This window comes from Cnephaeus nilssonii, assembly GCF_951640355.1.
Source record: "Cnephaeus nilssonii genome assembly, chromosome: 7".
Classification (NCBI taxonomy): Eukaryota; Metazoa; Chordata; class Mammalia; order Chiroptera; family Vespertilionidae; genus Cnephaeus; species Cnephaeus nilssonii.
Window position 1 is genome coordinate 64,937,414 of NC_137078.1, and position 144,179 is coordinate 65,081,592.

General features: G+C 44.6%; 1 protein-coding gene across 1 annotated transcript; it reads left to right on the top strand.

Moving 5' to 3' along the window:
* Positions 1–20,676: 20,676 nt before the first annotated feature.
* On the top strand, positions 20,677–98,462 carry PLPP3 (phospholipid phosphatase 3). The gene is made up of 6 exons (XM_079776038.1): positions 20,677–21,409; positions 62,323–62,480; positions 76,505–76,785; positions 77,200–77,257; positions 84,552–84,728; positions 96,536–98,462. Exons 1-6 carry the CDS (start codon positions 21,271–21,273, stop codon positions 96,656–96,658), a joined length of 936 nt encoding a protein of 311 aa, XP_079632164.1. The 5' UTR covers positions 20,677–21,270; the 3' UTR covers positions 96,659–98,462.
* Positions 98,463–144,179: the final 45,717 nt, after the last annotated feature.

The following is a 144,179-nucleotide window of genomic DNA, read 5'->3' on the forward strand; positions in this document are numbered from 1 at the left end:
ATATACACACACACATACACACACACACACACACACATATACATATATATACATATATATATACATATATACACACATATATATATGTATATACACATCCTATCTAATAAAAGAGAAACATGCAAATTGACCATACCTCTGCTTCGCCCACAAGCCATGCCCACAAGCCAATCAGAGGTGAGTATGCAAATTAACCCAACAAATATGGCGGTGACCACAGAGCTGAAGAGAGCAGGAGGCTTGGGTTGCCCCCGGCGATGGAGGAAGCCAAGCTTTCCACCCGCCCTGGTGTACCCTGGCCTCTGCTCAAGGCTACAAAGTTTCAATTATAGAAGATAAATAAATCCCAACAAAAATGGCAGCAGCCACGGAGCTGGAGCCAGCCAGAGACTTGGGTTACCCCTGGCGATGGAGGAAGCCAAGCTTTCCGCCCACCCTGGCCTGCCCTGGCCTCCACTCAAGGCTACAAAGTTTCAATTATAGAAGATAAATAAATCCCAGATACCAGGGCCTCTGCTTGGGTTGCCAGGGGGCGTGGCTGGCCTGCAAACCACCACAGGCCCCTCGCCCAGGCCACCCCATGCCCCAAGGGAACCCCCACCCTGATCCGGGACACCCTTCAGGGCAAACCAGCCAGCCCCCACCCGTGCACCAGGCCTCTATCCTATCTAATAAAATAGTAATATGCAAATTGGCCATCACTCCAACACACAAGATGGCTGCCCCCATGTGGTCAAAGATGACTGCCCCCATGTGAACACAAGATGGCCACCACAAGATGGCCAGCAGGGGAAGGCAGTTGGGAGGGACCAGGCCTGCAAGGGAGGGCAGTTGGGGGCAATAAAGCCTGCAGGGGAAGGGTAGATAGGGATGACCAGCCAGCAGAGGAGGGAAGTTGGGGGTGACCGGGCCTGCAGGGAAGGGCAGTTGGGGGGGGGGTACCCAGGCCTGCAGGAGAGAGCAGTTGAGGGGGACCAGGCCTGCAGGGGAGGGCAGTTGGGGGGGACCATGCCTGCAGGGGAGGGCAGTTAGGGGTGACCAGGCCTTCAAGGGGAAGGCAGTTAGGGGTGACCAGGCCAGCAGGGGAGGGCAGTTAGGGGCAATCAGGCTGGCAGGGAGCAGTTAGGCATCAATCAGGCTGGCAAGGGAGTGGTTAGGGGGTGATCAAGCTGGCAGGCAGAAGCGGTTAGGGGCAATCAGGAAGGCAGGCAGATGAGTAGTTGGGAGCCAGCAGTCCTGGATTGTGAGAGAGATGTCCAACTGCCCGTTTAGGCCCAATCCCAGTAGGATCGGGCCTAAACGGGCAGTTGGACATCCCTTGAGGGGTCCCAGATTGGAGAGGGTGCAGGCTGGTCTGAGGGACACACACCCCCGTGCATAAATTTTGTGCACCGGGCCTCTAGTATATGTATATACACACATTACATACAAACAGACAGGTCTTATCCCTCAGTGCCTTGGTTTTCTACATCTTAAAATGAAAATTTTGGTAGTACTTATCTTACTGATTTATTGTTTAAATTAAATGGGATATAATATATTTAAGCATTTAGCAGCACAATGCCTGGAACATGGTCAATGCATCATCTCTCCCCCTGCAACAAGAGCACTATTGCATTTGTGCATGCCAATTTATTATGTTGAATTCTATAGCACTTCTGAGTCCCACACACTATACATATATGTGGGTTGCAACCAAGTCATTAATGACTACTAAAAAAAATCATCCCATGTTTCCAAATATTTCTGGTTTAATATCATGTGTATGAGTTATGGATAAGGAGGCACAAGAATAGACGTTAATGGTGAAAAGGCACCAAATTGTTACTGAACCTTGGCTCAGCAACCTCAGTACTTGAGTTTGGCAAAGAGAATTCAGAGCCAAGGAACTCAAATTATAAGATGAAGTTTATTTAAAAGTCACAGAGGTAGAAAAGATGAGCCAGCTGATCTGCATGGGCTCAAAAAAATAAGATACAGAGGCAAAAGAAGGTCTCTTGGAGCTTAGGAAAAAGAAAGGCAGAAAGAATGTGCTTGGGGAATGGAGAGGGGTAAAAGGGCAGGCATGCTCCAGAGCCAGAAAGAAAGTGCTCTGGGTCCTTTGTTTTAAGGGGTTTTATCTGGAGGTCTCAGGGGAGGATCTGAATAGAATATTCATCAGCTTTCCAGGTGTGTGCTTTCAGGGTCTTGATCTCTACTGATTGGTTTGCACCAGGGCAGGGGTTCATTGGTCATGGAAGCTGGTCCTCAGCCATGGCATCACGTCACCAGGCCTTGCTTGCTGCTTTTCTGGGCTGGAGCTGAAACACAGCTGAGGCCTAGATGTTATCTCTAGAGCTTAATGCTTAAGGGAGTGGTTGTGCAAGGGTCATATGAGGCTATTCTTTGCCCTTCCCCCCCTCCCCCACCTTGTTCCTCCTCTAAGGGGGTCTACCACATGACTAGCATTATGAAAGGTCAGGGGTCTAAACCACTTGACCAGCAATATGATAGGGGAGGAGAGGTCACCCTGGGGGTGAGGTCCCACCCTATGATTGTTACTTGCTTTTAGTACTGGTGACCTTCTACACCTGGCCTATTGTTCTTGCTCTGCTCATGCCTGTCTAACTGCCAAATATTATATGAGCGTAATGGCTCTTTCTTTCCCCTAATTCTTTGCTGAAATGTAATCCTTCACATGAAAATAAAAAGCACAAAACAAAAACAGAAGCAATGTTATGTAGTAGTGCACAGGATGAGGGCTGAGAAGATCTGGGATCTTGTTTTGTTTTGTTTTTCTGTTTTAAGCAAGCCCTCTAGTCTCTCTAAGATAATTTTTAGTATAAAATGAGGTCCAAGCTGCTAGGGGCAAAAACAGAATATTGGGAACTAGCTATAGTTATAAGAAATATTAATCATGCTTTGTTAACCGTGATTGCCTTGTTCTGATTAAAGAAAGGATATTCTAACCTGGCTGGGAGTTGTATGCCCCTGGGACCTGTAAGTCAACCTTGGATCTGGCAGTCAACCTTGGACCTGGGAGTTAACCTTGGAATTCGGTCTATTCTCATTCAAGAACTGCCTATTATATGGAAAGATGAGCAACCTTGTTGCCTGAACAGTGGAATCCTGCCCCAGCCCACATAGCCTACTTCCCCATGCCTGTAATTCCTACTTCTCCATGTAATCTTTGTTCTACCCAATGTAAGCAGCTGGCTTATGGAGGAGTTGCAGAGCAGATTTTTGTGAATGACCTGCTGCTCTCCCATACTGCCGGCATTATTGGAATGAACGCTCATATACGTTTTAACTCTGTCTCTCTTTAATTGGCTCAAGTAGTGACAGGCAGCTGGGAACCCTTGGTTGTCTGATTACAAAGCTACAATTCAGAGTCCTTTTGGCTCTAAGGTTTAAAGATTTTAACATGTTCAAGAAATAATTCTGCTGAGGTGCTTTCTCTCTGTAGCAAAGATTGGACACCCAGACCAGTTTTGCAACTTTGTAAATTACAGAGGGCAGGGGTTTAGATTCAATTTAGATGCAATCAAGTAATCTAGAGGTCAGGTAACACAGCCTAGGAAGAATGTACACAACCTCCCAACCTTTTTCAGATCAAGCTTTTTATTGGCCTACCTGAGTGTGAGCTCTCAGTCTTGTGTTTTGTCTTTAGCTATTTCTGTTTGGATGCAATTCTTTGCCTCCAAGTTTAATAGACTATTAAACTTGTTTCCTCATTTGTCTGTACACTTCAGAAACTTGTGCATTTCAATTAGTTACCAGACCTGAAGTGTTAATCCTCCAGTTGTAAAAGGTTGTCATTTCTAAAGAGTAGTCTCATTATGTTGCTTAATTATGCAAAATTACCATGAGTTGAGCATTTATTTAACACTTTATGTACATTCTTTACTTAACCTGCATGGGAACACTATAATGCAGATATAGCTCATTTTACAGATCAGAAAACTTCAGGAAGTAGCTTGTTCATGGCCACACATGCTGGTAAGTAGTACAGCCTATCTGACACCACACTATATCACAATATCGAGATTAATCAACTGAATCATTTAGGTAATTTTAAAAAGACATCATTTTTCAATGAAATTGAACATTGAGAAACTTCCTCAAACATTAGCCCTAATATTTTCTCCTGTGTTTCCTGTTCTGAAAGAGAGTATCTATATCAAATCCTGGAACCTGAGTAACTCCTGATTATCCCAGGAGAATGACCTAGAAAGAATGCTCAAGGAAATACACAAGATCACCTTGGGATAGTTTCTTTGATTTCCACTCTAACCCACAGTTTGGGGCATTAGACAAAATACTTTGCGCAGATTCATCTGTAAAATAATGTCTTCTTTATCACTATAACACAAAATAGGTTAAAAAATGAGGAAAATGAGTTTCAATAATATTGTGGAAAAAGAGGACCTGTCTTTTATATTTTTAAGGCTAAATAGGCTTATCATTCTTATAAGAGACTGAGGGACAAAAATGTCCCTTTGTGAGACCCTTTCTTCTTGTTACCATGGGACTACCTTTAATATTATGAAACTTTCCCAGTAAAGTCACTAGGATCCTAAGCCCCCAAGTGTCTCCCTTTTCTCTGGGGTCTACTGCTGTTTTGGCACTTGCTGGGTTCATTCCAACACTGCTCTTCTGCCCTCACTGAGATCACTCGTCATGCCTGGGAATGGAAGAAGGTCTTCCCCTTTCAGCATTTGCACTTGGCTCACAAGAGCTTTATAAATTCTTCCCTGTTGGCTGCAATGACACATTTGATAGAGAGTCAATGTTCTGCTTGACGCAGTTCTTTGTCAAAAGATCAACTTGGGCTGCAAGCTGACTCACATGTCTCAATTGTTTTCTATCAAGATGATTTTACCTCATGGCAATTAGGGATGATCTTTATCCTCCCCAACCCCCAATGCCTTCTTTTTTTTTGAAGCTTAACCCCATGCTGGATTCCACATTTATTTCATGGTCTGTCAGGAGCCTTAGGAACCACAATGAATACCTGTGAGCATCTTGAGGACAATTTTTTGTTCCTAGGACTTTACAAGAGTCAATGTCCAATTATATTTATTGAATAAATAGATAAATTGATGAAACATAGCTAAGTATGCATAACAGTTATATTATTATACTAGTAGCCCTGCGCATGAATCCATGCACCAGTAGCTCTCTGTGGAGCTTGGCTGCTCCGCGGCCGCTGCCCAGAGGCTCTCCGCGACCCAAGGCCCATCCGTGCCCCGGCCTGGCCAGAGGCCCATCCGCGGCCGGGTCAGAATGCTTGCCTCATCGCCAGGGTGACAACACAAGTGTTCCCCCTCCCCCCGGCCGCTCCGTGCCTGCTGCCCAGAGGCCCTTCGTGGCCAGGGTGGAACACTTGCCTTGTCACCGCGGCGACAAAGCAAGCTTTCCGCCAGGCCGCTCACTCTGCCCACTCTCAGCGGCCGCCCCCCTGGGACTGGGGGACTCCGGCTTGGCTGAGAGGACTGGGTGCCGCCATCTTGTGACTACGGGTGCCGCCATCTTTGTGATGGAGTGATGGTTAATTTGCATATTATCCTTTTAATAGATAGGATAAGAAACATATAGCATAATATGTATATATTTAAATGTACTATGCAATTGTATATATTTTTTCGTCCTTATGATTTATTTATTAAGATATGTAAGTTTTAACAAAGTACAACTGTACCTTTGTATGGAAACACTTCCTATTGGAGAACGATATCCAGGCTTACATTAATAAAATGATGGGATGCATTTAGGTCAAAGATGAATTTATATCTACACCTATATCTCTATCTAGTTGGTGATATTCTTTCACCTTAATCTCTTTTAATATTTGTCTCGATACTTTTTCTTCATGCTTTTAGTATGAATAATAAAGATTGACATATGCAGTTTAAGAATTCATTATAAATATGTCTCCTAAAATACTCACAGAATGTATTAGGTGCTTGTACTGAATCTCTCCATTCTTTTTATAACTGCATGGCTGACTACCAGGACCACTCCACTGCACAAGGCTGGAGGCTTCATGGGGGTTACATCTGTGAATGGAAATCCCGGAATTGTATAGCCACATGTGGTGGCCCTAGATTACATAAATTTCAAAAATTTTTATGAATAGAATTCTGTCCATAAATAATAAATAATTATATATAATGTATATAAACATATTACTAATATGTTTATATTAATAACAATTGAAAATTACAGACCATGCCGCTCAAGTCAGATTCCTGTCAAATCTTAGCATTAAGCTAGGAGTCTACTAAAATATTCTATTGAAGAATTTTGAACATTTAAACAGTAAAAATAATGTAATATTATATCTGTTCAGAAAAATTTTTTAAAGGATAACTTTTAACGGTGTCATTTCAATCTACCAAGAATTTCCACATTCATGATCTCATTGTATTCCTATATCAACCCATTGTATAAGGTCTGTTTCTCACTATCAAACTGGGAACTTGGGTTTAGGGAGAGACAGCAACTTACTCAAAGTCACACAGCTACTTAGTGACAGACTTGGGATTCAAATTGCTGATTTTATTTGCAATAATATTTTCACTGTGCTACTTTTATACAAAATCAGAAATACCTTGCATGTGCCAGAGAGAATTCCATGACCTCATAGGTGGATATAAAATCAAAGGAGGGATAATGATATTACAGAAAAGCTCAAAAGAGCCAAGAAACCACCCACAGACATTAGAAGGGTTCTTCTGAAAAATTTTATTTTATTGTATATTAGATTTTTTAAAGTATACTTTATTATAGATAGTTTATTGACTCACTTATTAATTCAGTACATTTTTGGGGTGTCTGTGATTGACAAGGCACTAAGCTGAACACTATGGGAACTATAAAAATGAGTATGACATAGTCCCTGATGTCATGAAAGATATAATCTCTGAGCACACAAATAACTACAATAGCAGGCAGAATGTTATAAATGTCATACCAGATATGTGAGTACAGTGTTGTGAAAATTAGCATATAAAATGAGGAGACAACATAACTTTTTATGTTTATCTACATAGAAATGGTAATTACTCTTGTAATAATAATAAAACACATTTGTTGGTTTATTTTTTAAAGAATAGAGATTGCTAAGTTCATGGAAGAGAAACAAAGGCAGAGAAGTGGCTATGGAGAGTCAGGAATATATAGACCAACTTCTTTTTCTTTGACCAGTCAATTGGCAGGAGAAGGAGAAGTAGCTGCCTTCTCCAGCAAAGTTCCAAGAAAATGATGTTACCTGGAGAAAACTAGTTTTCAATAAAGATAAACAAGTAGAAGAATTTTTAAGGCTCTGTGTGTGTGTGTGTGGGGGGGGGAGGGATCATTGCTATCATCATGCACAGCAATCCCATTTTAAAGTAGAAGAAACTGAGGCACATATAAGTGAAAATACTTGCCCAAGATCACAAAAGCAGTTAAAACAGAGACATAACTAATATTTATGTCTCCTGACCACACACTGTATTCACTGATTACTGGCAAGATGTAGAATACTGTCTGAGGGATAATCAGAATTAGATTATCTTTATCAGCTACAGTTATGCCTTATACATAATGAGCATACACTAATTCTTTACTGAGTGAATAAAGAATTAAATTGGTATACAAGTTATTTGAAGTTATAATAAAAATAAAATTATATCTATCTATCTATATAAAGAGCCAGGGGCCATCACATCCAAAACAACCGAACGGACGACCGAATAGGCTGTGTGGGGTGACCAGGCCGGCAGGGGGGTTAGTGAGGGACAACCAAACAACTGAAAATCAGGCTGTGTGGGGCAACCAGGCCAGTGGGGAAGGGGAGGAGATGGGGGCGACCAGGTTGGCGGGGGGGGGGGGGCAGTTAGGGGTGACCAGGCTGGCAGAGGGGGGCAGTGAGGGGTGACCAGGCTGGCGAGAGCAGCAGTTGGGGGCGACCAGGCTACCAGGGGGGTAGTTGGGGGTGACCAGGCTGGCAGGGGGGTTAGTGAGGAACAACCAAATGACTGAACAAGCAGGGGGAGGCAGTTGGGGGTGACCAGGTCGTGGGGTGGGGGGGAAATTAGGGGCAACCAGGCCAGCAGAGGGGGGCAGTGAGGGGTGACTAGGCTGGCAGGGGGGTGGGGGCGCAGATGAGAGCAACCAGGATTGCAGAGGGGGAAGTGAGGGGCAACCAGGCTGGCAGAGAGGGGCTACTGAGGGCTACCAGGTGGGCAGGGGGGTTAGTGAGGGATGACTTAATGATTGAACATCAGGCTGTGTGGGGTGACCAGGCCAGCAGGGGGGCCAGTGAAGGGCAACCAGGCCAGTAGGGGGGCAGTTCGGGGTGACTAGGCCAGCAGGGGGGCCAGTGATGGGTAACCAGGCCAGCGGGGGGGGGGGGCAGTTGGGGGCAACCAGGTTGGGAGGGGGAGCAGTTAGGGGTGACCAGGCCGGCAGAAGGGGGCTGTTGGGGGCGACCAGGCGGGCAGAGGGGTTAGTGAAGGATGACCAAATGACTGAACATCAGGCTGTGTGAGGTGACCAGGCCAGCAGGGGGGTTAGTGAGGGACAACCAAACAACTGAGCAGCGGGCTGTGTGGGATGATCAGGCCAGCAGGGGGGTTAGTGAGGGATGACCAAATGACTGAACAAGTGGGGGCAGGGGGGCAGTTAGGGGCAACCAGGCCAGCAGAGGGGGGCAGTGAGGGGCGACCAGGTCAGCAGAGGGGAGCAGTGAGGTGTGACCAGGCTGGCAGGGGGAGCAGTTGTGGGCGACCACGTTAATGGGGACGGCAGTTGGGTGCAACAAGGCTGGCAGGGGGGGCAGTTAGGGGCGACCAGGCCAGCAGAGGGGTGCTATTGGGGGCAATCAGGCAGGCAGGGGGGGGGGAAGTAAGAGGCGACCATGCTGGTGGGGTGGACAGCTAGGGGTCACCAGGCTGACAGGGGGGGTCCAACAACGAACTGATCATAGGTTTAGGATTAGGGTTAGGGTTAGGGTTGAGGGTTAGGGATAGGGTTTAGAATTAGGGTTAGGATTAGGGTTTAGTGTTTGGGTTATGATTAGGGTTTAGGGTTAGGGTCAACTGAGGCTCGTGAGTCATATGCGGCTCTTGAGCTGCAGTTTGCTGCTCTGTTGACTAATGAGTTTGCCGACCACTGGGATAGAGGCTTAATCACAAAGAACAACAACAACCTGTAATTATTGGAATCGAGAGTCTAGGTCAGTTGTCGGCAAACTCATTAGTCAACAGAGCAGCAAACTGCGGCTCGCAAGCCACAGTTTGCCGACCACTGGTATAGACTAGAGGTCTGATGCAGAAAAATTTGTGCAGGAGTAGGCCTTCCTTTCCCTGGTTGCCGGCACCGGCTTCCCTCTGTCACCCAGGAACCCAGCTGGCTTCCCTCCAGCCCGGCTTCATCAGGATAGAAGTCCAGAATGACATCCAGTATAATTAGCATATTACCCTTTTATTATTATAGACTAGTGGCCCAGTGCACGAAATTCGTGCATGGGGGTTGGGGGGGTGTTCCTCACCCTCTCCAATCTGGGACCCCTCGAAGGATGTCCTACTGCCGGTTTACAGGGATCGGGCCTAAACCGGCAGTTGAACATCACTCTCACAATCCGGGACTGCTGGCTCCAGCCGCTCACCTGCCTGCCTGCCTGCCTGATTGCCCCCAACTGCCCCCCCTCCAGCCAGATCACCCCCAACTACCCCTCATGCCAGCCTGCTCACCCCCAACTGCACCCCCTGCTGGCCTGCTTGCCCCCACCTTCTCTCCCCACTGGCCTGCTCACCCAAAACTGCCCTCCTGCTGGCCAGCTCTCTCCAAACTGCCCCCCCTGCTGTCTTGATCACCTCCAACTGACCCCCACTGATGGCCTGCTCACCCCCAACTGGCCCCCCTGCTGGTCTGCTTACCCCAATGGCCCCTGCTGTCCCATCTGGCCTGATCACCCCCCCCCACCCCCCCAGCGACCCAAGGTCCCAGCCTCTCCTTTTTTTCTTTTTTTTTCAGCGCCTCCTTGAGTGGAGGCCAGGGCTGGCTGGAAGCAAGTATCTAGGATTTATTTATCTTCTATAATTGAAACTTTGTAGCCTAGCGGAGGCCAGGGCTGGCCAGGGAGGGAAGCTTGGCTTCCTCCATTGCTGCGGCAACCCTAGCCTCCTGCTTGCTCCAGCTCCGTGGCCGGCCACCATCTTGGTTGGGTTAATTTGCATACTTGCTCCTGATTGGCTGGTGGGCGTGGCTTGTGGGTGTAGCGGAGTGATGGTTAATTTGCATGTTTCTCTTTTATTAGTGTAGATAATCAAGAGGTAGAAACAAACCAAATATCACCAAATGGATGTATAAAGAAAAAGGTAGTGTAGCCTTGCAATGGAGTAATACTTGGTAAGAGAAAAAAAAAGTTAAGTACTAATATATGCTACAACTTGGATTAACCTTGAAAACATTATCCTAAGTCAGTGGTCGGCAAACCGTGGCTCGAGAGCCAGATGTGGCTTGTGAGCCAAGGTTTGCCACTCTGTTGACTAATGAGTTTGCCGACCACTGGGATAGGGGCTTAATCACAAGGAAAAACAACAGCCTGTAATTATTGGAATCGAGAGTTTAGGTCAGTTGTCGGCAAACTCATTAGTCAACGGAGCAGCAAACCACGGCTCGCGAGCCGCGGTTTGCCGACCACTGTCCTAAGTGAAAGAAACCAGACACAAAAGACAACATATTGCATGACTGCATTTATATGAAAGGTCAAGAATAAGAAAATCCAGAGACAGAAAATAGATTAGTGATTACCTAGGGCTAGAGAGATTGGAGGAAATGGGTAGTGATTGCTAATGGGTACCGGTTCATTTTGGGAATGATAAAAGTGTTCTAAAATTGATTTTGCTTATGGTTGTACATCTTGGTGAATATAATAAAACCACTTTAAATGGATGTATTTTATTATGTTACTAGAGGTCCAATGCACGCAATTCGTGCACTGGAGGGGTGTCCCTCAGCCCAGCCTGCACCCTCTCCAATCTGGGACCCCTCGGGGGATGTCCGACTGCCAGTTTAGGCCTGATCCAGGACTGCTGTCTCCTAACCACTCACTTGCCTGCCTGCTTGATTGCCACTAACCACTTCTGCCTGCCAGCCTGATTGCCCTTACCTGCTCCCCTGCTGGCCCGATTGCCCCCAATTGCCCTCCCCTGCTGGCCCGATTGCCTCCAACTGCTCTCCCCACCAGCCTAGTTGCCCCTCACTGCCCCCCCCCCCCGCCCCCGCCAGCCTAGTTGCCCCCAACTAACTCCCTCTGGTGGCCTGGTTGTTCCTTACAGCCCCCTGCCCCTCCTGCCAGCCTGGTTGCCCCACACAGCCTGCTGTTCAGTCGTTTGGTCATCCCTCACTAACCCCGCTGCCGGCCTGGTCATAGGCAGCCATCTTGTGAGGGTGTGAGGGTTAATTTGAATATTACCTCTTTATTATATAGGATATTTGCTAAGTGCCAGACACATAGTAGACTAAAGGGCAAAAAGACAAAAGTTCTTATCCTAATGGAGTCTGAAGTCTGGTGAGGAAGACAGGAAAGAAACACATTTATATACATTCTATGAAGAAAAATAAAGCCAGGGCGATAGGAGAGATGCGGGCATGGTGAATAAAGCAAAGGCCTAAAGAACATTCCAGATGGAGGGAACATTAGTGCAAAGGCCTGCATCTTCCTGTCCCTGCCCTTCTGTATCCCATTTCCCCATCCCCTAACATTTAAAGAAAGAAAAAATGTCTGAATTGAAGAAGATAATGCACTCAGTAACTCCATGTTTCTAAGGGCTGCTTTAACAAATCAGTACAAACTGGGTGGCTCAAAACAACAAGAATAGGTTCTCTCACAGTTCTGGAGGCCAGGGGTCCAAAATCCAGAGAGCACACTCCCTCTGTCCCTTTAGGAGAGAGTCCTTTCCTTGCCTCTGCCCCCTCCTGGTGGCGGCCCCAGCACTGCTGGCTTCCTCCCTGAAACCTCTGCCTCCATCCCCACATGGTCTTCCCTCATGTGTGTGCATGACTGCTCTTCTGGGATTAAGTTCAGTGTATGGTGTGAAGCAGAGGTCTTACACTTTTGTTTGTATGTAGATAGACCAGTTATTATATACCTGTTGCAAATGTATGATGCAGCTATGATTTATCTGCTCTGTAAAACTTTCCCTGACAGCATTAACTGTCTGCTAGTCATTAATTCAACAATGACTTTGGGAAGGCTTATTATGTACCATGCTAGGCACCAAGGTTTGCCTTTTGTCTGAAGGGGGTTAGAATCTTTTGAAAAAAACAATTAAGTCTTTATAGTAAAACAAGAGGCCGGCTGCACGAAATTTGTGCAAGTGTAGGCCTTCCTTCCCCCAGCTGCCCGCTTCAGCTTCACAGCCCCGGTCCCCTCCCCCCCCCGCCCCCCGCACCCACATTGGCCTGGTGCTGCCCATGTCCACCGCCACACCGCCCCCCCCCCCCCCCCCGGTTCCTTGGCTCCGTGGAGCCCCCCTCCCCAACCCAATTGATCACCCGCAGAAGGTGGCCTAGGCCTCCCTCTGTGGGGCGATCGTGGGGCGATGGCACCCCTCCCCCCTCCCTCCCCCCAACCAATCACATCACACCCGCCTTGGCTGGCCTGGCACCAGTGCGTGTCATAGTGTGGTGATCCAGACGGTCATTTTGCTATTCGGTCGTTCGGTCCATTTGCATATTATGCTTTTATTATTATAGATGTGATATGTGCCATGGTAATGTGGCAAGTAATTTGTTAAGTTTTTCTCCTACTAAAAATGAGTCATTTGGAGAAAGGGATCATAAGCTCTAATTAGATTATCTCTAGCACCTAGCATGAATTCTAGTATGGAATAGGAGCTCATGAAAATGTGATGATAAATAGCCATACACATTCGGTGAATAAATACATTTATATACAGTGAATGTGTATACAGAATATGTATACATATGAATTCAGTAAATAATACACATGCACATTCTACCCTTCCTCCCAGACACACACAGCTAGTTGCACTTGGGGAAACCACTAATCTTTCTCTGTGTACCTTAGACAGAGGACAAAGTTTATTCAGTCTAGATCAGTGATTTTCAACCTTTTTCATCTCATAGCAAACACAAGCTAATTACTAAAATTCTGTGGTACATAAAAAAATATTGTATTTTTTGCCTATCTGACATAAAAATAGGTATAATTTTGATTCATGGACATCAGACAGCTATTGTTGTGTTGGCTGTTGTCATTTTTTTATTTGACAACCTAAGGGAAAAGAGGTCAGTATCTCTGACTAAATAGTCAGCTATTGCATGTTTAAAAATTCTTGTGGCACACCGGTTGAAATCGCTTGTCTAGATAGATGATTAAAGTCTTGGCTGCTCTTATATCATATTCAAATACAGACTCTATCACTCAGTAACCACATAATCTTAGATCAGTTATGTAACCTCCCCGTGTCCCAGTAACCTCATTTACTAGTATAAAATGCAAAGCCTTCCTTATAGAGTTGTTTAGACTATTACATGAACTCATACAAATAAAATAATTAGAGTTCTAAAGGCTCAGTGAGGACAGGGGTTTTTGTCTGCTTTGTTCATTGCCATATTCCTAGTGTTACCAGACAGGGATCTGGCCTGGAGCAGATCTGCTTCTGACCAGTCTGTATGATGTGAGTTCTGGACTTTGTAGAGGAAAGATTTCACAACAGGAGTTCAGGTGACTTTGAGAGCATGTTTATTAAAGCTGGGGACAGTGAAACAGGAAAGGCCTAGGAGAAAAGAAGCAACAGGAGAGAGACTAGGTGGGGCTGCTTTGGCTCTCTAGAAATGTTACGGGAAAGAAGTGAGCCGAGGTAGGGCTACTGTCAGCTCACTGGAGAATCAGAGAAAAGGGGGACTTGGAGACAAGCTCAGGGGGTTAGCCTGGGACAAGCTGTCGCTGCTCATTGCTCTGCTGGTTGCTAGTCTAGTGGGGACCCTTAGAATTTAGGAGACGCATGCCTGTGGGTGAAGAAGAGGGGAAGGGAGGGGTGTGGCCTGCTCCTGGGAGAGGGAGCACAGGCTGGGACCTTTGTTTTGAGGGTTTTTAAAGCTGGGAGTTTAGGGGAGGTCTCAGGGGAGATTTCAGTAAAATATTCATCAGCTTTTCCAGGTGTGCCATTTCAGTGTCCTGGTCTCTGCTGATTGGTCAACACCAGGGTAGGGGATCATTAACATTGCAGCTGGTCCTGGCATCACCCACAGGGTTTTGCTGCTTTTCTGGGCCTGGAACTGAAATAGTACAACTGAGGCCTAGATGTTATCTCTAAGGAGGAAAGGTAATGGGGTCTAAACTGCATGGCCAGTGATATGCCAGGGGAGGAAAGTCCAACCTGGGGGCAAGGTCCTATGTCAGTTTTGCTGGCTGTAAATTGCTGGGCCACTTTCCCCGTTCCACTTGCCAAGGAATTTTCCTAACTTCTTACTATCCTGTCTCACTAGCCCCTAGAAGAGTGCTTGGTACATAGTAGGTGCTCAGTAAATATCTGTTGCATAAAGGACAAATACCTGGATCAGGAAAATAGCAATAACAGTTGGCTATTATTTTTTATGTATGATATAAAAGTTCTGAATTCTGCCCTAGCTGGTTTGGGTCAGTGGATAGAGCGTCAGCCTGCGGACTGAAGGGTCCCAGGTTTGATTCCGGTCAAGGGCATGTACCTTGGTTGCGGGCACATCCCCAGTGGGGAGTGTGCAGAAGGCAGCTGATCGATGTTTCTAACTCTCTATCCGTCTCCCTTCCTCTCTGTAAAAAAATCAATAAAATATATATATTTTTAAAAAGTTCTGAATTCTTTTTTTAAAATTTTTTATTGTTGAAAGTTTTACATATGTCTCCTTCCCTCCCCCTTTCCCCGCCCCCCTCGCCCCCCCCCCCCTCCCCCCCCATTGACCTCTAGATTCTGAATTCTTATTCCAATCATTCCCCATGCCCCAATTACAAGTTTTCACTTTGGGAATCCTGGCATCCTTCTACTATGACACAAGGTGGCAGCATCAGTCTCCTTTTGAGTTACCAGCATCGCTCTAGTTCGACCAGTTCTAGAGACAAACTTTGCAACGTCTCTATATGCAAATTAATCCATTCTAGATCCTGTTTTTTATTTAAATGAACAATGTTAACTGTTTGAATTATCATAAGATTATCTCTTAACTGCCCCAATTTTTAGCTAAAGAAAAGATTACCACTTGTAGAAAAGTAAAAATATTCACATGAATCAAGGCTGCTTTACAATAACACTACTGTTTTGTGTTCTCAAAGCTCCCTTTTGGTAACAAATAACTGCTTGGCAAATAATGAACCCAAATCTTCCCTTTCAGTGACACAAGATGCAACAAAGTTGTTCTTTTCCAAGTCTGTAAGAAAAGACAAAACAAAATAAAACTTCTTCTCCTTTGTCGTTTAAATAGACGTGAAGTTGATTCTGCCATCCCTCTGAATTACCCTGGGAAACCGCTGCCCAGAAGCAGAAATTACTGAGTACCTTCGAGGGTGAGACCTTGTGGTATGAAGAATCTTGGTTTAGAAATTGAGAGACCGGGAATCCTGGTGTTGCTTCGGGAATCTCCTGACCCCCACTTTAAACACATCTCTTATCTTTTCAATATTCAGTACCTTTATTTCTAAATCATAATCTCTGCCTTACCTACTTGAAATCAGTTTAGTGAATGCAAATACCTTATAAAATGTAATGGTGTTTATTTTATATTGAGTGAACTAAGGTTAGAATCATTTCCACTTTGCCTATGGGAAAACCCAGTTCTAGCCAGTTACATGGGCTTGCCTCAGTTTTCTCATCTATAAAATAGGCTAATGATAGCAACCCCACCTACTTCAGTGAGTTGTAAGGATAAAATGAGATAATAGGAATGAAAGTGTCTTTAAAATGAAAGTGCTCTCACTGGCCCAAGATTATAAGCTTAAGCAAATGGCTTTTCTTGAGTTTCACAAACAATCCTGAAGAAAACAGTATGTAACTAAGTTGCAAAACAAAGCGTATTTAATTTACTACCTTCAAAAATCTCAAGAAATTGTGCATTTAAAAGAAGATAGGGAGAGAGCCGCTGAAGGTGTTTTAGAGAGCCACCGAAGGTGTTATGACATTTAGTGAAGGATGAATAAAATTAAATGGTTAAGTGTATTGTGTGCTTCTGCATTACATATACTAACTTAGGTGTATTGAAGAACAATGTGTTCATTTAAAATATTAACCTTCAACTAACATTTGTCAATTGCTTGTTGCATACCAGCTATTTGCAAACACATTATTTCGTTTTTAATGTTATAGTCCCCAGAACCAGAGAAAAATGTCAGCCCCATTTCAAAGGCAAGGAAGCTGAAACTCTGAGAAGTTGCTCAGCTTGCCTCGGGTCAAACAGCAGATATAAGACAAAATAGTCAGATCTCAAATCCTCTGCTTCTCCTGTCTTTATCAGGACTGTTTCTGTGGAGGCCTCTACTCAGTCCTGTGGGGACTCCCCTCATCCAACCAGCACCAAGCAGCAACTTTCGTTTAGTAAAAAGTGAGGTGGAATGTAAATGGAAAACCCGAAGAAGCTGGATAAATGGATACTAGTAGCCCAAACTCATCTGTCATCTTCTCCTTCTCCTTCTCCTTCGCCTCTTCCTCTCCTTCCTCTTCCTCTTTTTCTCCCTCTCCTCCTCCTCCCCCTCCCTCTCCCCCTCCCCCTCCTCCTCCTCCTCCTCCTCCTCCTCCTCCTCCTCCTCCTCCTTCTCCTCCTCCTCCTCCTCCCCCTCCTCCTCCTCCTCCTCCTCCTCCTCCTCCTCCTCCTCCTCCTCCTCCTCCTCCTTCTTCTCCTCCTCCTTCTCCTCCTCCTTCTCCTTCTCCTTCTCCTTCTCCTTCTCCTTCTCCTTCTCCTTCTCCTTCTCCTTTTCCTTCTCCTTCTCCTTCTCCTTCTTCTCTTTTTGTTAATTAATCCTCACTGAGAAAACTTTTCTCCATTGATTTTTAGAGAGAGTGAAAGGGAGGGGAAAAATGAGAGAGAGAGAGAGAGAGAGAGAGAGAGAGAGAGAGAGAGAGAGAGAGAGAGACATTGATTGGTTTCTTCCCACAAGCACTGCGATCACGGGGGGTGATGGAGCCTGCAACCGAGGTACGTGCTGGTGACAGGAATCAAACTCTGGGATCCTTCAGTCTGCCGGTCAATGCTTTATCCACTGAGGCAAACTGGCTTGGACTCATCTGTCTTCTTAAGTGAATTTCAATGGCTTGGGAAATTTGGGCTCTGACCCTTGGACTATATATACCTTTATGTGAAGGGAACTGTTATCTCTCCCTTAAACATTTCCAGAGCCAATTCATGCCTCTTTAAAAAAAAATTAAATTAAATGATTAATTATTGAATGATTGAATGTTAGGGGTTAAAAAGAGAGAAATAAAATTATGAGGTAACAGGAGATCTTAGGAATGAAGGCCATTTCTGTCTCTTGGGAGGTGTCAGTTATGAAGAATGATGTGCTGTCATTGCCACACATAATAAGTTAATCTTAAAAAGGCAACTATCCCGGCTGATGCTATAGTTTTTATACAGACTAGTTTAGTGATCTGGCTGTCATTTTAGGTGTGAATTTTGGTAAGCTACATTTACCAGGAATTTTAATTACTTTTAAATGACACCGTTCTAAACTATCAAGTCTGTTCTGTGGCATTACTTGCTAGGTAGATTGTTTAATTTTGGGTTTAAAGCAAAAAGGCCATCACATTTATGTATTTGGAAGGCTGTTTTATTTCCTATTATCTAAAGAGTGATACTGACACTATATTTATGACTTGCTCAAGTCAATTTTAATGAGCCTCTGTAGTTTCTGTTCCCTTGAAGAGTTATCCAAGTATACTTGTTTGCATACAACTACATGCATCAATTAACACTAGGGTCGTTTTGTTATGAAAAAAAAAAAATAGCCCACAGACCCTTGTAAATGGAAATGTAAAACTATCATTTAAGCATCCATTGATTTTTGCCTTTCATTCACTCCTGGAATAACTGATTTTTATTCTTCTTAAAAATTAGCTGAGTTTACTTCAGAGAACCTTAAAGCAAAATGGGTTCCTAGTATTCAATCTAGTGCCTACTAAAGTTAACAATCTTACCCTATAACTTTAAAGAGACCAACAATGATTGGTGAGTTATGATATCATTCAACTACAGTAAAAACCTGGCTTTTAAAAATGTTTGTTATTAAATTAATAAAAGTCATTTCACAGATCAGGTGAGGGGAGGTAACTATACAATTCCAATAATAGAACAGAGTGGAATATAAGTGGCCTTCATTTTTTTTCTTTTTTTTTTTTAATGTGCTTTTATTGATTTCAGAGAGGAAGGGAGAGGGAGAGAGAGATAGAAACATCAATGATGAGAGAGAATCACTGACTGGCTGCCTCCTGCACGCCCCCTACTGGGGCTGGAGCCCACAACCTGGGCATGTGCCCTTGACCAAATTCGAACCTGGGACCCTTTAGTCCACAGGCTGACTCTCTGTCCATTGAGCCAAACTGCCCAGGGCATAAGTGGCCTTCTTAATGGCACACTGTCCAAGGACTTTTCAAATTCCAAGAAAAGAAAAGATCACAGTGGGGTGTAGTTTCAGGAAGGTAAGCACTTTTAAGTTGAAATTCCATAGATACAGTTTGGCGACTTAGAACTTGAGAGATGATTATAATTGCAAAGAGGGTTGGATGGGCAAGAGAGAGACACTGGGATCCTTGAATTCCTTTTACAATGTCAATAATGGTGAAATCAACCTTGTATTGTTTCTGCTACTTTAACAGTTCAAAAGAAGACATTTCTCACTGAAAAGCTACCTAAGGAATCTATTCTGTTAGTTACCTTGGCTTTTACTCGCTGCTATTTTTTTTTTTTTTTCTCTTGGGTACTGTGTCCAGGCTTCAGCATTGTCTTGGAGATTCATTTACTCTCAGCTTCCAGAAAAACAGCGAGTTTGCCTTTCTTTGTCAGCCCCACATATTATTATCCAGTCTGGACTTGAGCTTAATTCAGCAGCCACTAAGCGGTGTGCCAGGTACTGAGGAGATGCTGTGAAGCGGGTAATTTATAGAGTGGACTAGTCTTATGACACCGAATCAGACAAGTGCTACCAGAGTGTTAGGACAAAGTGTGGAAGGTGAAGTTAATCCTGTCCAGGGGTCAAGAAAGGGGTCCCAGAGAAGGTAACATTTCAGAGGACCTTAAAGCAAGAGAGCATTGTGGGAGCTAGAGAAGGGACAGATGTGCATTATAGGTGAGGGAGTACAGGGGCAAGGGTTTCACTGTGAAAAGACTGTTTGAGAAAGGGCAAGTGGCCCTGGCAGGTGTGGCTCAGTTGGCTGGGTGTCCTCCCATCCACTGAAAGGTTGCTGGTTCAATTCCTGGTCAGGGCACATGCCCTGGTTGTAGGCTCAATCCCCAGTAGGGGGCATGCAGGAAGCACCTGATCAATGTTTCACTCTCACATTAATGTTTCTGTTTTTCTCCCTCCCTTCCTAAAAAAGCAATTTGAGAGAGAGAGAGAGAGAGAGAGAGAGAGAAAGAAAGAGAAAGAAAGAAAGAAAGAAAGAAAGAAAGAAAGAAAGAAAGGGCAAGTGACTGATAGGGTTATGGAACCCCATATCAAGTATTAAAAAGCTACAGGATGTATAAAAAGCTACAGGACATCTGGAAGAAATATTCATTTATTGTCTACTGTGTACTTAACTCTCTGCTAGGCACTATAGATAATATAAGGGAAGGCCCTTGCCTTGTGAATGTTTATCTGGAAGTGATTAAATCACATAAATAATTTAAAAATAATATGACAATCTAAGGCAAAGCTTAGATTGCCCCCAAATGCAAGCTAAAGATAGTATCCGCAGGGAGTATCTTGCTGGCCTGGCTTCTCCCCACCCCACTGTGCTACAGGCACCGCTGGCACAGGGGCTGGAGGCTTGAGACTCCTTCACCCCAGCAACAGGAGTCAAACTCATGGAATCCATATATAGAGCACTTCCTGTACCCCTGGCACTTTTCTAAGTAGATTAGCTAATTAAATCTCCACAATTACACTATATGGGAGAGTTATCAGCTCCAGTTTACGTGTGGGGAAACTGAGGCACAGAGCCACAGCCAGGATTCAAACCCACTGAGTCTAGCTCCAGAGTCCTGTAGTCTTTTTCATGTTACTATCCTCAGAATCTAGCACAGGAATCTGTGCTGGGTGTTAAGAGCTTCCGGGGGAAAAAAAAAACCCACACAGTTTTCCTTAAATATTTTCAGGAAAATGCGATTTAAATAAAAATAAAGACTTGGGGATAAAAAAAAAGACTTGAAAGCCCCAAACTTGTGATAAGTGCATTTTAGCTGTACAGCCTTAACTTTTGCCTGATCCAAGGCCAGCAAGAAAATGTTCCTTTTTAAATATATATATATATATATATATATATATATATATATATATATATGTATATATAATTTTTTTTTTCCCCCTTTTGTGACAACCTGATGTTTTTGAACGCTAGGGGCTCCCTGATTCTCTAGTTTGAGAGTAACTTTTCCTTTTAGGATTTTTTTTTTTTTGAAGGGGGTGGGGGAAAATGTGGCCTTAATTACCCTACGTCTTAGGCAGCTTAAGGAAGGGGCTGTGCTTTCTGAATCCCTTCAGAGCCAAGTGAGGAGGTCCCTCTCGTTCCCTCTCTCTCTTTTTAAAGGACCTCGTGAAATAAAAGTGCAGAAAACAAACCCAAGGCGATCACAACAGCAGCCGCGGCGGCGGCAGCAGCAGGAGGAGGAAAAGTTGGAGCTGGGCTGGCGCTCCGGAGTGGCCGGGCTCCGCGCAGCTCCCATTCATTAAGTCGCCAGCTGCGGAGGAAGGTGGCCGAGCGCCCGCGCTGCCCACTCCCTCGCTCACTCCCCCGGGCACACGCCAGCCCAGCGCGCCCCGAGCAGCGCAGCTCTGCAAAACTTTCTGCTCGGGATCTGGCTCCCTTCCTCTTGGACTTTCGAACGATTTGGGGTTGAGAGAGGAAGAAAGCAGAGGCACCCAAGGGGAGCAGAAAACACCACCGTCTGCGTTGGAAGCAGGCAGCGAAGCCGCCCTCCGCTCCCCAAACCCGGGCCGACCCGCCACTCTCCGGAGCAGCCTCGGCCAGGAAGCGAACCCCTTCTCTGGGTGTGTGGCCGCTGTTGCGGAGCGTCTTCGCGGGGCGGGAGGATCGCGCCGCAGCCAGCGCCATGCAAAACTACAAGTACGACAAGGCGATCGTCCCGGAGAGCAAGAACGGCGGCAGCCCGGCGCTCAACAACAACCCGAGGAAGGGCGGCAGCAAGCGGGCGCTGCTCATCTGCCTCGACCTCTTTTGCCTCTTTATGGGTGAGCGCAGCCCCGCTGTCCCTTGGCCCCTTTGCCCCGCGGCCCCTCGGCGCGGGTCCCAGCCCGGCGGGGTGCCTGCGCGCGGGGCTCGGCACTTCCTCGCTGGCGCGGGGCCGCCGGCCGGCCGCGTCTCCGGGCACCGCCGGGCTGTCAGCCCCGGGAGGCCCTCGCTGCGTCTCGGGGATCCTTCGCTCCCCTTCTGGCCCCCTGGCCCGCTCCCTCCCCGATCCCACCGACTTCCCGGCCTGCACGTGAATGCTTGGGCGTGCTTAGGGATTTCGCGGGCAACTGTAAACCCGTTCCTTAAAAGCCGTCCCACTTGGAAGCCCAGGTGGAATTCCCACGGAAGATGTGGATTCCGCCTTTTAGAATAGGGGCAGTTGGTTGAACCATGACCTAGAATCAGCGCCTAGATGGTTGCCCTCCGCCCAAGTAAAATGGATCTGCTGGAGCGCCGGGCTCCCGCCAGGAGCCGAGCTGCCTTCCCTTGACTGTATGTAAACATCCAACCCCTTCCGCCGTCGCTGCCCTGGCCCCGCCAGACCTGCAAGCTGGCCTTTCCATTTGCTCCTCTCCTCAACGCCCCCCAGGGGTTTGGAAGGCGGTCTCTAGGGTCTTGGTGGGGGGTCCCCATTCTGCAATCACTTCTTAAGCGCCTACTGTGCGCAAGGTGGCAATTTTAACCAGCTCTCTCCCTGACTCTGCAGTTCGGGTGAGAAGCCCCATTTCATCGACGAGGAAACTGAGGCACTGGGAAAGCAAGTCACGTTCAAGTTTTGGGACCATAATGAATGCACCCCAAAACATTCAGGCGATAGTCCACGTCTGTTTATCAAACTAGTTGGAAGGGCTGTGGGAGTGAAAGGAATTGGAGTGGGAGGGGAAGGATTTATGAACTCCGTGCGGGGAGGGGAAAAGCTATTGACACGAATCTACAGGAGTTCCAAGGTTGAAGTCAGCGTAGAATTTTTATTTATTTACTTTTTTTTAAAGCGAATCATGGTGTAATGGAAAGTGCGCAGGACTCGTCATCAGAGCACTGCCACTCTGCCACTTGTTGGGTGTGCCACCTAACTGCCTCATGGGCCTCAGTTTCCTCCTCATGTCAGTGAGTGGGTTCAACTAGCTGCTCTCCAAGGCCTCTTCCTGCATTAAGAACTCGGATTTGGTCCAGGAGCTGTTCTGCCAACTCTGCTAACTGAGAAACATCTGTGTTCCCGATTCAGTCCCCTCCAAATAGAACTCCTGCACTCAGACTTCAGTCCCCTTTGAAATGGATTGGTCCAGGCAGATTGTGCACATTCCCTCTGTTAGGACTTTCCGTAGCAGAGCCCTTCCTGAGGTCCATCCCTCCTTGGCTTGCCAGTCCATGGTAAATGTTGAGAGTCAAAGAAAGATAGGACTCTTAAAAAAAGAGTTTAAACTTAAGATTGGCCCCCTGTAGCTATGTAGAGAGAGGGTTTAGGGTAAAACGGTGCTCTGTGCAGAGCAAGAAAGCTGACTGCAAATCCCATTCCCACCTCTTCATGGAAATGCAACAGTAAGATGCTATGTAAAGGAATTGTCACTGGGGGGCCCACCTTCCTGAGGCGGCCGGCTTATTATCATGCACAGTGGGAAGATTAGTACTTTCTTTGCCAAGCTATTGAATTTTTAAAAGACCCTCCCTGGGCCTGGGGGAGAATCAGGAAGCACTAAACACATTGAGGCTGTTTGCTGTAAACTTGCCTGGAGCTTCCAGTGTTTACTGGCGAGTTTCTTGGTGGTGGGGTGAGCTCTTGCTTGCCAGCTGGTGCCGTGTCCTTTCCTACCTCCTGCTTGGTGATTAGGAAAGCCCGGCAAGAACACGCTGGACAGCCTTTGTGCAGCCCGGTCGCTCTCCTCCTCCAGTCCCAAGAGACGGTGTATTATTATCAAAAGAGAAAGAGTGTGAAGGAATTTGTGAAAAGACACACGCATCAGCTCTCTTGTAGGCAGGGACACAGGAACCCCAAGCTGCTCTGTTGTGCATGGAAGGTATGGGGAAGGAGTATGGTTCATCTGCCCGGACTCCCCTGTGTCACTCCCAAAAGCTAATATTCCAAGCCTCGTTGTTTATTATGTTTACTCACTGTTGCCCTGTTTGAGTAAGTGATTTTTGTTTACCTTAAAAAAAGGAATGATAACAGGACCTCGTATTTTATTATAAGACGCACGTAGCTATCCGCTTAATGTATGTGTGTTGCCATTAAAGCCATGTCAACTAAGTCATTTCAAAGTGATTGTTATCAATGCCAACCCTATACATAGGCCTAATGACAATACCACGAATTAAGTGCTTCTAACAACTTTCATGGGGAAAACTGTAAGGTAAATATTTACTTGAGAAATTTATGTGAGAGAACTCTATTTGGCTTCCAAAAGAAAATTAATAACACAACATGTGATTTTAATATTCTACACAACACAGTCCTAAAAAAAATTGTTTCTACTTGCTTCACTTTTTGCCCAAGACTGTCAGTATGATTTAATTTTTATATAGTTTTGATCATATGGTCTGGATTACAGAGCACTAATATATTAAAAAGAGACATAGTTTTCTGTTTATTTTCTCACAGGAATATATACCAAGCTTCATCTTCTTGTATCTGGAAAAAACATAAAAGCTCATGTGCTCTAAAAGTGTTATGCAAGTGGAAATACACAAGCAGTTTAACTTGTTCCACATAAAATTCTTGGTGAAGAAAAACCCACAAAAGTCCTCTCTTATTTGAAGGCCAAAATGATCTGGTGTCAGTGAACACCAATGGGAATTTACTTCCTATTGAACAGCTATTTTCACCTTCACTGACTAATTGCTCTTCTAAATACAGTTATGAATCTTTGCGTGGAAGTTGTTCTGAAATTGATTTTGTTATCCTTGCCATTAAGTAACATATATGCCTCCTGTTTTCTGTGCATTGATTCTGGTGTATGAAGTTACATGAGAACAGCAGAGAATATTCTCAGGCAAGAAGGGAGCATATAAATTACTTTATGTACTCTTCACTGAAACCCTCATGAAGAGATTATCTCCATTTCATAGATGAGAAAACCAAATGTCAGAGAAGGGAAAGACTGAGATTCATACTGAAGTTGATTTGGGTTGATCCCTAATTCTCAGGAGCATGACTGGAGGCCATCCCCCTCTCCTGTCCTATCTGAAAAATTCCCAAACTCAGATTATCATCAGAAAATCCTGCAGCTCAGTTTGCAGAAAATCCTGCCTCTCCACATTTTCTAGTTACCCATCTGTACCTAAGCAGATGGGTAAAGGCAGTTCAACTCTTCTGGTCAGTGTTGTGGCCTTGTTGCTTCATGGCATTATTGTGATTTAGAGCTAGGTCTAATACTAAGTGATTCCCAGATTTTGAGGCCACCTTTTACCCCCATGAGACAATGGTTCCAAAGAAAGAACACAAAGAAGTACATGGCTGTAGCGCAATGCAGAGATCTGGTAAATCGATGTTGAGCTTCTGTTTCTGTGTCATGCCTTCTTTCTACTCTGTCTCCCTTCCTAGTTATGTATTGAGTTCCTCCTTCCAACCCATGCACTTTGCTGGGTAGGCAGTTGTAGACAGGTTCAGCTTTTTGTCCTGCGGACCTTGTTCAAGGCCCTTCATTGTCTGAGTCCACTCAGCTCATCTGCAAAATGGGATCAGAATGCCCACTAACTATGTTACTGTGAGGATCAGAAGAAATGCTGGGTGTGAAACTTATTTTGTCATATCTAGAGACTTGGACAGTTGCAAGAGATTTATAATCTGGAGCCCTGGATGAAGGTTTTGTGATTGTCTTCATATATTGTGTCTTATTGGTAGATGAGACCATGAAGTAAATTTTCAGTAATGATATTATAGTGAAGACCGTAAACTATTCACTTGAAATAGCAGAATGGCACATTTGCCCAGTAAGCTGAGGACAGATGCTTTCCATTCATTGTTGATCTAAATGGTAGCAGAATTCTTAAGCCCTAGATTTTAAGGAAGCTTCTTGAAATATGTATGTATGTATGTATGTATGTATGTATGTATGTATTTATTGGAAATGGAGAGAGAGAGCGAGAAAGAGAGAAATTTGTTCCACTTCTTTATGCAATCATTGGTTGACTCTTTTATGTGCCCTGAAAGAGAGAGAGAGAGAGAGAGAGAAATTTGTTCCATTTCTTTATGCAATCATTGGTTGACTCTTGTATGTGCCCTTATAAGGGATCAAATCCTCAACTTTGGTGTATACTAGTAGAGAAGAAGCTCTAACCAACTGAGCTACCCAGCTAGGGCACCATCTAATCCTCTTTAGAAAAAGTTCTTTTGTTCAGAAAAACTGTTCTTCATTTGGCTTTTGATACCAGGAGGTAGGTTAGCTGAGCTTATGGTAGGGATAGGAGATGTTTAAGGAAGCAGGTGGTGGTCAGCTTGGTCTGAAGGTCTTGACTCCTGTTCCATTCCCCACCAGAAAACAAAAGTTGGTGGGTAGTGTCATGTGGCAAAGGGAAAGAGGTTCAAACAGGTAGAAATGTTGACTTTGGATAGCCAGTGACCCTGCTTTATAATTCCTTGGTTCCAGAATGTTTTAGGACATTTCTCAATTTGCAATTACATGGTTGAGATCTAATTCCTGTACTCATCCTAAATATGGGATACATAAAATCATCATGTGTTAGTAAACTATTCACTTTTAATAGTGAGAGGGAGGCAATGTTGTATAATGAAGAGAATGGGCAATTTGGAGCCAGAAACCGGATTCCAGGCCAACCAATGCCACCATCTAGTTGTGTGGTTATGGATAAGTAGGCTTTCTATGGATCTCAGTTATTTTCTATTGGTATAATGGCTGTTTGGGCGAGATTCTGTCTAATGTCGAAGGCTGCTATGCAACATTCTGTGACCGATTTCAAGAAGAGAGGAATGACATTCACAGTTGTTGACTGTCCACCTCATGCATGCCGTCTCTTTAGCTCTTCATTGAACATTACCTCAGTGCGTCCTCGCAGCAATGAGGAGCCTAGAAAAGTTGCTATCGGGTCTTGTACTGCCACTGAATGGCTGTGTGGCTTTGGGAAAATTCACTTACGGTTTCTCGGCCTTTGTTTCTTTACCATGGCAACAAAGGGAAGGGACTAGATAATCTCTCAGATCCCCTTTAGTGCTAACAAGTATGGGTCTGTGCTGGTAGGTATTGTGATGTAGAAACCCTGTAAATGCTTCTCTTATTTTTTACCAAAGAACTGGTGCTGACAATGTGCTTACATTGGTGTTCATTCTGGAGAGAGAGTAGGCACTTTTCTTGGTTAACCAATGTGCTGAGAAACAGGCCAGATTTTTCCTTGGCTGGATGTGCCCTTTCACCTGTCCCCTGAAATTTGTAGTAATCACAAGCGAACAGGTAAACCAGGTGACTTTCCTTCTTTCTGTTGCTGAGTTATGATATTCACTATGGGTGTTCAATAACTCAGTTGGTTTTTGATAACTTAATATAGAACCACAGGATATAGAAACAGATTTTCGTTTAGTCAGCTGCTGAACCATCTAGCTGAGCACCCTGCATGGGTTGAAATAACGAAGGAACCTCCATTTAGTAGGTAACCCCAGCTGACGTTCCCATTTCCTCATTGTCCAGAATGGCTAGTATTTTTCTTTGCTGCTTCTTCCCTAACTTTCTCATATACTTAAGAGATATACCATGGGGGTGTAGCTGCCTTTGAGAGAGACTGCTAAAGCCAGAGTTGGTGGCCTTTTCCACTTTTAGCCCTTTGGACTTCCTGTGCATTTCGGATTCTTTCTTTCCCCCGCCCTGTGCAGTGCTTTGGACTGTCAAGCCCGGTTGGTCACAGGATGATGCTAACGAGACCGTAGTCAAGAGTCCTTCCTTCCCTGTGTAGGCAGTTATATTTATGGAGAAACCCTACCCTGTGTGTCAACTCCACTTAGTACACATTATTTGAGGAATAATAATCTATTTTGGGGATACCTGCTTGTATAGATATTGGTTCCCTTTTATAGATGAGAGACCCATCTTTTGTGAAATATAGATTCACAGACCCCTTCCTGGGTGAGTCAGATTCAGTAGGCCTTGGGCCAGTGACTGGGATTCTGTATTTTATCAAAGCTTCTGGTGATTCTTTTAAAGCCACTTTGAGAATCACTATGCTGTTTAACAGCTGATGTCTTAAGGGCAGTTGACTTAGGTAGAGGGCGTTTTGTCCCTGCACTGAATGTTCTGGCACTTTCCCCATTGTTAGATTGTCCATACTGTACTTTCCCCCCCATTTGTGGCCACTAGTCTTTCTCAGTAAAGACAATCAAGCTTGTTACAGTTTATTTCAAAAGAAAAAACTACCTCTGTGTGCCACCCTGAGGTCCCCTGTGATCTTAGTGCAAGGACTTGGTGGTGTCTCCTAATTGCTGAGAGGCTGCGATTTGTTTTTATTTCCGGGTTCCGCACTGAGTTCTAGGTAGTCGAAGTTGCCAGCTAACTGACCACTTTGGATGAATGAGGTGTTAACTCTATAAATATTTTCTTTTGAGATACTGAAGTTTGTGTATGAATAAAATGTGAATGGAATATATTAGATCTCCCAATAGAGCCTTTAAAAGATTACAGTTAGCTTGGCAAATATTGTAGAAACAATACAAGCTTTGGATTCACACACAGATGAATCTTAGCATCTTGACTTAAAGCTAAGATAGGTGTGACATGGGCAAAAATTATTTAATCTTCCCTTGCTCCAGTGTCCTGATCTGTGAAAGAAACAAGCAAACCTAGTGACACCCTTGTGTGAGGACTCTCAGATGAGTCATGGATCTGAAAGCACTTTGAAAAGTTGATATCATTATCAGGTATTACGTTGCTGATATATTCATAGTAATAATAGTGATTTCCTTTCCTTCCTCCATGGTTCTATGGAGTCCTCTTTCATTTTTTGGCAACAAAGTTGCCTGAAATATATGAGAAGAAAAAATTGTGAGGAGAATCCTAAGCAAAAAAAGAGGCAGGGGGAACACAAATGTTTCCCATTAGCTGAAGAAGTGCAGGGACAGGCTTTCTGATCTGGGCAAGTTCCAATGTAGGAACCTCAATGGCCTTCGGTAGTTGCCTCCTCCCCCCTTGAAAGGAAGAGGGCCATATCATCTTAGGAGAAAGAAAAATACACCTTAGAAGGGTGGGAGGGGATTTGGACAAATGGTCTGTTTTAGCATCAACTCTTCCCTGTATCTTTTGGCAGCCCAGGGAAAACCCAACTAAATAAAACAGCTGTGACTGAAAATGATCAAAATGCTTGTTACCCAGGGTACTTCACATATTTGTTGAAGAAAGAAGTAACTGTTCATATTTATTGTTCATGCTAACCATGTGGTATAGATATTGGATCCTTTTTATAGATGAGGCAGCTGCAGCTCAGAGAGGTTAAGTAACTTGCACAAGGGCTCCCAGCTTCTAGGTACTCACCACAGCCCTTGTCAGCTTAGACTGTTGCCCACTTTTTGATGCAATTAATGCAAGGAAGACTCTTTTCTATTTCAATCCATTTAATTTATTTCAATGTTATTGAGTCCGAATATGTACACTGTGTTCTATAGGGCTCAATAGAGGACACAGACACGAGTCTTACCTCAAGAATCATTTTGAGCAGTGGAGGAGACAATTTTCATAAATAATTACAAACTAGCTTAGAGTGTGCTGAATGAGTCTCTCTGGACATAATAAATATCATCAGAGCAGTTCTTCATTGCCCAGATTCATGGGATTTGAAAGCACCTTGGAGCTATCAATCTCATTATCAACAATTCCAAAGTCATTTTTTTATCTCAGTCTTTGAACAGGGGAAGGTTGGGAGGTCTGAGGGGTAAAGCATAGGCTTTCTAGAGTCAGATAGAAGCGAGTTTACTTAGTATATTATTAGCTACATAAACGTAGGCAAGTTACTGAATTTCTCTGAGGCCTCAGTTTCCTCATCTGTAAGATGGGGTAATGTATGCATGTGTGGTTGTGAGGATGTGCCTGGTATAGGGCACGATGCACACATACTCACCAGGTGGCAGCTGCTGTCATCACTGTCGTGGAGTCCTACTCAGTGCGTTCATGTACAGTGAACCTGAGGCCTGGATTGGTTGGTGAGTAATTGTCCAGTGATCGTGGAAGAGCAGGGCCTAGAACCAAGGTGTTGGCTTTCTACCATGTTGCTTTTCCGGTGTTTACTCGTCAGTTTGAAATTTGATACTATTTATGAGGCAGCACTGTCCAGAGAGCTATAGTCTCTTCTTTCTCTTGCCCGGGTCAATTAAAAGAGGAACAAGACAAACAGGTTTAACTTTTGATCCAATCAGTGGGTGGTAGTTGAGTGAGGCCAGAGATGCATGGGACACATTTGAAGGACTAGGCTGTTTTTGATATGTTACTTTTTTTCAAACTGGTGCATATTCTAGAAAGTGCTTGTTACCAAAGATAGCTGCTGACTGATTTGAGCTCAAACAGGCACCATCTTTTTCAAGTGATGTATTCAAGGAGAGAAGAAAGAGAACCCATGTTTTTGAAGTTTTTGCTTTTTTAAAAGCTTCACCACCTCTTGAGGTAGAAATTATTCTTCTTTGACTGAGGAGGAAACTGAGTCTCAGATTAAATAATTTTCTCAAGGTCATGCATTAATTGGTGGTCATTCAAAAGAAGTCCATGTCAGGTTCTTGAACATCCTTGCGAAACTATCCTTCCCTTAGGTCCCGATTAAATTATAAATTATGATCTGCATTAAAATTCCCAAATTTAAAACAAACCAAACTAAATAACACACATAAGACCCAGTTGGAAGCTTTTGAAAGGAACTTGGTGATTTCTGTGCGCTTTGAAAGTATATATTGCAATCAGAGTATTGGTGGGAAGTGTGTTTTTGAGGTTTGTTACAAATTAACAAAATTATATGCCTAGAGAGTTCTGTAGAGAAATGCAAATCAGTATAGGCACCTTGTCATAATAAGCAGTATGCTTTGGTTCCTGTTTATGTATCCCTAAAACACATAATATACATGATTACATTGACACGAAGGAAGCCTTCTCATTGATGCTTTCTTTATATCTGGCCCCCAAATTAGTTTGCGGTATCAATCATATAATTTCTAGAGAGTCTATTTAATGAAGTCTATGTTTGTGTCTGTCTTTTCAAGTGTGCATCCTTTGCAGATATTTCTTGAGCACCTACTGTATGCTAGATCCAGGGGGTTCCTTGCCCTTTAAGAATCCCAGGTTGGTGAATGGGAAACTTTTGCATGATTTTTACACACACACACACACACACACACACACACACACACACACTCACACACACACACATTCACAGAGATGCTGACTTTGTCATGGTAAGGAAGGAGTATAACAGCTTGGTGAAGAGTGATGAAGTTTGCTTAAGAGCATGGACCTGGGTCCTGCAAGAGAGAAAATAGCTCATAAGCCATGAAGGGGAGAGGGTATTGTAGCCAAGGAACAGCAGGTGCTGAGATGAGGTGATGCACTTGGGAAGGGTGAGTATTTGAAGGGTAAGTGTGGTGTATTTGCATTGAGTGGGGCTGGAGGAAGAGGTTGGAGCAAGCTTAGAAAGGCAGGCTGCAAATGGCAGGCAGCGAAGGAACTTGAACTTTATTTAGGAGCACCAGCAGAGCAAATAAAGTTTTATTTTTGTTTTCGTTTTTCTTTTATTATGGAAAATTTCATATAGAAATGAAACACAATATAAAGCGGGGAGTGGAATTGCTGGGTCACAGGGTTAACTCCATGTTAAACTTTTTGAGGAACTGCCAAACTGTTTTTCCATAGTGGCTGCACCATTTTAGGAATAACAAGGTTAGTTAAAATATGTAGAGCAAAATACAAAGGTTTTACAGACACCGTTTAGATGAACATATTCGTGAAAAAAAATTTAAGAGGGGAGACCAGCTGGGAAGCAGGTGAGAGCTGACCCTAGGCATTGGAGAGAGAGGGGATGGGGATGGGCAAGAAAGAGATTACAGGTGGTTCCTGACTCCTGGCTGGGAACTCCTGAACTGTGGCCATGCTGCTTCCTCCATAGGCACCTCCAATGCAGTGTTTATAGAAGACTTTCAAAACCCATGTGCTAGGGTTAGTCAGTGCATCTTCATGATCATAGCCTAATTAGAAAGAGGAGGCTGTAGTTATCTTTTTAAATGTCTCACATGCCCCTTAAAATAAATGGACTGTTAGAAATGCTCTTCGTTTACAGAGATGGAGATGGTTTTTCTTGTGTAGTAATGGCATATTAAAAGGTTTTATTGAGATACTAGAGGCCCTTTGCACGAAATTTGTGCATGGGTAGGGCCCCTAGGCCTGGCTGGAGATCAGAGCTGATGGGGCCTTCCAGCTGCCGGCCAGGGCCTTCCTTCATTTCGCACCACCCCCTGGTGGTCCGTGCACGTCATAGTCATAGCAAGCGATTGAACTCCTGGTCTCCCGGTCGAACTCCCAAGGGGAAAATTTGCATATTAGGCTTTTATATATATATAGATAATTCATCACACTGTACAATTCATCCATTTAAAGCTTATAGATTTTAGTGTATTCAGAGTTGGGCCATCATCACCACTATCAATTTTAGAACATTTTCATCATTCCAATAAGAAACCTGTACTCATGTTAATCACTGCTGAACTACCCTCCTCACCCCCCCATCTCGTGGCAACCACTAATCAACCTTCTTTTCTATAGATTTGTCTATTCTGGACATTTCTTGTATCAGTGGAATCATATGTTTTGGCTTTTTGTGACTGGCTTCTTGCACTTAGCATCATGTGTTAAGATTTATCCATCTTGTATTGTGTGCGTTTAGCATGTATCAGTACTACATTTACTTTTATTGCCAAATAATATTCCATTGTATGGACGTACCACATTTAATTTATACATTTATCAGTCAGTGGACACCTGGGTTATTTCCATTTTTTTAATATTATGCATCGTGCTGCTAGGAATATTCATGTACAGATGTTTGTGTGGACATGTGTTTTCAATTCTCTTGGGTGTATATACTCAGGAGTAGAATTGCTGGGTCATATGGTAACTCGACGTTTAACTTTTTGCGAAACTGCCAAATTATTTTCCATGGTGGCTGTACCATCTCAGAAACATATTAGGATTAATGAAAATATGTAAGGAAAAAATGCAAAGGTTTTACCAAAGACTGGAATTAACATATTCATGAAACCACTGTAGTTGTTGCTTTGTTTTTAAGGGCGTTTTTCACAAAGAAACAAAGTTTTTAATCAACTTAATAATGTTACTAGATTTAACATGAGTGAGCAGAAGACAATCAAGATGACTGGGGAATGAGTGTTGGGTGGTCAGCCAGACCTGCTCACCCACTGAGCAAAATACTTCCACAAACCAGGCTGTGACAAGCAGGCTCCTGCCTCAGCAAATGAAAAAAGCGTTGGATCTTCAGAGTTCCTTGAAAACAGTTAAAAGTACAAATATTAGTAAACCCACATATTCCTAGGATCTGCTTTACAAGAGTTGTTTTTTTTTTAATCCTCACCCGATAATATGTTCCCATTGAATTTATTTCTTTTTCTTTTTTTTAAATTAAGGTATTATATGTGTACATATCTTACCATTGCCCCCCTGTTCCCATTGAATTTAGAAAGAAAGGAAAGGAGGGAAGGAGGGAGAGAGAGGGAAACATTGATCAGTTGCCTCCTTACACCCCTTGACTGGGGATCTAACCCACAACTGAGATATGTGCCCTGACCGGAATCAAACCCTCCACCTTTTGTTGTAGGGAGAAGACTCCAACAAACTGCGCCACCCGGCCAGGGCAACTTTACAAGGTTTTTAAGACCATGAACTAGAACTATAGTTTCTGATAAGGTTGGTAATTCATACTTTCCCCCCTGTATACATAATTATCATCTCAGAAATTAAATCACCACGCATCTTTTAGACTCATGTGTTGGAAACTTGGAGATATTAAAGAATATAAGGCACAAATACAAACTTTTAGGGATTCATTGGAGCATCAGGTTATAAATTGCACTTAAAAGTGCATGAAAATTAAACCACAGATATTACAAGAGGTGAGGAAAAGGCATTCACCTTTATTACTAGGAGCTTTAGATGACATCTTACTTAATCTTTTCAATAACAGAAGAAGGAAGATGTCAATAACCTGGTTTTGCAACTCAGAGAGGTAAATGATTTGCCCAGGTTCACGGCAATATTGTGTTGGGCCTGTGTTTGGACTCAAGCCTGACTAAATAATGACAGTTGCTAACATTTATCTAGTGCTAGCTTTGTACCTCCCACTGGCTTAAGCAATGTGTGTGCATTCTCTTATTTAATCCTCCTATGAGTCCTTATTACTGCTATCTTCATTTTACAGAACTGAGGTTCAGAGGGGTTATAAATAACCTACAAAAGGCTATGTAGCAAGTGAGTTGGAGAGTGGGGCCTGAGAAGTCTGTCTTGTGAGACCAATCTTAACCACTAGGCTTTACTGCGTATGTTTTCCAGCTGTCTCTAAAGCCCCAATTTTTCCCAGCCCCGTGCTAGCTTTCACATCAGCAACACAAGATGCATTGTCCAAAATGAGTGAGACCTGCGATCCTCACCATAGGTTCTTTGGACTAATAAAGACCAATTAGGGCAATCACGAGGCATCTTAGGCTCTTTTCAGTGCTTTAATGATATCTGATGGGTATCGTAGGGGTCCCAATGATTGGCTTGCTCTGACTAACTCAGAGGATCTGCATTCTGCTTGTCAGTTGAATTTGGAATGGCACATTCCAGTTCTCTCTAGGCTTGCTGGTCGTTTTCATGAACCCAGAGATGGGGTTGGCACTTTGTATACTTTGATTAACCTAAATGGAGAAATGATTTTAAACAGTTTACTTGGTAGATAAAGACGTCTTCCAGACACGACAGAGGCTCAAGAAGGAACTGTGAGGGGTCTTCGGTGGTGAAAAGGTGGGACATCCCAGAATGGATAAGCAGCTCTGTGAATGTAGAAGAGAGAAAGCATGGGATCCTGGGAAGGTTCCCAGAAGGGAGAAGGGGTTTGAACTAAGCCTTTGTCCCTCGTATCAGGCAGCAGCAATGGGTCGCCGTGGGACCGATCTGCTGTCCTTGTGGTTTGGTGTAACCTTTGGGTCACATTGAGAAATTTTGAGCTTCTCTGGTTAGCGGCTGCGGATGCTGCACCTTCATTAAATGCAGTAAATAGACCTTCCACCAGTAGCCTCTTCCCCACAAATGACCCACATTGTTGTCAAGTTTGCAACCACGGGCAGGAAGTGGCAGGAATGCTTCTCATCCACACAGTGGATTTCATTAGACACTTGCCCATAGAGAGAGCTCTTTCAGTCAATTCAGCTTGTGTGGGTTTTTAGGGACGAATGGCCTAATACACTATTTCTCATCATTGCATTTGTCTTGCTGTCATCTTGGCCCTAGTAGATATTTTTATTAAATGCATAGTGTCTCCTTTTGATGCAACTGCATATACCATGATCATAGGGAGGAACTTCTGGCAGGCTGAGAAGTTTTAAACGTATTTTCAAGGTGTTACCAATTTTCTTGAGTCTTTGGTTTAGTGGGCTTCTCATTTAAATCTGTTTGGAAAGCCAGGTTCCAATGCTATGGGCTGCTCTCATCCTTGTGAACCATTGCTTCGGAGGTTCTATATCTCAGGCGTCATGTAGATGCGGAATTCCCAGGGGCTGGCTGGGAATTAAAATGCACTTCTTGGGTCAAAACATTCCCCTAAAGTCATTGATGGGGTTGAAAAACCTATAATTATAATTTTGCCTTAAACAGGTTATTTAAGGTTGTGCTGGCCTCAGCTGAGAAATTAAAACATGTATTATTAATGAATAATCTCTTTCACCAAACAGTTCTACCAAATGATGATGGATGCACCTGAGATTTGAATGGAAATATCCTTTTCCTGCCTCCATTGATGTTTCTCATTCTAGATCTCCAGCTCTCCAGCCCTGAAAAGCCAACACAAACAAACCATCAAAACCACCACACCCAGGATATCATTATTTCCAAATGTCAACTGGAAAAGGAACATTTTTGAACCTTGATAGTTAGGCATATTCACGTATCTCATAAAACTGAACAATCCTGAAGGGAAGATACTGCTCTGATTGATTTTGCAGATGAGGCATTTGCCCTTTGCAGAGGTTGAGGGACTTGCTGGGAATCCTGCAACTGGAAAATGGAAGAGCATCTGTGATAAGAACCAAGCAACATCTATGGTCTTTCTTCCAACAAGGAAGACTGGCATTGGGATTTGCACTGACAACCATTTTCCATAATAAGCATATGAAGAAAGCAGGCAAACCAGGAAGTTTTAAAATGTTAATTATCCAGTCTTGTTAAGTGTTCAACTGTGATTTGGGTTTTAAAGCCATTTGCTAGTGTTGCCTATTTCATTATAAATTCCTAGAGGATAGACATTAGACTTAAAACCTCTGGGTAGGAAGGGGGAAGGGTGTGTGAACTTGACTGAATAATTCCGTGGTAGGCAGTAGTGTAGGGGGCTTTACATGCGTTGTTCACTTGCTTGGATTTCACAACAGCTCTAAGAAGAAGGAGGTTGGAGTTCATTTCAGTTTTCCACAACCTGATCAGCAATGCCCATCTCTACTCTTCTGAGTGGTTGGGTGGTGACACGCTGTATTAATAATTCAACTAGTTAATCACTGGCAGAGATGGCTTGTTAAGATTCCAGGGGAAGTGCTTTGCTAGAATCTGCTTTGTGCTGGTCACTCAGACCATGCACCCACTTTTATTGTAAGTGTGTCTGTCAGTGACAAGCTCAGCTCCAATTCTGGGGAGCCTCAGCAGCAAAGGGCAGAAGCCATGGCAGGAAAAGACTGCCAATTTCATACGGAAATGGAATGACTTTTCTGCCGAGGGATAGAACTGCAGATTGTATTGTTAATTCTTCTTCTTCTTATCAGTCTTCTCCAAAGGGGAGTGTAAAAGCCAGAGAAATGCAGCATTTGGAGCAGAGTAGCCCACACTTTGGTTAAAGGCTCTGTGTACTTCCCAGGCTATTGTAGGGCTGCTATTCAGCTGGGATTTGAATGGTGGTGGTGTGATTAGCATGAGAGCAAGTGTATAATGTAGGTCTTTTTTCCCCTTTTCTAAAAGAAGTTTTGTGGCATTTCTTTTTCTGACAGAGTTGGCATGATGCTTTGACAAACACAGACCAATGGAAAACTTAAACAGGACCCCGAGAAGGCCCGTTTGTACAGAGCCTTCCCACTTAGAATGCAGAGCAGCAGAGCAGCTGGCAAGAGACACCTCAGATCATAGGAGTCATAGCAGGGGCTGTTCCTCCACTGTGGACCGGTGATGAATGGGAAATACAAGACCAATGGGGAAGTGTACCCTGGGCTCTTGACTAGTCTCTGTTGTCAGAAACTACAGATGAGAACATTCCTGGGACTCAGTTGTCTAAATTACCTATTCCTCAGTATTTATTGAGATAAATACAAAGCACTGAGGGAGACACAAGAGGTGGCTCCTGCATTCAAGGGGTAGGTGAGAGGATGAGAAAATAGACACACCACCAGCAGTTGGAGAAAACTTGGTCTTGAGCTGGTCATTGAGTGACATTTTTTAAAAGTTTAAAAAATCTAGCCAAGTGCTGAGCTGGGCTCTGTTTCTAGCGTTGCTACGTTAGCTGGGTGACCCTTGGCAAATCACTGCCACTGTAGGCATGATAAAATGAGGGCGATGATTCACTTCCTGCCTGCCTCATAGAGCTGTGGAGACCAAAGGGTATCCCATCACGAATATACAGGAAAATGCTCTGAAGCATATGACTGTAATGTCCTATTTGTGCAATGAATATAATTTTCTTTTGTCTTCTGAATCTGCTCTCTCTCCAATCTATTTCTAACCTATTTTAGGCACATGCTATTACAGGCAGTCCTCGGTTACGTTGGACTCGACTTAACGTCGTTTCGTTGTTACATCGCCATCTCTGATTCACAGTATTTATAAAAAAAAGTTCCATCATTTCGACATATGTACATATGTGCTTTATGTTTTTTATTGTTTATTTACCACAACTAAAGGTCGGGAGTTGTTATCTTTCTTTTAATTTTTTTACTGTTTCACTTCATTACTGCTGTGTATGTGCTCCATGTGAATGATGTAGGTGCTTATGTAGGTGGATCCTGGACTTACGGCGAAAATCGCGTTTCATGGTGCCGTAGGAATGGATCTCCGACGTAACCCGAGGACTGCCTGTATACACCAAGAGCTGAAAACATTTCTTTACAGGTTTTTCCCTAGGGTGATTGTTTCTCCTGTATATATCTTTAAAAAAAATTTTTTTTTATTGATTTCAGAGATGAAGGGAGAGGGAGAGATAGAAATATCAATGATGAGAGAGAATCCTTGATCGGCTGCCTCTTGCAAACCCCACATGTGGAATCGAGACCAAAACCGGGGCATGTGCCCTGACTGGGAATTGAACCATGACCTCCTGGTTCATAGGTCGATGCTCAACCACTGAGCCACGCCGGCTGGGGATTCTCTGTATATCCTTTATGCAGTGAGTTTACAGGAGTCATTTCTCAAAACGACAGTTCTGATCATATAGGTTCTTCCCTCCAGAACAGGACTTTTATGATGCCCTTGTTAACTACAGAATAAACGTCTTAGCATATTTGAGACCCTTCAGAATCTGGCTATCACCAACCCTTTCTACTCCCTATTTATTCCCTTGTTTCCCATCCCCTCTACTCCCCCCTCCATACCTTGTGCCAGACAGCTCCAGTCTGTGGCTAGCCCAGGCACTTTCCTGCCATGTCATTCTCTTTGCTTGGTATGTGCTACTCTGTTACTCAATTCAAGTCTACCCCCGCCTTTCCTGATTTCCTGATTTTCTCTGAGCAGAATTAAGTCTTTATTTAAAATATGTCTTTATTAAGTCCTTCCTTCCTTCCTTCCTTCCTTCCTTCCTTCCTTCCTTCCGAGAGAAAGGAGGGAGAGAGAAACAGAAGAGAGAGAGAGAGAGAGAGAGAGAGAGAGAGAGAGAGAGAGAGAGGAAGAGAGAGAGAGAGAGAGAGAGAGAGATAGATAGAGAGAGAGAGAGAGAGAGAGAGAGAGAGAGACATTGATCGGCAGGGATCAAGCCCACAGCCTGGGTAAGTGCCTTGACCGAGAATCTGCTGGTGACCTTTCAGTGCATGGGATGATGCTCATCCAAGTGAGTCACACCGGCCGGGGCCAGATTTAAGCCTTCTTTGGGTTTCTATAGCACTTTGTGTTGACCTTTCTGATGTAAATTTTTGACTTGTTTTCACAATTTTGTGTGGTTCCATCTTAATAGATTATAACTTCCTTGTATATGATGAAAATGTCAATAAAAAGTTATTTTAGAAAGTGCAGACAAGAAGCAAAAAGAAAATTTTTGTTACCTATACTACTGAAACCCTAAAGTAGCCACGGGCACCGTATCTCTTTCTATAAATAGCTGAATTATTATTAAGTATAATTATAAAGCTAAACACCGGGTGCTTAATACGTACCTCCTGCAAGTCAGTGTGATGAAATGGAAAAAACCTTTGCTTGCTAGAGTTTGTAACAGCCCATAATGAAGTATTAGCTAACCTGGGAGGATTAGGAGTATGTAACCTAAGAGCACCTAGGTATTTTAAGTTCAATTTTGTATTCATATAGTGTTTTGAACTTGGTCAACTGACTGAATTTGTACTAATTATGATGGCTTCTATTAAAAAAAAAAAAGTTTAACTTACCTTAAAAGGGCTGTATTTAGAATGGGTGATTCTTCTCATCTTTGCCCTGCCTTAAGGAGGGCTTCTGAATGGGAGAGTAGAAACCTCCTCCTGTGGAGAAAAGACGCCCAAGCTGGGAGTCAAGAAATCTGGGTTTACATCCTGGCTTTGTTGCTAACTTACTGGGTCACCTTGGCCAACTAACTTTCCCTCTCTGTAGCTCTGTTGCCTCATCTGTGACATGGGACAATGAAATCTTCCAGCATGAAGAATTCCCTAATTCTTTTGCCCAACTGGGTACTTCCGCTGAAATCCCTATTTCTTAAAATATGGTGAAGTTCTCACTTCAAGGGAGGAAGGTAGCGATTTTCTCCTTTAACCTTTTTTCTGTTTGATCATATTGCCATAGTTGTTCTTAATTCTATCACTTCAAAAGTATTTGGATCATTGCTTTTATCTATGGAAAAACTTTAAAACAATCCCCTAATGTACCAGCACACTGCATGTTTATATGTTTGCCTCGTTAGATATTTATTTGGGTTTCTTTTGCTTCTCGATTCTGAGACGGCTGACATTGAAATACCAAAGTGTCTGATTCAGAAGAGAAAGGACCTAACAGTGTAGCGCACCTAATGTGTTCCTCATGCTTCATGTGTTTTATTCAGTCCCTGCAGTATCCTTGTGGAATGGGTATATTACTCCAGTTTTACAGATGATAAAAGTGGGGCACAGAGAGGTTAGGTATTGGGAATTAACCCCAGCATTTTGTATCTTATTTCAAAATTCAGGTTTCAAGACTATAATCAAACTCCTACTCTCACCCCCATCCAGGGCACACAACCCCTCTAAATCATCTTTTCTTGGTTGGTATGAAGCCTCTGCTTAATACTTCCAGTGATGGCAAGTTTATTCCTTGGAGGCAGTTCTAATTGTTCAAAAGGTTATCTTAATATACAATCTACCTTCCTATAATTTTAGCCCAGCATCAACTATGTTTGGTTTCATGTTGATAAGTAATTACTAGCCCTAATAATACTAATCAGTCTTATAATTAAAGGCCCCTAAATAAATGGTAGTGATGCGTCATTTTCACAAACATTCATTGAGCACCTTGAGTGTAGCTGGTACCCAATGATGAATGGGATGTGTTCCCTGCCCACTCCCATTTTATAGATGGGAAAACTGGACTCAGAGAAGTTAACTGGCTTCGGAAATGGGTAAAATCCAGAGGAAACAAAATTCTTACCTTGTACAGATTAAAGTTTAAATCCACTAAATACCATATTTTAAAGTATCCCTTTACACTCTGGATTTGGTTATTCTGCAAATCAGATATTGGCCCCACGTGTTAGTAATCTACAAGCATCTTAAACCTTAACATAACATCCCAAAGCACAACAATTCAGGGGTGGGCAAAAGTAGCTTTATAGTTGTGCATATGGAACATAATACAATAATAATAATACCAGCATAAACTGTGTTTCACGTACTTGCAACTGTAAACCTACTTTTCCTCACCCCTAAATATTCTTTTTGTGACAATATTCCAGAAATAGGATTACTTTAGAAGGGAACAACCCTCTCAGCATCCCTCCAAGTTCCTGCCAGCCTTAGTTTGAGCGCACAGGTGTTCTCATTGACATCACCTTCATCCTTACTGGCCTCATTGTTTCCTAGACCCACCCCACAGGTGTCTGCCTTCTGGCCTTTGATCATGTCTATTTCCTTCAAAGCACCCTCCCCTTCTTCTCTGCCTATGGGAAAGGGTATTCATGCTTAAGGCTGGTTTCTGCTCACCCCACTTCCTCACTACTCCACTTTTGGGGTACTGCCCCCTCATTTCAAAGTCATTGCCAGTTCTGGCACTAGTCAGTGACCTTAAACAAATCACTTACACTCTGTTGGCCCACCTTTTCCTTATCTAAAGAATGGGGCAGAATTAGATGGTCTTTAAGGTCTGCTGAGGTCATCAAATGAAAAAGACTGCTCCCAGGACAGTGGGAGGTTTTGACCACGTTGAATTGTTGAGTCCTGTCCCAGGCTTGTGACATGAGAGGCGACTTGTAGAGATTCACCATCACAGGGCTTCACAATTTTAAACTCGGAGTTGTCAAGTGTTAAACTTATTTAAGAGGCAGTGTGGCTCAATGGAAAGAGGATTTTTGTCTTGGGGTCAGGCAGTTCTGGGCTCAAACCTTGGCCCCACTATTGGCGAGCTTACCTCCCTGACCTTCAGTTTCCTCATCTGTGAAATGGGGACAATAATTCCTGTCTTACTGGTTGCCCCAAGATTAGAAGATGTGTGGCAGGGAGCAGGTTCTTCCACATTAATCTCTCCTGCATCCTACAAACTTTTTGTTTGGGAACTGTTATCTGTCATAGATAATTAGCACACTTCAGAACAAACAAGTGTATAAAAGAGTGCTACCTGCATTTATAGCATCTGTAATATACAGTGTGGATTAGGTGCAGTTTATCTGATCTTTGAAAAGTAGCTTTGGAATCCTTCCAGAGCACCATATGGCACCTGCACGATAGCCGCCTTCCCATCTGCACTTGCTTTAGGAAGGTGTTTTCCAATTGGGAGAGAACATGTTGAATATTTGTCTTTAATACATTCCAGTGTTCTGAGGCAAAACTTGCCAGAGATTGAGCAGAGCATATTAACCAATATCATTTAAAGTTGATTAAAACTATCATCTTAATTAAATACAAGAGAACAAGAAGTTCTCAGTCTTCTGGTAGCAATTAACGACTAAAGAGTCAATTTGAAGTTGTTTTTGCAACTCTTAAAATAATACTCCTCCCCCACCCCCCCCATGAAAACAGTTTCTTAGCTAGAGACATGCTCTCACATTGAGGTTTTTGAAAGCTGTTAGGACCACAAACCTTCTGGCAAAGCCTTCTGCTGCCAAGGCATCGGAGTTCTCAAAAGCAAGAGGGTTCAAGCTCAGGATACGCTGATTTGGAAAGAGAGCCCAAACAAAGGGCCTTTGAGGCAGGAAACTGGGCTTTGGCTTCAGCACAGAGCAATGTGGGGTTGGAAATGTGCCCTGGGACTTGCTGAGTTGAAGAGGGACTAGGAGATCGATGGATGGAGGAAGTATAAAGTTTCTCCATATAGTGAGAGTTTATTTCTAAACCCTCGAAAGTTGGTTTCAGATGCGTTATCTTTCCCCTGTCAGCTTAATCAGCGTGCCTATAAAAGGTGGACTTAACCACATTTTGTCTTTGAGCACAAAAGGAAAATTATCTGCAAAGGTACGCGTAGACGTTACCATTCCAGCAAGGTTGTCGGACTGGAAGACCAATGCTTTTCTTTCAAGACCTAAAGCAACTACCTTTATGAATTCATTCATTTGCCCACTTAATCATGCAATATTTATTAATCACCCATGTATGCTAGGTTGATGGGCTATGAAGTTAAAAAAATACAGTTCAAGGAGCTCAAAATCTAGTTGACCAAAACTTGAAGATTTGAAGTGAAGGAGACGGTCTTTCCTGATAAGATACACAACTTTTCTCTTTAGTGTGTTTGTGTGGTAGATTAAAATCCATTGAAAATACTGTATTTCCATGCATATATGGAGAGGTATAGATAATAAGTATGAGTTTATGCAAACCCTGACAGTGAAATCTGAAACAAGGACCTCATCTTTTTTCTTCTATATTCCTAGTGCCTTACGTGGGGCCCGGTGTATAAGTTGTTTAGTGAAAATTGAACAAAATAGAAAGACCCAGGTCATTTTTGACACTAGCATAAAACTTTTAGCGGTTTTTCTAAAAAGCAAATTTGCTTTCCATTATTGCTGTCTTAAACTACATCACCACAAATTTGAGAAAAGGGGAAAATCACCCATAATCCACTGCCTGATGCAAACACCATTCGGGCATATTTCCTTTTAGTAATTTTTATTTGATTTCCTGTTGGTTATTTAGGTACATCTTCATATGATTTTCCATGTTGCTAATAGTTACTTTATTTTTATTTGACCAAATGACCCCTGACTATATCATTCAGAATTAAGCATCGTTTATTCTTTTTTTGCTTTGCTTTGCCTCACTCTCCCAGACCACAACTCTCTGGGGTAGGTACAGTTGCTCCCTATTTTCTAGGGCTGCTGTAACAAATGCCACAAACTGGGTGGCTTAAACCTCAGAGATGTATTGTCCCCAATCTCTGGAGTCTAGAAGTCCGAAATGAAGGTGATTCCTTCTGAGGGATATGAGAGAAGGATCTGTTCCAGGCCTCTCCCCCTTGGCTTGTAGATGTCTGTCTTCATGTCACTCTCCCCGTATGCACATCTCTGTCCAAATACCTCCTTTTTATCAGGTCACCAGTCATGTTGGAGAAGGCCCCACCCTAAGGACATCATTGTAGCTTGATTGCCTCTGTAAAGGCCCTGTCTCCGAATAAGGTCACACTCTGCGGTCCTCGGCTTAGAACTTCAACATAAGAAATTGTTTTGGAGAGGGGGACATGGTTAGACCTATAACTGCCCCCCCTCCCCGACCTCCATGTATATGTGAGGAAATTGAGGCCCGAGCCAAGTAGTTAGAGAGTTGAATTTAGGACTATGTGACTGAAATGGAGTGCTTTCATCACATCCTGTTTTCTACTCACGAAGTAAAAAAATACCATGAACAAAGAACAAGTCTTCCTTGATCTGCATTTGATTAGGGTGAGACTATGTTTGGTGGTTATTAACTGCTAAATTTAACTGAGTTTGACCAATCAAAACCTTATAATCATGTTATTTGCAAACAAGGTTAAGTACAGCACACTGTGCTTAAGCTGAAACTTTTGCATTGTTCTAAAGCATTTGTTAAGCCTATTGCATAGATTGTTCCGTTCTTATTTGAAAGTTTGAAGGAAGACAGAGACATACCATTCAAACCAGCATGAAGTACTAAGAAAATCCCTAGTTATTTCCTTTAGCTGGGAATAATCAGACATGGAAAAGACATTGATATTTTACATACTCTACATACCCGGTTGCCCTTGCTTCCTTTAAAGGAAAGGAGAAGCTCCCACGTGGAGACAAAGGGCTCCAGAGGCATCTTTCTTCATTCCAATGTGTTAGGAGGAAGGACCATGAACAGTAACAATAGCTTCCATGAACTGGGTGCACCACATATGGTACTGTAGCTCTACACTTCACATTAGCCCTCAAGGCCGGCTGTACTAGCCCCATTCTACAGATGGCCGACAGCGCTTACAGCTTGCCCAATGTCACAGGAGTAAAATGAGCAGATCCCAAGCTCCAACTGCAAATCTATTTGACCCCAAAGCCTGTGCTTTTTCTGAATATTTGTATTGTCAATCACCCAAAGCCAAAGGTGGTGGCTTTTGGAGTACATATTTTGTCACTCTGTGTGAAGTGAATAATGGATTTTTTTTAATGGGCCAAAAGAACACTGGCCTCTCCTTACAGGAGACATCCCATCCCATATTCATATGCTAACATTTTTGAGCATTTCTGTGCCAGGCATTATATGAAGCATCTTCGCACACAATATGTTATTCCTCTCCCCTGGCCGGGTAGTTCAGTTGGTTAGAATCATCTTGATACGCCAAGGTTCCGGGTTTGATCCTGGTCAGGGCCACACAAGAAGCAACCAATGAATGCATAAATAGGTGGCACAACAAATGGATGTTTCTTTCTGTCTCTGTCTCTCTCTGTCTCTGTCTCTCTCCCTCCTTTCCTCTATCTCTCTAAAATAAATCAGTCAGTAAAAAAATTTGAAATATCTTTTTCCTATCTCATCACTGTGAGAGGCTCACTGACTTATTTAAGGTGGAGACAGGACCCAGGAGTATCTATTTCCAAAACCCATGTGCTTAGAGCCATTGTTCTTCAGTTTCCCACAGGTGGATTGCCCTTTTTACCTGTTTAGTTCTAATCTGCACCTAAGTATGCTCCTAAATAATGCTGTGTGAAGATTCCCTGAGCGAGTCTGAAGAGGGAGATTAGCCATCCGTTCAGTGAGGTGTTGGAATCAAAGAGGGAAACAGCCCAGCGCCCCTGGAGGGCAGGCGGTGTTTGAGCTGTGCTGTCTAGGACCTGGCTTGCGTCACAATGGGGAGAGGCCTTAATAGACCTTATTCAGAGTTGGTGGGGGTGTGTCTGAAGAGTGCAGAAGGCTTTTTCTTGGGAAGGTGGTTGGTCACACCTCACTGAGCAGGGAGCTTTAGTTACAAAGGTCCCCTGCCTCGTCCATCTTCCACATGCCACCAGAGTGAGCTTTCTAACACAGCCTGGCCACGTCACTGTCGACCCCAGACGAAGTGCTTGCTTTGAGCCTCCGCTGTGTATCTCTCACTGTAGAGGATAAATAAAACTGTTGTCCCTGATGGCTAGAAAATCAGTCCTGTTTGAAAGCCATGCACACGAAACATACTTTCAGAGCTGGTTAGATGTCGAAAGGCTACTGTTTAGGCCACGTTTTCTCAGGGAGTGTTCTGGATCACTGGCTCTTCTAGGTGGGATATCTCCCTGTTGAAGCTCAACAGTGAAATTGGATGAAGGCTCCAGGAAGAAAGGTTCATGTCAGATAGTGATCCAACCTCTCTTTAGTAGATAAGGAGGCTCAGTGAGGAAAAGGGACTTAAAACGCAAGACTCCAACCTGGGCTCCAAGACCCAGCTCAGGGCTTTTTCTGCTGCCCAGGGGCCTCGTCATTTTACTCCTCACTCTGTTTCTGTCTTCAGACGAAGGCACATTTTTTTCCCCTCCCGTATCTTGAAACCATATGCTTCTCAGGCCTTTTCTCCCCTTCTAAGATTGGCCTCTGCTGTTTGGTGTCTGAAATCATTCTGTTTCTATTTTGGAGTCAGCCTGGCAAAGATATTGGAAAGGCTAGATTCACAGGAGTCAGAAGAGAGGTGGGAGGAGAATTGCAGTTTTGAATTCTTACAGGATCCCTACGAAGGCAAGACAGGTTTTTTCAGTTGGGATGTTACTGGGCCCCTAGGCAGGGAGCTCTTTGAGGGCAGAAACCCTGCCTTACCGTCTCAGTGTTTTTCATCCCTAGCACACAATAGGCTGAGTAAACACTGACCTTCAGTCAATGTTTTGCATTTGGTATATGCATAGATAAATTGCATCGTATGTATATTATACATCATTCTTTTTTTAAGCCCTGGAAGTAAAAAATGAAGTTGTTTTTCCTTTTTGAGCAGTGACTACCAAATCACCTTGGGACAGAATCATCTCAAAGTCTTGTTAAAAACGAGAATTCTCAGGCCCTTGCCCCAGAAATTCCTATTGAATAATTGAGTAGGGCTGGGTAGTGCCTAGGATGTGTTTTGTAATAAGTGACCCTGACGATTTTGATGACTGGCCAAATCTGAGAATCACTGTCCAGATTATTCAATTGTTCCGATTGGTTCAATCCCCAATTTTACCCTTAAAGACAGATGTGAAAATAGGCACTAGGCTTCAGGCCTGCAACCTTCAAACAAACAACAAACAAACAAACCAACGTGTGCATAGGAATACAGACAGGATATATGCGGAACAAGCGGCCAGTGTACCAGTGTCAGGTTGAGAAGGGCGATGGAGAGAAATGATTTGCAAGCTTAATTAGACCTGCTCCTGGTTCTCAAACCTGCAGCTCTAAGCCTCCTGCTAATTGGCAGTCCCTTAATAGATTAGGACTTGGCATCGGGTTTGCATGTTATTACAAACCACACACAGAAAAACCCAGTGGCTGAGGAACTCCTGCCAAACCCAGGCCTGGGTTTTTGTGAGGCTTTTGAAGTGCACTGGTCTTTCAGTATTTTCTATAGTCAGTGTGCTGAAAGGCATCAAACCATTCCTTTGGATGGGATTTGTGAAGGGCGAGTTTGTTGAATAATTAATTCCCCCAAACCCATTCTGTCAGCTTGATGGACATGCGGAGCCCGCACGGCGGTTCTGCTCTCTGCGGTACTTGGAGCATGATAGGAGAGATTATTTCTCACGATCTTGTCGGATCCTCCCGAATCCGGCCCCCTTCCCTCCGTGCATTTGGTGGGGAGAAAGAAGCATGAGAGCCTTAGAGTGATTCTGCTCCGTGCCCGACTGTTTAACACCCCATCTCAGGAAATCCTCCCAGTAGCCCTTCCAGGCTGCGTGATCTGTTTCGCCAATGAGGACGCAAAGGTCCTGAGAACTCACTAATCCAGGGTCACGCTGCCACAACCTGGCAGAGAGGGAGGGTCTCTCCTAGGTCTGCTAATTACAAACTGTCACCACACCAAACCGAACTCGGAAAACCCTTCTTGATTTTTCTGGCTGCTCAGTTGATTCATACAGGCGGTGAAACACTTTCCTGCAATTTACATGGCACACAGGAATGCATTGTGGGTAATCTAGGTACTGTCAATGCTCCCCTCCCTCCTCAAACTATATAATAGGGTCCCCTGCGCTGGGGGAGGCCACCCATTGCAGAGAGCCGCCTCGTACAGAAGCACGGAGGCATGAGAGAGGGGCTGGAGACCGCGGCTTTGTGAGGGTGCACAGAGGATTGTTCCAGGAGGCAGCACTATTCCTCGGGTTTTTGAGCAATTCCAGGGGCCCGCTCTCCACTCTTCCCCACCCAGTTAGGTTCCAGTTGGGGATCCTTCCATTTCTTTCCAAGTCTATTTCCACAAAGAGAGAGCTAGAGGGGAGGGCAAGATTTCCATGAAAACCTTCCATTTTTTCAGGCAAACAGACTAGGTAGTTCTCGTGGCAATACCACGTTGAAGGGGAATACTGTTATTTGGCATTTTGCTCTATAAAAAAGTGTGTGTGGTGATGGTGGGGGGTAGGTGGGTGGGGGACAGGATGGGCACAGAGAACAGTGGGGGCTTTGTAATCTACTGCAATAGAGAGGTCAGGTGGGCAGGGTCATGAGGGGCGGGAGGCAGGGTGCAGAGAAGGCCTGAACCCCACTTGGGCTTCTAGACCCTCCTCTCCCTCTTGGCCTGATGCACACATTTGGGGCCTTTGTAAAGGGGTAGTTGGGCAGTTTTTGTATTTTTATTTGGAGGAAGGACACTAGACATTCTGTCCCTCTGCGAGAAGCTGGCTCCTCGCTGCTTTGCAGGGATTAAGGGCCTGGCTTCCCGATCCATTGAAGAAACATCCCAGGAGCTACTCTTTTCTCTCAACAGCTGAAAAATGCATCACAGAGCAGTGGCTTCCTGGAGAGTTTTGGCAAAAGAACTTCCCTCTGGAACAATAGGGTTCCTGTAGCCAACCACCTAGGAGTTTTTACTGCAGCTGGTTCTCCCACGAGGATCTGGATACCCCCACACTTTGTTGTCCGAATCCCGGTGGGGGAAGGGGCAGGGCTGCCTAAGCAACTGAGGGTGGCCCAAGTCATGGGTTTCTGTCTACAGAGGGCCAGCCAGTTTGAGATGCACCCCTTCTCGGGTCCAATCACAGCACCTAAGCACGGGAAAGGGGATGGCTGCGCAGAGCTGTGGAGAGCCCCCCTGACCCAGCGCCACGCCCGCTGTGCTGCTCTGAGACCCTGTTTCTGATCTTCAGTTCTGATGTGTCCCAAATCGAGCTGGGACTGCTCACCTGGAAAGGGTTCCTGGGGGTGAATAAATGAGGCCCAGCTATAAAGCACCTAGAATGGTAGTATCCTGTTTGCAGCTATAGCTAATGCTAATTCCCACCCGCTTCCAACCCACGCCACATTTTTGCTGATACCCACTCCTTTGACAGAGCCAAGAGCTGCCTGTCATTAATTTCCTTCGTATCTGAAAGTTTGCAGATTTGGGAATGTTTTCTGGAATTGTTCGTTATAAGTGAGCATCTTTGAACTCCGGGGGGCTCTGCTTGGCCAGTCGACCTTTACAAACGTAAAATAGCATGCTCCTTAGTTACCCAGCCAGGATAGTGGGCAGAGTGAGGCCCATCTGCTCTGTAGAGATGCTGTGGAAATGAAGCCTTCAGTGTGTTTATAAAATGCCCAGCACTCCTTGGATAAAGGTGAAAACTCCTGAACTTAGAAAGGTCCACAAGATACCTGGTAGCACCACCCCTTTCGCTTGTACAGGAAGACATGGGGCCTGACAGAGCCGCCGTGTGATTATAGTTAGCAGCAGGATGAGCACTGAGGAATGCAAGTTATCAATCATTGTTGCCCAGTATTTGTTTTTTAAGGTTGCCTTGGCAAAAGAAACTTAACTAATACTCCCAGAGTCACCTGGGTTATCTTATCGATATCAGGCATGTGTTCGCTGAACCAAAAACTGGGGTGAAATGATTTTCCTTTCCAGGATACTGGCTGAGCTGACCCAGCTCAGACTACATGAGACTATCACTCCAGAGGTGAAAGGCTGGCTAATTTGCTAGATAGCCACACAGAGTAGAATGACCCCAATATCTTCATTTGGCATCAGTTCACTTCAATTTATAGTAATCCTAGTAATGATTAAACCAGAAACCTTTTTCCTCAATTAAGAACTGCCTTCTGGATTGAACAACATTTTTAACTACCAGTTTTTTTCTTTTTCACATGCTTTCAGCATCTATGTTGTCAGAATCAGATGGTCTCCTTCAAACTACTTTTATCCTTTGTCCTCAGGGTTAAAAGTTGGGTAAGGGGTCAGCCAGCATGGCTCAGTGGTTGAGCGTCAGCTTATGAACCTGGAGGTCAGGGTTTGATTCCGGTCAGGGCACATGCCTGGGTTGCAGGTTTGATCCCCAGTGTGGGGCGTGCAGGAGGCAGCCGATCAATGATTCTCTCACATCATTGATGTGTCTATCTCTCTCTCTCTCTCCCTTCTTCTCTGAAATCAATAAAAAAAATTTTTTTTTAAGTTGAGTAGGGGATGAGGGTAGAACACAACAATTTTGTTAACTTTTTTTGCGGGGGGGGGGGGCGGGGGCTTTCCCATTCTGGATTTTTTTTTTTTTAGTGTAGCCTTAAATGCATATTGCCATTCAGAGATAACAAGGAATGTTTGAAATGCATTCGCCGGGCTAGTTGATAAACTGGTATTGCATCCCTGCCGCCTGCAGGTCATGTGCCGAGCACGTCCTCTGACTCTGAACGTCTCAGAAATGCCTCTATGGGAGTTCCTGTCATGTTGCATCATGGGTTGTTGTCCCCCAAGTATGCATTCCTCCAGGGCGGGGACCAGGTCTTATTAGTTTCTGTAGCCCATAATTCTCTCAGGGAGGCGTTCCCTGGTTCAAAGCAGCCTTCTTCTCCTTCACTTTCTTGCCACCCAGTGCAATGTGTAAAACTCGGCCGGGCACGGACCGAGCCTCAGATGTCTGGGAAAGAAGTTTGACTTGTACTTTAATCAGGTGTTTTGTAATACCATTCACTCCCTGGATACTTCTAAAGTGAAAATGGAGCCTATGAGGACAGCACAGAGAGAGGAAATAAACTACAAATTAAAAAGTGATTAGTGAGTGTTTAAGCAGAAGGTCAAAGGGATTATTTTGGACTTCAAACTTTTCAGCTTTCAGGGCTTGTATTCAGTTACAAAATTACATCCCTGAATTATTTGTGCAGGTGGCAGCTGTCATAGTTGAAGAAGGTTTCAGTGTTTTACAAAAGGAACATTGATAGGGCTGGGAATGGGGGGCGTGCTCCTGGGTGAGGGTTGTCTACTTCGCAGCCCACTGGACCGGCTCCAGTCTCGCTCCACTTGAGTGACAGTCTTCTCCTCTGAGCTGACACAGCTCTGTCCAGGTTAGTTTAGCCTCTTTCTTTAGCAAACCAGTCAAGCCGGTTGATTGGCATCCTGTAAACAGCTGGGTGGTAGATTTTCTGGATTGGGAGGGCAGAGATGTCATAGCCTTAATACCTACCACGTGAATGGCTATTGGCATCCTCTTTACAACTGGGCTTCAGAGAAGTTAAGCAGCCTGCTGAAGATTGCATAGCTCACAAGTGGCAAAACTGGTTTTCAAACCCAGCTCTGAGTTGCTTTGTTGAGATTGGTGCTCTTTGACTTAGCGTTTTCTTCAGGGCAGAGATTCTCTAGAGCAGTGGTTCTCAACCTTTCTAATGCCACGACCCTTTAATACAGTTCCTCATGTTGTGGTGACCCCAACCATAAAATTATTTTCGTTGCTACTTCATAACTGTAATTTTGCTATTGTTAATGAATCGTAATGTAAATATCTGTGTTTTCCAATGGTCTTAGGCTCTATAGCAGCGGTTCTCAACCTGTGGGTCGCGACCTACAGGTTGAGAACCGCTAGCAGGGTCGCCTGAGACCATCGGAAAACACAGATATTTACATTACAATTCATAACAGTAGCAAAATTATAGTTATGAAGTAGCAACGAAAATAATTTTATGGTTGGGGGTCGCCACAACATGAGGAACTGTATTAAAGGGTTGTGGCATTAGAAAGGTTGAGAACCACTGCTCTAGAGGATCCCAGCAAATGGGTTAGAGGGTGGGCTGATAAGGATCCCTTCTGGCCCTGGGGCAGCTGGGCAGGGTGGAGTGTGATTGCTGAGTCACTGACCAGTGGCCTCCTCAGCTTACCTGGGGCTGCCCTACCAACTATTGTCTGGTAGTTTCACTCTGTGAAAAAGTCCTGGAAGCTGACAATGAAGATCATCCAACTCAACCACCCATTTAGAATTTGAAGCTGATGGAGTTCCCCATAAATTATTCCTTCATAAGAATATGTGACATTGTGTTGCTTTGTGGGATTGTCTTAAAAAACAGGATTTGAGGTCTGAGAGAGATTTGATAGGGGGAGTTCAGAATTTAGAAGGGAGAAAAAGAATCCACAGGTCATAGAGTGTATTAGGGGTGAAGTCAGATATTCTAAATTTTAGTTTGTTTCCTATACCTTTATTCAAAACACATTTGCTGAGCTCCCACCAAGTGCCAGGAATTATTCTCTGTGCTGGGGATACAGACAAATAAAATATATGGACCCTTTTCTGAAAAGACTCTCAGCTTGTGAAGGAGACATTCAGGGAAGGAATAATTAAAATGCCAGAGTGTGGTGGGTCTCAGTCTTCCCATCTATTATATTGAGTAAATGGCATCTAAGATCTCTTGTAGTTCCAAAACTTGATCAACAAATTACTGCCTCCCTCGGTTTAGAGTGTAATACCAATAAATATCTGATGGGCTTTAGTCACTTGGCTTTTACTCTTTAGAATTCATGAGCTTCTATCAGAAGAAGGCTGTTTTGCTTTTATTTTAAATAGCTGTTGACTTAAATATAGAACTCTCTGATAACTCCACCCACCGCCAGCCACATGGAGTAAACTTGCTAAGGTATGGGCTTTGTAGTTAAGTTGTGGCTTCTAACCCTCATCCTTTTTACTAACTGAGACCTTTGGAAAGTCACTTCACGTCTGAATTCAGTTTGCCCATATCTAAAATGCAAATATTCTTAACTGCTTTGCAGTGGTGACTTGCCACAGTCTTTGGATTTATAATGGAAAACATAGATGGACTCAGTCTTAGGATAAGATTAAGACATATACATATTGGGTAGTAGACTTACCACTTTATAAGTTGTATCCTTATGACTAATATAATATTGTCCACGTGCAAGTCCCAGCTTGGAGGGCAGAGCCCTCCCAGCACAATTATAGCCAACAGCTATAGCTGTAAGCTTGAACGTATGGTCCGAACACGTGGTCCCACGTGCCTGAATGATGTGGGCTTGATAGAGTTCAGATGCATGTAATTGAGTAGGATCAAAACGCATGAGAATGTTGTAAACATCTTGACCACGCCCTTTGCCTCATGGAATCTGGCTATAAAATAAAGACACGGCTTGTAGTCCGTGGCGCTGTCGCTAGCTCTCCATAAGAGAGGACAGCATCTCACCAAGAACCCAGCTTTCATTCTCTTATCTGTCTTTTCTCAATCCTTCACCGCCCCCACTCAGGCTCCCCGAACCTGGATGAGCTGGCACAGCACCTAAGGCGCCCTGGGATTGAGTATGCCATGGCTGTGCCGGCTCGCCACACTTACTATCCTGAAGCCAATAGGGAATGTTGGCACCCTGGGGTGGGGAATGCGTGCAGCCAGGATTACCACTGCCTGCATTGCCGCGTGGCATGAGAACTGGTTGAAGAAGCTGGATGTTATGTGAGACCTCCCGTTATTAAACGTTAACAACTAATTTGAAGAATTTTAAACCCTGGGTGGGCCAATCAGAACATCTCTGCAGGCCAGATTTGGCCATGGGCTGCCAGTTTGTGACCTTTGATGTAGAACTTGGTGTGCCCCAATGGCCTTGGAGTGCAGACCAGCCCGATGTTCTCACTGCGCCTCCAATAATGCTTCCACTCTTCATTTTTGGCGTTGCATCTGGCTCCAGTTCTGCCTTTGACTATCTCAAACTTTGACCTTCCCCGGTGTCTGATGTCCTGCCAGTCCACATGATGTTTATTTTACCGCCATGTGAACTTGGTGTTTTGTGTACACCTGGGCAGCCTGGCTTGGATGGAGCCATGCATACTGACGAACGTATGTTTAACTGTTGGAAAAATAAAAAGAAATGTTTCTTTCCACCCTTATTAGAGCTTTACCTCCCCTTCGGCCTCGTGTGATCTTTGAGAATGATGGCAGAGTTCCTGCCGTGACATTTCTTCTCCGAGTCAGGGTGCCAGGTCTTGTTAACCACTGTCGAAGCTCCTTCTGTTTATACAATCCCCCAAAGTCCCTGGAATTATAGGACTTTATGAGCATGCTTTTCCCTTGGGATCACATTGCTTTTGGGGAGTGACTAGCAGGCCTGTGGCCACTTCAGTGAGATTTTGACAGAACTTTGATTGCATCTTTTTTCTGCTCTAAAAGTTTTCAGTATCTTTCTGTCATTGATGGGAGCAAGAACAAACATATAGGGAGCCAGGTGATTACTGGAGATGTTAACTGTCTCAGCTAGTCTTCATAATGAATTCTGTACTTTGGAAATTCTTAGTACTAAGTCTTATTGTGCAGTGATGAAAATGAAGTTCAGGAGGTAAAGGGACTTGCCTAAGGTCACACAGTAAGTATGACAGCTGATAGAAGTGGGGAGTGAAATCCTGTCTGCTTGACTCCCAAGTTCATGGGTAAATTGGAAATAAGTAACTCTGAGCAAAGATATTTAGTCTTGAAGGACGAATAGGAGTTTGTCAGTGGTACTGTAGTCCAGATGTTAAAACATTACTTCACAGAGCTGGTAGGAAGATCAAATGTGATTCTTTATGTAAGAGCTATAAAGCCCTGTGCACACATGTGATTCTTGTGGTGCCCTCACTCTGCACACCCCTATTGCAAATGAACTCATTTAGGTCATAAGGGAAACTGAGGCAGAAGGTGCTGGGTCTGCATAAATCCATCTCAACATCTTAGGAGGAACTTGTTTTTTATCCTTGTTCAAGGTCAACATATACTTTCCCGAGCTTTGTAGCTTTGCTAATATCTGCATGGACACAGTTCATGTGTACTTAGCAAGAAAGACTAGTTGGCCACATCTCTGAGTGAACTTTAGAGTCAGAGTATCTATTACATATCCTGGTTATGGCCCTTAGCAGAGTGGACACTGAGACAAGTTATAATCTCTCTGACCCTCAGGTTTTGGGCTGTGTGCTACTTAATTTCAGGGATTATTTTGAGAGTTAAGCCAGCTGATGTATCCAAAACTCCTGGCACATAATAGGTGCTCAATGAATGTAAATTTACTTTCATCCTTATTTAAAAGCGGGATCAACAGAAAGGAAGGAAGTCTGGGAGATGACCCAGGTTTACCTGGGGTACAGGAATCACAAGTCCTGTTGGCTCTGGGAGCAGTGTATTTGCTCTAGAAATAAAATATTCCATTTGGGAAATATGTAATAGCCACAAAAGCTGTCTGGATCTGTCTCAGTGGAAGTCATGAACCATGGCTATTGATCAGTTTGTTTTCAGTTCTTGGTGGATATGGCAGCCCTTTCAAAAAGGCCAAAACAGCCAGAGCCGGGGGTGTTAAGGCAACTGATATTACTTATTTTAAGGAATAAAGTGTTTTCACTTTAAGCGTTTTCAAATAAGAAAGGCCATCCACAGTTCTTTCTCATAGTCACGATTAGACTAAAGACAGGTGTCTCTTTGTCATGGAACCTGAAACGTTCCTAAGTTGAGGAACTCAAAAATAGTGCAGAGGGTGATGAAAAAAGAAAGAAAGAAAATCAAAAAGACAAAAATAGTGCAGTATCTTGCTCATCATTATGGCCCCAGCACCTAACACAGTTCCCAGTACTCAGTTTAGTCTAAACACCTTGGACCTGGGGTCAGGAAACCTCGGCACCAGGACTAGACCTGCCATTAGTTTCTTCATGTCTACCATGTAGGTCAAGCATGTCAAACTCAAAGGCTAACACGGGCCAAATAAACAAGGTTTAAGTTTATGTGGGCCGCAAAAAAAACAAAAGCTTCAATTTGCATAGAAACGTAGGTTTATTTCAATAGAGACATGCTGAATACAAAGGGCTGAAATGAATGAGTGATCGTTAACATAAAATAATAGAACATTTTAATAAAAATTAATATTTTTTCTTGAACATTAACTTACCTGAATAACTTCACAAATTAATAAGCATAACTCAAATAAACCTATTTTTCTTGTTCTCCAAAAGTGAAATATTTCCTGTTGCGCACACCAAACAAGTCATTCGCAGCTAGTGTTAGTGGAGAGAAATGGTGTGCCTGCGTGTAAGGCGCATAAGGGAAATGAATGCAAGACAATTATAGTAATCAGTCATTAGCGAACATTGTAGTTTGTTATTAATAATTATGTATGACAGGATATTGTAAAAATTAAGTTAAAAATTTTTATTAAAATGTTTCTTACAACTGTTATATTGGCAGGGCTGCAAAAATATTTGTTGTGGGCTGCATGTGGCCTGTGGGCCGTGAATTTGACATGCTTGATGTAGGTACTTTCGGTTCTGCCAATCTTCTTTGTGTGAAGAAAGGCCCTGAACTTTCCAGTACTGAAGAACTGAGCATGTATCAAAGAGAACCTCTAGACCCAGAGGATTGCATGCTCACCCCAGCCAACAGCAAGTGTTTTTCATGGCAGCCCCTTTCAAAGGTGGGAAACACCTTCATAGTACATTAATTTTGTCTCATCTGGATTGTATCCAGTCTGAAAATCTGGACAAATATTGTAAACCAGAGAAAGTTTGCACACTTCTAAGACAAGTAGCAATTAATTACTTTAAATAGAAACCCTGTCACCTACAAGCAACATAAATATTTGTATTTTGAACCTCTAAGTAGTAGTTGGGTTGACCATTCTGGCCCTAAGTGATTGAAAAAGAAAATCAGTTGGTCATATTTTAACAGGGAACACATTTATAAAGAAGAGGAGGGTCAGGTCATGGAGTAAGAAAACATGACCCAAAAGAAAGAAGGACCTGGGTTCAAATCCCATGACCAATTGACTTCCTTCGTACGCTTGGACAAGTTATAAAATTTCTGGCCTTAGTTTTCTGTTGGGTACAAATGAAAATAACGACCTATAACTTTTCAGCGACAGTAGAGATTAGAATACATACATTAATTCTTAACTAGAGTCTAAACTCCTTAAAATCAGAAGCCCAACATCTTCCATCTATATTTCTAACATCTGGTCCAAATTGATCCCATTTGCTAGCTTTGCACTTCAGATGAGCTGCTTAACCTTTCTAAACCTCAATTATTCATTTGTAAAATGAGCAGAACTCTATAGTGTAGGTAAGATGGGGAAATTCCTGTCACAGAGTCCTAATAGCTGCCTGATTAGAGCAACTTACTCTGTTTGATACTTACCAGTATGAACATATTGTGCATTTGGTATTATTTTATGGGTAGGTGTGTGGGCTTTCTGCAGATGTGAGTTTAATTATTACTATCACAGATCCTGGACTTCGCTTATTTTAAGGTAAATACAGATCGGGAGAAGTGGAAAATTGGACAGCTCTGGAAAAGGCACTCGAAGGACTGGGGATATAGGAGACATGGGAAGCCCCTCCCTAATGCTTTGATTTGGGTCATGCTAAAGTGCAAAGACTTCTCATTCCGTCTCCGACCCCCACTCTTTCCCTACCCACACCCAGGGCTTTCTAACAAGCACTGGGAGCAGGAGGCTGTGTTTAATTTTGTGCAAACGCGAAGCTGTGGCTGAGGGGAGCAGGGCTCACGGGCTGGGTCACTTTGGTAACACTTCCCACATGACTTTATCAATGGGTGAGCCACGAAAACTTATCCTCTGTTTTTTTTTACACTCCACTCCCAACCACCCAACCTTCCCGAGTGTTAGTTTTTCAAAGCCCAAGAAGTTTCAAAGGCCCGAACCCAACACAGGGGCCTTTCTTCATGCTTTGATTTTCTGCCCATTAAGTGTTTGTCAGTGAGTTCGTATTTCGCCTTCTCTGCAGCTTACACATCCCAAGAGGTCCCTGGAGGTATAGGAAGTTAATTGATCCTTGATTAAAAGAAGGAGAAATACTTGAGTCTGGGTCTGGAGTCACCAGATGGGGTGTGTGTGTGTGTACACTTTTGGTTCTGCTTTGCAAAAAGCTGGTAATCTACCTTTCATTATAGATAAATCTAAGTTCTGGGATATTGGCTCCAGAGTTTCAATTAAATTAGATCTTGAGCACCTGGGGTACATGGTGAATGTTCAGTGGACAGTATCCAGTGCTGTTGCCTTGACTGTTCCAAACCATTATTTTTCTTCAAAGGTCAGGAGGTTTGCTGAGTTTTATTTAACTTATTAATACTCATAGGTGCTTCCTTCTCTGTTTTAAGTGACTCACTTGCTTTAGAAAGCACTTAGGAGTCAGATCATTTGAGCCCCGTTCAACTCCACTATGGACTTGCACAATGGCTGGTAAGTCACTTTAATCCCTTTGAACCTTAAGGTGACTTAACGTGTTAGTTTTTTTTTTTTTTTCTTTAGAAATAACTTTTTTACTTTAAAGCAAATGTGTATTTATTGTGATACTTTTAGAAAATACATCCAACAGGAACAACAAAAAGCAAAAGTATCTGTAATTTACCATTTGGAGATGACTACTAATATATTAGTTTTTTGTTTGTTTGTTTGTTTTGAGAGAGAGAGAAAGACATTTGTTTTTTCACTTATTTATGCATTCATTGGTTGATTCTTGTATGTGCCCTGACCAGATATCAAACCCACAACCTTGGTGTATCGGGACAATGCTCTAACCAACTGAACTACCCAGTCAAGGCCCTAATGTGTTAGTTTTCATAACTGTTTTTCCCGTTAGCTCGTGGTCTACCTGATGGCTGAGATGTGAATTCCTTCATCTCAGCAGCCCCATCAGTACCTAGAACATTATAGGCAGCCAGGGTTGTCAGACTGCAGTGTTTATGTGACGGTCCTCAGCACAGTGAGGGCACATAATTGTTGTTTATTAACTGTTAGCTATTATTACTGTTCTTCATGCTATTTTTTCCTTTCCTCCTTTCAGTGTTTACTTATGTATCTCTTCCAGCTCTGTAGCTAAATTTAAAATTGTATTTTCATAATGGCCATGAGTTTTGTTGATTGCCTTATTGGAATCCCTAAACTACACTGAGTTCTCATGAGTGTACTTAGCCTCTGGACCCCAGAACTCTCTTGCTCATATAAGGTCAACTCAAGTCTCCCGTCAGCCGTGGGCCACCTTTAGTATCCATAGCAGCGTAGTCTTTTGTGTCCTCGCCATAGTCTACATGTCAGTCACACGTTAGGAATATTTTAGTGCATTTGTTTTTGTGTCTTTCTCACAATACCACGAACCTCTTGAGGACAAGTCCTGTGATGTATTCACCTTTAGATTCCCAGTGGCAATTAATGGGAATTTTCTTGAAATGAAATGATGAGGCACTGTAGTGGTTGGTAGTAAAGGGGGTGCCAAGTTGGAAATGGTGATCCTGCTTTGGGGAAAAGAACTAGCCTCTTCTCTGTGTTCTGGAGAGGGAAGGCCGGGTGATATATCTCTTGAGAACTAGTTGCCCCACTGGGGAAAGTGTTTATGCTTTTCCCATCCACTGAAGAAATCTGAGGGTACTCTTTTCCTGAAACAAAGATTTGACTGGCATCACCCCCCACTCAGACCACAGTTGGTAGGGGAGACCAAAAAAAAAAAAAAAAAAAAAAGCCATTGGGTTTCCTCAGGGCTGTTTCAATGCCTTTCAAGAATACAAACAGAACATATTCAGATCCAACTTCTTGTCTGTTTGTGGTCATCCTCTACATAATCAGAAGCGGAAACCCTCCCCAAGCCTTGGACAAGGGAGGAAGAAAGGGTTTGGATTGCTCCCCGGTTAGGAGGGCAAAGGCACTGACCGGACATTTTCTTTCCTAACCTTCTCTGTGGGACATTTCCCCTTCTTCCTTTTAACATTGACTGAGGGTCCCTAGCATGTGCCAGACTGTGCTCACATGACCAATGCTGTGGCCTGGTGCCTCCCAACTGAAGCAACATCCCGTTCCGATTTTAATGGAGCCGATGTGCCTTCCCCTTCTGGATCATAAGCTCCCTGAGGGCAGGGCTTGTGTCATCTCTGTACTCCCTGTAGTTAGTATACATACTAAAGACTCAATATATATTTGTATAAATGAATGAATGAATGACTACATTACCGTAGTCATCATCCCAGCTATACCAAAGCTAGATTTCATTCTTCCCATTGAACAGACGAGCAGGGCTTTTGGAGATGTGAAATAGCTTGTTCAAGTAGAAGGGAGCAGAGTTGAGATCATTAACCCAGTTCTGTCTCACTCCACAGCCCTTTTATATGTGTTTTATTGTCCTTAGAAACACATGTTTTACAGGCCTATCATGTGAACGCCATTAAAAATAGAAGTTGGGGGCCTGAGAGGGCAGCACACATTTAAGGAACTCGGGGTCTGTTCCCTACCTGAGTTTATTAGCATTGTTTTGGCTCCCAGGCACCACAGAGGCTGCGGCTGTGCACGGACACCAAGCTGAATGATTTTATCACGATGGGTGGAACTTAAAAGTGGACTATTAATATCATACGGCTGGCTTCTCAGCGACTTTTCGTAGCCAAGTTGGTCACATTTCAAAATGTTTAGGCAGTGGAGTGAAGATGGCTCAAGCCCAGGTGATAGCTTTCCCTCCCAGCTCCGCAACCCCGCAAGATCAGCTAATTGCTGTTGCCATTTCTAAGCCAGCACGTTTATCTGCCGCCTCCCTTGCTCCGTTTACTCCTTTGCGCGCAGACCGAGTTTCAAGGGCTGATGGTTATTGCCTTCAGGGCCCCTCTGTGTTGACTTTGAGAAGGTCAGGCACAATGCTTGTGGTGTGTTGCTGTTCTTTCTTTTCAAAGCACTAGTATGAATTTGATAAAGTAAATTGTTGTTCTAGCAGGAAGCAGTTAGGGGTCACAAAATAAATAGCCGTAGAATTCAAATAAATCCAAAGAATAAAACCAAATAAATCCATGCGTGTATGCACAGTGATACATAAATACACTTTTTAGAAAGTGAACATTTTTATCGCTGCCGGTCTGGACCGAAGTAATTGAAAAATTGTGGAGTTCATGGTACATTTTTTTCTTTCTTTTTTCTTTTTTTTTTTTTTTTGAAGAGGTGGTCTAGGCCCTTGAGCAACGTGACATGAATTTTATTCTTTTTGAAAAACATGACAATGGAATTTTATCTTTTCAACAACAGCTTATCTTGGGATTTTTTTTAGCTAATGAAATTCACATTGGGATAAATCCAATTTGCAAAGTAAAATTTGGGATTTAGGCATTTGGGGGTGGACTAAGAGACTGTGAGTGAGCTAAATAGTCTCTCTGAATCTCTTTTTTTCCACTTGAAAATGAGCGATAGTCATGCTTAAATAATGCTTTAAAATGACCTCTCAGGATTGTTGAAAGATTCGATGCAAAAATGGATGTAAAGTATCTTACACATTGTACGTGCACATCAGCGGTGTCTGTGGCCATTAACCCGCTGTTTTTCGTGGCCTTCCCTAGTCCTAACATTCAGTGACTCGCCTTTTACATTACATTGTGGGGTGGCATTGGGGCTTGGTGTTGAACTTGGGTGCTAGGGGAGAAATAGGTCTTCTGGTCTCAGAAAAGAGCCTGCAGCAGGGTAAGAGTCTCTGAGTATAGTTTCCTTGTAGGATGGGAGTGGGGCAGGAGACCCTGATCTGGAGAGGGGAGGCTCAGGTCATGGGTAACTGCAGGCCATACCTTATCTCGTCCTGTGCAACGAGGAACCTCTGAAGAGGCTTTAGCGAGGCAATGTGTAAGAGGCAGTGAAGGCCAGGGGACTGATTTAGAGGCTGTTGCTGTGTTGAGGCAAGAAATATTGTGACCTTTCACCCTTTACTTGAGGGCTATGAGGAACTTTTTCCTGGCGGGTGATGGCATCCATTTGCCATGACCTTTAAGAGAATGGCATCTGAGCTGGCCACTGATTAAACCGGCAGCAGCTGCACTAGCAGCTTGGCGCTCTCAGGTGCCCTTGGGCGCTGCTCCAGGTCCGCGGGCAGTGGGGCCAGCTCAGCTCTGCTCCATCTTCTCAATGACTCTTTGAACAGTGAAAGAAAAGGACAGAAAGTGGTATTCATTGAACAGCTACTGTGTGCCAGGCACTGTGCTAGCAATTCCCTGTGCTTTTTCCTCCCTTAGTCATCACCACGGGCCTTTGATATATGGGCAAACTGAGGCCCAGGAAGGTAGCGTGAGAACCAGAAGTCCTACTACCAGGAAGTGGTGGATCTGGGGTTCAAATTCAAGGTAGCTGACCCCAGGCCTTCATTACTCCATGCTCCACAGCCTTAGGATGCACTTCTCAAAGGGGAAATGGTTAAGATGGGAGAAGAATGTACTTGAAGGCATAATGAGACATTAGATGTGGGCTGTGTTAGTCATTAGTACACATTGGGGGTTAACTTTTAGCAGGATGCTGTAGAGCAGTGGGGACGCGCCGCTCTGGCTCTCCCACTGCCTTCCCCTGTGCCCTTAGTCACGAGGGATGAGGAAAAGAGGAGAGGGGATGTGTGGAGTGGAAGTTCTCAAGGAGTTAATATCACTGTCAGTGTTGTCATTTGGGGTGGTCTTTGCTGTAGTCATTCTTGAACCACATTGCACTGATGTTTTCCCCTCGTTTTGTTTTGTTTTTCCTGGTGTGTGCTATGGTTCCATCCTGACCAGCGGGCCTGCCCTTCCTGATCATTGAGACCAGCACCATCAAGCCTTACCACCGAGGGTTCTACTGCAACGATGACAGCATCAAGTATCCTCTGAAAACTGGTGAGACAATAAATGATGCAGTGCTCTGCGCCGTGGGGATCGTCATCGCCATCCTTGCGGTAAGTGCGCAGCCTGCTGTGCTCACCGTCTCACTTCCCCTGTAGAATACCTGCGTCAGCAGAGCCTTGGCAGATCAATCAGAATTTCACTTGATTAGCACTATTTCTTTAATGCAGTTAATACCATTATTAGAGGTATTTTAAAATACTAAATACATACACACATACATATGCAGCAGCTCTTCGAATAACAATTTCATTCAGTGTCTTTTCATTATAGCATTGGTGAGATGCCATAGGAATTAATTCTTGTTTACATTAATGAGCCTGTGGTAAAATTTGTTTATGTCATTTTGCTCAAAATCACGGAGCCTATGGTGAGGACTTACTGTATACTAAAAGTATTATAAAAGTATGCTAAACACCCTGCTAAAATACTTTGCATGCAGCATCCTCACAACTATCCAATGAAGTCTAGATATTGTTCTTATCTCTCTCCTACATATTAAGAAACTGAGGTTCACAGAGTAAAAGTAATTTGCCCAAGATCACTTGGTTAATAAGTGGTAGGGTTGGGATTTTAACGTAATTGTCCCTTAACCCAGAGTCTGAGCTCTGATTCTCAGAGGAGGGGGAAATGCCTTGTCAGATAACACAGGCATTTTCTGGGTTCCTTCCGTGTCATCGCTGTGCTGCTGTAACAGTAACAATGCTGCTGGCATTCTCTGACATATTGTTCAGTTCTCTCCCATCCAGTGGCTGTGGTATCAGAGTGAAAATAAGATGAGACTTGGAATCTAGAGACCTCAGTGTTAGACCTGGCCCTCTACCAATGAGCTACACCTTTAAAACCAAGGATGATCATCTTGCTTCCTAGCATAACATGGAGGGGTAAAAGAGATCATGAATATTGAAATACTTTGCAAACTCTTAACTGCTGAGCAGGTTACTCATATGCAGGTATAAAGTTCAGACTTACATCTGGATCGTCCCATGGAGGAAAAAGTCCTCATTGAGGATGTAGCGATGTGCTACCAGACTTGAACAAGATTTAACAATTATCTTGAGCAATGGTAGCTTCATGCAAATTGGGGTATGGCCTATCTGGGCTCTACTTGGAAGGCGACCACCGAGTTTTAGATCTATCCAGTTGGGGCATGTGAGGGAAAGAGTAATTGATTGTGATCCAGTCTTATAATTTGTGAGTCATACATTTTTCACAGCTGTCCATTCCACATCTCCAGTATTCCTCTAAGTTTGTTCTTTGCTCCTGAACCTTAGCCATGTGGATGAAACCCATAAATAAACATCATGTCCGCCAAGATCATAAATTCTTTCTCACAGATTCTTGAGTCATCTGTGTCTTAGCCATAGCCGGGAAGCTTATCTTTGGCCTGTTTGAGCAAGCCAAGAAAAAGGAAGCTAATATTAAAAATACTACGTGTGAAATAAGTGCCATTATCCCCATTATACAAATGGAAAATCAGAAGGTCTAAAGGGTTAAATGATGAGCTCAAAGTCTACAGCTCATACAAGTTGGGGTTCATACCTATCCCTGGCTTATTTCAAAGCCCTCTTTCCATCTTGCAGACTTGATTTTGGAATGGAGGTTGTCTATTCCAAATAAACTGCTCAAGGGGATAGGCAGTTGGCTAATCTTGCCTACTTTGGATCCAATGTAAGCTGCTGATGGTACATGAACCACATTTCATAAAGTTTTTCTTTTGACTTCCCCACTCTGGGGGTTGGTTGTAAACTTTGAGACCCCTCTTTGTTTTTTAATAACATCATAAACCAGGCACACAATCAACAGTTTGAAATTGGGGAGGGGGAAGGGAGGCTAGTAGAATTCTTTCCAACCTTTAAAAGAAAAACAGTCCATTTGGCAACTGCAGTAGTTTCTCAAAAGGTGGACTTAAGGATCTTTGTGTTCAGAAAATGAAGAATTTAAAATCTGATTTTACAATTTGTTCATAATTGACAGTGTGGGGTTGAGTTCTCAAGGAAGAATGGCTTTTCCTGGAAAAGATGTTTGTTATAGAAGGCAAATAATTGAATCAAAGTTTGAACAGGTGTTTTTGACTCTTGGAAGATCAGTTAATTGAATGCTTTTAGGAGGCTGACTGTAAGCAGGGAGTGATGACGATAAGAATAGCACATGGGATTATGACTGGCTCGCCTAGCGAGATGCTCCTGGACACAGCGCTGTGGAAAGAGACACTTTTCAGAGGCCCCGGCACCCACTGACTATGTGAATGAGGCGAATCTCTGGTTTCTCTAGCCTCCTTTTTCTTCATCTGTAAAATGTGAATGGTGTTTGAATTCCCTGGTGGGGATTTCCCTAAGAATCAAATGCTGTCATTCGTGGGAATGCGCTTTGTAACAGCAGGCCAGATGAACCCAGGGTGCTAAAGCAGCTTTTGCAAGATCCATGCTTCCTCCAGCAAATCTTCCCTGCTGTTTGCCAAGACCGTCCCTTCCACCTTACAGATGCTAGCATTTCTATGAACACTCTGTTTTTAAGAGCTTCATTGTGACTGGCCTGTCTCTTCATGTCATGTCAATGTTTAAATTATAAATGCTCCCTGGCCTCCTCTGTTTCCTTGAAATAGTCATGTGCTGTGGTCTTGGTTGTAGGATAAGCAATATCATTGCTGAACTGTTCATGCAACATGAGCAAAATAGGTTTGGAAGTGCTTTCCTGTAGTTCTGAGAAAGACCAGGCAAGCAAACACTAGTACTGCAATAATGATCTTTCGTCAGGTCCTGCTGTCTGCCATAAAAACCTGTGGCCCATGTTCAAGCATTTCATCCTCCTCACAGAGTCCCCGAGAGCTAGGTATTCTTATGGTTCTTAGTTTAGGATGTGGTTAAAGGCATAAGCTCTGGTGCACATCTGAGATCCCCTGCTGTGGAACAGTAGCAAGTTGAGCCTCATTGAGTCTCAGTAGGCTCATCTCTTAAATGGAGATTATATGCCTACTTACTAAGGTTTTCAGAATTAAAGGAGCTAATGTATGTAAAGTAACTCAGTGCCCAGCACCTACCATATATTTAATAAATATCAATTATTTTTATTATAAACTAGAGGCCCGGAGCACGAAATTCGTGCAAGGGAGGGTGGAGGCGGGGAGCCGGTGTGTCCCTCAGCCCAGCCTGCACCCTCTCCAATCTGGGACCCCTCGAGGAATGTCTGACTGCCCATTGGGATCGGGCCTAAACGGGCAGTCGGACATCCCTCTCACAATCCAGGACTGCTGGCTCCCAACCGATCGCCTGCCTGCCTGATTGCCCCTAACCGCTTCTGCCTGCCTGCCTGATTGCCCCTAACTGCTTCTGCCTGCCAGCCTAATCACCCCCTAACCACTCCCCTGCCAGCCTGATCAATGCCTAACTGCTCCCCTGCCGGCCTGATTGCCCCTAACTGCCCTCCCCTGCTGGTTCAGTCACCCCTAACTGCCCTCCCTTGCCAGCTTGGTCACCCCTAACTGCCCTCCCCTGCTGGCCTGATCACCCACAACTGCCCTCCCCTGCCGGCCATCTTGTGGCGGCCATCTTGTGTCCACATGGGGATGGCCATCTTTGACCACATGGGGGCAGCCATCTTGTGTGTTGGAGTGATGGTCAATTTGCATATTACCTCTTTATTGTATAGGATGAGTAAACAGATTCAAAGAATGGTGAAGTGACTTAGCCAAGACCCTGTATCTGGTAGAAACAGAATCAGGAAAGAAATACCAGCCTTTGGACTCTGATTTCCTGCTCTTCCCTTGTAGTCAATGAACTAGAACCCAGGTCTCATGACTGTTGCTCCTCTGCTCTTTGCACAAGGACCTTTCCCTCCTGACCCAGCTGCCCTTGCATGTCAGCTGGGGGTGGGGGAGAGGGGTGGTGTGAGATGTGGGCTCCTAAGTGGGGCTGTTTACCTGCCATTAAGTGCCAGAGTCCTCATGGAAAAAAGTCAAAGCAAAGACCTCAGAGGAAAAGTGAATCAACACGGACCACAGTGTGGTGTTTGGGGTGGAGGGGGGAGTGGGTGAAGGTGGAAGAGGGTATGGAGGATAAATGATGATGGGGAAAAATAAATACAAATAAAGAAAAGTGAATCATTCACTTTAATAGACTCATTTCTGGAAAAGCTATACAACTTAAATTAAACAACAACAATAACCTGTTTCCCACTTTCCCTTTATGGCCAGTCCTGGAGGCCGGCTGGCTCCATCCAGAATCTGCTTCTGGTCAGAGGGCACGGGTGACAGTCAGGGGTGGCAGCTGGGCACTCAGAGCTGGAAACCTAATCCTCCTGCTCTGCCAAATGTCAGGTTTGTGTCAAATAACAAGGGAAGCCTTGGCCGACGGGGTGCCCTTGCTTCAGTTTGAATGTGCCCATAACCAACGGAACGGCAGTGGTGGAGATCGGCAGAAGTTATGGAGAAAGCAGACACCCTTCTGTGGCAGGAGAGCGGGAAAAATCGAGTCACATTGACCTCTTTTTCAGATGTACCTCAGGTTCTGGAATTAGCATGATGGGAATTCCTTCCAAATCCACAAAGCAGTGGATTCTATCCCTGCCTTATAAAGACTTAATGGCTCTAGCAGCAGTGAGATTAGGAGCAAAGAGTAAAACATCATCTCCTATCAGCCTCCTGTCATGTTGCCTGGCCGTATGCTGTGAAGAGTATTATGGGCAAAGATTTTAACATGGAAAAAATGCCCAGTATTCTTTTAAAATAAACATGGGATCAGGGATTGCCTTGGTCAAGCTCTGCAAGGGGTTTTTGTAGATCCTTAATATCTAGGAGTTGATGCATGGGTGAATCCCCTTGTCTCCCCAGCCATAAAACGGCTACTTTCCTCTTACATCCCAGTGAATCTAATCCTCTGTGATAATCTTCCTAACTGGAGAAAAAGCTCAGACTTGGTCATCACCTCACTTAGGTCCACGTCCCCACCTCTGTGCTTCCTTATTCTGTTACTTATCCTTCAACCTCAGGCAAAGCCATTGACTCCCTTAGAAAAGAGCTATGCCTTCCTTTTCTGTAAGTTGTTGACAGAAGTTCACCAACTCCATGGCTTGTTTTGGGGGTCAAGACAAGTGGCATTATGTGTGTCCTCAGTGAGAATCATTCTTTTCATGTCTGTGTCGTAGAGTGTACCAAGTGGCCTTTGTGTGCACATTCTCTCGTGTGTACCTGGCAGTCCTCTTAGATCCTTATGGCTTAGGCAACTGAGGCCCAAGGATAGGAGGTGGCTTTCCCATAACTGGGTAGTGGGAGGGTCAGAACAGGAGTCCTCTGACGCTAAGGCCAAGGCTTTTTGTAGAAATAACGACACCATGGCTGTCTCCTAAAGCCTGCCCACCTTACTTATCAAACACCCATGGTGTAGCAGGTGCTGGGGACACAGGAGTGAACCTTATCCCAACCAGCTGGGTGGTTTCTCTCATCACTAAACTGCTACAAGCTGCCCCACCTCAAGCAGATAAATAGCCCCTCCAATACACATTGCCATGTAATGTGATTTGTGTCCGTGTCTTGTCTCCCCAGCTAGATAATAGGTTCCTGGGAGGCAGAGACCAGGCCTTTTCCTCTTGCACATGGTCGGTACTAAACAAACACCCCGCAGACATTTCCTTCTTCAGCAACCATTCCTTGGCTGTCTTTCCCCACCTTCCAAAGGTCCCCCAGGCCCCTGGGCCCACCTCTATCTTTACGGTTACGGTGTTGAAGTGTCACGTCTATTGACTTGTCTGTTTCCTGCGTACCCTGGTATCTGCGTCAGGATATGGACCAGTCTGATTTGATTGTATATTGCTACCACCAGGCACAGACTTTGATGGTCAGTGTAGGTTTGTAAAAATCACAGGAGGCCATGCATTTGGGACAGAAAATCAAAAACTATTGGGTCAAAAGATGTCAGATGTCTGGAGCCAGGAGAAGGGGCCTATTTGCTTCCCTGTATGGTCCACGATGCACACAGAACATGCTCTGTGCCACATGAGCATTTCTTGCTGGAGAGACATGAAGAAGAGCTTAATTCCTCCAAGACTTGTTTATTCAGGATCAGGCTTCAGTGTGCCTACATCTGGACTTCATTACTTCCTCCCCACCCCCATCTCCCTTTATCTGAGAAAGCACTGCCAAGAAAACAAGGTTCCCCAAGATTGCCTCCTCATTAAAGGTTAGTCGTGTTTTCAACTCTGAAAGAAAAAAAAGTGAAGCCGTGCTGGCCCGGCGCTGCCTTAGTGGGAGACCCCGTCCCCCAGTTTACAATCCACTGCATCTGTACAATTACCAAGACCACCAACAGAGAGCAGCCACATTAATCCTTCAACTGTGTCATCCCCTGATCAGATGGCTGTGGCGTTCTTCTGAGGCCTTATCCCTGGAGGGGTGGTGGGTGGGGGCATCTATTTGCGATTTAACAAAACACAGGCACGGCGATTAGGATTTACTGTAATTTGTTCCCTTTCCCCACCGCCCCACTCCTGCATTGGAAGAAGGGAGAGCCGTGCAGTTAGTTCTTCCTTGGTTATGCAGAGGTCTGAGGGGTTAATGACTGTTTGAAAAGGTATCTACTATGAAGGTGACAATTTTCTTCATTTTAAGTTGAGAATGTTTAAGCGGCTGAAAAGTCTGTTCCTGTGAGTCAGGGTATATTAGGGGGTGGGGTAGAGAGTTGGATAACATTGGCCAGCTATATAATGGGCCAGAAACTAAGATGCCTTATCTTAAATCCTCTTCAACAGCTGCCTGAGATAGGTATTATTTACCCCACTTACAATGAGGGAGGGAGTGTGCTGACGCTTACAAGGGTGACGTGACCAGTGTAAGGTTTCTCCGCTTAGTGAGTGGGGGAATTAAAACCCAGATCTGTCTGACTCCAAAGCCCAGCACTTGCACTGACGTTTATGGAAGGCCCGCTCAGTGCTCTGCAGAGTGCTCTTTATTTAGTGAGCTGCCAAAACTTTTAGACCTGGGGCTTGGAGAGCCCAGTATATGGAGGAAGACAAAACATTGAGACCACCAGGCAGGTGGCTGTCTAAGATTGACAGTGTGTGATAGTGTTCTATAGGAAGTGGTTTGTGCAGGAGGTGATAGGTACGTACTTGGCGAGACCTCCCCTGGAACAAGCAGGCATGTGATAGGCAGCTTCGCCTAGAAGCTGATGTATAAGACAATATTGTCCTCAAAGCTTATGGTCTAAAAGAGAAGCAGGGCAAGTACAAGACTGACTATACTGTTAGACTCCCAAGGAGATAAAGAATTGTTCAGAGAATAAGAAGAGACTCAGGACAGTGCAGGGTGCTGGGCTTCAGAGGAGTGAGAGCTTCAAGGACAAAATAGGCCAAATGCTATAAATGGTCTGAGGCGCTACAAGAGTTCAGAGGAAGATCGCTGAAGGTTATTTTCATTGGCGAGGACTTCATCAGCATCATGATTCATTGAGTAACTTCACGCATTTAATTATCACAACAGCCCTTGAGCTGTTGGTACCGCAACATGCTTGTTTTTACACATAAGGAAACTGAGACTTCTCAGGTCAGTTGTGCAAGACCCTTACGTAAAAGAGCCAGAACTATAACCTTGTATACCAGTTGGCACTTGAGCTCTACTTTGAAAGACGGTCAGAACTTTCATCAGAGATCCTGACATTCCAGGCAGAGGGTTGCGTCAAGGATGGTAGAGACTAAACAATAGACCTGCTTGGCTGGAGAAATAACCTATAAGGGAGTAGACAAAGATAAGATAGGAAAAGATGACAGCAAGATTGTGAAATTCCTTGAATGCTGAAGAGTTTTTCCTACAATTAATTGGCTAGAGATTGATAAAAAGTATTTTAAGCTAGTTTGGTCTATTTTCCAACCCAGATAAACATGAGACCTCAACTACAGGCAATGCAAGGAGAAGAGAGAGAAAAACACGGTGTGTGAGTCGCCTTGCAAAAGCAGGATGAGCAGAATTGGGTGACAGGAGCATAAGGAAGATGGAGGAGTCTAGGGCTTCATGTCTTTGAAGTTGTATGTTTTATGACATCTTGAGCAGAAATGGGGGAGAGTGAGGTTTGGGGCAGAAGTGGGAATGAGAGGAACAATTAGGATGATGGGCTAATGACATTGATTTGATAGCCAGTTGGGAGATTTACTGAAGATTGGAATAGGGCAGTTAGGGATAAGGTGTAATCTGAAATTAGAGAGGGAGAGAGACACCCTAATGGAGGTCTTCTTCACAAAAGTATAATTGAAACAGCTGAGATCACAGCAGACAGGCAAGAAAACAACCTTAGGGAAGATCCACATTTATCTGGGAGAACCCAGAAGTGGAGCCACTGAAAAAAGGAGAAAGGTGTTTGAGAAATAGGAAGAAAAGAACAGTGGTGCTATCTCAAGGAAGCTTAGAAAAGTCAGTGTCACAAAGGAGTAAGAGATGGGCAGTAGGCAATGCTGGGAAAGAGCAGCCAGGAGACTCTTGCATGGACAGGCAGAGCTAGGCATCTCAGAGACCCATGGCTTCGTCGAGTCTTTGACTTTTGGGAAAAGAATGAGGCTTCATGCTTCAGACTGCCTTCTTCATATGACTAGTGACCATAGGGCGGCCAGCGCTATTTCAACTATGAGTGGCTTCTGTGGCCTCTATCTGGCCTCTTTGCTGTCCGTGTTCTAGATATTGGAGTTTTAACTTACCCTTAGAGCCCACTGGTGGCCTTGGATAGATCTATGTCCTCATCGTCTTTCAGAGTCTGTGAAGTGCTGATCTCCTGCCAAAGAGGTTGATTTGCTATGCAAATAAAAAAGTGGAAATTTTCATCAAGTGTTTGTAGTCACAAAGATACTGCGATTCCTTACAGTGGATTGAGCATTCAGCTTCAGAGAAAATACAGCTACACTTGTCTCTCTATCCTTAGAAGCAGGACTTGGATACATTACCTTTCCTTTCCCCTGGGCCTGAGAAAAATGATTCTCCCTTTAGTATTCTCCATCATCAAATGCTTGTTGAGTGAATCTCTTCTGGACTGAAAGAGGTTCATTGATGCACACAACTGAGATGTGAAAGAACAGCACGTTGCTCTGTGGTGATCTGGGACTTGGATGTCCAAGTGCCTGACGATTACGTGTCCTCACCAGGTGCAATATCCATCTCACTGGAGACATAGATGCTGCTGCCTGCTAGGACTTCTAAGAGAAAGCCAGCTTGATGCCATCAGACAGAGCATAAAAACTAGAACAAGGAGGTCCAGACCTCCTTATTTCTGACCCAGAATGATTCACTGGCCTGACTTACTGGCCCCTCTGCCCTTCACCATACTCACTTATAAAGTGTCAGTAATAACTTAGTAATTCACAGGCTGTTGTGAGAAGCACATAACACAGTAGATGTGAAAATGTTTTGTAAGCTGATAAAGTGCTATGCAAATATTATTCAAGCAGATCAGAACATAGGGAAGTTGGTCCTTCAAACTCAATAAGGAAAGAAGATGAGTTCTGCATCTCTAAAAAGAGGGATCCTTGAGACACTGCAAAGATCTTTTCTTGATATAATTTAAAATAGAGTGGAATGTTTAAAAAAATAACAGACGATACAGTATGCCCTTTCTGCTTTGGGTTTAGACTTGCCTTCCAGTTTGTTCCCTTGAAAAAGTCATCTTAGATAAAATGGTCAAAACCCACGTCATCTATACACATATGTCTGGAGGGGTGGTACTTCTAAACTACTTCCTGGAATGTTCTCTTCCAAGGAGCCCTTGGAAGTATCTGGGAAAAGATATTCCCTACGAGTATTTGTTCGTTTTCTGTTTCCCCTTCTTCAGTGGAAGAAGAAAATTAACTTTCAGAGGGCTCCTCAGCTACATGCTGGCCATTTGACATATCGCCCACTTGAGCCCCCTTCGCCATCCTGCCAGGTAGATACTATCAAATCCTGAGCGATGAAGTCACTTGCCTAAGGTTAAGAGATGAGATTCAGACCAAGGTTCTGCTGGCTCCAGAGTCAGTGCTATCTCACCTCCCTAGGCTCTCTCCTATCCAGAAAGTCTATCCCAATGTTTCTCCAAATTTCCTCCCCAAAACAGTTCAATATTTGTGACTAGGTGGGCAGTTGAGCTCTTTTTCACCAGGAAAGACAGGAAGAGTGGCCCTCTTAGTGTTGGAGACAACCTCCCCCCCAAACTGCAGCCGTTCTCAGGCAAGGACTGATCCCTTTCTGTCCCCTCGTAGCTTAATTGCAGTGCTTTCCAGTTTATTAGTTTCCAGATTCTGTGCCAAGTGCTTTAAGAGGCAGGTAGGGGAGAGTTCTCTGCTCCCCTGGCAGCCTGCCATCCCCCCAGAATCTGTTGCTTGCTGCTTCAGAAAGGGATCAACATTGAAGGCATTTGTCTCAGCAGTGAAATTTACATATCACAACCTTGCTGACTGAAGCAGAATTGAGGGCTCCAGGGGCTGAGTCTGGGGGTGGGGACACAGCCTTTGTAGGGGGAGAGGGAGGGGAAGAGAAGAGCTTATTTTATTAACCAGGAATAAAAACATTGTGAGTAATGAATAAAGTCCGAAAGCAGTAAATCTGGGACTCCGGAGTTAGGTGTGTAACGTGTCAGGGAACAATTTAAGCCTTCGCCTCTTGTACAGAGGTGAGGTATGCGGGGCCGTCATTCACAGCCCGAATTTCATTAAATGGTCTTTTAAGGGTTAGGATTACAAGAAGCCAAGTCCGGCTGGTTCATAATGATGATTTATGGCTGTGTTGTCGACTCCCCGACCCTTCTGTACAAGGGGAGAGAGAAAATACATAATTTGTTGCTCATTAACTCCAAGATCTGTCAGGGCTGGCCCAGAAGCCATGTGGTCCTGGAGTCATGTGTCTGCTAAATGGCTTCAGTCTGGCCCTATCCTTGAAAATATACAATTGCTATAGTACAGTGGAAACTGTTTTTCATAACAATAGAAATAATAAAATTTTCTCAATGTAGTCAGCCGTGGGTCTTGGAACTTGGGAGTCAGAATATCCGAGCTCTCCTTTTAATCCTGCAGATAAATCAGTAGCTCTCAGAGCCTCAATATTACCATCTGTAAAATGGGTATATCTTCTCCACAGAGTTGCAGATTAAATGAAACTATAAAGTGCCAAAGAAATGAGGATGATTGCTGCTATGATTAACATTGTTATTAGGAATTTGAGGTGCCATAAAATGTTCCCTTTATCTCCCCATGATTTGAGGAAGCCTTTTAATTAACGATTTACTGTTTGCAAGACTGGGGCATGAAAAACTGAAGTTTTATAATGAAGGCATGTCAGACCTGAAAGGAATCTTTGAGTTGTAATCAAGCCCTTTCTCTCTAAGCTGACTGATGCAGAGGTGACTCACCTGAGATGCATTAGTAAATTCACGTAAAAGATACTAATTTGCAGTGGAAACCCACATGTTCTTTCTCAGCATCAAACAGGAAATCACACTCAAGCTGAGCCAATTAGAAACAGTTCCATAATCTGTGACAATGATATGGTTCAGGTACCTCAGGAGCAATCCAAGGGCAGGGACCGTGCACAGGGCCTTGCTTCCGCTCCTTGCCTGCGGTCATCTCCTAGGAAGTACTTTGTTTTCCTACTGCTTATTACCTTTGCTGGGCTGGGAGGTAGTGGTGGAGGTGGCACAGGAGAGTTGAGAATACATGTCATTGCAATTATGAGGTAATAAATCATGGAGCCCAGTGCCCTCATTTTGCAAATGGAAAGCCTAACTTATTTCAAATTCTCTCAATGAGTAGGGACTTTTGAACCTTGGCTCCTTGATTCCTACTTTGGTGTTCTTCCCCCTGCGTCTAAAGTCACGTGAGCATGACTTATAAATAAAGAAGAATAAGAGTTAGAATACATGATGGCGGTTATAAACATCTGGAACTTGTTAGCCTGTAAGGTTACATAGGGTAAAAGTGTAAACAGGTTCAAAAGGGGAATTAGACCATGAATGGTAGGAAAGAATGCTGGGTGGGGACTCGGAACACCTGGGTCTAATCTTTAAAATGTGAGTTAGCTTGGACCTCAGTTTCTTCTGTATATAATGGATGCTTTCATTTCTGACTTGCTATGCTTCTCAGATTTTAATCTTTGCAATGTGTTATCAAAGGACTCTTGGTAATGTTTAGAGGATATTTCCAATTTTGCAATAAGGCAATTGTGAAGACTACTGTCCTGCTCACTCAGGGGGTGGCTAAGCCAGGAGACTGGCTGGACTGGCCTTTGACTGTCTCCCTCTAATATAGAATGACATTCAATCTGATCTGGGAAACCAAAATGAAGTACTTAGAAATATAAGTAGTGCCCGGCCACTGTGGCTCAGTTGGTTGAGCATTGTCCCTTGCACCAGGAGGTCACTGGTTCAATTCCCAGTCAGGGCACATGCCCAGGTTGTGGGCTAAATCCCCAGTAGGGGGCTTGCAGGAGACTGCCGATCATCTATGTTTCTCTCTCATCGATGTTTCTCTCCCTTTCTCTCTCTGAAGTCAATAAGAAACATTAAAAAAAATAGCAAGCGCTTTTAAACACAGAATCACTGTCTGAACGCTAGCTGTGGAAGTAGATCTTCTCACTGTTGCATCTGTTGGCCCCTTGGCCCAGCTGGCATGCCCCTTTTTTTCATGGCCATCCTATCCCCAGCCTCCGGAGCCCTGGAGGACTTGGGTCAGACCCCATGCCTTGACGCCTGCCCCCGCTGTGGAAGAATAACAGGAGACTTTGGAAAGGAGTGCCCGGCATGTCAGCCTATTGCTTCCCTTGTGGTTGTGAACATGCTCTCTGCTCCCTGAAAGGGCAAGTGTGGCTCATCTTCCTGCCCTGTGAGGAAGAGTGAAAGGGCCTTTGTGGTGAGTGATGAGTTGAATATCGCTCCCCCTGGACTGTGGTTGCAACCAGGAAGTGGCTAGGGCTGTGCTGCGGAGTTAAGAGAAGGGCAGCAGGCTGTGTGGTTTGGTTCATCACCAGAGCAGAATCAGTCCTCTGCTGCGTAGGCAACATAGGCATTTATTGTACAGGGAATCTGCTGGCCCCACATTCTTACTCTAAAACCAGGCAGCTTCGGTTGAAGTGCATCCCCCTCTGAGCCTCAATTGTATCTATCATGGTTGTTGTGAAGATTTCACAAAATCAAGTATATAAAAGCAATGCCTGGTATGAAGTAGGGATTCAGTGATCGGTGGCTCTTTTTTTTTCTTTTCTTCCTTTTTTTTTAAAATAGTGATAAATGTCCCCTGAGTGTCAAGAAGTAGACATTGAGGGATGAAGGAAGAGTCCTTCAGGATCAAAGGGACAATGCAGACCGGACTTGAGAAAATTCACAAACACTGAAGGGCATTGTATGAAAAGTTGTTGGTTTGTAAATGAGTGTTCATTGCATCCTACCGTACTTCTAAAAAGGAAGATGGAATAATCACTTTCCATGACCCAGTTTATTTATCACATGTAAGCCCAAAACTCTGCAAAGGTGTGTAGCCTCCTTTCTTGGAGGGAGGGGACTGAAGCTTGGAGAAGTTAAGGACACCAGGTATGTGGCAGAGTTCAGACTCAAACTCAGGACTTGGCCTTGGGGCATTCACCCTTTACTACAGAAACCCCCAACGTGGCTCAGTGTTGGCACAAGGCTGAGGCCCTTTGTAGAGTTAGATTGTTGTTGGTGATCCTTTACCCCAATCCCAGAGTCCTCACATTTGCTTCGATCCTCTGACATCCTGACCACTCTTAACTGTTCTTGATTCTTCATCTGAATGTATTTTATATAGCTAAGTTCTTATTTATCTCTTTCTTATGTTAAAATATATATTTGCATGACAATATTTGAGTATACGTTTTTATTATGAAGGTACTATATGGCTATGCAGGACTTTCTTGAACAGGGGAAATAACGTCCATGCTAGCACTTTGAACTTTCCTCCCATGCATATTTGTTTCTGTAGGCCTCTAAATAGAACTTGGGTTTTCCTAGATTATAACTTGCAGTTATGTACTGAATATTCTCTTCTGTTGTTAAATATCCTTTACAGCATTAGTTTTGATGATGGGTCTTGATCCTGTCTAATTCCCCTCTTGCTTTCCTTTTAGATCATCACAGGGGAATTCTACCGGATCTATTACCTGAAGGAGAAGTCCCGGTCCACGATTCGAAATCCCTACGTAGCAGCCCTCTACAAGCAAGTGGGTTGCTTCCTCTTTGGCTGTGCCATCAGCCAGTCCTTCACAGACATTGCCAAAGTCTCCATAGGACGTCTGCGTCCTCATTTCTTGAGCGTCTGCAACCCTGATTTCAGCCTCATCAACTGCTCTGAGGGCTACATTCAAAACTACAAATGCAGAGGCGATGACAGCAAAGTCCAGGAAGCCAGGTGAGGCACCACTCCCATGGCCACTAAGTGCACCTGTTGGATGCTGGCAGTTCAGTGAGCATATACAAAGCATCTCCTAGGGGCCAGGCCCAGTGCTGGGCTCTGGGTTTGATGGGCAAGTACGACGGAGTCCTTGTTCTTGAGGAACTCACAAATGATTGAGATAGATATGCAAATAAACAAGGATGATATAGTATTGGTACATTCATTCATTCACTCATTCACTCATTTGTTTATTCATTCATTCATGGGTACCTGCAAGGTTCCAGACAACTCATCCAAAGCACCATCAGGGCTGCAAAAATAAACAAATAGTGCTGCTCTCAAGGTGACAATCTAGGGAGAGAAGACAGGAGTGAAATGTGTATGGGAATGTGAATACGGCTCTCTCATGGCCCTCTCTTGCTCTTGCAGGAAGTCCTTCTTCTCTGGCCACGCCTCTTTCTCCATGTACACTATGCTGTATTTGGTGGTAAGTACCTGCCCTCTGATTCCAATGTCCAGCATCCAGCCCCAGCTTAAATCCCTTCTGTACATAAAACCCCCAGATTGATTAGGGACAGATTTACTGTGAAATCCTTGAAAAAGAGATTAGCTAGAAAAATTAAGTTCTATTCTGAGCTCAGCCATTGCCTTAGCAGAAGTTATTTTACTTTCCAGGATTTTCTCATTTTTTAAATAAAAATAATATTTAGCATATCTGCTTGATACACATTTTATACCCATTTTGAAATTATAAAGTGATGAAAACACTTGTATAACATTTATTAATAAGCACTGTTTTCCAAAAAATCCATTAACTCAGTTGATCGTTACAGGAACCTTATCTCATAAGTAACATTATTTCTGTTGTGGGGAAGGATTACCAAGTAAGACTCCGAAAATTCAAGTAATTTCCAAAATTTACAGAAACCAGCCCAGCCAGAGTGGCTCAGTTGGTTGAGCATCTTTTTGTGCACTAAAATGTTACGGGTTCTATTCCCAATGAGGGCACATACCTGGGTTGCGGGTTTGATCCCCAGTTGGAGAGTGTAAGGAAGTTTCTCGTCCCAGTTTCTCACCATTCACTTCTTTGTGTATATCCACCAGAGAAACTGTAAGCTTCTTTCTGTTGCAATCAGAGCTTTGTCTCCTCATCGCTGACTTAGTAGATCACGAGGGGCCTGTGTGGTGTAAAGGAGACCTTTGCTGTGTCTTCACTGAACTGTTTACCAAATGAATGGCTCTTTCCTGTGGTGCTCGTGAGAACTGTTTATGTGTCAGAGGGGATGCCGGGTACCAAGGAAACAGGGAAATGGCTCTACAGTCGTGTTCTCCAGCCTGTGGTTGTTAGTCATTGAGGTTTTGTTCAACATGTTTAGAATCCTGGAGCAGTGAGGTCTGGTGTACCCACAAGGCATACCCACAGATCCTGGGGGTGTCTGCTGAAACTTTGCAGGAACAAGATTGCTGTTTGCAAGTGGAATCCACCACTATGCCAGATGTTTTTTCTCTACATCGTCCATCTACCCACCCATCCATCCATCCATCCATCCATCCATCCATCCATCCATCTATCCACCCATCCTTTCATCCCTTGCCCTCTCCCTCCCTCACCGCCTCCCTTCCTCCTTCTTTTCCTCCTTCCATCCATCCTTCCATCCTCCCAGTGTTAGTGACTGTAATTAGGCCTTGTGAGCACCTGGGGTCATCGAAAGAGCGCCATTTTGTGTGGGAAGCCTGAAAAGTACATGGCTACAAAACAACTGGATAAGTTCTCTGATCCAGGATAGACTGAAGGGTTGGAGCACAGAGGAAAGGGCCGTTAACTGCTGTGAGGTGCCTTTAGCTTACGAGTGGGTCAGAGATTCTACATAACGCTTACAAAGGCTGTGCACTTGTGTTTCAGACCTGGGTGTTATAAAAGTGGGAAATGGGAGGAGCCTGAAGTTCCAAATGTCCCATGCAGATTGTCCTTTAGTTCCAGGGCATCTATGTAGTCCCCTCTTTTCTCCAAAGGCAGAAGTCCAATACATAAGATCCCAATACTTTGTGTGCGAAGTACTAATTACCCTAAGGAAGCCAGGTGGTTCTGTGATTAGGAGTATGGACTTAGAAAGAAGCAAATCTTACTCCATTTAAGCATGGCTCTTTGTTACCTTGAACAAGTGACATGACCTTTTTTGGACTTGTTCTCTTTATCTGCAAAATGGGCACAACGGTGTCAAACCTAAGAGAATGCTGTAACAATGCTGGTTATATTATTTAAAGTACCTAGCACAGTATCTAAAACAGTGCTCAGCAAAATGGTAGTTTCTTTTTCTACACCTGATAGTGACAGAAAAAAAGATCTGACTTCCCCCCTTTTTTGAAGTTTTTAAAAATATATTTTTATTGATTTCAGAGAGGAAGAGAGAGGGAGAGAAAAATAGAAACATCAATGATGAGAGAGAATCATTGATCAGCTGCCTCCTGCACACCCCCTACTGGGGATTGAGCCTGAAACCCGGGCATATGCCCTGACCTGGAATCAAACCCTGACCTCCTAGTTCATAGGTCGACACTCAACCACTGAGTCACATTAGCCGGGCTGACTCCCTTCTGAAGAAAAAGAAAAGTCAACTAAAAATTTCTTTTTTGTCCTGAAAGTAGTTGAGTAACTTCCTAGAGAGAAATCCCGGTTCTGCACCATGTAGACGAGTCACCAGGCACATGAGCCAGAGCCAAGTGTGAACCACTTGAGGAGATGAAAGAAGGGAGAAAGTTTTCCCTGAGGGTGTCAGCGATCTGGACAAACTTCCAGGAAGAGAGCAGGCAGGGACAGAAGGAAGGACAAAAGCCTCCTTTTCACTCTCAGCAGAGCTGTCCCCGGAGTGATGGAAATGAAGCCAGAGGACAGTGCAGACCTGTTTCACCAGTATGCAAATCACATAATGAAACACAAATGACTTAGCAAAAAGGGAGTGTGACTCACCCCACATCTAACTCGGCTGGTAAAGACCAGGGGAGCCAGATCGAGTCCAGCCAGAGCTTTTTAAGGAGGTTTTGTTAGAATTCCACAGGACCCCGATTTTGAAGCTAGGGCCAGGAAGAAGAGAACTCCATTCATGGGGTGAGGTCTCTGTGCCAGGGACTTCCACACACATGATGGGGGAGAGGGGTGACCTGACACATATTGTAGATATGATGTCATTTTCATCATGTCTACAATAGCAGTGTTAGCAATTGGCAGAAAAATGTTAGTACAAGAAAAGGACTTTAAAATTATATTCTTTTCTCATGAAGAAACTTATTTTATTCATGTCTGTGTCTTTTGCAGAGTTTTGAATAGAATAGATGCTCACAACATGTGGGTGTGTTTTCTTTTTAGTGAACAAATCTCTGTATGTTACATATGAGAAAGCAGAAATTCAGAGAAGCACTGTGACTTGTCCATGGTCAGACAGCTAGTACGAAGCAAAGATTCAAACCTAGTTGCTCTGATTGCAAGTTGAACACTATTTGCTTTTTCAACATCACACTGATGTTTAGGGAGTGGATTCTTCCAGCCCAGACACCTTCCCACACATGGGATGTGAAGGTGGATCAGACAGGCCCTAGGAGCTGCTGAGCAGTATGAGAGGTCAGGGTGATTTAGGCTTTCTGGTTTTCTCCCCATTTCAGGGTGCCTAGGACTGTGATGAAGCTCCTGTAGGAATTCTTATTCTGGGAACGTCTCCTTGCTGTTCGGTCCATTTACATCCTCGTGGTCAGGAGGTTTGACTTCCTCTCCTGCCTTAGGGGTACCTGCCCTTGTGGAGTGGGAGTGAATGGAGCCTGCTGACCCACATAGTTTCCCAGGCTCAGGTTTCCAAGGAAGCAGGGCGCTCCAGAAAGTTCTTACTGATCGCCATGAGGCCCACGCCTCTGGCCTGGAATGGTTCCTGCGAACTGGGCTATGAACCAGCAAAATTCAGTTCATTTAGCAGTTTGATTGCTGTGGGATGGAGGGAGTCATCAGGTCCTTCGATCAACCTCACAGCCTGTTGCCGCCTGCTTACTTCTCAAATCAGAAGTAGCCACTGGGTAGAAGGTCATTGTGTAATCTTTGTTTAGCAATTGACTTGTTTTGCTGAAATCAAGTGCAGGCATTGAGTAAATCTCATTTACCAAGGCAAAAGGGTGGTGTGGATTTCTGGGAGAGTGCTTTGCCTACCCATCTTATGCCAGGCAGGGTCCCGTGTTGTCTCATTGAGTCCTGGCAACCCTGAGAGGGAGATGCTTGCTGTTCTGCCAAGATGAGGAGGCTTAGAGAAGTGATCATACAGTGAATGGTAGAACCAGGCCTGGAATCAGGGCTGTCACCCCAAAACTCACTTTACTACCACTGCACTTTCCCCTGAACCTCCAAGCTGCAGACACCTGGATCAGTCCTGAGATCTCAAGACATTTCTCCATAAATGTGTGGGGTGGGGACAAGCTTCCGTGCATCCACCCTTCCCCTGCCTCCCCACTGTAATTCCATGTCTTACTGCTTCCCAAGATGAGTCTTTCTCCATGACCCCTGCTCCTTGCTCATTCATAAGCATTCTTTTCCTGAAGCCATGCTGCTGATGACTGGTCTCTCTCCCTCTCAAGTTCCTCTCATTTTTTTCTTTCATTAAGCTTCAGCCTTAAGTATGTGAGTCAGTGGAAGGGGAGATGTGTGCCTTGTCCGGTTGGGAAACCCACCCTTCCTCTGCCCCACCCTGATTTCCAAGGCCTGTGACCTTAAGTCTACATGGAGCGGGCAGAGGGAAGTTTTGAAGAATTTTGAATTACGGTAGCCTTTTCCGAAGACCTGCTGATTTTTCAGTTGAGGGAAATTAGAAAAATCTTAGGTCCAAGTTAAGAACATGGTTAGAGAGTAAGATCATCTGTTGATTGAGCAGCATATGGTGCCAGGTGCTGGATCTGTGTTACCACCGATTTGGACTGCAATCTGTAAGAAAGTGGTTATTACACTTATCATACATGTGAGAAAACTGAGGCTCAGTGAGGTTTTTCTTAGATTAAAAAAAATGTGGGCTTTTTTTTTTATTTCAGAGAGGAAGAGAGGGAGAGAGAGAAACATCAATGATGAGAGAGAATTATTGATTAGTTGCCTCCTGCACGCCCCCTACTGGGGATGGAGCCCACAACCTGGCATGTGCCCTGACCTGGAGTCAGTGACCTCCTGGTTCATAGGTTGACGCTCAACCACTGAACCACACTAGCCGGGCTCAGTGAGGTTTTTCTGATGAAAACCTGTGCTCTGTTACCCACCTCACCCCATCCACTGACAAGACTTGCTGGTGGGAGATCAGATCATCATGGGCTCAATACAAATTCCTTGTTCCCTGAACTTGCCATTGTCCTTAAGACTTGGGTTGAACTGTAGTTACACCAACATCATCCCTATCCCAAGTTCCCAAAGGAAGGGAGCCTTTGATCCATAGTTGTAGAATCTGCTGTTGCGTCATTTCAGCAGACATGAGGGACTAGCCTTTGATGTGCAGATTATTTTTTAAAGTAGATTATTTTTTTATGGTTCCTCATGCCTTGCTTAGAACCATTTAATTTTTCACCATTGCTTACAGCAACATTTCTCAATAGGGACTCAATAGGTAGATGTCCTGTGAAATTAATTATTGTAAATGATGAAAACACAGATTTAGTATAGAGCATTTACCATTCTTTTTTTTAAAAGACCCTAAAAGTCCACGCAGTACGGCTTAGGAAAGACTGACTTCCTAAATAAAGACAAGTTCCTCGGTTTGACACACAATGCCCTTCATCAGCAGCCTCTGCTTGCCTCTAGCCCCTGTTTCTCACTAGCCCCCAACACCCTCTTCAGCTGCGCTGAGCCACTCAAGTGCCGTGGAGCTCTGATTGCTGGCTTCTAAGTCATTGAGCTGCCTGAAATACATGCCCCTCACTACTGTCCCCTTAACACCTAGCAAACACCTATTCATCCTGAGGATTCAAGTCAAATATCCCTTCCACTTACCGAAACTTCTTTCACAGTTCCTATAAAACCCCTAAGTATACTTATTTTTGTTTTCATGTACATTTCCCTGCCCCCAACTGTATGATCCAGAGGGCAGGAATTGTAACTTCTCATTTTGTATCTTTAGCACGTGTATCATAATGCTTGTTGTTGTTTTTTTTTAATTTAATTTTTATTTTATTTCTCCCTAGTTCCATAGATTAGGCCCTGTAGGTTAGTTTTAGAATATTTTTTCCAGGTTTTTTCCCCTCCAAATTTTTACAGGATATCCATGGGAATCTGATTGAATTTACATGCCAATTTACTCAATTTTGCAGGTTAAAGTGTTCTTAGAAATAAAATTCTAGCTCTCCATTTAAATTGTCCTTTATGTTCCTTATTTCACAAAAGCTATGTAGGTTTTTGTAAGATAATTACTATTTATTTAATCATCTTTGCTATTATTATTTTACCTCTTTTAGATCTTTAACTGGTTATTTTTACATGTGAAAAAACACACACATTGATTTTCATCCCTTATTTAGCAACCAACAATATTAATGCATTCTCTTTATTATGTTTTCATGTGTTATTCTTACATTTCCAATACTATGTTCATATAATTTCATAAGGGTATAGAGTTGCCTGCTGTTTTCCAGGCCTGGGCTGTTGAAACAGATAGTCTTCCAAGTAGTTGAGGATTCAGTGCTAGACCCTCTTCCTACACAGGCAAGAGTGACTCCAGAATCTTCCACCCTCTGTCTTCTCAGGCCCGGCTGCTGGCGTGGTCTTTCCTGACCACCAAAAGGAAAGTGGCCATTTGTCTCAGGAAGGGCAGAGGCCTATCTTTAGGCCGCCAGCCCCCTCCCCTCAGCCCTCTTCCCTTTTCTCCTGGCCTCTCCCAGGGTTTTGCTTTGATTTGTCGTCGGAAGTTCCCCTTGTCCCCTTGCTTCTTCCCCCCCACGTTTCCCAAGTTCCCACAGGAACCTGGAAAGTGGGTTGTGCCCAGAGGTTAGAACGGAAACTGCAGCAAGATAACTATGGGGGACAATGCCCAGTTGACGTCATTTCAGCTTTTTTGCTTCGGCCAGAGGTGGTTTTTTTTTCTTTAATTTTTCTTCAGGTTACTCTCCTGCCCCACCCAGCCCAGTGTCTGTCAGCCTCTGTCTGAAAGTCCTCTGGCATTGTCTGGATGATTTATGTTTCCTTATATTCTAATTCGACATCCACAGGCACAAGCCATGACTTAGGAACCTGTCCTCTGATAAGTTGCTTCTTCTGAAGCTCAGGCATCTCCGGTGACTCTCAGGATAACTTGCTTATCATCATGCATCTCTGTTTCCATGACGGTGCTGAGAGGCAGGCCCTGCAGGGATTGCATAGCCACAGACTCCAGGAAAACGCACAGATGCGCTCAAGGAGTTACCATTTGTTGAAAAGTAACCTCTAGTAACCCTGGTTACTATTTTTTAATTAGTTTTAATCAAGAAGTAAAGAAAAGGAAACGAAACGTTTCCTAGGTGTCTACTTTGTGCCAGTCATATGCTAAGGCCATTGTCATGTATTATCTTCCTCAGCTCGCTCTAGCTGATCTCCTTCGGAAAACTCCCATTTTCTTATTTTTTTAGTATGGGAGCTAAGGCTCAAGGTTTAAAAACTGGCTTGAGGTCATATCCAAGTTGAATGCTCTTTCTACAAGATGCCAACCCCAAGGTCCAGATGCAGCATATGTCAGCCAGGCACTATAATGCCCTGAACAGTGAGTGACTTACTGTCTGTTCCTTTTCTCTCCCGCCTCCAGCTGTACCTTCAGGCCCGCTTCACTTGGCGAGGTGCTCGTCTGCTCCGGCCCCTCCTGCAGTTCACCCTGATCATGATGGCCTTTTACACAGGACTGTCCCGCGTATCTGACCACAAGCACCATCCCAGCGACGTCCTGGCAGGATTTGCTCAAGGAGCTCTTGTCGCCTGCTGCATAGTAAGTAGCATCTCGTCCTCAGTATGCAAGCAAGCCCTGGGCTGCTGCTTTGTAAGTGTTTCCGGCTCAGGGACCACAGCCAGGGAGCTCTCGGTCCTCTTCTCTGCTTGGTATCTGAGGAGTCACCCACCCCGGGACCCCTCCAGCAAAATGAGAATCATGACCGCCTCTTTCATCCAACAGGGTCTGACATCCTCTGCTCCATAAACAATGGCAGGTTTGGGGCTCGCAGAATGTCGCAACTGGAAGAGATTGTAGAATATGTCCAACTCACTTTATCTCTGAGGACATGTAGGGTTGAGAGGGGAAGAAACTTGCCCCAGATCACATGTCAACTCTTAAGTCCTGACTCAGGGTACTCAAATGCTGCTTTGGTGGACACTTACTGTTTAGTAGAACTCAGCTTCTTGGAAAACTTCTGTCTGCCCCACTGTGACCTTGGGTCAGACCTTAGCCTCAGTGTTGGCTGGAGAAGAGGGAGTTTGGTGAAGGCTAAGGCCTCCCCCAGCCTGAGGGCCTTACCCATCCTGTCACAGAGCTCCCTAGAGCAGTGGTCGGCAAACTCATTAGTCAACAGAGCCATAGTTTGCCGACCACTGCCCTAGAGAATGGCCTTGGGATGGGCCACATTCTGATTTGCCCCAAATGAATGGGTTGCCCTTTCCACATACTGATCCTAGTGAGGGTGGGTTAAGGTATCCCTCCTCTCTGAGATTCGCTCTCTTTGGGGATCTGCTTTTCCTGCCTGCTAAAAGTTTTGAGGGGTGTATTCAGCAAACATGAACGAGCACCTATTCTGATATTGTGTCTTTTGCGTCCTTCTCAGGGGGCCTCCCCCTAGCCCAGCAGGAATCCAGGAATCCAGTAATGGCTGGATGTTTAAGCACCATGCGTGTATAGGTTGTACTGTTGTTGGCATAACCCTTGCTCATTCACAGAAGGAATCATGAACAATGGAGCCATATAGGCCAGCCCCTGTCCTTTCCTAATTTCTAAGCCTGGCTACAGCCCCATGTCCCCTTATAGTAACCTCTCACCCTCCTGTGAGAGCATTTATCTGTGTTGAAATTGTTAATGTACCTCCTTTTAGAATGTGTGTTTCTCGGGGGCAGGCCCATGTATAAGATCTATCTAATTCTCCCTGTCTCACCAAGGCCTCTCAGGGATCCTAGCTCAGAGTAAATAAATGCATGCCTTGCAACAAGAAGCTAGACTCAATGAGTGCATGTTCCCTTTCCTGAGAACACTCTAAGGACATGCTCTTGAAGACAGAGGACGGATAGGACACAGGCCTTGCTCCCAAGGAAATCCCAGTCTAGTCACTCCCACAGTCAGGCCAAGCACGGGAGTTAAAGTACCATGTGGGGCTGCAATGAAGACAGGACCAGGGCACTTCAATGGGCAGGCGAGGGCTGGACTCAGTGCAGTGTGCAAGAACAGGGGCAGGAGTTGGGGCAATCCAAGTGGGCACCACAGCGAAAGTAGCCTCTGAGCTGTGTGCCAACCTGGCACGGGAATCCTAACCTCAGGGACTAGCTGTTTTGGTGGTTTTATTCATTCCTTTCCTTATTTTGGGCAAGGCCAGAGGGAAGGAAATTGGGAGAGCAGCTGTTGATGGGAATGGCTGTCACTGACCAGCTTGTTCTCGATGCTCGGTGCTCAGTGCTCGGTCCTTCCATGTGAAGTGACAGTGGGGGATGGGTGTGTGCACTCGTAAGTAGAGAAGCCAGGAGGTGGGTCCACACAGAGCCAGTGCTGTCAGACCCAAGCTTCTTCTCAGGGCCCCATCTCCTACTCCTCTCCCAGCACACGGAACTTGTCAATACTCTCCAACTCCCTGAGCTCTTATACAGTCATCCTCGTTGGTGTTACACAGTTCCAGTTTTCCCTCATCTCTGATGAAACTTTCTGTGTTAGTTTCCCATGTTGCTGCTGCAACAAATTACCACCAACTGAGTGCTATAAAACAACACAAATCCATTGTCTTAGAGTTCTCGAGTTTGATATTCCAAAATGGGTCTCACTGGGCTAAAATCAAGGTGTTGGCAGGACTGCGTTCCTTTTGGAGGCACTGGGGAGAATCCGTTTTCTTGACCTTTCCAGCATCTAGAGCCTGCCTGCATGCTTTGGCTGTGGTTCCTTCCTCCATCCTCAAAACCAGCAGCGTAGCATCGTCAAGTCTCTCTTTTGCTCTCTCTGGCCCCTGCTTCCATCGTCACATCTCCTGTGATTCTGACTTTCCTGCCTCCCTCTTATGAGGACTCATGATTACATTGGACTGACCTGGATAATCCAGGGTAATCTCTCCCATCTCAAGGTCTTTACCTTAATTACATCTGCAAAGTCTATTTTGCCACGTCAGATAACACAGTCATAGGTTCTGGGGATTAGGACAGGACATCTTTGGGGGCCATTGTTTAGTCTGCCACATCTTGTGCCCCCATGGCCCTTTGCATGTTTTTCCTGCTGTGGTATTCAGCCTGGTTCTAGCATAATTGTCTGCTCAGATGTCTGTCTCTCCAATATAATTGCAGATGCCTTATAATAGCAGACTCCATGGCTTAACTTTCTGATTATTCATTTTCAGCACCTAGCGCAGTGGTTGACACACAATAGGTGCTTGGTAAGCATTGGTTAAAGAATGAGTGATGAATTAGCTTGTGACCTCAGGCAAGACACTTCCCCTCTGAGCCAAGTTCCCTCAACTGTGAATTGATCCTAGAGGCCCTGTGTAGCTCTGTGACCTTCTCCCACAGTCTGTGGCACCCCTGACTCTGTTAGTAACTAAGCTGGACTTGCTCTCTCAGATGTTACCAAATCCCTGAAATGCCCAGGAAGATGGACTCTACCGGGGATCATGACATGTCTCTGAGCCCCCGGGAGTGCAGGGCATCACCCTAGAATGTTGGCTTAGTCACTGTGGAGCCTCAGCAACAGGCCGTGACAGCCAAGCACTTTTACACGGGTCTGGGGAGTAAGTCCTGTCACAGCAAGCAGGCGTGTCTAGACAACAGTCACATGCCAGACAGGAGTAGGTTCGGCTTCCTCCCCGCTGCTCACTAGTTGAACCCTTTTCAGAGAGAGAAGACAATGGTACCCAACACAGACAGAAAACCTACCCGGCGTCATGGACTCAATACAAAGACATAGGCACGTAGGGGCAGATGGGCCCACACACTGTTGTATACATTCACACGTGTGGGCAGAGGTACACAGGATGATGTTAGCCAGTGCCCAGAGAGACCCAGAGGGCAGATCCAGTCATACCCAGACCCACAGACATCCATCCTCTCCATGTCTCACCTGCGCTCAGAACCACGGACACACACAGACAGGTCCATGTAAACACAGGCACATGCTGACATTCTCAGTCCTCCTCCTCCCCGCCCCCCCAACACACACACACATACACAGTCACCCTGTCAAGGTGTGAGCTCTTCAGCTGGACTCACCATATCCACTCCAGGGACTGGGATGAGGGGACAGACATCAGTTCATTTCCTTTCTGGTCACCTCCTCCTTTGACCCCCTAACAGATGGCAAATTATGGGGCCTTGGGAGGGGTCGGGGCAGGGCTAGGCCGTCGTGGCTGCGGGTTCAGCAGAGGAAGCAGCTGCTGGTGAATTTCATAAACACCCAGCAGAGTCTTTCCTGGTTTTCCTCTCCCCGGGGGTGGGGCTCTGCTCTGGTTGCTCTTTTGTGTGCTGCTGTCTTCCTCCAGGATGTAGGGAAGGGCGAGGGCATTCTTTGTCTTTGCCCCTGTGAAGTAAAGAGATGTGAATGCAAAGAAGAGTTCAAGCGGAAGCTGGGGTACAGGAGGAGAGTGTGTGGCATGCCCGGGGACGCACAGTGGCAGAGTGGAACCAGATCCCAGGAGTCTTGCTTCTATCTCAAAGGACTAGAATAGTAAGCTCCAAAAACATGCTTGGTCTATGCCATGAATTTGTGAGATCTCTTTCTTCTCCAACAGGAGAGATTACCACCTGTTCCCCTTGGATTTATTCTACTCTGCCTAGGCACAGGGGAATGGATGAAATGACCTCCCAAAACTTTTCTGGCCCTGCAAAAGCCCAGCTCTTTGCCACCCCAGGCCCCCACTCCCAGGTGGGCAGGGGTGCCAGGAATGTGGATTTGGGAGAGAGAAGGAAGCAAAGGCATAGATAAACTTTGACCCTCAGTAGAGAATGAAGTGTCTTTGGAGTATTCCACGATTTGCAGCATCCTTTTAAAGTCTCCTTTGCATTCCCCTGCTGAGAGACTCAGAAAGGGGAGTGCTATTTCTGCCACTTGCTGGTTGGGCAAGTCACTTCCTCTCATCCACCTTTTCCCATTTTATGAAATATGGATGGTAATAACCTTACACGATCTTTGGATTGAGAATTCAGTGAATGAAAGATGTACCATGCTTGGCACATGCAACACATTGATAGTATGTGTATTATGTGTTAAGTACTAGGTTAAAGATTTTCACTAAAAAGAGTTGGTCCTTGAAGAGCTTAGTTAGAATATAGTAGCTTTCCAAGGCTTGACCACAATCCACAACAAGTACATTTTACATCATAACCCAATGGAGATACACTCACATAGCTAAAATAGTTCACAAACTAAGACTTAGCTGTAGAGTGTGATACACTATAATATTTTTTACACTGTAATATTTTTAATTTAATTTTTTAAAATGCTGGTGTTGACCGCCTAATATATTGATATTGTAACTTACTAATGATTTATGACATGCAGTTTGAAAAACACTGATCTAGGGCAGACAGACATGTGAACAAACATGCACTTGAAGGCTCAGCTGCAAGGAGGGACCCTCTACTGGGGACAGTGGGGGCTCAAGAAAGGGGTTAGTTCATTCTCCTTGAGGCTGTTAGAAGGCTAGAAAACATTTCTTGGGGAGGTGATTCTTGAAAAATACGTGGACATTTTCTATGAGATGTAAATGATAAGGAAGGGCATTTTATACTGAAGGAATAACATAGACTTGGAGATGGATGAGAGTATGGTATGTCTTGTAACCCCAGCAATTCAAAATGATGGAACTTGTAGGATAATGGGAGACGTGGGCTCAGTAAATCATGATCCCCTTCACCCTTTCAGATACACAGTGTATGATTTCTGGGAGTGGGGGTCCCTGTCTTTGGCTAGCCCCTGTCATCCTTGGTTACCACACTCTTGAACTCCGGCTCCTGCTGAATCTAAAATCCCATCGACAAAGCTGTCAGCCCACGGGGTCCTCCTTACCAGAAACTCTTCATCATGACAGCCTAGAAGTGCCTCTCTGTAAGTCTCCTTGGCAGGACATAACTCCCTCTTGACCTTCAGAATTGCCCGCAATTCTCTCTCCTCTGCTGCTCCAAGCTGTCCTTCATATTAACTTCCTCCTTCATGTCCCTCAGTAGAAAGATGATCATAAACGATGGTACCTGAAGTAGGATTTGAATAGACCTTTATAAGGGTTTTCACATAAATTCTTCTATTTCAGCCTTACAGTAACTATGGGAAGGTAGATTTTTAAGTAACATCTGAACAAAATACAGCGCAGGTTCATCATCTGAAGTCATAAACCTCTTCATTTTGTATAAATTCAAGCCTAGACAAGAGTGTGACTTAGCCTGGGTCACACAGCCGTAGCAGTTTGGGGGCCAGATCCTCACTCCTAGTGGGACACTCTTTCCACCCCTCATGCTTCCTTATAAATTCCCAGGGCCAAAAGCCACTGAAAGCACTTTATTGAGGTTAAAAAACAAACAAAAACAACAAAAAACGATTGCTTTCAATTCCCATTTAGTAAAAAGAATAGGGCTGCCAAAGATGGCTTTTCTTTAGACATTTACTATACTTAGAGCATGAGGTGAGCCAGGTCCCAAGACTTTCTCCTGCAAAGAAAATTATTCCTTAATCTATAGATTGCTTATTACTTTAGAGTGGGATGCAAAAGGGAATCCCAGAGCAAAGATGTGGGGATGTGCACAAAAGGAGCAGTGCGTGGTGACTGTCCCCACATGAGGGGAGAAGGGGCTAGATTTACCAGAGGCTACAATTGCGGGACTCTGAGCACAGTTCGTCCCCTTGAGCAGCTCACAGTCGAAAGGGGAAACCTAGCATGGCATTTAAGGCATTCTGCATGAAAGCCTATGGCTCAAGCTAAGACAGAAGGTCATTAGAAGTTCAGTATGGGTGCCAAAGAGAGAAGATAGGGGTGGCTCCGGGAAGGTTTAATGAAGCTCAGTCTACAGATAAAGGAGCTGCTCTCAAAAAGATAACAAGATATATATCTAAGACACGCATCCATGAAATGGCAGATCTAGGATTTGAGCCAATCTATTTTATAAACTGTCCTCTAATGGTTTGCCTGACTTTCGCGTGTATAACGAACACCAGTAGTGTTTATTAAATTCAGGTTCCAGGCAACCTTCCAGTAGATCCGGGGTGGGCCCAGGAATCTGGTTTTCCAGGAAGCATCCAGCTGATTCTGAAGTAGATGGTCTGAGGACAACACTTTGAGAAACACCGGAATAGACAACTCTTCGTTTTCTCCTGGTTCTAAGATTCCAAAATTCTGCTTTTATACTTCTCTGCTCTGTGCTGGCACCTAAGCCCCACAGGAGCGTGTGAACATCCCGAGGAATAAAGACATGATTTCTTCGGGGAGTTCATGTACACACTCTCAGGAATTGAGACACTCAGGGACTCCAGAGACATTTCAAGGACAATTTTGTTGTCATAATCTGCCCTTAAAATGACCCTCAGAAATTGCTGACCTGGCCATTCGCAGCAATGGGCATGGAAACCTGGCTACTATGGACTTCCTGTTTCTGGCAGCTTGGTCCTTGGTGAGCTCCAGCCAGCAACACCCCGGCAGGGCTGGGCTGTGAGCGCCCCGGAAGGCTGGCATCGCCACAGTGGGTGAATGCGGCAACAAGACATCGGAGCTTCTTCCTTTTTGACTGTGCTGACTCATTCTCCAGAATAGCCCCAGAAGTGATAGGACTTTGAGAGCGAATCCTTTCTGTCCTATGGAAAATGCCCATCTGCAGGTGATCTTCATGGCCGGCTTGAATCTGTACAGGCTTTCATGTGTTCATTTATATTCTCAATCATTCCTGTTTTCTCCTTTTTCTCCTTTCTAGTCCTTTCTCTTCTTTCTCCTCTTTCCACACTTAGGAGAAGGGAAGAGAAGTGACTTTGTGCAGGTAGGTACTGAACACACAAGGCCTCATGAAATGGCTCCCTTTTATTAACCTTTTACTAGGCACCAGGCACTGTACCACACTTGTGCCTTTTATGTCATGTAATCCAAACCTCTGAGCTAGGAAATGTATCCCTCATTTAGGCGTTTTGCTGAACATGGCAGAACCTGGATTGGAAGGCAAGTCTGTCCCACTCCATAGGGCAAAGCTTTGAGCAGGGCTGTGCGTGTTGGGTGGGGAGTGGGAGGCAGTGACCGATGGTATCATACCGATAGTCGTCATTGGCAAGGGCACTCCATTTCCCAGCTCCTCATCACAGTGAACGGGACCCCTCCTTGTCTGTGTGGTCTTGCTCTTGGTGGAAGGGCTGCCTTGTCCTGGTGCCTGAGTAAATCTGATCTCAGAACAGCCTCTGCCGTTCCGACCCAGGAGGAGGGTGGAACCACTTCCCCAAGCCAGTATCAGAAGGAGCCCAAATATTAGAAGGCAGAGGGAAGCAGAGCTCGAATCTTTTTCACTAGCATAGTTACCCAACCTGTAAGAGTTTTGATGGGAACAAGTGCAAAGATTTCTAGAGGTGGAAACAGAAATGGAGAGAAAAGGATCAGCTCCCCCCTGCACACAAGCACACCCCTCCACCCACTGCAGCTCTGTCTCAGCATTTCAAAAACCACCTCTTGCCCAGTCGGTGAGGCTCAGTGGATAGAGCATCAACCTATGAATCCGAAGGTCATGGTTTGATTCCTGTTCAGGGCACATGCCTGGGTTGTGGGCTTGATCCCCAGTGGGGGATGTGCAGGAGGCAGCTGATCAATGATTCTCTCTTATCATTGATGTTTCTCTCTCTCTCTCTCTCTCTCTCTCTCTCTCTCTCTCCCTCCCTTCCTCTCTGAAATCACTAAAAATGTATTACACACACACACACACACACACACACACACACACACACACACTCATCTCTTCCTCTTTGTCTGCACTGCATGATTGTAGTTCAGGACTCAGCCTCTGCTAGGTTCTGCAATAATGTCTAGACTGGTGCCCTTGCCTTCACGCTCTCTTTCTAACTCCTTCTCCATCTTAGATTTCACCATCATGATTTTAGTGCAAGTCATCCCAACACGCTGCTCTCCTGATTCAGCCTTGACAATGGCTCCAAAGGCCAAGAGGATAAGGTCAGAGTTCCCCCATTGTCCTAGGAGGCTTCTGAAGACCTGGCCGTCTCCTCTCCAGCCTCATTGACTGCTTGACGCTGGCCACGCTGAGCTTCCCGCAGCTCCCGAACGTGCTGTACTCGCTGCCGAGCCTCTGCGCACACTGCTCCCTGTGCCTAGAACAACATTCCTGTCAGTCACCACCTGGCTAACTCCTACTTATCCTTCAAAGCTAAGCTCAACTATACCTCCTCCGGGGAAAGCCTCCTCAGGCCCTCGCCTCCCCTTCAGCCCGGGTTAGATGCCACATTCTCTAACACCCTGGCTTCCCCTTATCATAATCCTTACAACAGCGCAATGGTAGGGGTCTGTTTACCTAGATCTGTCCCTCATTGCCCTGTGAGCTCTCAGAGGGCAAAGGACACTGTCTTATGTATATTTAATCTTATAATCTCAGGACTTGGCACAGAGTGAATGTTCAATAAGTGTTTACCAGTACTGATTGCATTTTGCAAGAAAGCAATTTGTAAAATGCAAACAAAAGGAGGGATGGAATTGAAAGCATCTATCGGAGCAGTTTAACTTAGGACTCTTCTTGGTGCTTCGGATATAGATTTTTATGTTTGCTGAGACTGTGTACTGTCTGATGTGTTCTTTCTTCCAGGGGAGATCTGTGGAGTGGGACTGGGGCTGGGAGCCTAAGAGAGCTACCTACTTTATATAGACCCTCCCCAGCCTGGGCCTCTGAGTTTTCTTTCTGGGTGGAGATGGTCTTCTGCAGGAAATGGAACGGCTCCAAGCCGAGACACTTTCGCTCTTACAGGTCCTTTTTGTGTTCTGCTGTCCAAGCATTAGGAAGACTGAGCCCTATTTGAGTCTTGACAGGATCATGTTTCAGGATCCCAAAAAAGTGTTTGTGTAACCTCAAGCCAGGCTGAACGTGAAATACTGCTTCAGGGGGGTGGGGGGTGGGGGGTAGGGATTCTGCTGGACCAGACTCCACTCTTCATCTTGCCGCTTGGCTGTGTGCATGTGGCGTGTGAGAATGTGATTCCCCTGAAGTCCGTAGGCGTTTTGTGTGCTGATAGGATCCAAGGCCGGAGTGTTTGCTCCAGTAGAGAGGAGTTTAGAAATTTAACCACAAACATTTGTTGAGCCCCTGCTGTGTGCAAGGCTTAATGCTGAGCGCTGTAGGTGATACAGGGTGAGTAGGTCCAAGGCTCCATCCTCAAGAAGCCTCCCAGCTAGGAAGAAAGGCTGATCAGCAAAGTTTTGACTCAGTCATTACTTTGGGAATTACAGAAAGGAACGCCTTTGATTGAACTCTGTACCAGGCCTAGGTCTAGGTCTTCTCAGCACAATGTTGCCCTTAACCTTCATATTATTCCTATCTTGCAGTTAGGAAACGGAAGCCCTAGTAGGCAGTGGATATGTGCTCAGAAAATTAAATTGGGAAATAAGCCAGTGGCTTAAAGTGGTGTCAGGATCTTGAAGGGGGAAGGGGTGTTATATTTGGGGGTGGAGAGACTGTCCCCTGCTGTATTTGCCCTCAGCAGACTGGATGGAGGCTGGGGAGAGACCTCTCAGAAATGGGCGTGGACAGAGCCTTATTTGGTAGAGCTAGCTGCTAGGCTGGGAGAAGTGGAGTTGGAAGCCAGCGATGGAGAGATTGATCGAAACCTTCCTCTGGACACAGTGAAGGAGGGAGGGGAAGGTGGTTTCCAGGCAGAGGTGAGGACACGGGCTCTGTACCTGTCAGAGGAGAGTTGGAGAGTGTATCTCCACATTTAACTCAAACCGCGTTCGCTAGTATTTCCTTATGTGAGCAGGTGAAACGCCTTCTCGGTCTGAGCACTTGTGCAGGTTCCTGAACAGGAGTCTAGAGCCTCCTGGCTGGGCTGACCTTTTCATTCTTGCTTCCCAGGTGTGGCTCTGGCTGGGGGACAAACCTTTCAGGGCCACAGTTCTCCCTGGCCACACCTCCTTAGAAAGGATAGGGACACAAAGCCGAATTTTTTCTTTTGCACAGTGGTACATTCAAGAGCACTGAGGCTGTCAGTGTATTAAAATCTTATATTTTTAGGCTATTTTACCTTCTTATAGTAGCATAGAAATAGCCCGGCCTTCTTTCTTTTTACAAATATATGGGGAAAACTCATGTAATGGGTCCAAAATTCAAAGGAGGTAAAGGGTTTTGTGGTGACCGGCAAGTCTGTCTTCTAGTCACCCAGTCCTCCTGGAGTAGTCAGCGTCACCAGTTTCTTGCTGTGATTTTTGTAGCACTTTGCTAATTGTCGCATTACTACAGAAGGGACATTGTGGCAATTGGCTCCACAAATGACCCAAGTCCTTAGTGTGGCCAGTCGCTGGCTGCGAGAGCTGTGACGTTGGTGAAGTTTTATGAAGAACTTTATTTTCTTGCCCAGAATGTGTCCGGAATGAGTCACAGTGCCATCATTAATAGTGAGAACATTACCCTCTGCAGGACAAAGACTTTTCCATCCAGAAAGCCATTAGACAGAGGAACTGTGAAAGTGTTTCATTCCCCGTTTTGAAGCCCAGCCATGTGTTTCCTATTAAATGGCATGACCGATAGGTGCGGCTTATGGTGACTTAATACAAACGCCTGTTGCTAAATGGCTCAAATGGATGTCTGTGTTTACTTTGCCATCTAATACAAAGCATAAATTTTTCTTACGCCAGTAACTCACCAAATTCTTGAATCTTTCATCGGAAGCTAATTGAGACAGGAACTACACCTGCGCCATCCTGACCCCCTTGCCGGTGGGCGTTCAGGAAATGTTTCTCTGTGATTCCACAGAGACCCGGTGAGGTCGATGCTCAGAGGGAGGAAGGACCTGAGCGGAGCGATAGGCGGGTTTTCATTGACCTTTCCTCTGGGTTAGTTGCTGTCTCCCTCAGCAACAAACCCTAGCTCCTTGACCCCCATCAAACTGATATCACTGGGCTTCCAGGAAAAGTGGTCACAGCGACTTCCTTACTCCAGCTCCTGCTGATAGGAATTCATAGTGGCCGGTCTCTTTGGTTACACCCTCGAGTCCTTTGTGAGGCAAGGGAAATGATCATGGATTAATGACTGACCCATTTGGACCTGCTTCCTTTGTTTAGGAACTAATCGTTCATTGCTGTTCATTTGCCTTGAGAAATAAGGGAGTGGGGGGTGAAGACGCAGAGCAGTGGGCTGGGAGTCCACAGAACTGAGCTCTATTCCTGCCGTGGCTGTGCAACCTGGGGCACGTCATGGCCCTTCCCCGGGCCTCGGTTTCCCTGTCTGTACAGTAAGAGTTGGACTGCATGCCCTTTGGGGTCCTTCCCTATTCAAAGATCTATGGGTTGGGACCCCCTTTTTCCTGAAGTCCATGCTCTTACCACCTTCCCTTTGTTGTCCTCAGACCCCAGATGTCATTTTCTGACTTGGATCTCTGATGTGTCCTTCTAGGTTTTCTTCATGTCCGACCTCTTCAAGACCAAGACGGCACTCTCCCTGTCTCCCCCCATCAGGAAGGAGATCCTCTCACCTGTGGACATTATCGACAGGAACAATCACCACAACATGGTGTAGGCGCCGCCCGCCTCCTGAGCTGTTCTTATAAAATGACTGCTGACAGCAAGGTCTTGCTGCTCTCCAATCTCATCAGACAGTAGAATGTAGGGAAAAACTTTTTACCCGACTGATTTTAAAAAGGAAAAAAAGTCTTACTTTGTGGCCTTCCAAAATAGGTAGTGTTCACCTATATGGAGACAACAGCAAACTAACACCAAGTGCCAGAATCCTGGATGTGCAATTGGTTGAAGTGTTCATGTTCTAGTGAACACGGGCTTGTTCTGGAACAAACACTAAAAGGTTTTGAGTAGAGTCTGCCGGTCACCTTTGTGACCTGAGACGTGTCCCAGGCTTGTGAGAGAAGCTCAAATTCACATTGTAGCACGTGATGCCAGAAATAGCACTGAAGAAAGAAAATAGCCATGCGGGGGAGCGGGGGAGGCTCCCCTCTTGCATCTCTCTGTCCACACCACTCTATCTTCTACTGTGACTTTGGTTCAGGAAGTTGTTGTTTTTAAGTTTTGTTGTTGTTTAATACAGAGAAAGAGCAAATGCTTCATCAAACGATCAGATCCTGAATCCAGATTCCTAGACCTAAAGCCTTATCACTCACTTCATGGCCCTTCAGCCAACACCACAGTCCCTCACGTTAGTGATTAGGAGACTCTTTGTGGATGAGTGAATTTCACAAATAGCACAATTTCAGAAGAGATAGAGGGTCCAGGCCCTCATTTGTCTTCTTTGGACGCATCATCCTGTGATGTTGAAACATGGATTGCAGGATGTTGACGTGTATCAATCACCCGGGCACTTGCACGCTCTTAGTCATGGTTAGCTTTGGTTACTGCTTTCCCCCTTGAAATCTTTGCTCTGTGCCCATCGGGATTTCCTGCGAGGGTCCGGAGACGAGCCAAGGCGTGGTCTGCCGCCGGCTGATGGAAAGCAGCCTTCTGTACACAAGATGGGGGAGTGAAGGGGCAAGAATGAAAAATGAACCAACCTTTTGGCTACTCAAAGTCAGGATGAGCCAGAGTAGCAAACAGTCTCATGCCTGAGAGGTTGCCCTTCCAGATAACAGAGCTGATGAGGGTCTCTGAGGGAGTCGCTCTTGCTAAGTTGTGTAAAGCACTATTGTCTTGGGGTTGATCTCTAGGGCAGATCTTGGTAGGTTCTGCTGGGCAGAACACATGGGTTAAATCTCCGTAGAGAGTTTTCATCCTGTATCCGTCCTCCCAGGCGAGGTCCACTCTAGGCAGTAGGCAGGACCCCTTCTACTGAACCTTTGAGGAAAGGAGGAAGGAAGAAATGCTTTCAGATCTCGGATGCACACCGGGCTAAATGTAACCACACGGATCAACCACAAGCACATCTTTACCACAGAAGCCGTCCTGTCATTTCAACATATAGCAAGCTATGATTTTTATATATAAATATTATATAAATAATGTATAAAACATTAAAAGTTAACTATGTAAAATATTATTTCTGAAACAATTTTAGCTATATCCACTATGATTATAAACTGTGTCTCGACCTGTGTTATTTCATTAGCTGCTTAAAAAAGCATTGAGTTAATTTTTTAATATCAACTAAAATATTGTAGTTCTGTGGTAGACATTGTTTTACAATAAAAGAAATAACTGCAACTAGAGAAAACTGTATAAAAACATTAAATTGTCAGTATTTTTGTAAGGTTCCATTTTGTAAAGAGAATAATATTCAAAGACTTTTGTAGAATACAAAGTGAAAACTTGTATCTGCGAAACTATACTTGTATTAAATGTGCTTTTTAAATAAAAGCTCATAACACAACTAATTAAGGAGTTGGAAGCCTGGCATGTTTGAGGGATGTTTGCCTTGGGTATGTGGGTAAGAGGAGGGGGAATAGCAGGCCCATCTCTGTGAATGGGCTTGCCTTAACTCAAGGCACCACCTCCTGATTCTTTCAGTGGGAAATATGGTGGCCGTCATATGGGTACAGATGTTGAAGCTGTTCTTTATCTCTGAAAGCCTGTTTGCCAAGCTTTCATTTCAGACTTTTTTTTTCCAATTACAGTTGTCATGCAGTATTATTTTATACTAGAGGCCCGGTGCATGAAATTTGTGCACAGGTGGGGTCCCTAGGCCTGGCCGGCGATCAGGGCCAATCTGTGGGGCCACCAGCGGGGCAACTGGGGGAGCCCCCCTGCTGGCACCCGCCTTGGCAGGCCTGGCACCGCCCGCTTGTTGGCACCGCCCCCCCCCCCCCCCCCGCCCCCACTGGTCGAGGCCTGTGGGCTGGGGGCAGCTCCTGCATTGAGCGTCTGCCCCCTGGTGGTCAGTGTGCATCATAGGCTTTTATTATATAGGATTAGTTTCAGTTGTACAGCATAGTGAATAGACAATTACACAATTTACAAAGTGATCCCTGCGATAATTCAAGTACAACCTGGCACCATGTGTAGTTATTACAATATTATTGAATATATTCCCTATGCTGTACTTTACATCCCCATGACTGTTTTGTAACTACCACTTGTACTTAATACCTCACCTTTTCATCAGCCCCCCAACTGGCAACCCTCAAGCTGTTCTCCATATCTGTGAGTCTTTCTGTTTTGTTTGTTTTTATTTTGTTCTTTAGATTCCACATAAGTGAAATCATATAGTTTTTGACTTTCTATGTCTGACTTATCTCAGCATACTACCCTCTAAGTCCAACCATGTTGTTGCCAATGGAAAGATCTCATTCTTTTTTATGGCCAAGTAATACTCCATTGTATATATGTATTACATCTTCTTTATCCACTCATCTATTGATGGGCACTTGGATTGATTCCATATCTTGGCTATTATAAATAACCCTTGATCTTTTCTCCTTCTGGTACCCCTATGATACAATGTTATGCTTGCTATTATCCCAGAGATCCCTTAAACTACCCTCATTTTTTAAAAAATATTTTTTCTTTTTGCTTTTCTGATTGGGTGTCTTCTGCTACCCTGTTTCCCAAATCACTGATTCGATCCGTTATTTCATCTAATGTGCTGTTGATTCATTCATTTTCATTTCTGACTGGTTATTTTTATGGTTTTTATGTCTATTTTATGCTTACTATCTCTGTTGAAGTTCTCACTGAGCTGATCTATTCTTCTCCTAAGTTCCCTGAGCATTCTTATAACCATTATTTTGACCTTTGTATCTGGTAGATTGCTTGCCTCCATTACATTTAGCTTCTTTTCTGGAGATTTCTCCTGTTCTCTAATTTGGGGCATGTTTCTTTGCCTCTCTGTGTTTGTTTCTGTGTTTTAGGTAGATCTGCTATGACTCCCAGTCTTGTGAGGGTGGCCCTCTGTGGTAGGTGGCCTGTGGAGCCCAGAAGCCCAGTCTCCCTAATCACCTGAGCTTGGTAGGGCATCAGAAGTTGAGTTGGGTAGGGCGGGGCCTCTGAACCATTAGGTGGAGCTAGAGAAGTTCACTAGGCTCACGCAGGTTAATGTTCTGTTGTGCGGTGGGGAGGGCTTACCAAGGGACAATTGTGGCTGCCCTGCAGGACCTCGCCTCAAAGCCAAACAACTCAGTTTCTTCCTGTATGTCTGCAGTGCCCCTCAAGCCGCTGACCCTCTTATGGAACCCAAGGTGAGTGCTTGGGAGTGAGAGTTTGTGTGCTGGCCCTTTAAGAGGGCGCCTGGGTTTCCAGCAGCCTTCCCTCTCACCCCGACAGACAGAATCCATGCTTTTTCATAGCCCCTTTTCCTAGCACGGGTGTTCTGGTGTGGGGCTGAGACCCCTCGCTCCTTGGGGACCTCTGCAGCTGAGATCCCTTCCAATTCTCAACCACCACACATGGGTGCAGGGTCAGCCCGTGCACATCTCTGCCCCTCTCACCAGTCTGTGTGGCTTCTTTATATCCTTAGTTATAGGACTTGCTCAGCTAGTCTTCAGGTGGTTATCGAGGTTGATCATTCTATAATTCAGTTGTAATTGTTATGTGGTCATGGGAGGAGGTGAGTGCAGCTTCCACCTACTCCGCATCTTGACTGCACTCTGAAAAGATCAGACCTCAGGCTCCTCTAAAGGGCTGTTGGGTGCTAAGAGGGCTTTCACCAGGAAAGGAGGAGCTGTGGGTGCCCAAAGGCAGCTAAGGAGCATTGCTGGATAAGGTGTGTTTGGGAGCTCACGAGGGCGGGCGTCTTTCACACAGACAACATCAAAGAAAGGAGGTGCACTGCTGAGAATGGTCTGTGGCCCCTCATTTCTTTCCTCAACCTGGAACGAGTGGGGGGCTGCAGGGAGCGGGAGCCACCTATGTGCCTGGCACTTTGACACTTTTGATCATTATAGCAGTTATTATTGTTGTTGTTGTTTTTAGAAAGAAGGAATACTAAGGAATGCAAAGATGAAACAACTTGTCTAAGATACTAGAAGAGTAAAATGCAAGCCAGGACTTGTATTCATTTTCTGCTTCTGTGCTAACAAATTACCACAAGTTTGGTGGGTTAAACGGACACAAATTTATTATCTTACTGATCTGAAGGCTCTGGGGAGAGGCTGTTTCCTGGCCTTTTCCAGCTTCCAGAGGCCGTCTGCAGCCCTTGGTTTCTGGCCCTCTTCCTCCATCTCAAAGCCAGGCTACACCGGGCCAGTCCTCACTCTGCCCTCTCTCTGGTTCCCCTTCTGCCACCTCTCACACATTCAGGGCCCTGGTGACTGCATGGGGCCCATTCGGATAATCCAGGATAACCCACCTATGGAAAGGTAAACTGATTAGCAGCCTGAATTCCATCTGTCGTCTTAATTCTCCTTTGCCATGTCACGTAATATATTGACAGGTGCCAGGGATGAGGACATGGACTTCTTTGAGGGGGCCATTATTCTGCCTACCATTGTACAGCCTCTGGCCCACGTGCAAAATATGGCAACATTCCCCCAAATCTCAACGCATTACGGCATCAACTCTAAATCCAAAATGTTCATTCTACTCCAAAGTCCCAAATCTCACCATCCAAACTACATTATCTAAATCAGGTAAATATAAGGTTCTGAGTTTAATTCATCCTGAGGCACAATTGTTATCCATCAATGAACCTGTGAAACTCAAGGAACAAGTTATCTGCTCTCAAAGTCTAATGATGGGATAGGCATAGAATAACAGTTACAGATATTCTTGTTCAAAAGAGAAAATGGAAGAAAAGAAAGAGTCATTGTTCCCAGGCAATTTCAAAGTCCACAGGTAAAGTCCGTTTAGTTTCAGGGCCTGGGGAATAAACCCATGTGGCTTGTGGCTTCCTTTATGGCCACCAAGCTCAGCCTGCTTTTTGCTGCTAGACCAGCCCCATGTAGGCCCCTGCACTAGCTCAACACTTGCTCAGCATTCTGCTGTAAGTGGAAATGTAACTTTGGGCCCCAAGATGCAGCTAGGGAGACACTGAAGGCCAGAGTCCAAAATTTCCTCTTGAAATCTAGGGGAACATAGGTCCCTATAGACAAAATAACTTGTTGGTGGAAGAAGAGGGGCACACAACAAGTTAGTGGGGAAACTGGTGAGACCAAACCCCAAGACTCTCCTTACTACTAGTCTTCCAGTCTTTTTTTCTTTTTTAATCCTCACCCAAGGATATTTTTCCATTGATTTTTAGAGAGAGTGGAAGAGAGAGGGAAAGACAGAAATAACCATTTGAGAAAACACATTGATTAGTTAGTTGCCTCCTGCATGAGCCCCGACCAGGGCCCAGACCAGGGAGGAGCCTACAACCGAGGTACGTGCCCTTGACTGGAATTGAACCCAGGACCCTTCAGTCCACAGGCCAGGGCTCTATCCACTGAGCCAAACCCGCTAGGGCTTTCCTGTCTTTTTAGTCTAAACTAGTCTAAAAAGAAATGACCCCATTTCATGGGGACTTCATTAACAATGAAGCCATGCCAAACAATGGGTTAGCTCTGGGATTCAGATCCAAAGCATTTGAATTACTTGTTCACTAGTATTTATTAGCTACTATGTACCGTGCACTGGTAGACACATGAGATAGGATAATGGATAACACAGATGGGGTATTGGCTTCCAGGGGCTTATTTATATAGGCTAGGATAGAATGCGAAAACTTCAAATGAGCACACAAATATGTAATTAAGAACTAAGATGAGTGTTATGAAGAAACTAGTGGCCCGATGCATGAGAAGACTGTGTGGTAAAATACGGAGAAAAGATCACGCCGTAAGCAAGTTCAGGTTGCCCCGTTTCAACCTTAAGGAATCAACAGCACCCATCACATACGGTGTCCTTTCAACGGAAACACAGAGAGCGCTGCCCTGAGCATGAATGTTGCCGGCTCACCAGGGCCCACAGTCCAGCAGCGATGGCCACTTGTGGGTGACGTTGTGAAGTCATGATGCTGAGGTGACGCCAGGGGTGAGTCCGGCTGCCAAGGCCACATCCTAGCCCACGTTTGGGCTACGCCCCACAGTGAAGCCTGCGGTCGGGCACCGACAGGCGGCTCGGGGAACTGACATAGCCATGTCGGTGCCGTTGCAGTTTCTCTATGCACGTTTAAACCATCTGCGTTCTTCCAGAAAGAAGGGCTTTTTCTCCCACTCTGGATGGCCATGGTCCCCCAGCAGCACCCGAGGATCTGGGGCCTACCTGGCACCCCAGCCTTGCTGACCCCGCGGGCCACTGCCCTAACAGCTCCATACCTCTGTGGCCCTTTGCGAAGCCTGCTGGCGCTGTACAGCATAGTCCGTCCAACGTGGTCTGTCCATCTGCACAACCCCCAAGGCCACCAGGCCACAGGCATTTGGGCTGCTCCCGCCCAGACTCTGCTTTCCCGCGCCTAGCGGTGGGCCCAGTGCACCTGCATGGAGGTCCCACCTGGACCAGTCGTCCTCTGGTCGTGATGGCCCTAGTCTATTATTAGTACGGATAGTACAGGAAGCTATGAGAGACTTCGGCAAGACAACCTGTCCTATCTGAGGGTGGTTTCCCTGAGTTCTACCTAGAGCCCAAAGTCTGTTTACACTATGCCTCTAAACCAACAGAATGAATGGAAAGAGCCCTGCTGAAGGAGAGAAACATGAGTAAGTAAATAATTATGGCAGTGTAATAAGGGGAGGAGGGGCTAGATGAACTGCTGTGGGAATGAAAATAGAATGAGTCCAAAAGACTTTGATATTCTTTGTGTAACCTTCTAGAACATACAACTCTGGAAAAAAAAAAAAAGCCAGTTGTACATGAATCCTCATGTTGACAATTAGCCTTTAATAGCCCTTTCCATTTTCCATTTTGAAAAACACTTCTGTACACCAATCATGTTTGATTCTCCACTCTTTCTAAAGGAAGATGTGGAATGAATGGCCCCCCCTCAGATTTCAGGGATGAATGTGGAGTATCTGGAGGCTTTGGTAATTTTTTTTTAATACCAAACAGGTTGTTAATAATAATGAATAAGAAAAAGAGAAACAACCCATTTTTTAAAAAATCAGGGATATACAAATGAAAATAAACACACAGGGTGAGGCAAAAGTAGGTTTATAGTTGTGAGTACACGAAACAACATTGATTCTTTTTTAAAAAATAAATATTTTTATTTATTTCATAGAGGAAGGGAGAGGGAGAGAGAGACAGAAACATCAATGATGAGAGAGAATCATTGATCGGCTGCATCCTGCACGCCCCACACTAGGGATCGAGCCCACAACCTGGGCATGTGCCCTTGACTGGAATCGAACCTGGGACCCTTCAGTCCACAGGCTGACACTCTATCCACTGAGCCAAACCAGCTAGGGCAGTACTCGCTATTTTTTTATTGAATAGATGCCTAGACAGTCCATTCTTTTGTTTACATATGTAGAAGTGTGTGTGTGTGTGTATGTACAAGTATATATATATATATGTATTTGCAAATACACAATTGTGTATCTCTGGATATGCATACAAGTTTGTGTGTGTGTGTGTGTGTGTGTGTGTGTGTGTGTTCATGTAATAGGCATGTTAAGTGCATATTTGCACTGCTTCTTCTGAGTGGGTGACACAAACCCTTAGGTAGCATTTGTGGAGATGCTATGATGTTTGCGGTGACAGTGGAGAGGAGAAGTAAAGGATAATTGCCACTTTGGTTACCAAATTGTGGAATATGTGGTCCATGCAGCTCTCAGAAACTCTCCCTCTGGAAGGTGCCTATCATGGGGTGTGGAATCCATTGTACCTAAGTTAACAGCACACTGCTCTTGGGTTCAAGGTGTTGTGAGGAAGTTTTGACATTGACGGGGCAGCTTTGATGGACAACAATGGTTCCTGTGGACCCGATCTCTCTAATTTAAATTGAAGCTTATATGCCAAGTTTTTACTTTTTTCATTTTAATCTGTTGAAACCAGTTCCTGCTTCATACAGGGTCTTCTTTCCATCCCATTAAGCTTCTGCCTTCTATTTCTCTGTTTCCTTTCCCCTCATTACTCTGGCACTTGTGGGCAAACAGAAACTTTTTACTGGTTTTCCCTCTTGACATCTTTATCCTCTGCTTGATTCAGGGGCTGCTGTCTGGGGTCCACCTTTACTGGCAGAGGAGTTCTCCAACCATGATGTCACCATGGCTCAGTTGGAGGACCCCAGCATGAATCAAGACAGAGGAAATGAGTGGTGAGCCCCCCCAGGCAACAAGCTCATAAAGTCATCATGGGTGAAAGCAAAGGAAATTAAGGAAAACCGAGGTCAGAGTTATAATACTACAACCATTGTTTGTATATCCATTCCTCATCTATTCAATGAATATTCCCTGAGCTCTGACACTGTGAATCAGACATAGTTCCTGCCCTCAAAGAATTTACAGTCCAACAAGGGGGATTGATATTTGGACACGCAGAAAGACAAAGGTGAGCCCTGCATACTACGGAAACCCGGAGGAATCTAAATGACAGGGAGATCGGAGGGAAAGAAAGTTAAAGACACACTGATAAAGAACATGGGCTTATAATCAGACAGACTGGGTTTAAATCTCCACTCTGCTACTCTCCTACATTAGCCACTCACTAATTGAGCCTCTATTTCTTAAGTTAGACATTGGAGATAGCATATCTATGCAAAATGGTTGCGATAATTAAATGAAATGAGTTTTTAGCATAGAGTCTGACTCACTGCAAGCATTTAAATGGAAGATATTTTATTTAATCTTATATAGATGACATTTAATGCTATATTTTGAAGCAACAGCCAGGAGTTGGCTAGATGGAAAAAAGGGTGTTCTAGGCAAAGAACATGACCATATCCAAAGCTCTCGTGTATTAATGAACTGAGACTAATGTGATAAGATTTGCATTTTTTAAGTCCAAACCTAAAATACAATGATTCTGATTTGGGCTGTAAATAAATAAATAAAGTGCAACAAAACTATTGAAATGAATTGTACCCAGAATAAAACAAAACGAAACAAAACACTATAGTTATCTCTGCATAGTGGGATTACCAGTGATTTCTGTCTCTTTTTTAAGTTTCTTTGCACTTTCCGTATCTTTAAAATGAATATGTAGATTTTATTATTTAAAAACTGTTTTAAAATTATCACTCTTACAGACATTGTACAGAATAGAGGTTAACTAAGGCATACAGAAAGAAATGAGACAATTATTTGATTATTATAATAATCCAGGAGAGAAATGATAAGGTTTGTAGACAAGGCATACCCAGAAGAATGTAGATGCAGAGATGATTCTAGAAATATAAAGAGTTAGAATTGGGAAGAGTTTATGGTCTATTAGATATAGATAAAAATAGAGGAAAGAAATCAGATGTGATGCCCAGGTTGTGGGCAATTAGGTGGAGTGTATACTGATCTCAGAGAGAGAAAACAGGGAAAGGACAGTTAGGAGAGAGATGTGGAGACCAGGAGTTCTGATTTGGATATCTTGAACTTCAGGTGCTTGTGGGATGTTGAGATAAACACATCCAATTGGATAAGTACTTGGATAAATAGACCAGTAGTTCATTCATTCAACAAATATTTATTATCTACTATGTGCGCCAATACTTTGGTTTTGAACACACAGTAATGTACAAAATAAAGTAGCGCTTGTATTTTCTTGCAGGCTAGAATCTCTAATCTCAGAAAAGACATCTGGGCTGAAGATATACTTTTAGGAGTCAACCACCTGGACATGGAGAAGGTGAAGAAAGCCATGAGCAGTGGATGAGATAGATGGCCAGTGGGGGAGTGTAATGGATCAAGTTCAGCCAGGCTAGTCTTTTTCTCTAGCTTAGAGGATTGAACTGCTTTGACAAATGTTTGCAAATCCCTCAAGTATTATTACTTTCTGACTGTATGCAACTAATCTAGCTACCACTTCTGTGAGAGGTGGGCTAATCACTGCCTCTCTCTTAGATTTGGTTGTCTTATTTCTAAAAGTAGGCATAGTATGATTTTAACTTGCATCAATATAACTTTCCTACTTCAGGACCTCTGCACTCCCCTGTTCCTACTTCCTCAAATGTCCTTCCCTATAACCTTCCCCGACTTGGCTCCTTGTCTTTCAGATCCCTGCTCAACTAACACTTCTGCAGAGAGGACTTCCCTGACCCTTCAGGAGAAATCAGCATAAAGCCAGGCCCTTGCTACTCTTGCTCCCTTATCTACTCACTGTCTGGTGTTTTACTCATTGTTGATTCTCCTACCTCCCGACCAGAATTTGTCATGTGAGTATGGGTCAATCTTGTCTTGTTCTTTGTAATAGTCCCAGATCAGAGCCTGGCACAAGTAGGCAGGCAATAATTTTTAAATTACTTTGAATAATTTTGAGTAAATAGAGAAAGGATTTTCCAGATTTAGGAATAAATATTAGAAAACAATTATTGAAGATTTCTATGAGCCCAATAGCTTGTCAAAATGCCAGGGATACAGAATTAAATCTTATTTTCTTCTTATTTGCCAATAGGTGTACAATCTCCTGAGAGATACAGATACCCATGCAACTATTAAAGGGGAGTGAATACAGGTGGGGCAGAGGTTTGGATGGGTGTGAAGAAGAATCTGGAGATGTACTGTCTTTGTGGAGAATGAAACTAGGTAGTCTCAGGTTCCAAATTGGAATATTGAGATTGTGGTGCTAATTTGATATTATGACCTAGACGCTTGGTTGATAGATGAAAAGGTGGGGAAAGAGAATGAGTCCACTTTAAATCTATACTAGACTCTAAACTTTATACCGGTTTGGCACACATTGTACATCATACATAAGTGTATATACACAACCATAGTAAGTGCTCAATCAACAGTTTTTGAATAACAAAAACCTCATCTGAGTGGAATAAAATATAGAGTTGGTATATACTTACAATGGAATATCACTCAGCCTTAAAATGAAAGGAATTCTGACACATGCTACAACATGGATGAACCTTATTTCATTATGCTAAATTAAATAAGCTAGTCACAAAAAGACAAATGCTGTATAATTTCACTTGTATGAGGTATCTAGAGTAGTCAAAGTAATAGCAACAGAAAGTGGAATGGTGGTTGCCAGGGGTTGAGGGCTGAGGGGAAGAGGGAATGGAAAGTTATTATTAATGGGTATAGATTTCAGTTTTGTAAGATGACAAAGTTCTGACACTTGGTTGTATAACAATGTGAATATACTTATGTACTGAACTGTACATTAAAAAATGGTTAAGATGGTATTCTTATGTTACCATCTTATGTAGTATTTTACCACATAAGTATAGTATTTTACTACATAAATCTTATATAATAAAGATGTAATATGCAAATGGTTATTACACCATGAAACGTAATGACAGACTGCGTAATGACTGGATCATGGATCAGCAGGAGGGTGGGGAAGTGAGCTACAAGCAGGCAGCGGAGAGCTACAGGAGGAGGCAGGGCAGCAAGCTATGAGGGGGAGGGCAGCAGGAAGGGGGCGGGGGGAGCTACAGGAGGGGGGCAGTGAGCTACTGGTTCATGGATTCATGCACAGGGCTACTAGTGTATTATAATAAAAACCAGAGTGCATGCCTGGTGATTCAGCCGCACCTGGATCTGTGTTATTTTGTTATCCTTAGAAGTTAAAGAACTCAAGAAATTTGGGTTGCCAGTCAGAGGTCCTCCTGCCTTCAGATTCTGTAGGCTTGCATGAAGGCAGAAGAGAATCAGAGAGCTTCAAGGTCACACTGCCAGCAGGGTTGTCCTGTGACTAGAACTCAAGTCTTTTGACTCCAGTGTGTCACTCTTCCTGTTCCACTGGCAGTCAGGGTCAGGGGCAGCCTCTGCAGCCACCTCTCACATCCTGCTCCTGCCGGGCACCACCTGCCATAGGAGAGAGAAGAAGCAGTCCCTTGTATCTCTGCTTGAATGTCTGAGAGGCACCTCACAATTAGCATGCCCTATACCGAGCTCCTGCTTTATTAGCTATAAGATGCTATGCTCTTCAAAATAATTTTTGATGTTAGTTCACTATGTGGTTTTTGGAATTCAGCTTAGATGGGGTTCAAAGAATGAGTTTTTCCTATAACAAAACTCTTTCCTTACATACTTATTTTTGAGAGTAAGGTCTCTCAGTGTTGGCATCTGTTAAATATGAAAAAAGGGAATAAATTTGATGTTTATCCCTGTGTCATTCTAGCAATAAATATTATATGCCAATAGATGCATGAACTGATTTAAAAATCTTCATATATCTCATTATGAAATGAATTTCCTACAAAATTGTACTTTATAAGTTTAAGACTTATTTTTTAAATTTATAATATATTTATTTTGATCAATTGTGTAGTATTGATAATTATAATAAGTCAGCTCAGATGGAATTTTATAATACTTAGAACTATATGGTTGCAGGAAACAACATTTTACATTTCTGTTTATTTCAGAGAGGAAGGGAGAGGGAGAGAGATAGAAACATCAATGATGAGAGAGAATCATTGATTGGCTGCCTCCTGAACTGATGGGAATCAGTCTGCAGGCCTATGCTTTATCCACTGAGCCAAACCAGCTAGGGCTCAATAAAAGAATTTAAATCATATAATCTGCATTAGGTTAAGATTCTGGAGGGGAGGTAAATGGAATGAAGATATGAGGATAAAAGTAACTATATAAAATTTCTGATTGTTAAGAGCTCTTTCATATATTTTTAAGTATTTAAGAATGCTATGATACTTAAATTCAACTAGATACATTTAAAGGAGTGACTTAGTAACTTTATTTTTTAAATGTAGTAATACTTAGAAATTGCCATAAATTACCTTCCTTGCAATTATTTAATGAGCAAGTTTAGATATCGGCTTAAACATGTGTGTTAGAGAACATATTTTTCAAAATTCTTTTGGGGGTAGGTTAACCAAACAAATTTGAAAACCACTGGCTTGTGCTGTAAAGAGATGCTGAGAAATGAGTTGGAGGAAGATATGGAACTAACAGATTTTTGTTTTTGGTTTGGTTTTAGTTTGATGCTGCTTAAAAATGAGAGAAATTACAGATACTTGTGTGCTGAGGACAATGATTTAGTCAAGAGGGGAAAGGTGATGGGTGCAGGCGAGGAGTGAGGGTTGCTGGGTGCTGGTGCGGTGGAGGGCATGGGCATGGAGTACTAGCAGAGCTGAGACCTAAGAAGGCACAGAGCACTCTGCAACCCCCAGGAGGGAGGGCAGAGAGGATGGGCCCAGGGTAGGCACGGATGTAGGTGTGGAGGTCGAGGGCACAAAAAGTTCTGGTCTGATTGCTTCTATTTCCTCAATAAAACCAAAGCTAAGATTCGCAGCTGTGAGTGAGGATGGGGTGGGGGTGGGGGGTGGGGGAGGTGTTGAGGCTGACAAGAGAGAAGAGGATGTAAAATAGATGTTTAGAAGAGTGGGAGAGAGTCTACTCGAGAAATTTAGTAGGTTCTGGGCTTGGTGTCAGGAATTTATTGAGACCAGTCAGCAAGGCAGTGTGCTGCTCCGGGTGGGCGCAGGTGAGGGCGGACAGCAGAGCTGGATTTAACCAGCTTGGGGTTTGACAGGTGTGAACACGGATAGGCGACACTGGCTAGGGAGTTGAGACCTAGTATAAATATAATGGAGCCTGGACTTGAAGCTGCGGAAGTAGAGAAGGGATAGCGTGCGTTGGGTGATGGGTTTGATCAATTGTGTAGTATTGATAATTATAATATATTATATATATATTTCCTCCAAGAGCACTTTCTGGCTCTTCGGCTCTCCTCTGTCTTAATAGCCTCTGCCGTCGTTTCCACGGGTGGACTACCGTCTCACTTTTAGAGGAAGTTAGTTGCGGTTTCTTTCAGTGGTACTTTTGGGGCCCGCGTGGCCGCTTGGTTGGTTTCCTGGGAAGTGGAGGTTCCATTTGTTTTGGTCCCGGGCTTTCCTCCCGCCTCTGCTGCCCGGATGTCCAATCCGGTTGCAGGAGAGAAGGAAGCGCTGATTGGAAGTCCCGCGCTTGTGGGCGGGGCCTATCACGGACCAGGGGAGGAGGACTGAGAGGAGAGGCTAGGTCCTTGCTCAGGGGCTAGGACTCCTGCTGACTCCTTAGTGCCCTCCTGAGTGTGAGGCGGCTGTGAGATGGGGGTCCCGGGACTGGGTTGCTGGGGGGCGGGGAGATTCCGAACTCCACGGGACGCCTGGCACCTAATCCCCTGTGTTCATTCCTAGCCGGGACGTTTTGGTGTGCGAGCGCTGCACGCTTTGGTTTGTCTGGGAGAGGGCGGTGAGGTCACAGCAAGAGGATTTTGTCAGTCTCCCCCCGTCCCCCCCTCCCCCCGCCCGCCCGCCCCAACCAGAGACCAAATCGGATGGAAGGGCGGGGCAGGCTCGGGCCCAGAAGGAGCAACCCAGGGCTTCCAGCCATTCCTTTTATTAAAAGTTAGGGGTTAGAAGGGTTGTTTTTTTGTTTTGTTTTGTTTTTTTGTTTTGTTTTGTTTTTATTTCTTTATTGATTAAGGTGTTACATATGTGTCCTTATTCCCCCATTATCCCCCCATCCCCCCCACTCATGCTAGAAGGGTTGCTGAACATTAACCCTTTTGGCGGTAGTTTAGTCGCGGGGAGGCCTGGCGGCTGCAGGATTTCGAATTCCAAGCATCTCTATATGCACAGCGTTCGTCCCACCGACACTTTATTTCTTGCTTCCTTTGTGCCACACCCTGGAAATGTTTCCTGAAAGGCAACTTCCAGCCCATTCCAGTGACTGCTTCTGATTCTCCTGTTCCAGCACTTGGCGGTTTCTGCATTGAATCCTCACAACCCTGTGATGTACATCTCCCCATGCCCTCCAGGGCACCTGGTTTGCTGGGTGAGGAGAGAACAAGAGAAACTAACGATAGTAAAGCAGTCAGTGCTGTATCCTAAAGGCCAGGGAAAATGTCCATGTTTGTTTTTGTTTGCTTGTTCTGTGCTATTCAGGAAGGTGTATCCCCAGAGGAAATTAAATTTAACCCATCACACGGGATGAGCAGAAAGTCCCACAGGCAGAAATGGACGGTTCATGCCCAGGGAGCAGGAGGTTCACAGGGGCAGAGATTCTGGTAACCACAGAGTGTAAGAACCTCAAGACCCTTAGGGAGCCTCCACCCCTTCCTTTTACTGAGGAAGCAAATGGAGGCCCAGAGAGGGTATTTCAGATCACAAAACAAGAGAGTGACAGATCTGGGCCTGGAATCCAGGTGTTCTACCCTGTAATCTGTGGTCTGTCTGCTTCCTTTTTTTAAATAGGGTTTTTATAATCGATTTTTTTTTTTTTTTTTTTTGAGAGAGAGAGAAGGGCAGAGGGATAGAGAGGTTTAAACATTGATAAGAGAGCAACATCGATTGGCTACCTCCTGCATGCTCCCGATTGGGGGTTGAGCCCACAACCTGGGCAGGTGCCCTGACTGGGAATCAATCTATGACCTCAACTCTTGAGCAATACCCGCTGGGCTGTCTTCTTAATAACTTGTAGTCAGATGTAATGTAAGAGGACTTCACACTTGTTTAGCACTTACTAAACAAGTACTTTATTTTATTTATTTATTTATTTTTTTAAATATATTTTATTGATTTTTTTCCGAGAGGAAGAGAGAGGGATAGAGAGTTAGAAACATCGATGAGAGAGAAACATCGATCAGCTGTCTCTTGCACATCCCCTACTGGGGATGTGCCCGCAACCAAGGTACATGCCCTTGACTGGAATCGAACCTGGGACCCTTGAGTCCGCAGGCTGACGCTCTATCCACTGAGCCAAACCGGTTTCAGCACAAGTACTTTATATACTTTTGTTTCTTTTAGTCCTTGTGACAACTCCATGAGGTAGGCAGTATTTCACAAAGGAGGAAATTGAGACTAAGAGAAGTAACTTACCCAAGATGACACAGCGAGTGGGAGCCTGGAGCCTTGCTCTTTCCTACCCAGCTATACTAATAAGTAGATATGGAAAGAAGGGGGCAACCAACAAAGCCCTTTCAATGTGGAAAGTTTTATCCCTTTTATTCAGACGTGGAGACTGATGCTCAGAGATGTTCAGTGATTTGCCAAAGGTCATAGAGTGATAGTGTGGTGGAGCCACACCTGTGAGACTAGCAGCCAGGGCAGCAACAGGCATACCCCTGATCCCGTCTCCAGCAACTGCATCCGGGCCTCTTTCTCTACCTAAATAAAACTTTCTTTTTTTCCAAACTACAAGAGAAGTTTATTTAGAAAGTCACAAAGGTAGAAGAGGTAAAAGAAGTGAGCTATAGAAGAAATGGTCGCAGGAAACAAATTACAGAGGCAAAAGGATGGCCCTGGTGCTTAGGAGAGAAAAAGGTAAAGGTAACAGGCCTCGGGGGAGTCAAAGTGGGAGGGGAAAGGTGCAGGCATGCTCCAGGGAGAGAGGTAGAGAGGTTAGGCCTAGGGGCTTTTAAGGGTGGGGATTTTAGAGGAGGTCCCAGGGGAGGATCTCAGTAGAATATTCATCAGCTTTCCAGGTGCATGCTTCTAGGGTCCTGGTCTCCACTGATTTGTCCGCACCAGGGCAGGGGGTCATTAGTCAATGCAGCTGGTCCTGATGTCAGCCATGGTGCCTTTAGTCTGGTTTCCCTGCTTTTCTGGGCCTGGAGCTGAAACAAAACAAAAATTTCCTCTTCAGAATGATTGCTTTTCTTGAAGAATCTCTTATTTTCTTGAGCTAAGATCTGTTTCCAAGAGCAGATTTGGAAGACTAGAATCTCTCTGCCTGTCTTCTGCAGGGGGTTTGCATTACTACCCGTAAAACTTGTTTTTGAACTCACGTGAACTTGTTCTTGACTTCTTTCCTGTGTGAGTCAAGAGCCTGGAGGTCCCAGACTGTGGCAAGGTAAGGCTTGCCCCTACACGAAACCAGTGCGGTGACACAATCACCTCCTATATGACCCCGGACCATGAACCCATGGTGTATTTTGATTTTACCCTATATATAATCTGTAACCTACATGCCATTGGGGGGGGGGGGTCTTTCAGGGAGTGAGCTGATATGTTCTCTAAATTGGTCAATCCTATAATAAACTACTACCTTTCACCACTGGGGGGGGGGGGGGGGAAATAACTCTTGAACCTGTACTGTGGGTGTAGCTCACAGTCTTAACGGATGAGACAATTTCTAAGTAGACAGGTCCTGCAGTGGAAGAATATACAGCCTTGAGGGGGAAATAGACAGAAATTGTGAGTAGATTCTAAATTACCCTGGGGTCTGGGCAAAGGCCTCCTGGAATGACGGATGTTAACAGGATCACTGTTCGCCCTTTTGGAATCTTTGTGAAAAGTTGAAAAAGGCACCTCTTTTTCTGGGCAGACACAGCACCACATTAGGGTGCACAGCTGGCAAGTAGGTCCCAAGCAGATATTTGTGCCTCCAGTTGGCCCCTGGGCTAGTCATTTTTGCCTTGTGAACAACCTGTATATTTGGACACAGCAGCCCTGAAGGTTGAGATTGAAATGTAAAGGTCTAGGCAAAGGTCAAAGACTCCAGTTCAGTCTGCGGAATGAGCATGTACAAGACCTGCAGGCCTGGGAAAGAGTTTCTTTCACTCGGGGACCTGCTGTTGGTTCAGTGTGACTAGAGTGAGTAGTTATTGGGGGAACTGAAGAGAGATGAGATTGGGAAGATTGACAGAGGGTGTTTATTATTCACTCATTAAGCAAATATTTATTCCAAGTTTAGTGCTGTACACACTAGAGAAATAATAGTGAACGAACTTGATAAAATCTCCTGCCCTTAAGGAATTTACATCCTAGTGAGCTCCTGATGGGCCTGCAGTGTCTGTTAAGGTATCCTGAGGGAATACTGATTACTGCCCCACTTAGCATCGTGCAACACCCCAATGAGATAGTGTATGTGTAAAACCCCTTTACGAACTGGCATCTTCTGGTGAAGTATATGATTGTCAAACCACTAAGTTGTACACCTTTGGTTATGATCTGAGGAGGATCATAACATGATACAGGAACTGTGACACTCACCCTTGTCCCACTGTCAAGGCCCATTCTGAGCAGCAAAGAAATCCATTCCTTCTTGGGTTAGCTGAGCAGGCTGGATGGCCTGTGATTTCCTGAGGCCTGTATAGGTTTTCACCGGCTCCTCCTTAGGCTATGGTACCTGTTGTGGTCAAGGCTTTTTCTCCTCTGGTTAGAATACCAGTGAAGACGACAGAATCACCTAAAATGATTAACAAAACGGAAGCTGTCTCTGGGGTAAAGTAGGCTGAGGGATTCCAGGAGGTCAGGTTGTCCCCAGGTTAGTAGCTGTTAGCCTGATCAGTCGTCTGATTCAGGTGAGATAGGCTGTTCCCAGGTTTGGGAAGGTGGCCTCTGCCTCACGGAGTGGTTGTGGGCAAGTCACTGCTCCTTACTGGACTAGTTTCTTCCTCTATTAACCAGGAAGTTGGATTTATTCAAGCTTGAACAACACAGCCCTTAAATTCTTCTAGAGAACTCCGGTGTATAAACCAGGTAAAAGCCGTGGTGCTCTAGTTGAGGCAAAGGTTGGGGCCTGGAGTTCTGCTTATTTCGATTCCACCTTGTCCTGCCTCACCCTCTCAGGATTTCTGCCATTACTAAAGGCAGCCCTGGAGTCATAGTGGAATTCAGTTTGAAATGATTGGATTAGATCTATTTATTATTTTCATTTTCTTTCTCATTGGGCTGCTGTGGCCCCTGGGCTCAGGTTAGGGATGAAGACAATTGAAAAGTTCTGTGATAATTTTTACAATTTTTGTGTTTACATTGAAATGATAATCGAAGTAGATATTCAATATCTACTATTCAATATCCTACCTCTATTCAATATAACATAATCTAGATGACTCCCTTCCACCCCCGATTGTATAGACATAAGATTTCAGTGGCCTTATTTGAATTTGTATTTATGATTGTGGTTACACTATAAAGCAATTTAAAATATTTGCCATTTCCCATTCCATGCAGTGTATTTTCAAAACTGGAAAATCTTTAATTTTTTTAAAGGGATGTATTTGTTAGAAGTCAGTGGCAGGAACAAGATAAAAATTACTTTCTCATATGTAAAATCCAGGTAGGTGGTCCGGGGCTAGAATAATGGCTCCACAAGCATCAGGACCCCATTCCTTCTGACATGTTCTGTAGTCCTCCACATGGGGCTTCCAGTTTGAGATCCTTATATGGAGCCCCTGTTCCTGCCAGCAAGTCTTCATTCATCCCCTAGGAAGGAGGGAAAGAGGGAGAAGGGAAAGGAGGGAAGGGGAGAGTATGCTATTTCATTTTAAGGGCAAAACATTGCACATGTTACACTACAGGTAAGTTGGTCATAGAGCCACACATAGCTGCAAGGGAGGCCAAGAAATGTTTTTAGCTGGCCAATCTTGTGACCAACTAAAAGTTATATTACTATGCAAAAGAAGAGAACAGATGAAGGGACCAAATGGAAATCTCTACATGTCTAATTATTTCTCAAGTTTGAGGAACACTAATTTCTATAGTTCTTTCTGGGTATGAAATTCTGTGAAGGGATTAGAATCTAAGGACTTCCAATTAGAAAGGAGCTCTTGAGTTGAACTAATCCAGTCTGTTTCCTTAAATGATAAAGATATTATGGACCCGTTCTACAGATAAGGCAACTGGGAGCCCAGAGAAGTTAGGTGACTTGCGTGGGGTGAACTCAGTCAGTAACAAAGGGAGAAGTTAACCTTATGTAGATAATCACAGGAGTGGTAGAATTCTTTGGAGGGGCTCTTGTCCTACTCCCATGATGTCCTGGCTCTTCAGACTACACCTACCACTTATGCCATCACTGGGGATACAGTAGACTTTGCCCTGAGGATCAGGATATCCTGAAAGGAATATGAGCTTTGGCTGGCTTTCAATCTTGGTTTTGCTTCTTATGACTGAGATGCCTTGGGCAAGGCACATCCTCTCTTGGCTTTAGTTTCCTCAGTTTAAAAAGAAGATAATATCTTTCTCACAGGTTTCTTTTTCTTCCATCCTTCCTCTGAACTCTCTTCTTCCCTCCCTCCCCATCCTCTTTGTCCTCCTTCTCCCTTCCCCTTCCATCTCTCCTTTTCTCCCTTCCTTTTCCTTCTCCCCACCCCTACATTTTATTCCTCCTCTCTTCTCCCCCCCCCCGTGCCCCCCCCCCCGCACCCTTTCCTTTCACTCCTGGAATGAATAAATGAAGGGACCTGGCATGGAACTTAGTACAGAGGAGTATAAACCAAAGGTATTCCTTCTTTTCTTCCTCCCTCTTTCCTCTTCTCCTTTCATTTACTTTCTCTCTTTTTTTCCCCAGTGTCACATGATTTTATATATTTTCTCACCAGGCTTAATAATCACAGGACCCTGAGGACTGAATAAATGTAGTAGTTGGTTTTCACTATATTCTCCTCAGAACATGGGGTTCCCAGAAAGAGTTCTCCCTGACTGGTGAACTTCTACTTCCTTTTGAGAATTATTTTTGCTTGCTATTTTTTGACTTGTAGGAGAACTACAGTACTTCTTGGGTTTCCCCCCTCTGACCATATCACTGGACCCTGACATGACTATTTCCCTTCTTCTACATGACTTCTGAACTCTTGAAAATGTTTATGTACTTTTATGATTACTGTGGGATTTTCTCCCCTTGTCTTCGGCTCCAGTTTTCTATGTGCTCCTGAGGACAGGGAATATACCTTTGTGTATCTCTGCAGCGTGACCCAGGACCTGGCCATGAGGAGTGGTCGGCAGTCAGGGTTGAATACATATCAACTTATGTGGCGATGGAGAAATAGGTCAGGGGAGCATGAGTCTCCAGAAACCATCTCTTCTCACCTTTACATTTTATGGATGTGAAAACTGAAGCCCGATTGGAGACAAATGTCCTTTGAGACTCTGTTATACTTCTTTGCATTGGTCATAGTACCTATTAAGAACAAAGAGAGAGAGAAAGAGTGGAGGAAAGGAGAAAGAAAAGAAGGATGGGAAAGAGGGAGTGGGGAATCAGCATTTATTTAGCACCAAAAGTACCAGCTTTTAGGTAAATCCTATCTCACTTAATCTTGAAAACACCCATGTGAGAAAAATGCTGTATCCTGTCCTGCAGAGGTTAAAAGTGAGGCCCAGAAAGTGAAATCACTTGTCCAAGTTCCCACAGTGAATACGGAACAGAATGAGAAACTGAAATAAGGTTGTGAAGCTGAGGCCACACTTGTTCTTGAACCATGAGTCAGAGTTACTGACATGGTCAAGTGTGAGAATTAAATGGACTGTGTAGAAAGCTAGATCAAACTAAGAGACTGCTTTTAACAATCATAGTAACAAAGCTATATGACCTCAAAAGGTCATTCCATGTGTCTGAGCCTCAGTTTCCTCTTCTGTAATGAAGGGTGCCTTCTGTGAGGGCTGAGGTCCCTCTTGGCTCTCAAGTGCTTGGACTCAGTCTAACTCGCCACGAATTTCTCAACCATCAGTGTGAGGTGCTTAAAAATGATAGATTCTTCCAGGAGGAGTGATATCTCTTTAACTGGAATCCTCAAGGTCAGGCCAAGCATACTTGTTTGGGATTTTGATGGGATTTCTCTTAATTGATTGGGGTGAAGAGTTCAGAGCTAAGTTGGAGGATTGGCTTTTCAGCTCTGGGCTAGAAGAGACTGGGCCTGACATGATTTGAGGTTATCTGATGATGGCTATTCCTGCCTCCTCTTAAACAGCTGACTGGAGAGCATTCAGAATCCAGGATTACTCTTTATTCCCTGGAGTAATAAATAAATATATTGTCTTGGTCACCAAAAAAATAATTGCAAATTTCTGGGGCTTTCCTATTTTAACTTGTCCCGTTGTCTGGATGGTTTTGGTGTTCTTTCTTTCTTTCTCTATTTCTCCCTTTCTTTTCCTTCCTTCCTTCCTTCCTTCCTTCCTTCCTTCCTTCCTTCCTTCCTTCCTTCCTTCCTTCCTTCCTTTTTCCTTCCTTCCTCCTTTCCCCTCCTTCTCTCCCTTCCTTCTACATACTTTATTATTCTAGGTTTAAAAACATTTAGGACAGTGAGAAATTTTGAATCATCATTCTCTTCAGAGTCTAGTTAACAGTGATTTTATGTCTTTTGATCATTGCTATTTTCTGTCTATTCCTTATTTATTTAACTAAGATTCATTAATAATAGCAATAGTTACAATTGGGAGAACTTACTTACTGATGAATACCAGGCACCATTCTTTCAGATACTACAAGGTACTACATTCTTTCAATCAATAAATATTTATTGAGCATCCAACAATTTCCAGGCATAATCATGGAACATTGGGGATTCAGCAGTAACTAAAGCCAAATCCCTTCCTTCACCGAACTTACATTGTAGTTGGAAACAGACAATTAGCAAGTAAACAAAAATTTAACATATTTTCCGGTTATCTAAGTATAGCTTCAAAATAACCTCACAGGGCAGGTATTATAAGCCCATTTTACACACGCAGAAATACTGAGCTGCAGATAGTGACAGTATCTGTCCAAAGGGAGATGAAAAGTTGGAATACAACTCAGCCTGTGGTCGTTCTAGTACCGTATGTAAACTAAAATTCCCAAAGAGGCACATAAAAGGGGAGAGACGTTATTCAGGTAAAATAGTTTGCAAACCAGAAAAATGAAGCCTCTGGTAGAAACTGGAAGTACACACCACCAAGACAAAGGGGAGCTCACCTTTTATAGAGCAAGCTCCTGCCCCATTTATGCAAATAAGGTTTTCAAATTCACATAGTTCTGATTGGTCTGAATTGTGCTGTTCATTGCTTGGTATCATAGGTTCTGGTTGGTTGTTATAGAACAGTTCTGCTTGGTATAGATGCAAATCTATACTAATATAAGAGAAACATGCAAATTAACCATCACTCTGCTACGCCCACCAGTCAATCAGGAGGGGATATGCAAATTAGAAGGAGAAAGATGGTGGCTGCCCAGCTGCTCCAGGCACAGAATGGCCAGGCGGGGCAGGATGCCTGCTCTGAGAGGGAGGGCGGGGAGCGAAGGGATCTACCGGACTGGCACTCTGGCCACAGCGAAGACGAAGACTTCAGACTCTGGAGTATGCAGCGAAGACTAAGACGGCAGAAGATGGCAGACTCCAGCTGGAGTCTGCAGCAAAGACGAAGAAGGCAGACTCTGGCCAGAGTGAAGGCCTGGGTCCCAGGTGCCAGAGGTAAACTGGTGCTGGAAGCCAAGTTAAGGAAGGCCTATTGCACGAATCTCTTTGTGCAACGGGCCTCTAGTGAGGATATAATCGTGCTGTTTTGATTAGACAGGGCAAGTCTCAGTTCATTGGTCAAAAGATAAAACCAAGGCTTCCCTGCAGAGGTTGATTCAGTGTAAGCAAGCAGGCAATAGTATATGAAGCCAAGAGCTCAGTCTGAGGCTGTTCTCAGTATACAGAGTACATGAGGAGCCCCTATCAGCAAAAGACTGTTAGACTCTTATTATTTCTAAAAATTGGGCCCTTGGTTGACAATGGAAAGCTATCTCCTCAGATAAATTCCTTGTTGAGGTTCATATCAAATGAATCTTCCTTCTCAGGGTCCACAAGAATAAGACTTTTATTATGAGCTCAGAAGCAGATAAACTGTGAAGCTATAAAGCCCTTTCTAAATTCACTTAATACCTAACTTTTAATCCTTTTCTCAACATTCCTACCACATTTTATAAGCCTTGGGCCTTGCAGAACTTGGACCAGTTCTCACTGATATAAGATTCAAGAACTCAGAAGCCAGTGGAGAAGACAGACATGAAAACATCATAATAATACATGGAGATAAGAGCTGTAATTGAGGTGTTATGGCCTGAATTGTGTCCCCTTCACCCCAATTCATAGTTGAAGCCCTAGCCTTCAATGTGGCTGTATTTGGAAATATAGGAGTAGACACCTTTAGGAAGGTAATAAGGTCACATGAGGTCATAAGGATGGGATTCTAATACTATAGGTATCCTTATAAAAAGAGGAAGAGATACCAGAAAGTTAACCCACCATGCCCACACAAAGGAAAAAGGCCATGTGAGGACACAGAGAGAAGGTAGCTGTTTATAAGCCAGAAGGAGACCTCTCACCAGAAACTAAAACTCTCACTGAGACCTTGAACTTGAACTTCTAGCCTCCAGAACTGTCCGAAAATAATTTTTTGTTGTTGAAGCCACCCAGTCTGTGGTATTTTGTTATGGTAGTCTGAGCAGACCAATATAGGAGGGATGTCTAAGGCTGATGGATTTGAGGATGGGAAGCATTCCAGGCATAGGAAATAGCCCAAACAAAGGGGTAGAGACTTTAGAGAACACAATAGATCTGTAGAACTATGAATAATACTTGTGTGCTTTCATGGAATATGAAGGTAGAGATGAGCAATGACAGGTGTTTGGGGGAAATCACAAAAGGTGTGGTATGCTATGTGAAAGAGATTGGGTTTTACCTGATAGTAGTGGGGATGTCCCTGGTTTGTCAAAACCATCCCGGTAGCAGCACAGAGAAGATAGATGGGAAAGAGGAGGACTAGTTAGGCAACTAATGCAATAGCCCAGGAAACAAAGGGTGTGGCTCTGAAGTCAATCAGTGAGGATGGAGAGAGGAGTGTGCTTCAGGACTGAAATGGGAGAGACAGAGAGGGAGGAGCTAGAACCACACTTGGATTTCTCCTTGGGTGCCTGGATAGATGTCCTGGGAATATTTTTATGATGTCTAAAGTGACTTGAATATAACCATAGATTTAATTTACTTATAAGGAAAAGGTTTTGGATTTTTTATATTCCAAATAAGTATCAGGTGGATGGTTGCAATGGTTCTAGATATGCAGATCTGGTCAACGGTCAACTTCCTGCTCTGCCTTTGGGAATCAGCAGAGTGGAGGCACAGTGGTAGAAGGCGTGGGAGAAGATCTGCAGGCAGGCTTCTTTACCAACATTATACTTCTTGATAAGATGCTGGTTTTGCCTCCTACTTCCTTTTTTTGTTTGTTTTTTTTGTTTTTTTTTGTTTCCCCTGTAACTTGGGCCAGGGAGTTTACAGTGTCTTGGAAGGAGTTGAGGTCAAACTTGGTAACTTGATCAAACTTGGGTTGGGATGAAGAATATTTCCATTTTGTCCTGAGTCTTGGTTCTGACCCAAATTTCAGGATGATTTTTGATAGATCATTTACTGTCTTTGGGCACAGGTGCCAATTAATGTCCATAGAATGAGTAAATACTAGTACAAACGATAAATGATGGAATGAATGTAAACTGAGGTCTTCTGGAGAATATAGAATCAAACAGAAAAGGCTTAGGAAACCATGTCCTACAAGGTATAAATAAGAATAGTTTTTTGTTTTTTTTCCTCATCTGGTTATTTCTTGAACCTACAGGTCATCACCCTCATTAAGGATGGCTCCCCTAAGCTGTAAGCAGGAAATGCCTTGGTATCAGGCCCGATGGCCCATATTGAAGACATAATCCTTTGGCTCATGACTCACCAATGGATTCCAGAAGGCTCAGTGTGGGTGGCCTTCTACAATCAATCAATGGCTGGGCAGCCTGGTCTCTCAAATGCAGCTTGTATGGAGACCTCTGGCCATAAGGCTTGCTCAATTTCTAACCACCCACCAGGAGACGCAGGGAAGCATCCATAAAAGCTAGTTTTTATGGCCACTTATACTCCCTTGAGCATGGTCATTATGATTATTTAACATTTATGAGACATCCTCAGTGCAGTAGAGGTGACCGAAAGGCAGTTTAGTAGCCTCAACACAAAAGGTTGTTTCTATTTAACCCCACAAAGGTGCTGCCTCCCACCCAGATTATTTCATTTACAACTATGTTCAGGAGTCACAGACCAGGGCAAAACTCACTTAATGTATTTTGTATAACATTAACCCAGGCATTTCCAGGGAAATCTCAGTTAACCAAAACCCAACAAAGAAAAATCTTCAATTAACCAGATTTTTATTTTTGCCCTTTTAATGATTTGTTCTCTGGTGATGCTGATGTGCCAAGTCCTTCATTTACTCTTTCTCATTCAATAAAATATACTTCTGACTTTATGCCAGACCCCGTGTCTGGTATTGGCATTATAGACATAAATAAAATAGCCTGTACTCCAAGGCAACTCAATCTTGTGGAGAAAATAGGCATGGGGACAAAACTGTAGTATTCCAGGTGATGAGTTAGAGCCAAGTTTACAGAAGAGTGGAGGCCTGGAGAATGGAGTGGCCAACTCGTTCCACTTGGGTGGGGGCCAGGTTGAGAAGGCTTTGCAGGAGGAAAAGCTCAAGATGGCATTTGATTAATGATGGGGTGGGTGGATGTGGGTAGATGTGGATCTGACAGGTAGAGGGAATGACTGAGCAAAGGCGTGGGAGGGTGAAATAGCATGAAATATTCAAGGAACTCTAAGCTATGCAGACAGGCTAGAACTGACAGTGCAAGAGATTGAGGTAGGGAATACAGACAAGGGCAGATTATAAATGAGACCTTGCCCATCATTTAAGAAGTGTGGCCATGGCTGCTGCATTTGGAAGCACTAGTCACTCTTCTTGGAATTCACTCCTCCCTTGGTTTGGGTGATATCACACTCTGATGGAGCAGGGCCTACCTCTCTGGTCACTACCCATTTGCCATTTGCATGTCTTTGCCCACCCTCTAATGCCAATGTTCTTCAGTGTTCCCTCTATAGTTTTTATCACTCTAGACCCTTCTTTGAGGAATTTTCCCAATGCAGTGGATCTCCAAATAATGTCTCACCCAGATAAACTCTTTCCTTAACTCCAGATGTGTACATAGATCCAACTGCCTAGTGGAAGTCTCTAGTCTCTGCCCCCTAACCCTTCATTTATTCTGTATTTACTATGCTTATGAAAAGTATTAATATCTAGCCACTCATTATATCCTCAAACCTGGAATCATTCTAGACTCCTTATTTTCCTTCACAAGTCACATGAAGTCCATCAACCATTCATTCATTCATTCATTCATTCATTTGACATTTATGTAGTTCTTACTTTTTGCCAGGGCTTTGGTAATCCTATATCAGTGATGAGCAACCTTTTGAGCTTGGTGTGCCAAACTTCGCCAAAAAACTGAGCATAACTTGGGTAGTGTGTCACTTTGAGGAAAAAACTAACTCCAAGACTCTAGTCGCAAATGTTTCATCCTCAGGAGCAGCAAATGTTTCATCCTCGGCATGCGGCCACGTGTCATCAGAAATGGCTACGTGTGTCAGTGCTGACACGCGTGTCATAGGTTCGCCATCACTGTCCTATATAATAAAAAGGTATTATGCAAATTAACCCTCACACCCTCACAAGATGGCTGCCTACAACCAGGCCGGCAGGGGGGTTAGTGAGGGACGACCAAACAACTGAACAAGTAGGCTGCGTGGGGCAACCAGGCCGGTGGGGCGGCTATGAGGGGTGACCAGGCCAGCAGGGGGGGCAGTTGGGGGCAACCAGGCTGGCAGGGGGGGCAGTTAGGGGCAACCAAGCAGGCCGGCAGGTGAGCAATTAGGAGCCAGTGGTCCAGGATTGTGAGAGGGATGTCCGACTGCTGGTTTAAGTCTGATCCCGGGGATCAGGCCTAAACTGGCAGTTGGACATTCCCTGAGGGGACCCGGATTGGAGAGGATGCAGGCTGGGCTGAGGGGACCCCCCCGCCCCGCCCCATGCACGAATTTTGTGCACTGGGGCTCTAGCGTAGACATAAGACATAAATAGAACAGATCCTTGGCCCTTGAGTAGCTAGCTCACAGTCAAACGAGAAGAAAGGCACATGAACATATGTCTATCACTCTGGGCATGTAATATAGTAAGACGCTGCTATGGGAGTGTGAAGAAGGCACACACCCCAGGGTTAGGGCTGGGATGGGGCAAGGGAGATATGGCAAAGTTTCCTGGAGGAGATACCTGTGCTCACATCAAAGAATGAATAGCAATTAGGCAGGGCAGTGGGGGTGGGGGTGGGAGGTGGTGAGAGAAGGGGAAGCATTCCAGGAGAAGGGACTAACATGAGGAAATGAATGGAGATGATAAATGGTGTAATGTTATAACTACAAGCAGTTCAAGCTGCTGGAAAGAAAAGTGGAAGACAGAAGTGGTAGATGAGGGGATGTGATTGGGTTATGCAGGACCTCATGTTTTCTTTAAAAAAAAAATATTTTTATTGATTTCAGAGAGGGAGGAAGAGGGTAAGAGAGATAGAAACATCAATGATGAGAGAGAATCATTGATCAGCTGCCTTCTGCACACTCCACACTGGGGATTGAGCCCAAAACCCAGCATGTGTTCTGATGGAAATTGAACCTTGACCTCCTGGTTCATAGGTCAAGGCTCAACCACTGAGCCATGCTGCCTGGGCAGGACCTTATGTTTTCTGATAAAGAGTTTAGATGTATCTCAAGGGAAATAGGAATGCAACAGTTAGAGCAGAGGATTGACCTGGTTAATTGTGCAGGAATATCCCACCAAGAGGTAGGGTGGGTTGGCAGGGCGGCGGGGGGAGAAGCGGGGAGGAACTGCTGTAACAAGAAGGCCAAGAGAGAGGCAATGAGGCCTGACCTAGGGCAGGTGCTCCAGGAAGGGAGAGGAAGTGAAAGTGGGGAGACATTTTTCAAGTAGATGCCTTTACTCATCATTTGAATATAGGAATGATAATATAGAAATAAAATTAAGATACAGATTTTTTTTCTCTACCTGAATGATAGGTGAGTATTGGTGTTTATTGAGAACACAGGAGTGGAAGTAGGCTTTGGGGTAGGGGGTGCGAATAAGAGCCTTCTCTTTTAGATCAGTTTTGAGATACTTTACCCCCAAATGTTTTGTAAGCTTGAAATATTTTTTCACATGGGGGACTGGGGCTGACTGCAGCTCCTGAATCTGACCTTGATCTCTCTAGGTTGAATCCATGTTCTTGACTTGGGCAGTAGGGACAGAACAGAGGACAGCAATTCTCAGGTGGAGAGGAGGCCTTTGTAACCTTTGCCAACCCACAGTCTGCTGGCTACGGTGGGACTTCTGCTCTCTGACATTTCCTGCTAGCAATGCTGGGCTGTCAAATACACAACAACCTACCATCCACACCAGATAGGGTTATGCAGGGCCTTGAATTCTGTCCATCCTTGCCGTCATTCCCATCTGCCTCCATGTGTTTCTCATTAAAGATGGAAGGGGCTGCTGTGGTTGGTGGATTTATCATCCCTCTGTCCTCCTTCACCTCAACCTTCTAGGAAAGCTGATGCTATTAAAATGAGGGGGCTTTGAAGGAGAAAGTACAGTTTTTAGGAAAAATGGATTTAAGAGCTATGTCTAGATAATGGTTTTCTTTTTTTCTTCCTTTGTTTGGTTTGGTTTTAGTTTATTTTGTTTTAAAGGGCAGGTGTTTCCTGTTGTCTTTGGACAGAGCAGCATCTCTCTGGTATTTCTTTGGAGCAAGTGAACCGAGGCCAGCCTGCGGGTGAGGATGCTGAGCATGGAGCCACCAACCCTGAGCCACTTCTTCCTTGTCTGTAAGAGTTTGGACGAGAGGAAGTGGAAGGTCCTCTCAGGTCCAAGACTCTGAGATATGGTTCTGAGGGTCAGTTAGTTGTGGAGCCAGCACCCTGAATGGAAAAAGCAGTGGCTCAGGAGTCCTTGCTCTTCTCACCAACTGTGAGATCCCAGGCCATTCAATTAACCTCCCAGAAGCAAGATTTTCCTATCTGTCAAATGAGGACAATTATCCTGTTTGCGTACTTTCAGACTGTTGTAAGGATCAAATGGAAATGTCAGTGTGATTTGTAAAATGCTAAGCACTTCCAAGGAAGTTGGGTCTAACTAGTGATAGCCCAGCCAGCTACTTCAACCATTCAGGCCAGTTGAATCGTGGCCTAGAACATGGTCCATGTCAACAGCCAGGATGACCTCATCTCAACTAATTACATGCAAACGAACCTATTTCCAAACAAGATTACATTCTGAGACATGAGGTATTAGGACTTCAAGATAAGAGTTGGGGTGAGGGGATGCAATTCAACTTGTAAAAGATGCATAGTTGGTAGTCAAAATATATTTGTTGAATGAAAGTTTGAATGGATGAAGGCATAGAGGCAAGAATTAGCATGGTGCCCCTGCGGGGGGAGGGGCGGGCACTCTGGATTCTTTGGTATTTTATGAGCTCCTAGAGCAAGACAAGGAGGGGTGAGACCTGACACCCAAGAGGTATGTGTACCTCCTCCTTAGCACATGGGAAGCACTCAGTCAGAGGTAACTGCTAGATATTACTATCTACTGGTTGTTAGGTGGACACATGACTGTCTCTGTGGGATGCAGCCCTGCTCCAGGATGACTCAGGGTGCAGCACAGCAGAGCTGATTGTCAGCAATCTGGGCTGATACCATCCTGTTTACCAAGGGCCACGTGAACACCAGCTTATTCAGCAGCAGAGGCCCATGTCTTGGAGCAAGCCCTCTAACCTGGTCATCTTCCCTTTACATCCCAACAATAGGCTGCCTTCTGCCCTCTGCTAAACAGCTCATCATTCATGAGCTGAGATCAGGGACAGGCTGACGAGGGTTCTGGAACATTTCCTTTAGGGTCATCACAACTTCTGATTAATCAGCCTTTGGGATACAGCATGGGCAAGGTAACAGAACATAAATAGCCAAGGAAACCAAGATTAATGTGGAAATGTCCCTCAGATATCAGGATAGGAAGTTGCGAAGGAGCCAAGGGGGCTCCTTGGAGAATGAGGTGGAAGTCAGAGGGAGATAACCTAATCGTGGAGTGAAAAGGGCCACCTGACATGAATCCTCTGCCACTTACTAGCTGTGGGAATGGGGCAAGTCACTCTCCCACAGTGATTCTCAGTTTCCCCAGCCCAAAGGTGGGGGTAATATGATCCATGTCATTGTGAAAATGAGAGAGAATGGGTGAGAGTTTAATGGAGAGCCTGGCATTTTGCAAGAGCTCAACGCATAGTGACAATAATAATAGCTTATAGCAATAGAGTGCTTACAATGGGCAGGCATTTTTCTAAATGATTTAACCCCATGAGGTAAATGTGATCATAAAACTCATTTTGCAGTTGAGAAAACTGAGGTTCAGAAGGTTGAAGTAAATGCCCAAGGTCACATAGCCGCTAAGTCGTAGAGCTGAGATTCAGATTCAGGCATCCTATCGAGAGCCTGTGCTATGTACTTGTTGCCATAATTATCATAGATGTTAATAGTCTGTAGCCATAAAGTGAGCACTTGGGGCATTTTCTATCAAGAAAACTGGAAGAAAAAGAAATACTTCTATTATTTCAATAAATCCTCACATGCAGCCTGGAAAATATGTATTATCGCCTGAATTTTAGAAACAAGGAAACCAGGAGTCAGAAATATCACCCAGCTAAGATTCGAACCCAAGTCTGCATGGTTCCAAAGCCTATGTTCTCTCCATCCCACCCACTGCCTCCAGGAAATTCACTCAAGGTTCTGTAGAAGGGGCTGCATGACACCCACTGCCCTGTCCCTACGGGGTGACTAACCACCGGGGCTTTTCCTGACCTGTATCAGAGCTGACAGGTAAGGAGGACCATTAAGTTCACAAGACACTGGGTCCAAAATGAGTAACAAATCAGACTCCCACAGGAAATTAAGAGGGCAATAGGAAAAATACTGCTGGGGTTTGATGGTCCATGAAGTGCAGAGGAAACATCCGTGAGTGAGGAAGATGGATAGGAGAGCCTTTATTTAAAACTGGCTGGAGGTAAGGAAGGAAGCCATGGACCTAATTTTAGAAAGCCTCAGACTCGGAGGCTCCTAAGGCCCAAGACAAGGAACCCGGTGAGGATTACTTGTCAGTCATCATCCACTGGCCTCCAGAGGAGCAGCTGGGGGTGACTCAGCTTGGAGGCACCCCCCAGTGGAGTAGAAAAGGATGAGCTTTGAAATCAGCCCGACCTAGTGTTGAGCTACATTTGGGCAAGTGACTTATTTCATTGCTCTGAGGCTTAGTTTCCTCATCTATAAAATGGGATGATAGTATCTGCCTGACAGTTTTTCTTAAAGATTACATGAGAAAAGGAGGAAAGGACCTAATGCATTGCCCAGGGATTGCTAGGCAGCCATTTCATGTTCAATGAATGAACCTCATAGGGAGAGGAAATGTTTGTAAAAGGAAGTCTTCATTGAATTGCCATAAGAATATCATCAGTAGATTTGAATTTCTTTAGATCAGAAGAGAAATTCCCTGTCTCCTGTCTTGGGCCTTTCCCTTATCCAATGTCTGCTCCACTCTGAAGGCTGTAAGAATGCTTGGTTACTGCATGAGTATAAATGCATATACTAAACCCTGTCAGGAAACATTGTTGCTAATTATATAACGCACTCTTTAACACATTGTCCCTTTTTTCCTCTAAAATTGAGATATCTTTATTTTTTTTGTCTGATTCTAAAAATAACATAACTTGGTTGAACATAATTTTATTAATTCAGAATGATATGAAGTAGCAAGTGAAAGTATACTCTTTAATTTGGTTTTCAAGATATCACCATTTTTTGTTATGTTGTATATGCTTCCAGACTTGATTCTGTATTCATATAAACATATATGTTGCATTGCACACACACACACACACACACACACACACACACACCCGTCTTAGTGAAGAATCTCGATACTTAGCTCCACACACCACACATAATGACTACATTTCCCAGCCTCCATTCCTATGGCTTGGGTGCTTGTGGCTAAGTTCTGGCCAATAACATGTTCACAGGCAGGCTGTATGGCACTAAGAAAGATGCCTAAAAGAGGCTAATTCACACGGGAGGTGTGTCTTTTTAGCCTTTTGTCTGTCTCCTTCTCACTGGCCAAACAGATGGGAAGGTATAGGTCCAGCCATCATTATTGTAGGATATAAGGATGCGAGCCACACTTTGCAGACCAAAAGAGAGGTATCTGAGTCCTTAATAATTTACCATAAAGAAGAGCCACACCGGCCTGATTGCTTTTCTTCAGTCCTGCTTGGACATTGGAGAATAATTCCATGATTTAAAGCCACTGTGCTGAGGTCTTCTGTTACCGGTACCAGGTGCAACTTCTAAATGATAGAAATTACTACCTTCCCCACCCCACACTTAACATTATATTAAAGATTATTTTCCCTATCATTGTATAAAAAATCTACTCTATTCTTTTGCACACCTACATAAATATTCCATTGTAAGAATTTACCATAGGTTACTCAATTCCTTCTTGATGAAAGTCATACGTACTTTTCATTTTGAAAATTATAAACTGTGGAACATAAGTCTTTGTGCACATTTTAATATTTTCTTAGGATAAGAAGAGGAATTTTAGGGCTAGAAGCTTTGTGCATTTTAAATTGGTCATCTAAATAATTAAATTGATAAATCAATTTGTGCATTGTAATTGATAAATATTGCCAAAAATGTCTCTAACAAAACCTGTTCCAAGCTCTACTTCTTTAGGTAGAATTTAAAAATATATTTTGAGATATTTCATACATGCGAAGCACAAAGGTTAGCACAAGACACACCAATGTTCCCACTATCCCGGTTAAGAAGTAGAAAATTTCCAAAGTCCATGAAGTGCCCTGTGTATCTCAATCTGATGGCATCATCCAACCCTTCTCACTCAGCAGGGCAGCATCTCTCTTGATCTTTCAACAACCCTCGAGGCCAGTGGGTGAATCTGTAGGACTCTTGCATTCACAAGTGAGAGACACGCTCCCCTATCCAAAAAAATCATGCAATGGTTCATACAATTTAAGTGGGATATTGCTGAATGGGGAAACTCATATGATATCAGTAGGACCCCATCTCTCTTTCTTAGGCCTCCTTTTTTTTAAATGTATATTTTATTAATTTTCAGAGAGGAAATGAAATGGAGAGAGAGAAACACCAATGATGAGAGAGAATCATTGATCGGGTACTTCCTGCACACTCCACAGGGGATCCAGCCCACAACCCAGGCATGTGCCCTGACCAGGAATCGAACTGTGACCTCCTGGTTTAAAGGTCGATGTTCAATCACTAACCCATGCCAGCCGGGCTCAGGCCTCCTTCATGCTGGTTTCGCTCTCAGTTTCCACAGCGTGGCAAGATATTGGCCAGCACCTCTGGGCCTACATTTGCTGTGTTCACATCCACCAGAAAAAAAATAGCGCATCTTCCTCGTAGCTCCCACACAAGATCTGGATCCCTCTGATTAGATTAATCAGAGCACTTTGCCAATCCTGAACCTATCTAGCTCCCACTATGGATTTGTCATCTGGAACCTATCAAACCCTGCTAATGCTTATTTATATTTTCTGCCTGTATTGGGATAACAAACCCTGGGGTTAACTACCTTTTTGGTAATGTGGTCCCTGGCAGAGGACAGCACGAAGATAACCAACACTAACATTTACTAAGTGCTACAATGTGCTGGGTGCCTTACCTCATTCTATCTTCCCAACAAATCTTCGAAGTACGTATGATGCCTGTTTTATAAATGAGAAAGTTGGAGGCTTCGAGAAGATAAATAACTGGGCTGAGCTCACGCAGCTTGTGTGTGTTGGGGCTGGGATCCAGCCCTAGACTGGCCTCACTCCATTGTGCAGCGGGGACATGGCCAGGCCACAGGGCCTCCCGCAACAGGCATGTGTTTACTTCACAAGGCTGGTGTAAATGTAACATGAAAACACTGTGTACACTGAAGTACTTCACAAACATTAGTTCATTGGACTCATTGGTATGTCCTAAATTTACCTCCTTCAAGCCCCTAAGGGGAGGGAAGGGGACAGCCTGGTAACCCAGTAATCCTGGGGTAAACAGATGAAGTAAGGGAAGAGGGAGACAAGTAATTCCCTGAACAATTTTTCTTTATTTCTACGAATATGTTTTTGAAAGGACATCTACAACTGTTTAGGGTTTTAAGAATAATAAAAACACTTTTAGCCAATGTTTGCTCTGGTCAAACAAAGTGCTTGGAAGATGCAACTAAGTGTGGTGGGAAAAAGTAGAATTCAGAGTGGACGGATTGGGTTTTCAGCCCGCCTCTGGCCTCTGCTGGCCCTACTGTGTGATTTAGTTTCCCCATTGGTTCAACATTGGAGAAAGACATTTCCCATCTCAAAGTTTTCCATCTACTAGTATAGTCTGCTTCTGGGGTGAAGGTGATTAGGAGGTGATGGTAACCTCAGACTAACCAGGTGCCATCTGTTGAGAGTCTCAGGATGAAAGAAAAACATCTCCAATTGGCTGCAGAGCAACTTCCTGTGAGCTGAGGAGGAGCTGAGGAATGGGACCCTAGGGGTTTTCCTGCTCTGGAAATATTTGGCTTTGTGTAATTCCCAGCCAAAAGCTTCTCGACTCCTTCAAGGAGTTGCTTGGAGTACCTGGCCACGCTCCAGCATGGATGTGAGGAATATAGGTCATTAGCAAGAGACTTTAATGTCCAGTAAGCTGGCTTTCTGGAGGGGAGTGCTCACCCCAGCATCACTGAGCTGTTAGTGAGAATCTCAGCCTATGGCCACCTAGGGGCACACAGAGCTTCGGGAGGGAGGAGGTGCAGTGCTGGGAGGTGGGAGGAGTACTGGACTGGGAGTCAGGGGTTCTAGTCTGTGTGCTGTCACTGATCTGCGCAAGTCACTCCCTCCCTCTGGGTCTCCTTTTCTTCATTTTCAAAATGAGGGGTGGTATTGAATGAGCTTTGGGGCTTTCCAGCTTAGACAAAAAAATATGCAGAGATTAAGTAAACAGATGTTAGAACCACCCTGCTTGAGTTCTGATCCAGTCTTGCTGCTCACTCTCTTTGTGCCCTCAGGTAATTCATTTAAACTCCCTGCCTCAGTGTTCTCATCTGTGAAATAGGAATACTCTTATGGGGTGTGGTGACCATTAATTGTAAAGCCCTTTAAGTAGTTCCCAGCTCATTATTGTGGTTGTCATCCTCTGATTAGGAAGGTGGGAGGAGCTGACCTGCTGCTGTTGGGACCACAGGCCTGCAAAGCTGCAGCGATGCACCAGGCTTCCTGTGGCAGTGGGAAATAATGCTAAACTCAGTCTGCTTAACTCAGTTTCCTCTTGTCAAGGAAACCCTGTGGGGTCAAGGTGTAAGACTCGAAGGCCTCATGGCAGGACAGGGGTACAGACGAAGGAAAGAGGAGGTGGTCTACTCCATTTATAGTCAAAGCAGGATGAACCAGATCAGGCAGGCTAGGCCAACTGAGGTTCCGGTCCTGGCTATGCTGCTTACTTGCTGTGGGAGCTCTGAATAAGTATATGTTGCTCCTCTGTGAGATGTGAGCAGAGTGCCCAGGTCACAGATCACCATGCTGTGGAGCATATGAATAGAGCAACTCAGTGGCACAGTGTCAGCTATACTGGGATTGCTCCCCAAGTGTGCCTTGAATTTGAATCAGAATGGAGGATGCAGCCCGTGACTGCACCAGGTCACGTGGATTGGAGGTGGTGGTGGTAGTACCTGTGCATTTGCATGTACAATGGTGTAAGGGTGTGTTACAGTGGAGGTGGAGGAGGAGGAAGAGGAAAGGTTTGCACTTTCCTGAGGTTTGAGAAGGAAGGACTTACCTAATGACCTGTCAAAGTCTCTTTAACCTAAACCACACTGCCATGGTCCAAGCCCACACCCATCCCACTGGGACGTCTGTCACAGCCTCATAAGTAGTCTTCCTGCCTCCAGTCTAATGCACTGCTTTCATTTGCTACCACATTGTGATGAAAGCCATCCTACCTAATAATAGAGTAATATGCAAATTGACCGCACCTTCGCTACGCCTAAGCCACACCCACCAGCAAGCCACGCCCACCAGCCAATCAGGAGCAAATATGCAAATAACCCAACCAAGATGGCTACAGCCACTGAGAGCGGGAGGGTTTCCGCGGTAACAAAAGAAGCCAAGTTGCCAAAACCGGTTTGGCTCAGTGGATAGAGTGTCGGTCTGCGGACTGAAAGGTCCCAGGTTCGATTCCGGTCAAGGGCATGTACATTGGTTGCGGGCACATCCCCGGTAGGAGGTGTGCAAGAGGCAGCTGGTCGATGTTTCTCTCTCATCGATGTTTCTAGCTCTCTGTCCCTCTCCTTTCCTCTCTGTAAAAAATCAATAACATAAAAAAAAAAAAGAAGCCAAGCTTTCCGCGCCTCCTGTTGCCGGCCTAAGCCTCCACTCAAGACTACAAAGTTTCAATGATAGAAGGTGAATTAACTCCAACAGAAATGGCTGCTGGCTGCGGAGCGAGCAGCAGGCTTGGCTTTGCTCCAGGCTACAAAGTTTCAATTGTAGAAGGTAAATAAATTCCAGATACCAGGGCCTCCTCTTGGGTCGCCAGGGGGCGTGGCTGGCCTGCAAAGCACCACAGGCCCCTCGCTCAGGCCGCCCCACACCCCAAGGGAACCCCCACCCTTCAGGGCAAACCAGTCAGCCCCCACCCATGCACCAGGCCTCTATCCTATCTAATAAAAGAGTAATATGTAGATTGACTATCACTGCAACACACAATATAGCTGCCCTCATGTGGTCAAAGATCCTGCCCCCATGTGGACACAAGATGGTCACCACAAGATGGCCAGCAGGGGAGGGCAGTTGGTAGGCACCAGGCCTGCAGGGGAGGGCAGTTAGGGGTGACCAGGCCAGCAGAGGAGGGAAGTTGGGGGCAAACAGGCTGGCTGGGGAGCAGTTAGGCATCAATCAGGCTGGCAGCGAAGTGGTTAGGGGGTGATCAGGCTGGCAGGCAGAAGCGGTTAGGGGCAATCAGGAAGGCAGGCAGGTGATCAGTTGGGAGCCAGCAGTCCTGGATTGTGAGAGGGATGTCCGACTGCCCATTTAGGCCTGATCTGGGATCGGGCCTAAATGGGCAGTCGGACATCCCTCGAGGGGTCCCAGATTGGAGAGGGTGCAGGCTGGGCTGAGGGACACGCCCCCCCTCCATGCACGAATTTCGTGCACCGGGCCTCTAGTTCTTCTATAATGAAGATGTGATAGTGTCAGTAAAATGTCTCCCCAGGATCCTCGGAATAAAGAATAATTTCCTGAGCAAGGCTGTCTTTTGATTGGCCCCATGAAGAGGAGAGTGGTCAGAGCATTTAATTCCTGCTTCCCTCCTGCCAGGCTCCATGGGAGGACTGTGCCCATCTCTCAGAGGCCACAGCTCTTCACAGTCTTCCCTGAGCTCCACCCTTCTCCGGTCCCTCAGGCTTCAGGATGGTGATGGTGACTAGCCTGCAATACTGCAGCATCTATTATTACTTCCCCTACTCCCTGCCCACACTTTGGGTAAAGTTTCCTTCTTAAGCTTCTCTTGAATCATTCAGGTGAGAATGCCACCCCTTTCCTGCTGAGACGGAGCTCTACCCCAGTGGATCTCTCCCCTGCGTCCAGTGATCCAACTATTCCTCATTATTCACATGCATCAGCCTATTTCTCACCTCAGAGATTTCCCACACTTGGAGCTTTGGCCAATAATTTTGTTACTCCCTACACACCTCCTCCAAGAAGCATTACTTAACATCCCCAGGCTCAGTTGGAGCCCCTTCTCTGGCTCCAGGGGCCTCATGTATCTCCCCTGTCACAGTTTATATCATATTATACTGTAACTAGGGGCCTGGTGCACGAAATTCATGCATGGGTAGGGTCCCTAGGCCTGGCTGGTGATCAGGGCTGATTGGGGCTTTCTGGCTGCTGGTTGGGGCCCCCCTTCATTCCGTGCCACCCCCTGGTGGTCAGCGCACATCATAGGGAGTGATCCATCTCCTAGTCGAACTCCCATGGGGACAATTTGCATATTAGGCTTTTATATATATAGATTGGTTGCTTACTTGTCTTTCTTTCCTTCCAGACTGTGAACCCCCTGAAGGCAGGAACCATATCTTGCCCATGGAGCGTGAGGCAGTACAGTAGAGAGCTATGAGCACAGATTTTGGGTTCATATTTCAGCTCTTCAGTTGTGTCTGTGTAGACTTAAGTCTATTGGAACATCACCCCATCTGTAAAATGGGGATAGAGAAAATATCTACCTATAGGGCTGTTATGAGAATTAACTAAATATATGTAAAACTATGTACTTTTAATAATTCCATATATTAATTTCCATATATTAATTAACTTTATATATGTAAAACTATATTAATATTAACTAGTATGCAGTACCTTTATATATATTAACTTAGTTAATATATGGAAGTTAATACATGGAATTATGAATTATGAACTAGGTTGATATATGAAATAGTGCCCAGTAAATGTTAGCTATTATGGTCAGTTTGTGATGCAAAGTGTATACTCAATAAATAGAGAATGAATAGATTCTCTCTTACAGAAATATCATTGCATAATACTGGATTTTCCCATTTAGTTTTAACAGGAGTCTTGGGAGGAAGAGAGGGCTGATATTCTATCCCCACTTTACGGGTGAGGACACTGAGCTTGGAGGGACTTGCCCAGGGATCCTCAACTGACACAGCTCTAAGAGGTACGGTGAACCTGGGTATTGAGCCCCCCTCCCTGGACCCTCCCCCTCCACACACACACTCCCAGCTGGATGCCCTCCCCCTCAGCTGACTCGAGGAATGAGCAGGTTTGTGTGATTCAGCTCAGCCAGTTCTGCTCTGGGCGAGGGGTGGCTGCAGAGTTGGTAGAATCCAGGTGCTTTAGAGGCATCCACTTGGTCACTTTCCCTGAAAGTCTCTGAGTCACCTTTGGGGTTTTCCAGGCTGTAGGCTCCAGGAGGGTTACAAAGAAAACCAGTTTAACATGTTGAAAGTTCTGAAACCAGGCCTGCAGGATCTGAAGGGAGAACCCCAGGAAGTGCAATGCAGAAGAGCAAGGGCCCTTTGATAGCAGCAATCAATAGCAACAATAATTTACCGGTATATAAGACTTGTAAAAACACCGACCGTCTACCCAGTGCTTCCAGGTGTGCAAACAGTTCTCTAACAAGGCTTAGCAAGCTGCCTTCTGAAGGAGTTGCAACACCTGTGTCTTTTGTACCTTGTCCGTGGAGATTCTCATGAAGCTCCAGACCTCAGATCCAGCTCAGCACTTGATACACCAGCGAAGCCCCACCAATGGTTGTGGACTCACAACTAAATACGTGAATGGATCTAATCTTTTTGGTCCCCACACTAGTCCATTTTACAGATAAGGAAACAGGTTCAGAGGGGTTGGATGCCTTGACCAAGGTGACACAGTTCATAGGAGGGAAGAAGGGGAAGTTGGTGCAGTGCCTCCAGGAGGCCTCCTGGTTTAACGAAGAGCAGCCAAAACGTTCAGGTCAAACTAACCAGGGAACAGCTGCCTTGTGTGCGATTTTGTATGAGTTGCTCAGCCTCCCGGAGCCTCAGGAAGCTGTGTTGGTGAAATGGGCACAGGAATAGTAAATGCTTTATAGTATTGTTGTGAGGATTAACATAGTACATGCAAAGGGCCTGACACATTAGCACAAAGAGCTCCATAAGCGTTGGTTGTTGTTCTTATTGTCTTTATTCTCCTTTGTATTGGCATTATTTCTAATTATTATGCAAAAAATACAGTGTGGTATTGGCTACTTTTATTATTAAATACCTGCCTGGTATACACTTAAACTGTAACCAAGTACTTCCTTTCCCTCCCAGGGGTACGTCTATGGGAGCCTCTACAATAAGTGGTGGCACCACAACTGAATGCTTGCAAGGGGCTCATGAAACCCTGACTGTTGCAGATGCTGGAGGTGTGGAAAAGGGTGAAGCAATTGGGGGTGATAATCTGGGGGTCTATTTGCTACAGGCAGGTGGGCAGGAAATACCACCCTCCTTCTAAGCAAGTTCAGAAGCACTTCACACACCGTCCCAGATCACACGCACTATTCCAGCGCTGCTTGGGTGAGACGGCCATAAAAGCTATTTCAGGGACTTTCCAAGGATTTCTTGAAGTTCCTTGCTTCTCCCAAACACTCCACACTCCAGTTCCCCTCCAACCTCTCCCTAGTGACCAACATGAACTCTTTGGTATCTTTTGGGATATTTTGCTCTGCAAAGGCAGCTCCTGGGCCAGCTTCTTAAACAGTCTGTTTATAACCCAGCTAGGAGCCAGGTCATCTTTCCAACATGCGAAGACTGTCCTGTTGGGCTTCCATTGTCTTGAGTTTATAAACCTGGGAGACTCTTGAGGCCTTTTCAAGGTATGGAAGGGGAAACTGAGGTTGAAGGAGGCAAGTGATTTGTTCCAAATCACATACCAATTACTGGTAAAGTTAGGAAGAGGTCCTGACTTTGGGACTCCACACAGGGCATGAGGGAGTGTGGGAAGTGAGAACCAGCCTGGGCTGTAGCCTGCTTCTACCATTTATTACCTGCCTGTGACCGTGGGCAAACACTCTGATATTTGAACCTCCATTTTCTTACCTGTAAAATGGACTTAAGTTATATCTCCCTTGAAGGAGTGGTAGAAGATGAGGAGGACAAGTTGCCTAGCACAGTGCTTGGGATAAAATAAGTTCCCTTGGGCCTCCCCCCTCTCTTTCCTTCCTAGAATAAACAGGGGCTTTGGAATCAGACAGTCCTGGGTTCAAATCCTGTGTGAACTTGGGGCAAGTATTAACTTTCCTGGGCCTTAGTTTTTATTTTATTTTATTTGTAAAATGGCAATGAGAATGACAGTGTGGAGGGGTCTTTGAGGAATTCATAGGAGGCCCTTCTAGACAAAGCTTCCCTCATTCCCTCCACCCTCCACCAGGACTCCATCCCTAGCCTCCGGGGCTAGGGTTCCTGGTCCCAAGGTTCGTGGTCCCAAACTAAGGTGGCAGGAGAGTGTGCATAAGCCTCTGCCTCCTCCTCTCAGAACAGCCAAGCAGCCAGTGTTTCGGCAGACATGGGGTTCAGCCAGCAGAGCTGATGGCTCTGGGGACAGCCATCCTCCTTCCCAGTCCTCAGGCCACTTCAGGACACAATCCCCAGGGGCGGCATCACACCCAGAGAGGGTCACTGCAGCAGCTTGCAGAGTGGGCGTAGGAGAGCAGGACACGTAAATCACCCCGGGAGACAGCCCCTTGGCACCCGTTCCCGCTCAGGAGTAAACATTACGTTATTCAGAGAGACACTTGGGTTTCAAACCACTTCATATTTAGTCAGCAATCATGCTCCCTTCCAAAAGCCATTCCAGGAAAAACATCAGTTTAATTTTTGACAAGAAACAAAGCTTTCTGAAAACTTGCGCACACAGCCCAGGCCTCGAGGGACAGGCTCACGGCCCTGTTTTGCGCCAGAGATGGCGCCAACCTAGGACACTGTGGCCGAGACACTGCACATCTGTCTAGTGTTTCAGTTTCCCATTCTCATATGCTCAGTTGTCCCGAGAAGCGGTGGTGGGAAGTGCAGGAACAGAGGGGCTGTGGAGACAGACAGACCTGCGCAGGGTGATCAGGTCGGCAGGGGAGAGCGGGACTCCGCCTCTTCCTTCTGCCAAAGGTGTGTCCTTCAGCAGGACATGCAACCTCGGCCCTCGCCTCTGCCCCCGCCCCATATTCTTTGCTGTCAAATAGGAACAACTACACCCACCTGAAGGTGTGCAGAGGTTTAAAGCAAACATACCAAGGGCTTAGGTTAAACCACATGAAATTGTCCCTTTTCGAGGTCACAGACGGTAAAACATTGGCAATTTCATATGCTTCAAGCTACTATGTAAAGTGCCTGGCACATCTGAATAGCCTCAAATTGGGCTAACCATTTACACAGTGAGCCTCAACACTTAGTAAGTATAAGAAGCGGGGGAGTGAGGAGTATGTGAAAAAGATCTAATTCAGAGAGCTTTGTGAGCCCTGGAAATCTGCATGTGAACAGATTTGCAATCCCCACTCTGGGTGATTTTAGTGAGGTGGTGCTCAGGGCTCAGTTGCACTAGGTTTTGTACAAAGGAAATCCTGGAGAGGAGGGAGTGAGCAGAATAAATGGCTATTCCTTCTCCCAACTCTTTGTCTTTGTGTGTGTGTGTGTGTGTGTGTGTGTGTGTGTGTGTATGTATAAGACAGTAGAGACAGAGAGATAGATAGAAATCTATACTAATAAAAGGGTAATATGCTAATTAGACTGGATAGACCTGACATCTTCTGGATGTCCTTCTGGACGTCCTTCCAGACAAAGCCACAGTGGCAAGGGCTGAGGCAGAGGCGGTTAGGGGCGATCAGGCAGGCAGGCAGAGCAGTTAGGGGTAATCAGGCCGGCAGAGAAGAGTGGTTAGGGGTGATCAGGTCAGCAGGGGAGAGCGGTTAGGGGCATCAGGCAGGCAGGCAGAGGTGGTTAGGGGTGATCAGGCAGGCAGTCAGGCAGGTGAGTGGTTAGGAGCCAGTGGTCCCAGATTGCGAGAGGGATGTCCGACTGCCGGTTTGCACTCGATCCCTATGGGATCGAGCCTAAACCGGCAGTCGGACATCCCCCGAGGGGTCCCGGATTGGAGAGGATGCAGGCCGGGCTGAAGGACCCCCTCACCCCTGTGCATGAATTTCATGCACCAGGCCTCTAGTATAGATAGAGAGAAAGAGAGACAAAAATGAGAGAGAGACTGGGAGAGAGAGGCTTAAGAATCCCTTCTGGTTTCACTAGGCTTTGGGCATTTTCTTCCCTTTTGAATGATCTCTATCCTAAATCTTTGCACAGTTCTGAGGTGAGGGTTTGGTCAGCATGTGTTTTATACTCGCTGGCTGCTTCTAATATCCTAATATGCAGAACACAATTTCAGCTATTTTCAAAATGTCCTTAAAAGCTGGAGCAAGATGAATTAGCCAGTGGAGAAATGTGGCTATCAGACTTGGAAGCATGTGATGAGCTCTCCTGATACCACCTCAAGTCTCAGGTGAGGAAGACACCATCCAGGAAGGACCAGGTACTTCCCAAGGTCATGCGTTGTGAGTTTAGGCAGAGGTGGAACTTGAGCTCAAGTCCTTGAGGGCTAAACCTTTGCTCAATTGGAGAGGCGGGAGTGAGTAGAATAAATGACAATTCCTTTTCTCAACCCTTTGTCTTTTTATAGGTTATAACTAACCTTTACTTTTGTCTCTTTATCACTGTTAGGACTTAACCAACATTGGCCAGCAGTTTCTGGGTTGCATCAGTGTGAACCTACAGAACTTTTCTCAACTGTTCCTTCCTGTTACAGTTCATACTGCACACACAGTGGTGCCAGGAAAAACAGTCCTCTTCATTTACCTAGTCATTTATACGCATAAATCAGCTACACTGAGGATATGTGATGAGCACATTAGACATAATTCTTACTGTCATGAACTCTACAGCCCCCCTGTTCCCATTAAGTATAGTTATAAGAGCTATAAGGTACATGCAGTGGAACTTTGAGAATGCATAACAGACAGGCCTGCTCTAGTCGAGCTGGTGGGAGTTGTCTGTTTCTTACTTTATGATGAGAACCTGGTAATGAGTCCAGGCTCCAAAAAATATTTGCAGATTTTGATTAACTCCATACTAGTTACAGACACCATGCTGGTCTCTATACCTTAGATCTAGATCTAGAAGAAAGGGTCATAAGGCCAAAAAGAGTACCAATGCTCAAGCTGCAATGATGTTAGCAAAAGCCCTGCACCTCACTATATTTGAGGGGTCCTCATACTTCCCATGGGGAGGCATTCCTCGCGTCTCATTATAACACAAGGGAGTGAGGTCAGAGACTCTACCTGTGTTGCTTGGTCTTGGGCTCTGTTCCTACATCTATGAAATGGAGATAATTAATTATCTTTACCTCCCAGTGGTTATTGTGAGAATTGACTGATATAACACGTGGAAGTGCCTAGCACCAGCTCTTATTTTGTATGTGAGGGATAATATTCATTCATTTCTCCCAGGAACTATGCTCCACATAGCTTAGGCACAACATGGCAAGGAACACCCGCCAACCCCCTCCTACCCCCCCCCCACACCTACCACACAATGAGGTCTTCTCAGGATAAGTGTTGGAAAATTCTAAAAGTCCTTAATTTTATGCTTTAAATTTGAACTTCGTTTGGGAGATATTAGGGATACACTAAGGTCTTTGATCTGGGAGTCATGTGACAAAGCTGCTTTCAGGTGATGGATGACTAGGGTAACTGTGGGGGTTGGGGATGGGATGAAGTCTAGAAGCCAAGAGTCTATATAATTTTGGCTATTCCATGAATTCACGTCCAGGGGAACACTCCATTCTAGAATCAGAGCAGGGGAGGCTGGGATGGACAGAAGGAAGGCCCTTAGTGGCTGCCTGTGTAATTTGAGCCTAGTTCTCATTTAATTTCTGTGGCCCATCAGCTGCACCCACAGCATCTACCTCAGTGTCCCATAGCTGCAATGTTGGCTGGTGGGCACTGTCCCACCCTTTGAAGAAGGCAATGGCTTCAAACACCAAATTTAAATTGCTGCCGTGCAAAATTAAAGTGGCAATCATCCTGCCAGTCACCCATCAGAAATTGCATCATAGTCGCTCTTCAATCCCTGAAACTTTTCAGATATCTCTAACTCTCCCAGCAACCCTTAAAAATGAGTATTGTTAGCTGTAATTTATAGAAAAGGCACCTGAAGTTGTGAGGTTCCTTTAAACAACATGCCAATGAAACAGTTTACAAAGCGAAAGAAGTAGGTAATGAACCTAGCCTGCTCACTGTGAAATCTATTGCTTCCTTCTTAACCACCTTTTCCAGATAATCTATTTTTCTAGATGAGTAAAATGAAGCTCAGAAAAAGCTGCGTGTATGGCCCAAAATCATGCAGCTAGTACAACAGCTAAGTAACAGCCAACTTTTAGAGAGTTTTCACTATGGCCCAGGCTACAGTCTAACATACACTAATGCATTTAATCTATATAACAGCTTGCCCTATGTCACAAGTAAGTGCCAGAACTGGTATTTATCAACACATCTACCTACCTTCAAAGATTTCAATGAACAAATTCTGCTTTAAGGAGACTGGAGGATTGATATAAATCTCGAGTCTTCAATGGAGGAAAGGCTATGTTGGTTATGAAAACACCTAATCAGAACTTATGGGATGAAGCTGCTATGCCACCTCTTCCTCTGAGTGCAATTCCTGTCAATTCCTAAGTGACATTTGGATCAGAAATGTCTGGCCTCATCTAAGGGGCATTTGAGTGAAGGGCACCAGTTAGTTGCTATGATCAATGAAGAGATAAAATCCCAAAGACCCCAGGATGGCTGAGATCAGATGAATGAATGCAGGCTGCCTCTGGGATATTTCTTTCCCAAGGAAATTGATGGAAGATGTGTCAGGCCAAGCTCACTGCATTCCAGCCCAAAGGGTCAGCTGTCCAAAACCTGTGAGTGCCCCACACCCAGAGGTGAGGGGGCTGGGGAAGTGTCCTCACAGTCTCTGACCCAGGCCCTGTAAATACCAAAGACATTCCCGGGAGATGAAAGACAGTTTCACAGGCAGCACCTAAGCCCCTCCAAACTCCAGGCGTGCACTGGTCATCCTGGCTGGCTCTCTCTTTAAGCAGCGTTATAAAATATGGTGATTGCTGTGAAGGGTGGTGGAGGCTGAAAGGCAGCAATTTTATAAAAAACATAGTTTATTTTCTCCATGCAACCTCGGAGTCATTGCATCGTCAAGTTGGAATGAGAATCATAAAATTCATGGACTGGGGTGGGAAGTTTTGGAGTTATACTGAGTGCTTGCACCTCCACAGTCTCCTTTCCTCTCCCAGGCACCTTGTTTACAAACAAGATGATCGAGTGCAAAAGGATAAGTCATTTGTCCTTATGCCTCAGCTGTTAAATAATGGAGCCAGGTCTGTGTCCAGGGCTAACTCTGGCTCACATTTTTCCTACAATATGACTTAGAGATTGCTGGGTTCAACCTCTGGCTGCCTCCACCACATATTAGACAGATTCGTGTCCCAACTCTGGTTGAACATTCACTGTGGCGGATTCCAGGGTGAGACAGCCATCACTTAGGTTTAAAAATAGTAGTTGACCCTATTTTGAGCCCCCCGGTATGCACTAAATCATATACTAAATGCACATGACCTCTAATCCTCAGATCAATCCTACCTGGTTTAAATTTGTGGGAACTGAGATTCATAGACCACACATGACTTGCCCAAGGTCACACAAACAGTAAGTGATGAAGCAGGAATTCAAACTCAACTCCATCTCACAGTACCACACCTTCTCCTTAGACTGAACAGGAATCATCTCCAGTT

What these genes read in the sequence shown, in the direction of transcription:
- PLPP3 (XM_079776038.1), top strand. Translation starts at nt 21,271, where the DNA reads ATGCAAAACTACAAGTACGACAAGGCGATCGTCCCGGAGAGCAAGAAC. An exon ending in CCTCTTTTGCCTCTTTATGG is followed by an intron (nt 21,410 to 62,322) that starts GTGAGCGCAGCC and finishes CATCCTGACCAG; the next exon opens with CGGGCCTGCCCTTCCTGATC. An exon ending in CTCTTGTCGCCTGCTGCATA is followed by an intron (nt 84,729 to 96,535) that starts GTAAGTAGCATC and finishes GTGTCCTTCTAG; the next exon opens with GTTTTCTTCATGTCCGACCT.